General features: G+C 46.1%; 1 protein-coding gene across 4 annotated transcripts; it reads left to right on the plus strand.

Annotated features, from left to right (window-relative positions):
- Window positions 1-5873: 5873 nt before the first annotated feature.
- Window positions 5874-67999, plus strand: LOC138521851 (sialidase-1-like). 4 transcript variants are annotated; one of them, XR_011283144.1, is made up of 8 exons: window positions 5961-6267; window positions 54512-54710; window positions 55928-56193; window positions 59961-60143; window positions 60761-60980; window positions 63322-63551; window positions 66321-66419; window positions 66780-67999. XR_011283144.1 is itself a non-coding variant. In XM_069634995.1 (7 exons), the coding sequence occupies exons 1-6, from the start codon at window positions 6070-6072 to the stop codon at window positions 63537-63539; spliced, it is 1284 nt and encodes a 427-aa protein (XP_069491096.1). In that variant the 5' UTR covers window positions 5961-6069; the 3' UTR covers window positions 63540-63551; window positions 66780-67999. The 4 variants fall into 4 exon arrangements, 3 of the variants coding, with proteins under 3 accessions (XP_069491095.1, XP_069491096.1, XP_069491097.1); XM_069634995.1 differs by lacking the exon at window positions 66321-66419; XM_069634996.1 differs by lacking the exons at window positions 66321-66419; window positions 66780-67999 and adding an exon at window positions 8892-9098 and having other exon boundaries at window positions 5969-6267; window positions 63322-63864.
- The last annotated feature ends 58321 nt before the right edge of the window (window positions 68000-126320 follow it).

The raw sequence follows: 126320 nt of genomic DNA on the forward strand, positions 1-126320 counted from the left end.
AGTCCGGCAGAGGGGGACCTTTGTGAACTTTAAGTTGGAATACAATTTTGGAAAGTCAATAAAAAGACTTTAACGTGGAAGGCCAGGCAGGACTCAATCCACTGTTTGGAACTGCTGAGAGTGTTATAAACCGAGCCAGAGTGTGTCATCATGCCTACAAAGAACAGCCTTATCCGTGAGGTCTAGCGTGAGGAGGAGAGCTGGTTCAACTACCTTTATGCTTTTGAACAATGATTTTTCCTTTGCATACATTTCTCCTTTGTATGCTTTTTGTACAAGTGATAATGCAGGCATTAGGATTTTGTTAGCATAGGCTATTTTGATTTGACGGACTCAACTAAGACTGTTTTGTTTATCGGTTGATGGTCGAGACTACTCCCATCCTAGTTATAGGGCAGAATAGGAGTTTCTCCGACCCCCAACATTTTCAATGAAGGCTTTGAAAATTGTATCCCTTGTGTCAGTGTCATACTTGTGATACCATGCCTTCCCTACATCTGCTAGAAAACAAGCACACACATACCACCACCAGCTCCCTTACCTCCATTACCAATAATTGAGATTCAATTTTCCCGAATTGGTATGGACATTGTGGAACCCGTGGAGACTTACAAACTGGCAAACAAATACATTCTGGTAATTGTAGATTACGCCACACGCTATCCAAAGGCCTAGCCCCTGAGAACCAACACAACACAACAAATCCTGAAACACCTACTCCCTTTCTTCTCGCGAGTAAGGTTTCCAAAAGAGATATTGACTGACCAGGACTCTACTTTCATGATATGATTTGATATGATAAGGCATTTGTAACGCGCCTATACACAAGTGTTTCAAGGTGCGATGAGGCAGGGAGGGGGGAACAAGGGGAAGACAGACAACGATCCTACTAGGCCAGGTGTCATTCAGATCGCGCAAGTGCAGGGGTAGGGGGAAGGGTAAAAGTGCATGGGGAAGGGTAGGGGGGAAGTGCAGTACAAGTAAGTAGAATAAAATAAATAAATAGGGCCAGCTGGTAGCAAGTGCAAGGTAAGTGCAGACAAGTGCTGGGAAGGGGGGGCTGTAGGGATACAGAGACAGTCCCGCAGTGCAGGGGTTGCCAGGGAGGCAGTGCAAGTGGAGAGTGGCTGGGCCCAGGACCGAGGTCGGTGAGAGGGGCCCAGTTGCAGATTCAGTGCAGTTTCAGTGAAGAATTTAGCAGGGGAGAGGGAGAGAGAAAGCAGAAGCAAAGAGGAAGGTTTTGAGGTGCTCCCGGAACCGGAGATGGTTCTCCTCAAGTTTCAGGGAAGCAGGAAGGCTGTTCCAGAGGGAGGCCACTGCCGCGGAGAGAGATCTACCCCCAGCTCGTTGCTTCGAGAAGCGGCTGACCCTGAGGGAGTTGGAGACGGATGAGCGAAGGGCTCGGGAAGGAAGATATTTAGGAAGAGAGAGTTGAAGGTATTTAGGCCCCAGACCCCAGAAGACCTTGTGGACAATGCAGAGGGTTTTGAACTTTATCCCCGCAGCCACTGGGAGCCAGTGTAGAGATTTCAGTCCTGGAGAGATACGATCCCTGGGCTTGAGGCCAAGGACAAGTCTCGCAGTTCTGTTCTGGATGAGTTGCAGAGGGCGGAGAGTGGAGGCAGGCAAATTAAGATAGAGGCTGTTACAGTAGTCCAGCTTCGAGAGAACCAGGGCTCGGGAGACAGTGAGCTTCTAGGGGAAGGAGAGGAAGGGAAGAATACCTCTGAGGAGGTGCAGCTGGTAGTGTGATTTCTTAGAGACGTCAGATATATGAGGAGAGAAGGAGAGTGTGGAGTCGAAGATGACCCTGAGGTTTTTTGCCTTGCAGGTAGGAGCAGGAAGAGGGCCAAGAGAGGCCGGCCAGAGAGCTGCAGGGAAGGAGGGAGTGGGTGTGCCGATGAGTAGAATCTCAGTCTTACTGGCATTAAGGCAGAGGTCATTGGCGGCACACCATTCCTGGATAGCAGACAGACAGTCAGAGATGAGGGAAGAAGAGCAAACTCATGGGGGAAGTTAAATAACTGTTACACATTGCCACCCTCAGAACATCTTTACCACCCCCAGACAGATGGTATTGTGGAAAGATTCAATAAGACCCTCAAAACCATACTCCAAACGTTAGTTGAACAGGATGGTAAGAACTGGGGTCAAATGATACCCTGGGCTTTGTTTGCAGTCCAGAAAACCCCTCAAGCCAGAAGAGTGTAAAACTGCACATAAAGTCAAGAAGCCGAAAAAGAGAAACTAAGTGAATGTGACTCTGTACATAGGGGCAAGTACAGAAGAACCTGTGTGGGCTCAAGAGCCTAGGGATCCTGGTTGCGTGATCTGTGGTAGGTGGACCGTGTGGTCTGACAACTGCACCTACACCAGTGAGCCCTGAATTGTGAAAACCAAAGACATTGTGAAACAAATCAATGAGAAGCACTGTAAGTGAACTGGTGGTGTAATCCAGAAGGAGGGTCGGGTTGACCTTGATTTGTTAACCTTTTTGAAAAGACTGAAACAAGTACAAGTGGCTGAATTAAAGTCTTGGGGAAGGGATCCCTAAGACTTGTGGAACTGCAAGTGTAGTCTTGAGAACAAAGCCTCAAGACCCTTTTCTTTTCAACTGTGTTGCTTGGAACTTGGGAAAGGGAACCCGGAGCTTTGTGTGGAACTGCATTGCCTTAAACTTGAGAAAGGTAATCTTGAGACTTTTGTGGAACTTTCTTGAACTTGGGGAAGGGGAAGCTAAGAGCTAGAAGAAGCTCAGAACATTGTGTTAATCACCATTTCTTTTATTATTGCCATCCCTACAAAGTGGTTAGATTTTTTGTGAGTGCAAGGATAGGGTTTGGACACACAGACTTTTAAGTTGAACTCTTTGACTCAGACTTTCCTTAGTTTTGTTCAGGTAGGGAAATCCCACCTTAGCATAAGGCAAGTTAGGCCTTCTGCCATTTGATTTAATAAATCATTTTATTTTTGAACTTTGAATCTGTTGTCTGTGTCTTGCTTCATGATTCCTTCACATTCCCCAGGGATGTCCTTATTCTGACATCTAAATACTTTGCCACATGGGACAAAGGTGTTCATTCCCTGGTCCTAGGATGAACCAACTATGTAAGGTCAAACAAGGGAACGCGCTGATACACTAAAACCCCCTGTGTAGTTTCAGATTCTTTGATGGTATGGGAAGCAGGTTCCTCAACCATAGGTTCTGTAGAGTCCTAGCTAGGACGGTTTTGGCCCTGGAAGACCAAAACTAGGTCTGAAGAATCCTGCTCTTCATCTGTCTCGCTTCCTGAGGAAGAGGAGAAGGACATTTCATGCTTACTTTTGCAAGATGTATTACCGTTGTGAGAGGAAGTTGAGCCTTTCTCAAGCAACTTTTATTATAGGTGCTTTAACAAAGGTTTCTCCAGGTCCGGGAACTTCTGCCAACCAAAATTGATCCTCGCTGTCAGGTGATACATTCAAAATGTTATCTCTCTTTTTATTGGAATCTTTTCCCACATTACCCCAAATTTCAGTTAAGATAGACGTTACAATGGAGGGAAAGGGACTGAATGGCTCCAAATATTGAGAAATGGAGCGGGACGAAATCTTCAAATTGTATATAACTTACCCTGGAGGTCACTTCTGCAGAATATAGTCTAACTGGGCAGCCATAAGTTGAGATTTGGCTAAACTATCAATATAAAGAACCTAACATGGTGGGAAAAAGAGAAAAACTGTAGAGAAAAAAGAATCGTCAGGAAGCTCTTACTGCTACTCTGACGATAACACTCTGAACAAAGTATGCATCGCTTGCTAGGGCAGGAACGCAGCGAGTATGGGCATAGAAATGGGACCAGTAGTCCCAAGAGCAAGACGCAAGGAAGACATGCACCACAGTGTCGAGCAGTGAGCTCTCTTTGCCTCCTTATGTTAAATGGAGGTTGCGCTCTACAGCATGACCTTTCTCACACCCCATATGGCACCCAAGTCAGTAATGGGATAACTTTAAGGCCAGGCTCACAAGCCAAAATGCCACCCCTCGCAGATGATAGACAGAGGCAGAGTAGCCCTGCAATGACAACAAACTCATGTAGCACAATGCTTCTAGGACCCGGTGCTGCCCCTTTGAAATTGCTCAAGCTGGGGATGTTGCCTGAGATCTAAAGTCCAATCTCATTGAATGCTTAAGTCAGCACACAATGAAATGATAACGTCATCTACTTAGCTTCTGAGCGGCAGCAACAAAGAATTGCATGTGGAGAGCCAGATTTGTATAGACTATTAATGATGGTCCTAACCACCTGGTACAATGTAAGTTACGTTGGTGGAGCACTTATTTTTGTTTCCATGAGTTGACTAATTAATACATTCTTAGCTGCTGGCAGGTCACTAAAGAACATAAATGAAAAATCTATCCCACTGTTATCTTTATTAAAATTACGATTTTCCTACACAGCAAGCTAAGAAAATCATTATTTTAGTCAGAAGCATTAAGCAATTTTGACTTTTTTAATATGTCAAGCTATCAATGTTGATGTTTGGATCATTTTGTAATTCATTGGAGCACATAGAGATTATATTGGGGTCTTTTTTGTCAAATTTCGGGTATGACGAAATTCATACGTCTCAAACATTTGGTACCCCAGGCCTGGTGAAAATAGAAGATTTTGGTTTTGGCGTGTGAAAATCCATTAAAATGTATGACTAGGTAAGGGCTTGGCGGGTGAGTGAAATGATTCCATTACAGGTGACACCCACCAAAAGCGTGTGAGTTGAGAGGTATGGACTTTTTGATGGGGAAAAAAGATGCAATAGCTCACATCTCAGGTTGCCCCTGGTCTTGTCGCCATACCTATCAACCTTATGAGTTGCCAAGGCGGGTGAAAGTGGATGATTTTGATTTTGCGCGTGAGATGTCCATTGACGCCTATGGACAGGTAAGTGGATTGGCGGAATAGTGAAATTACTTCATAGCGGGTGAGTTGATGGGTATATTTGTCAGATGCTCGAACTGCTGCTGAGATTTCAATCATGGCAGAGGAGACACTGCCTTTCGTTCATTTTAATAAGATGAACATCTGTTGATTTTAGGGATACAAAATAGCAGAAAACCTACCATAGCAATCGTTACTGAAAATACAATGTATTTGAAATCCAGGCGTGCAACCAGAATGTCAGGAAAAACTGGAACCAAAACACTAAGAGAAAAAATCTTCTCACAACAACATTTGGGATCTGGGCTTCTGAATACTTGCAACTGCATCAATAAACACTTCTGAAACATTTTTTTAAAACTACCATCCATGTGCGACTCAAGATACATGCATGCCCGGATGTTTGGGAGCCCCCTCTTGCTTAGGGTGGAAAACAACAGTCTGAGGCACACATTGGTTTGCATACATTAATGGAGACACAAAAATACAGGTAGGGGTTAATAGCTTCAGATTATCACAAGACAGCCAGCCAGCCAGCAGATGGCTGAAACACTAAATGCCAACTGAAAAGCTATGAATCGTTCTTTGTCAACAAGGGGCTGATGTGGCGGAACCTGTGTTGAAGTGATAAGAAAACTTCTGTATACCCCCCAGATGTAGGAACGGACTAAAAGATTCCAGCAAATGCAGCTTGTAACACAAGTGCTGAAAAGCACACATTTAAAGCCCTAGAACGAAAGTAATACAGAAAGTAATATATTTCCGTGTCATGAAACTGCTGACTGCCTAAGGGGTAGTTGCTGAGGGCCCCTTGAAGATGCCCTGACGACCCTGCTACCATTGTTACAGATATGTTGCAGGGGTCTTGAACGTGACTCCTTTCCAAGATGGACGCTATGTTCGCGCAGCGCTGCCTGTGGAGTTTCACTTTTCCTCAAGCCGCCAGTTCCATGTGCAGGATTCCCCTTCCAATATGGCCGCCAAGTTCGTGCAGCGCGGGGGCGGAGCCTCGAGCTTCCCCAATCCTTCTGCACTTCCTGGTGCAGGTCAGCTGATCAAGCCCAAGGCTACAGGTTGGGAAACGGAGGGCGATGAAGCGGTGCATGTGTTGTGCCGCTGTTTCTGCAGTTCACTTTCGTCATAGTTTATCATGGAGACAGATGTGGTGTATCCAAGGGACCCGCCAGTGTCTGGGGGCCAGGGGTGCACCCGGAATCTGATGAGTGAGGGTGACACCGGGAAGTCCCCGGTGCCTGCCTCTAACCTGCGCCCGTTGCTGCTCGCACCCATTTTCTTTGCACTGCTCCTCGCCATCGGTGCTTCCCGGGGATCGGCAGCCTTCACTCAGGTGAGATGGGTTTTCCATAACAAAGAGATAGCCCTCAAAGTTCTGCCCTTTCAGTTGTAGTTCACGCCCTCCTCCTATGCTTTATTTGCATTCTGGTATTTGTAGTCCTATGTGGATATATGTGACAACTGACTCTGCATGTCCTGTTGGGATATTTTGTACTAAGTGTGCTTCACATCCGCAGAGTGCCACAGACAGGGCAGAACATTTCACTGAACTATGAGTGCCTCCTGTGGCTTATAGTTCAGTGAAATGTTCTGCCCTGTCTTTGGCACACAGCACCCTTAGACGATTAGCACCGAGAGGCAAGTGTCAGTTACTACTTTTTTTTTTTTTTTTTTACCTGAATGTGGGTGATTTTATCCGATCCAAGGCTTCTAGTACTCGGGCATATTCTGTTACCTCCGTGTCCGTCTTCCTTCTCACAGTATTTAGCCTATGAAGAGTACCAAAGAGAGGACTGGCACATACTTGGACTGATAAGGAATGACCTACCCCTCCCAACCCTCACAGTAGGTAGGAGTAGCCATTCCATGGAGTGTCACAAACCCATCTCAGGAGGGAACAGAAAGCGTGACGGAAATCCCTTACAGAGACCAACCTGAAAGTGGCAAAAACCCTGGTGCTGTGGATAGATGCGCTTCCAGGCCGTTCAACAGGATTACTTTAGGGAAGCCAAGACACCCCCCGCCACCTCCTCCCTCCCGGACAGAGAATCACAAAAGTTCCAGGGAAAAAATTAAGGAAAAAGGCGCCCCCAGACCAACATCCAACTTTAGTGGGGCCCCAAGGAACAAACTGAGCAAGACGGGGGTCCCAGCCATCCCGTCAACAGCCGGCGCTCTATGCCCCAGAGCCAGGTGATCAGGAAGAAGCCTCCAGAAAGACCCCTTATCCGAGAGTACCCCTACCAACTATTGGCCTGCAGTAGTCCAAGTGTGGCGTCCGTCCAACCTTGAGAAAAGGAACCAAGAGGACTTAAAAAACGGCTGCCAGGGACCGGGCCAATGACTGAGCACCAGTGCAGGAACTCCTCAAGAGGCTGGGGCTCACAAGACCCTAAACCCTGCCTCTCAAACCTCCCTTTCTTTGAGTGACCCATGATAATTGGCGTGAGGAAGCCCTCTGTACAAGGGGGCTGCTGCCTCAACAATCGACAAGCAATCCTGCCCTCAAGCCTGCAGCACCTAGAACTGTTTCTCAGGTGGGCTGAAGGACCAGATGACCTGATGCCAGAGTGCCCAGAATAGGACCAATATCCACAACATCTGTGTTACCCAAGCGGATCCTTCTTGCTACCAGAGTACCTAAAATGAGCAGAGGTTTGGAGGAAAGGAGACCATAGGCTTATTCAAAACACCACGGGTCACAACCATCCAGCGTAACCTCATCCCCCAAGAATCTAAGGGCCCCACACAGATCAGACCTCTCTTCAGTAAGCTCTTTCCGCAGTCGAGATGGACAGCTGGATGTTAACCACTAGCAATCACACGACCAAAACACTGTTTCTGTGTTGCTTTCTGTTGGAAGGCAGTGTGCTGTCATAGTCTGTACCGTGAAGAGGAAAACGAGGGCTAGTAATAATGATTACTGGTAAGTAATCGGAGCATTTTAGACTGAACGATGCCATGGTTGTCATGCAGAGAAAACCCTTTAACTCTTTCAGCCTCTGTTTCTTGTCAGCCAATATTAGGGGTGCTTAGAAACAGTAGGCACTATAGAAAGCACTAGATGTCACAAGCAGGTACATTTCCTGTAAATGGGGATGGGGGTGGGGCTTGGCTTACATGCTGTTGGGTATACCCCTTCAAATCCTGCACCATGAAGATTGCTAGACATATACTTCCCTGGGGAGGAAGGATAGCTCGGGGGCAACGCGTTTGTCTTGGAAGCAAGACAACGCAGCGCAACCCGGGTTTGATTCCCGATCCCGTGCTTAGAAACCACTCGTTGGTATTAAGCGTATTTATAGAAGAACAATTATAACCAAGGGGTCCCTCCCGGTAATCGCAGCCTCTCCAGGTCCAGGCCTCGTCACTAGGCATACCCAAACATCAGTCTGAGGTGGCATTGTTGGGGATCGGGCTGTAACAGGAGAGTGTCGCCATGAAGCCAGAGAGCAAGTGAGAAGGATTGGCTTGGGATGAACTATAGGAGGGGCCACCTATGGCAAAGGTAACAACTAAAAAGGTTCAGTAAGCGCTCCATATCTGGGTTTACTTGCCACGCTGTCCACCTCGAAGTACCAGGAAGTACATCCTGTGCTCCTGTTGTTGCAAATAGTTTGGGACAAATGCGCGCGCACACACACATCTAATCTTACTCCATTACCTCCAACACTCTGAACTTCGGGTCGCCGAGGGCATTCCCAGTACCAGCGCATTGAGACTATAATAATGGTAAAAGGCGCTATATAAAAGTACAATACAATGAGGGAAATCTGCATTATGGGAGTAGTGTAGTTGCTCAGCACTGTCATAAAACTCAGGACAAGTGTCCAAGAGGTTCACATCAGCGCTTTTTTTAATGTCTTTACACACTTTCAGCCTTGTCTTTAAGGTTGTTGTAGCTAGCACTGCGGGTGTTGGGATCCAAATGACTACTGAGAGCCTATTCTTCCACAGACTCTGCAGGTGAATGTGCCTGCTGCAGGGATCTTGTGTGACCTGAAAATGATCAACTGAAGAGGGAAGGCTGGACGGGTTTGAATTAATCACAAGCACAGGCATTGCCCAAGGAACCCCATCCAAACGTTTGATTTTCAGCCGCCTTTGCTGGTATGGGAAGGAGGAAACCCTATGCAAATCAAGCTTGTCGGACTGCCACCACAGGTATGTTTCTGCCTCATTGGAGGGCTTCACTCAGGGGTAGATTGAGTCTCTGTGCGCAGCATGCTTGAGGCGCACATCCCGCCTCAGTGATTGATGCGAAACTAAAGAGTGGTGGGGGTATTTTTAAATGAATCGTAACTACTTGGTTGCCTGGACCTAGAGACCCAGGCTTCACCTCACTGGCGACGCCCAGTGAGGCCAAAACATGATGTCCTCTTGTTTCGGTTAATCTTTTCTTTTTATTTTTTTATATAGTGCCAAAGTGCTATGGATGGCGCGTTCAGGCACTTCACGCCATTGAGGTTACATATATATTGATGGCACCAATGCAATAGTTGGGTGGCTTTTTTGAGGGACCGCGGTCACTGAGAGGTCACCATTGCTGGAGACCCCTGCAAGCTCTGGAACTCTTATTTACCAGAGTTTCCACTGGCAGCAGAAGTAGGGTTGGGGGAGAGAGGGCAGTGTTAAAGCCCCAGAATGCTTTGCAGGACCTTGGTTGTCACCTTGTGATGGACCCTGAAGAAAGGAGCAGGGCGAGCCATACCCATGACCATGCGGACCTCTTCCACCATACTGTCACGAGGGTCCCACAGCATCATGGCCTGCAGGCCCGTCCTCACACGGTGTAGGCCTGCGGGCCTAAATGAATGAATGAATGAATGAGCGACAGACTCAGTCGTTCCTCTTCGGGAGTCTGCAGCCGTTTTGCTGTACATGCCTGCAGGAGCTCCTTTTATTAGCTTGGGCCATGACAAAGTCGTGGCCAACATTAAACAGGCAATACACATGGGAGGGACACATTGCCTTAAAGGGGCAAGACACTTGGGAGGGTCACACACCACTACCCCCGGCACCCAATAAATAAAAGTTTACATTTCAGGGGACGCATTAATACATTGTTAAAGCAAAGAGACGTTTCCTGTAATGCTGCAAGTAAACTCAGAAAGGTGCACGTCTTTTCAATGAACACAGCTGTGCTTCAGTATGTTCTGCAGAGTACAATAATGACAGGAATATTCACATGTGCTTTATCCAGAAGTTCCTGTAGTCTAGAGGTTAAGTGGCACGCCTTTGGTCTGGTCCTGATGATCCGGAACATACCTAGATGGTTTACAGTAATGGGCACGAATAGTTTTCTCGCATTTGAGACCCGGGGAGACCTTTTGTGTCAGATCTGGGGAAACTCCAGCCCAATGCCCAATGGCTGGGTGTGTGCCATGTTCTGGATCTTCCCCAGCCCTGCCAGTCTTTCGGTAGCATCTGCCTGTTGGGAATTCTAATGCTGTCTCTTGGGCAGTTCTAGCAGCCTAGCAGCCTTTCAGATGTAGTGGCATCTCGGGGGGCCAGTCCTGATCTGTAAATGACAGTGCCCCAGTTCTAGCAGCCTTTCAGATGTAACGGCATCTCGGGGGGCCAGTCCTGATCTGTAAACGACAGTGCCCCAGTTCTAGCAGCCTTTCAGATGTAGCGGCATCTCGGGGGGCCAGTCCTGATCTGTAAACGACAGTGCCCCAGTTCTAGCAGCCTTTCAGATGTAGCGGCATCTCGGGGGGGCCAGTCCTGATCTGTAAACGACAGTGCCCCAGTTCTAGCAGCCTTTCAGATGTAGCGGCATCTCGGGGGGCCAGTCCTGATCTGTAAACGACAGTGCCCCAGTTCTAGCAGCCTTTCAGATGTAGCGGCATCTCGGGGGCCAGTCCTGATCTGTAAACGACAGTGCCCCAGTTCTAGCAGCCTTTCAGATGTAGCGGCATCTCGGGGGCCAGTCCTGATCTGTAAACGACAGTGCCCCAGTTCTAGCAGCCTTTCAGATGTAGCGGCATCTCGGGGGCCAGTCCTGATCTGTAAACGACAGTGCCCCAGTTCTAGCAGCCTTTCAGATGTAGCGGCATCTCGGGGGGCCAGTCCTGATCTGTAAACGACAGTGCCCCAGTTCTAGCAGCCTTTCAGATGTAGTGGCATCTCGGGGGGCAGTCCTGAAGTTATTCACTATTCCCAGCCCTACTGGCCTTTTAGATGTATTAGCTTGCTCGATGTTTCCCTTTAGGACATTCCTGATGTGATGAGTCCCGCCCGATCCCTACCGGCCTTTTCGGTATTACCTGCTTGCTAGGCAGTATCTTGATTTGCCTAGAGCAGCTTGGCACGCAATCATCACTTCTGCGGCCCTTTTGTTGGCGTGCACATATAGTTTTAAAGTGCCCAGTGGCCATCTGTAGGAAGTAGTGGTGGACTGGCCTATAGGGAACTCTGGAGATTTCCCAGCAGACCTCTGCACCCTGTGCCTCTTTCGTGTCGTAACTTATTTTATTTACAAATGTTCTCATAGGAGTAGGGTTGGGCTTGCAGAAAATGTGTAATATGGGGCCACTTTGAAAATTATTTCCATGGCTTATTTTGGTTCCCAGTCCACCCCAGGTGAGAAGGCCATCTAGTCCTGTTTTTTTCCCTCCCTTTTGGATTCTGGGACTTGTTTTTGCTTTACCATTTAAAACTGCAAGTCCCAGAATTCCAAGCAAAAATAGGATTGGGGGGACCTTCTCACGCATGGGTACGGAAAAACGCTGAGCTTTGCATATGTCGCTTGATTGCCGTGTGAGCCAGTCCTGGCGTGTGGCTGACTGTCCCAGCTTATCCCAGCCTATCAGATGCGTCGCTTGTCAGGAATCCTCCCCCTTTCCTTCCCTGTAGGCCAGTCCACCTGTAAACTGGTTCCTTGGCCTCTGCTTCTTTACGCTCCGCCACGTCTTAGTCCCGTGTGGCTGCCGTGCGGTGGGTGCAGCCTGTGCCTGGGTGTGTGTTGATCACCGCCAGGAAGACCGTACGTGTCGCAGTGGTGGGTGGCTCACGGGGATGCAGTCACGGGTTCGTCTAGTCAACACAGTCACGTGGCACTTACTTCATTCCAATGCAAAGAAACAATCTGCACGAAAGCAACACACATGTTTTCCACCCCACGATGTGTGGCTTGCAGGGGTGGGGCGTGCAAATGAGGGACTCCCTCGCCCCTTCCCTTTTCCTCCACAAAAGATTTCTAACTTTAGAGCCATCCAGTTGGCAAACTAGATGGGGTCGCTGTGACCCCGTTTTTCTAGCCTTGTGCTTTCATTTAGCAAACGAATTCATGTGTACGTTTGGTTAATTTCAGTTTTGGAAAATGGATGTAGGTCGGATATTGACAGTGATGAGGGAGACGTTCCTATATGGACTTATCTAGCGCCCTATAATTGAGGGACACTACACGTGGAGATCAGCAAGAGCCTCCTCGCCACAAAGGGGGGGTAAATGGCACCAGTGCACTATACAAGTACAACACGATGTATTGTCGGCCAAGGGGACACACCGAGGAACATGGGACGCGCTGGGAGACGAGGGACACGTTTGGGCAAGGAGGATCTCAGGGGAGGGGCCTTTACACTCTAAAAAGGGAGGCATTGAAGGGCCAGTCAGGAACCGGCCGTATTGTGTACGACACTTTCTGGGTTTTTTTATTTCAGGAAATCTCTAAATTGCTTGCAGGCTGCCGCCAACGTTAGTACTTGCGTCTTGTGGGGGCCCCCTGCATTCAGTTTCCACCAGACCACCATCTGAAGGTAGCCAGTGGGACCAGATGCCAGTTTAAATCCATCCAGGGCTGTGAGTGTTAACAGACGATTAATCTCTTCCTTTCCTGCCTGAGCAGTGACCACACAACAAGGAGTGCATTTTATTGGTATGATATGTCGTCGTATATAACGCGCCTGTACACAAGTGTTTCAAGGTGCGACAAGACCAGGGAGGGAAGACCGAGGGAGGACAAGACAAACGATCTTACTAGGCCTGGTGTCATTCTGATGGTGCAAGTGTGACACTGCAAGGTGGAGGGGGGAGGTGGGAGGGGAGAGAGGGATGTGGGTTGTGCAATCAGGGCAGCGCAGCTCTGGGTAAGTGCAAGGAGGCAGGGGACTGTAGAGGTTAGAGTTACAGCCCCTAAGTGTGCGGTAGGCCTGGAGGCAGTGCAGGGGAGACTGATCATGGAAGAGCCTGGTACCCAGTGAGGCTCTGAGGGTAGCCGGGCAACCAGTCGGCTCAGTAGACTGGTAGGTCAGCAGGGGAGGGAGAGAGAAAGCAGAGGAGAAAAGGAAGGTCTTGAGCTGCTTCTGGAACTTCAGGTGGTCTGACTCAAGTTTGAGAGGGGCAGGAAGACCATTCCAGAGGGAGGCACCTGCAGAGGAGAGGGATCTACTCCCCACTCTCTGCCCGGAGAAGCGTCTGACCCTCAGAGTTGGAGCTAGCTGAGCGAAGTGCTCAGGAAGGAAGGTTCACTGAATTTTGGAAGAGAGAGTTGAATGTAATGCGGGTCCAGACCCCAGCAAGCCTTGTGGATGATGCAGAGGGTTTTGAACTTGATCCTTGCAGCCACCGGGAGCCGGTCTAGCGATTTCACGGGATCTCCGTGATTTTTCCGTCGTGGAAAAGTCTGCGACGCAAATGTTTGCATGGGAAATGTACGAACATTTGTAGTGCGTACATTTCCCATGCGAACATCCAATAACAAACCATCCATGCATACATTTTGTCTGCAGGTGGCAGTGCTGCTTACTGTAATATTCTGCAATCTGGGAGGACACTTGAGGATTTAAGGGCATTCTAACCAATGAGAGTTGAGAATTTTTGACCATTGGCGCTGACCGGATAATTGTGAGAGTTTCTAGTAAGAGAAGGCGGAGAAGTGTTTTGGCACGGCGCCTCACTAAAATGTATCGAAATGAGGGTTTTCCTAAACTCCAGAGGCACGCTCCTCCTAGCCTTTTGGAGGGAACCCCACTACCTGCAAAGGCAGATGTTGTAACATCTGTATGGTTCCCTTCTTTAATCCTGTGAGTGTGCTGAAGGAGGGGGAGGGGGGGTAGACCCTCTTATGTGTACTGTGCCATTTCTTGGGAGTTGAGAGTATGGTCCGTGGCCACTGGCATGGAGGTCCTAACAAAACCCAGCGCTTGTAACGATTTGGATTTCTTAGAAGTCATGGGAGTTGGGGTGTCCAGCGACTGGCCAAGTGTTACATCCTTATGGGATTTCCCCACCTATCGCTAGCGTCCCACAGACGCTTGCAGCTAGCACTGCTAGCCACCCCCCCCCTTAGATGACTCACTGCCCTCTGTAGTGCCCCCTATGCAGTTTACTTTGGGGAAGGCAATCGTAGTGAGGGTGGCATTTGGCGGGTGTTCCATGGTAGTGGTGAAGCTCTTGTGCTCAGGGGGGGGGGGGGTAGAGGTGATCCTGATATTGCGCTCCCTATCTGGCTCCCCGGTCCTAACGTGGCGCTTCTTGCGCCCCAGTGTGCCATTTTTCAAAGTGGGGAAATTATTGATTTATTTTATTTTTGTCATTTCAATTGCGCTCAAAGCCCGGAGGCAACTAAGCGCTGTTACATACTTAAGAAGATGGTTACGGTAATTTGAAGCGTATCATCAAGGTTACATGGTAACGTTTTTGCAGTAGTTTGAAGCTGTGGCGCTGAAGTCCTGCTCTGCTCTCCAGCGCTTGGGTGGTCTTTCCTTTATGCAGAGAATGAGTGATCCGGTTTCAGAGGTGAGCGGTGGGGCTACCTGCAGCATGGCACACTGACTCGGTGGCAGTGGCCCCTCTTTACCTGGAGGTCCAGCTAAAGGTTTGGGAGAATCGGCACAGCTGGGATAGTTGGTGCAACAGACCCATATGACCCCACTACATGAAATGCGCAGGTCAGCATGAATTTTGATTCATGCTCCATTCTATATAGTTCTCTTCTTAATCAACTATCACTCTTTTGCGCTCTTGCACTCTTTTGTGCATCTTGCACACTTTTGCGCTTTTTTCTTTTTACCTTTTGTTCTCCCCCCTTCTTTTATTTATATATATATATATATATATATATATATATATATATATTTTTTTTTTTTTTCTATCAATGGATTTGGGTCTTTTGTGAGTCTGTGTTACACCGCCCTCCCCATTTTTGCAGTTTCTTGCATGCTTTAGTGTTCACCATGGAATTTACTGGCCTCAATATAACCTGTGGCAGGTGGGGGCACTCCTTGTTGTATAAATATAACTGCTCAATGTTTTAGCACGTCATCTTGCGTGTCCCGGCCATATTGAAGGCGCTGGCACTTCGGTGTATCCCTCTCCTGTTTCGATACAGTGCCGTTATGCTTTCTAAAGCGCTGAGGGGACGTGCCTCAATACTACTTTATATCCTACTGGGAGGGGCGGGGGGAAGGGTTACAAGAGGACCAGATGCATTGCCCTTATCTGGGGCACACCATAAGCATAACTTCTGAGCCTCTGTGGCCGCCTGTATTTTGGAGAGCGAGTCAGGTGGAGGTTTGGAAAGGTGGGGATCTAGAAGGGGATCTTAAGAGATGTGTGCAGGCCGGGCCGGTCCAGAGATCTGGTGAACATGTACTGATGGACGGAGGAAGCTGGCCCTGGAGATGGAGCTAAAATGAAAGATCACAATTCTTTTCATCTCGAGTAGTCTTTTTCTACGTTGACTTGTGTGCATTATTTGCAGGAAGGTCATGATGGAATTACTGGATCACAGTTGCCCGGGGAACGCAACGATTCCCCCCCTAGCTACATGCCTCTATTCCCAGGCGTAAAGGATTGGGTTTCCTGTTGATGATCTGCCAAAGCGACCAAGGGACTGCACTTTCCAGAGACTGGCCTTCAGGCTGACGAGGCAAGGCCGTAAATGAGCAGGACGGTCTCCTCGCCGTGGCAGGAGGGATCTACCTGCGCCATGCTTCTGGTGTCACTGATGTTCTGGCCTGCTACCCTTGGGTTCTTTAATAGCGGCCGTGGGAGTGTCGGAGGTTCTATTTCTAAACCCATGGTTGAGGATGGTCCCTAACATTCACCACCTCCCGGTCCCATCACTCCTTTTATGTGTGTTGGGTGAGAGCACGGCCAATGGTTACTTTGTTAGGTGAGAGTGCACCCAGTGGATCTTTTGTAATGATCTGATCTATGATATGACCTTTATAACGCGCATGTACGCAAGTGTTTCTAGGCGCCACAAGACAAGGGCTGGGAAGACCTGGGGAGGACAAGACCAGCGATTTTACTAGGCCTTGTGTCATTCATATCATGCAAGTGTGACGCTAGAAGTGCAAGGGGAAGGAGAGGGGAGAGGAAAGAGGGCAGGGAGTATGATCAGAGCAGCATGGCTCTGAGTAAGTGCAGCCAGGGCAGCGCGGCTCTGGGTAAGTGCAAGGGGGCAGGGCGGCTGTAGAGTTTAGTTACTGCGCGGTAGGCCAGGAGGCAGTGCAAGGAAGACTGGTCTCTGGTTTGGAGGAGCCTGGTACCCAGTGAGGCACTGAGGGAACCAAGCAAGCCAGTCAGAGGCACGGACGGGTAAGTTAGCAAGGGAGCGAGAGAGAAGGCAGAGGAGAAAAGGAGGGTCTTGAGCTGCTATTGGAACTTCAGGTGGTCCGGCTCAAATCTGGGAGGGGCAGGGAGGCCGTTCCAGAGGGATGCACCTGCAGAGGAGAGAGATCTACCCCCTCCCCGCCACCCACTCTCTGCCTGGAGAGGCATCTGATCCTCAGAGTTGGAGGTGACTGAGTGAAAGGTTCTAGAACGAAGGTATTTCAGAAGAGAGAGTTGGCTGTAGAGCAGACCCTGACCCCAGAAAGCCTTGTGGACGATGCAGAGGGTCTTAAACTTGATTCTTGCCGCCACTGGGGAGATTTCAAGGCTGGGGAGATTTCAAGGCTGGGGAGATTTGGTCCCTGGGCTTGAGGCCAAGGAGAGTCTTGCAGTCTGTTCTGGATTAGTTGCAGGGGGCGCAGAGGAGAGGTAGGCAGATTGAGAAAAGGCTGTTGCAGTAGTCCATCTTGTGGGGATCCAGGGCTCTAGAGACAGCTTCTGGTGGAAAGTGAGAAAAGGTACAATACCTCTGAGGAGGTGCAGCTGGAAGTGGGCCTTTTTGGTAAGGTCTGTGAGGTGAGGAGGGAGTGGAGTCGAAGATGACGCCAAGGTTTTTTGTCTTGTGGGGGGGGGGGGAGCAGGGGACCCAATGAGAAGGACCTCTGTCTTACTGACATTAAGGCAAAGATCATTTTGAGGCAGACCAATCGTGGATAGAAATTCAGGAATGAGTGAGGGAGAAGAGGCGTTGGAGAAGGTGGGACTTTGTTTATCATTGTCTTGATGGTATCCAATTCACCTTTGCATTCAGCTGACCACTCAAATTTAACCCCTTTTTTCATCAAACTCCTCATTGCATTCGTTCTGTCCGTGTAGTGATCAATAAATTTGGAATAATACTCTGTTAAACCCAACAAGCTTGCAAAGGTGAATTGGATACCATCAAGACAATGATAAACAAAGCCCCTGCTTTGAAGATGTTTGACTGTAGGGCTAAATCCATCACATCAGTTGATGCCAGCAATGTAGGACTAGGAGGTGTATTAGAACAAATTCAACATGGACTAGCAGTGCCAATTAACAATATCATAACATTCGGCAGTGCAATTCCATGCATGGTCCACATCCCCGACTTGGGAAAGGGAGACGTGGTGTCCATCTCGTGTTTGCGCCCCAAAGTCCTGAATCCATGGAAATTCCCTTGCTTGCTCAGGCGGCAGGCACAGGTGCTACGGACCCAAGCCCCACCATTAATAAATGTGCTGGGGCGTGTGGGGCTGGGCACGAGAGCCACGCTCCAGCCAGTCAATTAGCAAGAGGCTGGCTCTTAGGGGGCATTCTTACTCTATACGCAAGCGCCGGAAGGGCCCTGCACGTTCAGCCAGTCTCGCAACCATGGCGTGATGATCAGAATTGACCATGTCATCTGAGCCCCACTAATAACGACTGGGGCATTCTGTAAAGTTGGCCCCAGGCTGCTGGCAGCGCTGTTACACAAAAGGTCATCTGTTCTGCCGCCTGGCGCCTCGATCTGCCGCTGGGTACCACTGCTCCCCTTTGCCTCCTGGTTGCTTCCTCTTTTACTTTAGCACAGCAATGTGTAATGGTGGCCTCCAATGTGCTCAATGTTAATGTGTTTTTTGTGCAGCCCTCCCATCCTTGCGGTGCCCTCCCTCAGAGTGATTGGGAGGGGGGCAGGGGGAGATGAAGCCTTCACCTGGACGGCAAAACGAGAGTTAATTGGAGGTGGCCTTTTGCATCTGCCGCCTGGAGGGGCGCTGTGGGCCGAGTGCTGGGCCTTCAGATTGTCTTGGGGAGGACCTCTCTTTGACTGCCCAAGGGCTGATTTTGAGTTCAATGCTGGAAGGTAAAGCATCCGGCTCTGTAGTGCGCTTCCTGCATCCCTCGTGGTTCCATGTCATTTCAACGAAATAAAGGACTTCCTGGAAATCACTTCGAATGTTTACTTCCAAATTGTGTTATTTTTATTTTTTTAATTGGGGGGGGCTGCCCCCCCCCCCCCCCTTTTAACCCTTAATCCACAAATCTTTATATATATTTTGGAAGTAATGTCCATGCAGTAAATTACCACAAAGTAATTTACTGCTTGAAACCAACGGGAGACCCTCCTCGTCCCAGAGGGACACACTGCTGCCTCTTTTTCCTATTACTTCCTCCACTGTCAGCAGCGTTTAAGTGGGATAAGAAATCGAGGGCCTCAAAATCCCCACTCTATAAGGACCCTTTAAAAGACGTGGGGGCCCGGTAATCGGTGGCCTAACAGAGCAGGTCCACTTTTCCTCACTGGAGTGAAAGGGGGTACAGTCGTTTTTACGAGGTTTATTTAATATCGTTAATATGCATTTAAAACGATGTCTAGGATACAGGGTAAAAAAAAAAACAAATAAAAGTCGTGTCCGGTCCCTCGGCTCTTTTGAAGGAAATGCGTGATTCTAACGCATACATTTTATTAAATAATTCCAATGTAAGCACTTTAATATATTGGGTTTCAAAAATCGAAATATGTATTCTCCTTATGTAATTTCTTTTAATGTAAGAACATGATCTAATTACTAATGTCCATTACTAGAATGTGAATCTACACATGGCTGGGAATGACATCTAGTGGCGGAGAGCAGTATTGTCTCTCCTCTACTTTAGGAAGGTCGAGGAAGTCATTCAGAGTCCTACGCCGGGCCCCAGTTTATTGGCATTTAATGGGGACGGCTCGGTTGCAGTCCCGGCTCACCTAAAGCCCCTAACGATACTTTTCCCAGTTGGACTCGAAGGGTGTGACCTTCTTTCCAGGGAACTGTCCCCCTTTCAACGTTTAGACACAAGCCTCTGGGTGTTTGTAATTGTATAGATGTTCTGTTTTATTTCCTCACTTGCCTCCTGTGACGTTTACTCTGAAGTTTTGCTCGTTTTTAAAATCCTGGTGCCTTTGTATTTTCCTGCGCCGCGTGCATCCATGTGAACACCTTTGAATCCTCAGGAGTTCCGCAAGCGCCTCTCGTCTATCGCAGGTCCGAGAAGGCGCTAGCTTGCGGTTCGGGGAGGCATGGAGGCGCTGGGCGCCTGCTTTGCTGCTCATGGGGTTGCGGTCTTGCTTCAGCGTCCCCCTTTTGGCCCCGGTCTGTCTGCGACCTCTGGTCCCCTCCCGGGCCTGTCTGAGGTGCGGGCTCCGCATTTTCTCAGTTTGCCTGCGGCCCTCGTTCTCCTGGCTGCTGTCCCGGCAGAAATGCGACTTTCAGGCGGGGGGGGGGGGATTCTGAGGTCGGATTCCCGCCACAGGGAGCAGGATGGGGGTCTGAGGTCGAGCACCCCCCCACGGGGAGTGGGATGGGGGGGGGGGGGGGGTCTGAGGTCGGATTCCCGCCACGGGGAGCAGGATGGGGGTCTGAAGTTGAGCACCCGGCACGGGGGGCGGTATGGGGGGGGGGTCTGAGGTCGAGCACCCGGCACGGGTAGTGGGATGGGGCTCTGAGGTCGAGCGCTCGCCACGGGGAGCAGGATGGGGGTCTGAGGTCGAGCGCCCGCCACGGGGAGCAGGATGGGGGTCTGAGGTCGAGCGCTCGCCACGGGGAGCGGGATGGGGGGGTCTGAGGTCGAGCGCCCGCCACGGGGAGCGGGATGGGGGGGGTCTGAGGTCGAGCGCCCACCACGGGGGGCGGTATGGGGGGGGTCTGAGGTCGAGCGCCCACCACGGGGTGCGGTATGGGGGGGACTGAGGTCGCGCGTTCGCCATGGGGAGCAGGATGGGGGGGGTCTGAGGTCGAGCGCTCGCCACGGGGAGCAGGATTGGGGGGGAGGGGGGTCTGAGGTCGAGCACCCGGCACGGGGAGTGGGATGGGGGTCTGAGGTCGAGCACCCGGCACGGGGAGTGGGATGGGGGTCTGAGGTCGAGCGCCCGCCACGGGGAGTGGGATGGGGGGGTCTGAGGTCGAGCACCCGCCACGGGGAGTGGGATGGGGGTCTGAGGTCGAGCGCCCGCCAAGGGGAGCCGGATGGGGGGGGGTCTGATCTGAGGTCGAGCGCCAGCCAAGGGGAGCAGGATGGGAGGGGGGGTCTGAGGTCGAGCGCCCGCCACGGGGAGTGGGATGGGGGTCTGAGGTCGAGCGCCCGCCACGGGGAGTGGGATGGGGGTCTGAGGTCGAGCGCCCGCCAAGGGGAGCAGGATGGGGGGGTCTGATCTGAGGTCGAGCGCCAGCCAAGGGGAGCAGGATGGGAGGGGGGGTCTGAGGTCGAGCGCTCGCCACGGGGAGCGGGATGGGGGTCTGAGGTTGAGCGCCCGCCACGGGGAGCGGGATGGGGGGGGTCTGAGATCGAGCGCCCGCCACGGGGAGCGGGATGGGGGACTGAGGTCGAGCGCTCGCCACGGGGAGCAGGATGGGGGGGGTCTGAGGTCGAGCGCTCGCCACCGGGAGCAGGATGGGGGCGGTCTGAGGTCGAGCGCTCGCCACCGGGAGCAGGATGGGGGGGGGTCCTGAGGTCGAGCGCTCGCCACGGGGAGCGGGATGGGGGACTGAGGTCGAGCGCTCGCCACGGGGAGCAGGATGGGGGTCTGAGGTCGAGCGCTCGCCACGGGGAGCAGGATGGGGGTCTGAGGTCGAGCGCTCGCCACGGGGAGCAGGATGGGGTCTGAGGTCGAGCGCTCGCCACGGGGAGCAGGATGGGGGTCTGAGGTCGAGCGCTCGCCACGGGGATCAGGATTGGGGGGGGGTCTGAGGTCGAGCACCCGGCACGGGGAGTGGGATGGGGGTCTGAGGTCGAGCGCCCGCCACGGGGAGTGGGATGGGGGTCTGAGGTCGAGCGCCCGCCACGGGGAGTGGGATGGGGGTCTGAGGTCGCGCGCCCGCCACGGGGAGTGGGATGGGGGTCTGAGGTCGAGCGCCCGCCACGGGGAGCGGGATGGGGGTCTGAGGCCACGCCCCGGGGGGAATGTGCAGGGCATGTCTTTATATTGGGCTGGTTTTAGCATGCTGTGTTGGCATGCGTGAATCCAGGGAATTAAATGCACGGGTGAGAAGTGATAATTTTGTATGCCTTTGAATGGAACACCAAGGCGTTATTTTTTATTAAGTGTCATTTGGGTCAATTACCCCGTATACACTCTTAATAATATCACACATTCATATACTATGACAGTACACATCTTCCTGTCGACGGTAATAATACACGATGCAATAGAAAAACATTCAAAGTTAGATATGCATACACACCACCATCTATAGCGCCTCGATGTCCGTGGGCTGTTGTGCGCTTTCCAAATCTAACAAAATAAAATATATGTATTGGAAAACCGTGGCATATAAGGTCGCTAGGCATCTATACTTAATAAGCAACTACTCGAAAGAAATGAAAATAAAGCATTGCTACCGTCTTGAACCCGGGCCAGCTGGACTGCAAGACCAATGACATAACCCCAGGGACGTAGAAATCTTACCGTGTTCAAATCACAAGAGCTGTACATCTCACCCCACATAATTTAAGGCGAGCAAAGCATCCAGATTAACTCGGGTTCATATATGTAACTTGTGCATATGAAACGATAACATCTCTATGGTCTCGAGTCTGTGACCGACTAATTATGTATTTAAATTCTTTTTAAAAATATGGGCATTGTCCCCCACGAACATGCTGGCGCCTAAAGATCTCCGCGCCCAACTGTGTCCGGTTGGGTACGCCGCTCTGGCTTCTACCATAGCCTTTGCATTGAGCAATACTGCCATCTAGTGGCTGTTTGCAATTCTTGCCCATGAAAGTCAAATAGTGTGGTTTCCCTTAATTGGTGTTTTTTGTTTGCTTAAAAATCTCCTCAATTTTCAAGAATTTCCCCTTCCCAATGTAGAATCATGCCTCTTCCTCCTCCCCTTCTTCCACAAATACGACCCAAGATGGTTTTGGGCTGCCCCCAACCTTTTTTTAAAATTTTTTTTTTTTTTTTTTTTTTTTTTTTTTTTATAAATGACTGGCCACAAGCGTGATATTAAATATGCCTACATGTGCTTATTTGAGACTAATCACAAATATACCTGTTCTGATGACCCTGCATGTACTGCCTCCATCCTATTGGCCAGTTGCTCTGGATAAAGCCACCATCTTGGTGACTCATCGAGGCCTCCTGCTGCTTTCTTGACATCGAGAGAAAGGGGGCTGGCATCTGCCCCACTGCGGCTGAACTCTTACCGGCTGCTGGCATCTGCCCCACTGCGGCTGAATTCTTACCGGCTGCTGGCATCTGCCCCACTACGGCTGGCTGCTGGTATCTGCACCCCTGCGGCTGAACTCTTACCGGCTGCTGGCATCTGCCCCACTACGGCTGGCTGCTGGTATCTGCCCCACTGCGGCTGAACTCTTACCGGCTGCTGGCATCTGCACCACTGCGGCTGAACTCTTACCGGCTGCTGGTATTTGCACCCCTGCGGCTGAACTCTTACCGGCTGCTGGCATCTGCACCCCTGCGGCTGGCTGCTGGCATCTGCACCCCTGCGGCTGGCTGCTGGTATCTGCACCCCTGCGGCTGAATTCTTACCGGCTGCTGGCATCTGCCCCACTACGGCTGGCTGCTGGTATCTGCCCCACTGCGGCTGAACTCTTACCGGCTGCTGGCATCTGCACCACTGCGGCTGAACTCTTACCGGCTGCCTGTATCTGCACCCCTGCGGCTGAACTCTTACCGGCTGCTGGCATCTGCACCACTACGGCTGGCTGCTGGTATCTGCACCCCTGCGGCTGGCTGCTGGTATCTGCACCCCTGCTGCTGAATTCTTACCGGCTGCTGGCATCTGCCCCACTACGGCTGAATTCTTACCGGCTGCTGGCATCTGCACCACTACGGCTGGCTGCTGGTATCTGCACCCCTGCGGCTGAACTCTTACCGGCTGCTGGCATCTGCACCACTACGGCTGGCTGCTGGTATCTGCACCCCTGCGGCTGAACTCTTACCGGCTGCTGGCATCTGCACCACTACGGCTGGCTGCTGGTATCTGCACCCCTGCGGCTGAACTCTTACCGGCTGCTGGTTTTCTTTGGCATCGGCCTGCACTGGGGAGAACCAGTACTGAATCCAGAGCTTTTTTTGGTGGAGTGGGGGGCTTGGATGAACTGCTTCAGAGGAAAGGCTGGGAGGGGGCGCTTGTAGGTCTTATAGCAACATTGGATTGCCACGTGTGTGTCTGTCTCCCCGTCCCCCCCATTATGGCAAAGGACGGGGGAGATTGTTCACCAGGTCCAATCTCTAAAATGGATAAATACAAGAATGTCCTGTTTCAAGAAAACTAGTTCTGCTTGTGGTTCAGCTGCGCCTTTACAAACTAACCATCCGCATGTAGAGGCGGTGTTGCAAGCTCACTTGCGGCAAATCAAAGTTACCCTGAATGGCACTGACCCATGTGCGTGTCGGTTTGGCAGAGGTTAATGCTCCCCGGCGTAGTTCATCCTAGTGAGAAACAACCAGGCTTTAACTAGTAACAATGGGATGGGCTCTCTTATTTCTCTACCAGTCCTCACTTTGCACCCACCACTAGCCACCGGCTAGTGATGATTGACTCTTGGTGAGTAAGAAATGATGTGGGTGTGTCGATAACTGAGGGGCGAGCCACTTTTTGTTCCTAGCTAGGTGCTTTCAGCTTGAAGTTTGAACCCCAGTTGTCTATATTATATTCCTTTGTAGAATGTCTTTACTGCTGCACAGCACCCATTGTTTAGGGTGCCATCCTTCTGCCACCAGATGTGCGAGTTCATTGGGAAGGGCAATGGGGGTTAACATGGGTCTGGATTCATTTACATGTTTGCCAGTTGAGTTTAAGCCTTACTTTCTCCCACACTATACTCTAGCATTGGCACACTTTCTCCCACACTATAGTTTAGTATTGCCACACTTTCTCCCGCACTATAGTTTAGTATTGGCTTGCTTTCTCCCACACTATAATTTAGTATTGGCTTAGTTTTGTATTGGCACACTTTCTCCCACACTAGTTTAGTATTGGCACACTTTCTCCCACACTATAGTTTAGTATTGGCACACTTTCTCCCACACTATAGTTTAGTATTGGCTTGCTTTCTCCCACACTATAGTTTAGTATTGGCTTAGTTTAGTATTGGCACACTTTCTCCCACACTATAGTTTAGTATTGGCATACTTTCTCCCACACTATAGTTTAGTATTGGCTTAGTTTAGTATTGGCACACTTTCTCCCACACTATAGTTTAATATTGGCACACTTTCTCCCACACTATAGTTTAGTATTGGCACACTTTCTCCCACACTATAGTTTAGTATTGGCATACTTTCTCCCATACTATACTCTAGCATTGGCATACTTTCTCCCACACTCTAGTTTAGTATTGGCACTTTCTCCCACACTAGTTTAGTATTGGCACACTTTCTCCCACACTATAGTTTAGTATTGGCACACTTTCTCCCACACTATACTCTAGCATTGGCATACTTTCTCCCACACTCTAGTTTAGTATTGGCACACTTTCTCCCACACTAGTTTAGTATTGGCATACTTTCTCCCACACTCGTATTGGCTTGCTTTCTCCCGCACTCTAGTTTAGTATTAAGAGGGAGAGGTGTCAATAGACCCTTGTATGAGAACCTGCCTCTAGCCACAGTGTCGTTGGGTTCTTAAATGGAGTTACCATGAGAAACTGCTTCAAAATCATTCCAGTGAAAATTTGAAGTTTGGCGCTTTTGTTTCAGGAAAGTGGTCAATGTGCCTTGCAGCTGCTGGTGTGTCTTTGGAGTGTGCACAGCAGAAGTAGTCATGCTTCCACTGCATGATTGTACGTGATCATGTACTCCTAGAGCCCGAGGTGTGCTCAGGGGAAAGCGCGCACATTATGGTTTAGCAACAGAGCATATGCGGAAAGTGTGTATAGGAGATCCCACGTTCCTGCACATAAACCATCTTCACGTTCCAGTTCAGAATCTGAAAAGCTCGGGACAGTACAAGCTCGCAGATGGCATGCTGCTCCTTCACTGGAAGGACCATCGCCCTGGGGTGCTTCAAGACTTTGCTGGATTGATCAACTGGGGGTGCCTGTGCCGTGTGATGAATAGCGTACATGGGTGGAAGCTTTAGGGTTAATCGAACAATTAATGAAAGCTCCAGTAGTTGTGCCAACAAACAACAACAAAGTGTATAATGAATTATCACTTGAAGACGAGCGGGTGTCGCATGGCCCACAACATAACTGGAAAATTACAATAGAGCAAGACACATTAAGACTTGGATAAAGGGAGTTACCGGGTGTACTCCATCGAAACCTCAAGGAAAAGGAGAAAAGGCAATGGGCCTGGCTATCGGAAGCGTTGGCTAACCATCAGAGATCTTGGCCACCAAAACCCGAATCATCTACGCCAGGGACAACAAAAAATCTCTTGTATTCCTCCATTGAACAAAATAACCATGGGTTCATGGAATACACATGTTTTTACACACCTGATGAACACATCGGACGTCAACCTGGGCTCATTTGACATCTTGTGTCTCCGGGAGACTTGGCTCTTAAAGAAACCATCAGTGGATGGATTCGAGCTAGTCTTTTCACCAGCGATCCAAGGCCCGCTTGGTAGACCTCGTGCTGGCCTTATTTTGGCAATCGGAGCTGGATCTGATCTTCAGATCGGGAATATTCTTGCAAATGATCCCTTTTTATATTAGCAGCTGGGATCTTGCATAGATCTGCCTCACTTAAGAACCTGAGGGAAACCAACTTTTATCTGGTGTTCAACATCTTTTGGAATCCAAAAGCTTTTACGGATATCTCCTTTAAGAATAAGATCTGAAAGTAATTGGATGACAGCTTACAAGAATTCAAGATTGACCACACAATCCTATGTGGGGACCTAAACACAAAAGTCGACCTTCCAATACAAAAGGATGTAAAAAGAAATCCAATGACCAAGCATACGTCTAGAATGATAGGGTCGACGGCCTCGCGCTCAGAAAGAAGAGGGTCACAGTGGTCTTCTCTTAGGGCTGCTAGAGATTTGCACAACCTCCACTTTTTGAAATCAAAGAAACTTGCCAGATCTCCCGACATGGAAACAAGGTGATCGTAAAGCAAGCTTTGACCACATATGTCTCCAGAGATCTAATGTCAAGGACAACATCTTTTAAAGTAATGAGGACTGCATACAGCGATCACAATCTGCTGAAAGCTGCTTGCGGAAACAGATCTACCTCAGAGTCTTCTCAATAGAGTAACTATGACTTCCAAGCTGACAAACAATGGGGGGGGGGCATGTTTGCAGCTAAATTCAACTTCAATAAAAGAAATTACTAGGTTATATCAACAAACCAGAACAACAGACAGGGACTCACAGAAACTGGCGCAACCCGACTACTGTCCTTTAGTGATCCCTTACTATCAAAGGACGCATACCAAAGTCAATGGGTCTCATTGCCATACTAACAGCCAACTCCTAAAAACAAAAGGAAGAATCATGCAAGGCCTAACCAGGAGAGCTAAAGAAATCCCGACACTACAAAACCAAGAAGCTGCAAGACTTGCAACAAGGAAATACAAAAGTTTGGCTAAAGTCGTATCAAATCACATTATACCAGCAGGATCCGGGGGTGGGGGTGACCACACAAAACGCATTATTAAATAGCGTGACAGAAACCAAATGTTTACTACACTTTTCAAAACTATTTAGATTACCATTTGGCTTCCAGCTCGGTGCCAAAAATCAAACCAGAAAGTTGGGAAATTGAACAGCATAAAACATTGATCAGAGAAAAAATTATGAAACTGAAAACATCTCGAGCCCCAGGACCAGACGGGATTTCAAACACAGACATAAAATCAAACCGTGAAGCCTGGGTCGTACTAATTGCTGAAATATTCAAGAACTGTGCCACATCACGTTCAATTCCCTTGTCCTGGAAAACTGCAAACGTAGTACCCATCTATAAAAAGGAGGACAGGGAAGATCACACAAACTATCGTCCCATCGCCCTGCTGGACACCATCTGGAAAATCTTTGGGTCCTTCCTCCTCGACAAATTCAAAATATGGGTTGCCACCTCAGAAGGGCATGATCCCTTCCAAACCGGTTTTACCAAAAACATGGGTACAACGTGAATATCATGACCCTAAGCATCTTAAAGGCAAAAGTTATGGAAGGCGCTATAAGAATAGTTCTAGCTTTTATCGACCTCTCCCAAGCTTTCAATGGGGGCAATCAGGAGAAATTGTGGGCAAAACTTGACAAATGGCACTGCCCGTCAACGATCCTGGATCCTATTAGAGAACTACGTACAGACACATCAATGAGAGTACGCCTGTGCGGCGCGGGACTTCTATCTTCAAAATACTCACCTTTAGGGGAGTCAAACAAGGGTGTACCCTGGCTCCGCCCCAATATAATGCGTACACTGGAGACATCCACGAAATGGAAAAACACATCAGAACTTTTTCACCAACTGTTCGTAAAGAAAAAATAAATAGGTTGGTATATGCAGATGACATCATCCTTATAGACCAAACAGGAGTTGGCCTACAAAGAAAATTGGAGAGTCTACTGACCTATTTACGATCAAATGACCTAGAGATCAATCCTACCAAAACAAAAGTAATGATCCTTGAGATATTCGCAAAGAGAAAAGACACTATTTCTTGGCAGTTGGGGCGCTCCCACCTTGAAAAGATATCTGGGAGTCCTCTTTAACACACACCGACAGGAACTTCCAATGCAGGAAATACTGCTAACAAAAATCAAAAGTCTAACTTCACAAGCTAGGATCATGGATAAAAAATTTGGTTGGTTTTCTCTGCAAGCCTCACTGAACTTCAACAAAGCAAAGTTAGTGCCGGCAACAGTTTACGGTGCAGCAGTTATGCCGGCCATCCCGTCCAAAATTTGGCAAGGGTTGGAAGGATATTTTTGGAGGAAAATACTTCCACTTCCCTCCTCTAATCCAATAGCATCAATCCGGAAAGAGCTAAGCCTGACATCTTTGAAAGGCACAGTGGACTTAAACAGTCTGCTGCTTTTCAAGAAAATCCACATTTCCAAAAAAAAATGTTTGGTCGAATTCTTGACGAAATGAAAAAAGGTTCGAGCACCATGCTATCTGATTGGGCAAAAAAAACGACCTGCTCCTGGATGAAATTGGCAGTACGAAATTGGAACTAGAACAAAACCCAACAAAAACGGCCAAAAAATTCAAGGAATGGGATTGGTGTCAGACCTTAAATACAGCGGAGAAAAACGAACTAACCCAACACCTACTGCCCAACTCCAGGAAACTCAATGAACCGATGAAATAAATAATTTCCCAACAAGAGACTTTGTTCGACCTTTCTGAGAGCCCTGCTAAACCTGTTGAAAACCAACAAAATACTGTCAATCAGAGACCAGGCGATAGAAAACCGCTGTCGGTTCTGTGCTAAGGAGAACATAACTGAAAACAGACACTTGCTGCTTCTTTGCTCTGGACTGGTTAAAGAAAGAAACCTCTTAATGTGCCACCTGTTTACGAAATCAAAACTGATGGATGAGGATTACTGGTGGAGCTACCTGATGAACGGACCGAATACAAAAACAGTGATTGCAGTAACTACATTTCTGGAGAGTATGAACTTGGACAAAAAGTCTTAGGAACTGAAAAAAGGTCAAGACGCAAATCCAACTGTCTAGTTGTTCTGGGAAATGTATAACACACTTGTAAAAACTGGTAAAACAGTTAAATCAAGCATAATATATAAAAAAAAGCTCCAGTACAGTGCTGCACCCCAACTTGGTGCAAGTTGAACCCTGATGCAATTTTAGGATACTATGCCTGGAAAGCTGACCCGGGCTTAACATGTAAAACCAAATTCTCCATATACTGACCAAATGTGAATGGCTATTCACTCGTGTTATATGCATGATAATTTGCAGTTACCATTGACGAGTGACCATTAAATCTTGTCAAGAAATAAATGGCGCGCTGTGTTGGAGCGAGTGGCTTTTCATGCCTGGCTAGTAGCTTGCAGTTCTGGCTGATCGCCTTCTTTCTCTTTGCTATGGCAGAATGGGTGAATAAATGCACCCCAGGAGGAGCCTGCTTTCCTGACGTATCCATATATTTTAGTGTGTTTCCAACCACCATGGTTTTAAAACTGCACAAGGCCTGGTTTTGTTCTCTAATTAGCATATTGCATTTTGGTGGTTGTCTTTGAATGGCATACATGTAATAATATTGTTGAGCCTGTAGTTTTAATCCTTAGCACCTGAAGGAATTTAGAGTATAACCGTGCAAAATCGAGTTTCAGTAAGGTACCATGTGCACAGTTTCCCTCTTTGGTGAGTTTGTAAAGTACAAGAAGGTTGCCTTACACTGACGTTTCAGGTCTTTCTGTCAATTTAGGGCTTTCAGTTTGAGAACTGCTCTTGGTTGTTATGGCATAATGCTGTCATATATCCATGGTCTTGTTATGGCCTAATGTTGTCCTATAGCCTATAGCTTTCCCCTCTCTCCTCAAGCACTCCCCTCTCTCCTCAAGCACTCCCTTGTGCTCCCCTCTTTAAAAAGCCTTCTGCTGATCCTACATGTCCGGCAAACTATCGCTAAATCTCTATCACTCCTTTCCTGGGCAAACTCATGGAAAAGCTGGCCATCTCCCAGCTTACTCTCCACACTGAATCTATTGGTTGTCTCCAAGACCATCAGACTGGCTTCCCAGCAGCCAGCGGCACGGACACTGATCTCCTGAAACCTGTGAAGACCTGCTCACACATTTTGATTCTAGCTTTCCTTCTGTCCTCCTCCTTCACATTTCCTCTGCTTTTGACATGGTCAATCACGTCACCCTGATCAATCAACTCTGTGAGAACCTGGGCATCACAGATCAAGCCCTGGAGTGGTTGACCTCCTTCCTCCTGGACCCGATCCTCCTACGTCCAGTTTGCATCCTTTCTCTCCACCACCTCTCTCTCCACATGTGGTGTTCCCCAGGGTTCTACCCTCTCACCCTGGCTCTTCAATGTCTCCTTGGCCCACCTGATCTCTACCTTCTCCTGTAACTTTCAGTGTTATGCGGATGACCCTCTGCTCTCTTTCAGGCTCTCTGCAGCCGCCTCCTCCTCTCCCTCATTCCTGACTGTGCATCCACAATTCAGGATTGATGCACCTCCAACGATCTCTGCCTTAATGCCAGTAAGACAGAGATCCTTCTCATTGAGACCCCTGCTCCCACTTCCCCCTCTCTGGCTGCCCTCCTTGGGTCCTCTTCCTTCGCCTTCCTTTGAGGCTAAAAACTTTGGTGTCCTCTTTGACTCCACTCTCTCCTTCTCCCTTCACACCAATGACCTTGCCAAGAAGGCCCACTACCAGCTGCACCTCCCCAGAGGTGGCATTCCTTTTCTCACTTTACCCCACAAGATCACTGTCTCTAGAGCTCTGGTTCTCTCTAGGATGAACTACTGCAACAGCCTCTTTCTCAATTTGCCTTCCTCTACCCGCCGCAACTAATCCAGAACAGGACTGTGAGACTTGCCCAGGGACCGCATCTCTCCAGCCTTAAAATCTCTCCCCTGGCTCCCAGGATCAAGTTGAAGACCCTCTGCATTGTACACAAGGCTTTCTGGGGCAATGGCTTGCACTACATCCAACTCTCGCTTCCAAAATACCTTCTTTCTCGAGCCCTTTGCTCACCTACCTCATATTCTGAGGGCCAGAAGCTTCTCCGGGCAGGGAGTGGGGGGATATCTCTCTCCTGTGCAGTGGCCTCCCTTTGGAATGACCTCCCTGCCCCTATCAAACCGCCTCTCAAACCTGGGCCGGACCACCTGAAGTTCCGGAAGCAGCCCAATAGCTTGCTTTTCTCCTCTGCTTTCTCTTTCTCTCCCCCCTGCTGACCTACATATCTGCTGCGCCGTCTGGTTGCTTGACTACCCTCAGTCTTATTGGGTACCGCGCTTCTCCAGGATCAGTCTCCCCTGCACTGCCTCTGAGCCTACCGTGGACTTGGGGACTTTACCTGTCACCTCTACAGTCACCTGCCTCCTTACAGCTACCCAGAGCTGCGCTGCCCTGGCTGCACGTACTCTGAGCAATGCTACCCTGATTACACTTCCCTCACACTCTTTCCCCCCCCCAACCACTCGTCCCATCCCCCCCACACTTTACATCGCGTCACTTGCACGATCTGAATGACGCTAGGCCTAGTAAGATCGTTTGTCTTGTCTGCCCTCTGTCTTCCCTCCCTCGTCTTGTCGCGCCTAGCAACACTTGTGTACGGGTGTATTATAATTGACATGACGTATATCTGTGTTACAGTGACTATTGAGGACACAATCCTACGACCATAGTGTTAAAAGGACCGTGGTACAATACATCCTCATGGCAATAGGATGGTATTAGCCCACAGTTATTGGAGCGATCCCAGTGTTGCATTCACTGTGATGTAATAGAATCCTATGGCCATAGGATTGCATTGACGCTGGTTTAATACGGGCCCATGGCTTTAGTGTTATAATGACATGGATTATGGAATAAGGGTATGGCCATAAGGGTACATTGACCCTCTTGTGGTTTTCATTGTATCGCTGTTACATTAAGCTGTCAGATAAACTTGTCAAATATCTATTTTAGTTTTACTGCTTTGATACACAGGCAGCAGTAAGTGTCTCGAGTAATAAAGAACAAAGGAAGCAAAGTTCTTTTGCCCTCTACCAGGGAGAAGCCTCTGGTTTTACTAGTATAGGGACTGCAGTGTCCCAAGTCTGAACCCTGAAAAGCATCCGATGCAGTTAGGTAGCCAAGGTGAGACCCTTCTGAAAGCTTCCAAGGCCAGGATCTTCCAGCAGGGTTTGAGACTGGTTGTTCCCTAGGGTTCAGGGGTTGAAGCATTGATGAAGGCCTTCTGGGGATCTGCAAAGGATCTGTGCTTCGCTGGGATGGGTGAAGACACTGCTGGCTGGCTGCAGTGATCAGGTCCTCAGCTGTATGCTCCTCTTCAAAGTGGTCTTGCCTCTGACAATCGCGAGAATGGCTCCAGTTGTCCTTCCTTTATCCTAAATTCAAGCTGGAGTCCCTCTCCCCCTCCCCCCACAAAGCCCACACACTGTAAGGATCTGCACCAGTCAAACTGGCAGGGGCTGTCTCCGGCTACCACCTCTGCCCAACAGGCGCTTTCTAGATGGGATCTGGATTATGACCAGAGGGTCCCAGCCCCAACATCCAGCCGCAAACTCATACCGGAGCTTTGCCCAGGAAAGGACCTACCATTTATGGCAAATCCAGCCCTGAGAGGGCAGGAATATGTCCATCATACAAATGGCTGAAGAACAGGGCAAAATCTCGTGGCATAGCCATTTATGTGTAAAAAGCAAAAGTGCACTTGAGAAAGTTTAAACGTAGTAGAAAAATATCTGCGGCCACCAGTCTGTCCTGGACACATCATGCATGTTAGCCAACAATTTATGTAGTAACCATGTGGGAGACAACACAACCCTTGTCTGCTTGGTATTAGGTAACCCACCTATTGGTATAAGCCTGTACTACGCAAATTAGTAGTTTGACTGAGCAGCCAGACTTATCTCAAGAGGGGTAAATGTGAGCTGTAGAGCTGTAGCAATGAAATTCACAAATCCATGTAGCCAAGTAACACTTACACTCAAGGTTTTGTTATAAATAACGTATTTATTTAAGTCGTTTTTAAATAAGTGGTCTTTAAAATGGGCAATGTTTGTAACAATCAACTATACTTTTCCAGAATCCACACAAAGTAGATACTCTTTAGAGATGCTTCATACACACTTCCTACACCCGGAGGTGACTTCACTAACAAGGACAGTAATGGCACTTATTTATCACTAGTACACTTTGTAGATTCTGAGGTTTTGCAGAAAGGAAAGGTTAAAGGAAGGAAAAAGGTTCAACCGGTTCTCTGAGCATGTGAGTACTGAAATCTTCCAAAGAAGTCTAGATAAAAACCTTTCGAAGCAATAATAATTAGAAATCAATGCATCACCTGTGAGGTACAGTAAGTACCAAAGTCAAATGGACTAGAAGAGTGCAGGAGCCAGGACAGCCAAAGGAGCTGAATCACTTCTTGGATAGTAAAAGTCTTGCACAAAGTTCGAGAGTTTGTTGAAGAAAAATCACTGTAGGGTCACAAGCTGTTACTTTTTGTGACGGGTAGAGCTGAAATCCACTCTAGCAAAGCAGCTAATGCAAGTCTCAACTGAGAAGAGCAAGCTACAGACACTGGGGTAAGTACCCCAAGTCAGAACAGTACCTTTTGGTTAGAAGACGAGTGGTCCCGCTGGCTTCTGTCCGGTTGCAGAGATGCAGACACTGGCTTCCTGGGCCTCTCAGTCGTGGGGACAAGAGGGAGGACGTCTGGGGACTCCTGTGGCAGCAATTCGGAGGTCGGCGGCAGCTACAGGCTCTTTTCGGTCAGTGGCTGTTGTAAACGGCACCACCACGGATCTTGGATACAAATTGGGCATCCTTCACTCCTTGATTCCTGCACGTTGGTGAGGGGACTCAAGCTCTGGTCGTCCTGCTTCTGGAGGGTCCTGGGGAGACTCCTGGAACTTCTGGCCGTATCACAGATTGCACTTGACTACGGATTTCTCGACCCCTGGCACTCTGTTCCTGCAGCAGCAAAGACATACAGCCAGTCGGGGAAGGTGGTCCAGTGGATTTCGTCTCGGGGTTAGTTGGTCCCACTAATCCAAATGAAGTTGTCCCTTCCGGAGCTTCTCTTGTCGATTTTAGAAAAAGGAGTTTCAGCACAGCAGCACTCCTTCACCGGTCAATTCAAAGGTCAGGAGGCTGCAACAAGCTTCGTTCACGGTTTCTTCGTCGGGTTGCTTTTCCCAGTGGTCGACTCTGTCTTCAGTCCCAAAACCCTCCCCTTTCAATCAGGTTTCTCCCATTCAGCCAGCCAGCCAGCCAATCAGGACTGGGTGCATTCAGGCATTCATAAAGACAAAGGACAGGAGTTTCGGGAACCTGCCTCACTTCCTGCCCTTGGAGACACACTGGAGCTAGAGGCGTGTGTTCAGTACTGAAGCCTGCCAAAGGCAAAATGAACAAAGGGCTCAAACCTGACTTGGCGCGCAGAGTCAAACCCAAGAAAGACATCACAAAAAGAAAATGGCAAAAAAAAAGAATGCTGCCATTTTGCCAAAATGGTCACCCATGGGTGCTATACTGCAGCTGAGGATACAGCCTGTGGTTGAAAAGCACAGTGTTAGGAAAATTAAGCCACTGCCACCAGCCATTTAAAGTAGTGAGGGTAACATACATTTTTTTACATGAGTAGGTAGGATAAGGGGCTACTAGTTGACCCACTAGCACTCCACATAAGATGGCGTGTGCTGGTCCTACAAAGTGAAAAGGTAAGTAAAGTCAATTTCACTTTACTATTCTTGGGGGCAGTAGTTCACACAAGAAAAGGTTTTTAAACCTTATGGGAAATCTAAAGGATTTCTCTGTGACCCTGCACTGAAGGTGCTGTGTGTCACCATACAAAAAGTAGATGCCTATGGAGTTTGTCAGACTCCAAAAACAACGGAAACGCGTAATCCCATTCAGGCCAAAACACATGAGTGAGAGGAAAAAAAAGGCTCACTCACTCCAGGGTTAAAATGAAAAAGTCCTAAAGTCCAGCAAAAGAGCTGGGGGTCTCGAAGGTTGAGGGGGGGGGGGTGGAATCGGAGAAATTAGAATTCTCCCTAACAATGCAAGTAACCACAAAGTTAATAAAAACAAGTGGGAGACCGCACTTCACTGTAAGGTGATGTGTGCAGCATGATACGTACCAGGAATTTAGTAATGAGGGGCAGGGTCCCCAAGCACTGATAGCCTCAGGGTCTAATCAGTGCCCTCAAAACAGATCGGCTTAGAAAGGCAGGTAAAGTAATAAGGCTTCACTTGCCCCATAAGCGAGGGCATGTTCAAAACAATAGCAAAAAGTTGGGGGTTCCGTAGATGTCTATCGAGGGGAAAGCAGAAAAAAGAAAATAATTCCTAACCGTGACATTGTGCTTTTATTTTTTTTCCCCAGTGGCACTTTTTATAAGTCGCTCGTTGCAGTTTTATTGGCTGTTTCAAGCCCACACCTGCTTCTTTTAAATCCAGATTCCTCACTGCAGCTGCTTTGAAGGAAGGCCTCAGCCAATTGGAATGCCCGCTTTGAAGGGACTATCCAATACTAGCCAGCAGCAGGTGCCTGAATACTAACATTCGCTCCCGCCACCCCTCACCCACCTGATTTGAAATGACAAAAAGAAAGGTCTATCGACTAGGCCAGCACTGTGGGCATATTGGAATTGAACATATTCACATTATATGTAGGAGTAATGCTAGTAAATGTGAATGGTGTATTATCTGAAAAATAATCAAACGATAAAAGAGAACAGATTACTTTCTTTTTTAAAAAAAAATGCTTTCCTTTTTCTTTATTTTTTCCTGCATGTGCTCATTTTATTTGTGTATTTATGGCACCTGAATGTTTGGCTTTCCAATTTATTTATTTTCTGTATGCATTTTTCATTTTCCCTTTTAAATTAAATCCTTGTGCATGTGTGGCAGGGTCTTATTAGCTTGAGTGTCTGCTTGTTTTAGGCTTCTTGTGAAGGGGCTCTAGGCTTGTATTTTCCTCCCGGCATGGCGACGCTGGGTGCCTCTAGAGATCTGAAGAATGGAGGCAGAATTGTGCACCATTCGCAGATTAATGAATGCTTATTATCTCTTTTTCAATATTTGTTTTCATTTTTTCCTTTGCACATCATGGAGACATTTGCTAGCCGGCTGGTCTTTAAAGACTTCAAGCATGAGCTGTTTTAATACACTGGAAAGCGCTCGCACGCATACATATGAATGATGATAGTAGTAAAGCCTGATACCTTTCCTCATCAAACAAGCCTTGACAGCTTTCCACGCCCCTTTAGGGCGGGATATCCGGTCCCTATGACGTCATATCCTAGGCGTGGCCCCCTGGGGCTTCCCCCGGAAGTTCTGCCTGGGCAAAATCCTGTCCCGGAAGTGATGTAGGTGTGTTTAACAGGCCCTGGGTCCTTAGCGGGGGTGTCCCACCGGCTGTGACATCATGGGGGCTATCGGGAAGGTCCCCTAAGGGTTGGGGCCCCAAGGGGACTTCCTCCGGATGCCCCCCAAAGAACCGGAAGTGTGGAGCGGGGTTTTGAAGGGTGGGACGTGGCGTGCAGGGTGTATATATACAGATACGTATTGGGGGATGTACGCCGTTCCTGAAGCCTTGGAAAAAAAAAAACGAAAACTCAAAAGACCTCAATACCAGGAATTATGAAGCGCTATAGCTACTACTCTAAGGACAATACAGCTGTTGAGGATTTGAAAACCGTTCAAAAATACTACAGCCCTGAAAGTCCGCCGGCACCGTCGCTATCCGTCGATGGGGGTCCTGATGACGCAGCGGCTATGGGTACATTATGTGAGCGTTTTGATATGTTGAATCTTGGGAGTGGGAAACAGCCGGGTGTCATCGACTCAGGTGTGGATGACGCCTACACCGATGCAGACTATGTGGATATGGATGAGGCTGTTAAGGCTCTGGAGGAGACCCCGTATGAAGATCTGAATGTTTTAGAGCAGAACGATGGTGCGCGGTACAATCTGACAGTGATAGATGTTTTATCAAAATATGCATTTGCAGAGGCCTTGCGGGATAAGACTGGTTCAAGAGTGGCGGCGGCCTTCAAACATATCTTCAGCAAGGGTTGCGTACCTGTAAAATTACAAACTGATGCCGGTAAGGAATTTCTGAATAGGCCCCTGCAAAACCTTCTAAAGCACCACGGCGTGCATCATTTTATAACCCACACGGAAGTTAAAGCGGCGGTTGTTGAACGTTTTAATAGAACCCTAAAATCTAAACTATGGAGATATTTCACAGCCTATAATACACAACGCTATGTGGATATATTACAGACTTTTATCGATGTGTATAATGACAGCTACCACCGGTCTATTAAAATGCCTCCCCGGGCTGTAACCTCTGAAAACTCATTAGCAGCGTGGCGAAACCTGTATGCTGGACGGCTATCGGAGAAGATCAAGAAAGCATCCTTTCGTGTAGGGGACCACGTCCGAGTATCCAAGTTAAAAGGTGTCTTTACAAAAGGCTACCAACAGTCCTTTACTGACGAAATTTTCATAGTGGCAAAAGCATCTGTGAAAGAGGGGGTATACATATATCAGCTGAATGATTATGCTGGTGAAGTTGTAAGCGGTAATTTCTACACAGAGGAGTTACAAAAGGTGATCGACGATCCCCAGCGTCTTTATAGGGTTGAGAAAATTATTCAGAGTAAAGGAAAGGGGTCTAAGAAACAGCACCTGGTAAAATGGCACGGATGGCCTGAGAAATTCAACAGTTGGGTCAACGCGGCCTCTCTAGAGGATCTAAAAAGCAGAGACGATCCCTGAGAAGAAGAAGATGGAAAACACCGGCTTTTATATCACCTTGCCCAGCAACGCCTCTTTAGATATATTCCCCAAAAACGAAAATATCGGATTATTCAGTTAAACTGGCTAAACCCGTTAATTTACAAGGTCCGTGGGAAGCGGGGTTGATGGAGATTCAGTACCCCCATACCTGGGACACCCTGGACAAAAGAGATTCCTGGTATACCATCAGACGTGGAGAACCTGCTGAATTGATAAATGTGGGTTTTCCTCACGGCTTCTACCCCACAATACAGGCGCTGCTAGATACTATCAACAAATCAATCGCGAGTCTCGAGCGCTATGCAGATATACACCTGTTTCTAAATAACTCACGCCGTAAAGTATTTGTAAGATCACCCGATCTTACCGTGGAGTTTATATGTAGTGGGAAACTCTCGATGGTGTTGGGGAACGTTCAGCATATAAAAAATAATACTAAAAATACGGACAAAACACGTGCAGATATTGATGGTGGATTTTACAGCCTCATGATCTACAGCGATATAGTAGAATACCAAAGGGTTGGTGACTCATACGCCCCCCTGATGCGGACCGCACAAGTCAAGGGCGAAAATAACGGCATTGTTAATATACAATACATGAAGCCTGATTATATTCCTGTTTCTAAGTGTCATTTTGATACCATCAACATCCAGATAAGGGACGATCAGGGAGATCCGGTCTCATTTAAATACGGGAAGGTCCTGGTGAAACTACACCTGCGCCCTAGACGCGAGAGAGACAATTAGAACATGGTAATCATGAAGAATTACGGGGAGCCGCACGCTTATAGGGATTATTACCGCAGACAGGCCGGTTATGGAAATCAGCCCTACTTCCAAGGTGCGCCTGTGATGTATGGTGAGGGGCTAGGAAGTATTTTTAGAAGTCTTTTTCGGAGAGCCATGCCCTTCCTGCGCAAAGGGTTTGAATTAGCCAAGCCGCATATGAAAACAGCTGCTACAAACATTGCTAAGGATGTGGTGTCTACTGCAACAACCTCCATCGCAAATCGTTTCAACCAACCAGCACAAGAGGGCTCTGGTCTGGTTTACGTTGGTAAAAGCCCTGCAAAAAGAAAAAGGGCAGCGTCGCGCCGGCGGGGGCCTCCGAAGCCGCATAAAAAACGAAGAACCACCACCAAAGCCGCTCAGAAGAGAAAGCGCACGTCAAAGAACAGACGGGTCAAGCGAAATAAAAACAGACCCGGCATCAATATTTTCTAAAAGATGGCCTTTATCCACTGTGCCTCGGGGGAATGTGTGAAATCGGAACTAGATCTGTTTGTAGTGCCCCCGACACAGACAAGCATCGAAAACAGTTTTTTCATGGAAGTTGCGCCCCTAGCAGCACTATCACCATTAGCCCCCATTGAGTTTTACATATCGGGCTCAACAGAGACGTACCTGGATTTGAATGACACCTTGCTCTACCTAACCTGCAGAATAACAAAAGAGGATGGGACGGCTATCGGTGCAGCGGCGAAGGTGGCCACGATTGCCTATCCGGTGGCCACCCTTTTCAACCAGGTGGACATCACTCTAGGTGATCGCATGATTACACAGAGCGACAATATGTATGCCTATAGAGCGTATATTGAAAGCATTCTGAACTACAGCAATGACACTTTGGACACCCAACTGACTGCAGGGCTTTTTTATAAGGACACGGCGGGGCATATGGAGGATTATGCTCTAAATGGAAACAACAAGGGCTTTATAAAGAGATCAGCGTATGCGACAGGTAGCAGAAACTTTGATTTACTAGGGCGTCTACACTCAGATCTGTTTTTCCAGGAGAAGCTGATGGTGAATGGTGTTGATCTGAAAATTAAACTCTCGCGAAATAAAGATGCTTTTTGTTTGAACAGTGATGATGCAGAAGCCTACAAACTGGTAATAGTATCAGCGAGTTTATTCATTAAAAGGGTCAACGTGTCACCGACGGTCAGACTCGCGCATGCTGATGCTCTACAAGTATCTAACTTGAAATACCCTGTGGAGAGGACCTCCTTGAAAATCTTCAGTGTACCAGCGGGCAGCCGTGTCGCCAGTCAAGATAACTTATTCTTGGGACAGCTACCTAAAATAATCGTTATTGGCTTTGTGGATAACACCGCTTTTTCAGGGGATTACGCAAGCAATCCTTTTAATTTTAAACATTACAACATTAACTACGCCGCCCTTTTTAAGGATGGGGTCGTCATCCCCGCCAAAGCCTACAGCCCTAGTTTTCAACAGAAAAATACAATTAGGGAGTATCTGGGACTAGTCTCCATCAGCGGCAAGCACATGCGCGATAAAGGATTTGTGATACCACGTGACGACTATGATGGTGGCTACACCTTGCTGGCTTTTGATTTGAGACCCGATAATGCATCATCAGGACATTATAATCTGATTAGGAATGGTAATTTACGACTTGAGGTCCGGTTTGCTGCAAATTTACCAAGTACTGTGAATCTCATTATTATGGCCCTATTTGACTCTGTCATAGAACTCAACAACCAGCGACAGGTGCTGTACGATATGTAATGGATACCTACCAGATCATGCGTTTCCTGCGAAAAGACAAACGGGCGTGTATTCGTGTGATAACATTCCACGGAGTATACCGGGGGAACTGCCCATCAGCTTTGTTGTGAACACCGACCCCCAGCATCAAGAAGGAACACACTGGATAGCTATGTTTATAGACACTGTTGCAATAACTGTTTTTGATAGCCTGGGGTGTTTCCCAAGCCACCCTATATATGACGGCGATCTACTGGACTATGTTAAACATATAGCACCCATAGTACATTATAATAGAGCACAGGTGCAGCATTCTGAAGCCGTGACATGTGGGCAGCATGCTTGCTACTTTGTATCTAAAATGTCTGAGAAACAGGCACTGCGGGCTGTTATGCAAACCTACTCTCTTGATCTCGGGCAGAATGATCGGATGGTGACGGCTTTTGTGAACAAACGTAAATATCGCCGGCCACCTGTAAATGTATATAGTTTTTGCCAGAAATGTAAGTGTGTTAATAATCAGTAGATATGTGTACAGGGCTAAATAAAAACATCTTGTACTTTTAAACAACTGTCTCCTTCTTACTTGTGTCATGTTTAATATTTTTTTTTTTTTTTTAAACAAACAAAATGTTGTACTAGCCATGCTTGAAATAATTAGACGCAAAACGTATGGTTGGTATAAATAATAATGTTCTTTTATTACAAACAGAACCTTTGTTTATACAGGCTGTAGTGGGTATAGATATAAAGACATTTACATAAACACGTATTTTATTACAAACAGCGCATTTGTTTAATCAACAGGTGTGCGTATACTTATAAAAAACAGATACATAAACCATATACATATACATATGACAAAGGTTAAAAACTGTTCTTAAAATTAAGAGAAAACACAGTTACACACTAAACCAGGCCTCGCGTTTGGGTTTATTTTTCTTTCTTCTTCTCTTTACGGAAATATCTAGGGACTCAACATCCTCGGACGTGGTTTTAACACCATTGTCTTTCAATGTCTCAAGCAGCTCGCGATGCCCCATGTTTCCCACTAAAGTGGCCGGAATGTTTAAGTCCGCAGCAGATTGCATGAACAGATCCCAGCCTCTAGGCTTTTTGTGTCTTCCAAAGGCCTGTGGGTTGGTAATGCTGCGAACTAAATCATGGACATTTGAACCTTTGACAGGCGTACCTTTATATACAAACTCCCCCTTTGCGTTCCAGGGTACCAGCCCCTGCTCACCGGTCATCTTGTTCAACAATAATTCCACATTCTTACGATAACGGGGGTTAATGGTATTCAGGATTTCAGAGACCAGGGGATCAGAAACGGGGTGTCCGGGATTTGTGTTGCCGAGACTCGTAGGCTCTTCAGGGGGCATGTACAATGTTAGTTTGTTCTTCTCATTGGCGGCTTGTCTAAAATGTGTTAAGTATTTCTGGAGAATCGCAGAATAGAGGGTAACCTTGTCGTAGTCTGATAAATCATGCCGACGTAGGATATCTTGCATTTCAGAATCGATCCGGAGGGTTGCTGATTTTCGAATATCAGGCTCTCCCCTGTTATGGGTGCTCAGACCATCCAGCTGACGCTTGTCAACCAGATACATCTTCTGACTGTGCTCCATTAACCGCCCCCTAGAAGCCTGGTGATCAGAGGCAATGCAAGTCCTAGGAGCGCTCCTATGAAACCTCCAGATTGTTTTAAAAGCTTTCTTTTAACTTTTATGGAGGCCCGCTTGTTACCCAGCTTCTTGAGGATTAGCTTCTGCTTTTTTAAGACACCTAGTTGACGGCCGGATAGCGGTACGTTCCCCCTGACGGTATTGAAGGCAATCTCGGCTATAGCCGATACTAGATCATCAGAAGCCGAGCACAGAATGGCCCTGCGTTGCTGGGGCGGTGCCGTTACAAGCATTTTAAGGAGAGCGTAGTTCCGGCGTATACGTGCCGTCATGATGGTCGGTCGCTGGTACTAATGAGGTCTGTTTTGCACCTCACCGGGTTTTTCTAGTGGGCTTCTGTATGTAGACGACTGGTAAATCCGGATGGAAAATACCTGTGCGCAGTCGGTAGTCCTCTAAGGTGTTTGTCTTTAAATCCACCAATAAGTAGCCATAAGGTTTACGGGTAGCGTCTTCAAAGGCCTCCATGAAAAATCGGCTGTTACCCGGATACATCTGGCGTGCTAGAACCGAGAGTTGTTGTTTATCTCTGGGGTTCTTAAACAGAATGATATAACTGGCGTTTAGAGTTATCGAGCGGTTGCCCTTGCCCTTGTAGAATAAATTCTGTACAATGTAGCAGATACTAAGGCTCCTATGATGTGAGTATTGTGTAAAAGCCTTTTCCAATTCGGGGCTCTGACCGCCCTCCATCATGAGATCATCTACGATAATCATGTTAATAAGGTTTGGTGGTAGCAACCGGTCATCATTCAGAGTCTCTGGTAACCCCTCCACAAACTTCAGATGCAGTATTTTAGAGGCCAGTTCGTTATACAAGTTCTGCCAGCACGAATAAAACCAGATGACATTATCAGGTGGGGCCGACATGGTGGTGCGGGCATTTTCTAGGAGCTGTTTGATAAAATAGCTTTTACCGCAGCTGGAAGGACCCGCTAGCACGCATGAAAAAGGGTGTTGAAGGCGCGTGTCCATCATACACGATGCTTCCTTTTCAGTAACCGTAGGGTAATGTTTTGTAGTCGTTTGTGAGCACCCTTTTATCAAACACCACCCTCAAAGTCTTCTGCAGTGTCTGGGTGCTGACCTCCCAGCGTTTTTTCTCCCGCACTATGGATGGCTGCTGCACCACAATAGATTTGATGGTGTTTTCTAAAGTGTACTCACGCACCAGCTCTTTCAAACTGTCAAAATTGATCTTCAAGCTGTTGCTGACCTTCAAAGTGATACCTTTTACTTTCATACAGACCGCCCCTGAGGATGTGCGATAGGAATATGTTTTGGGCCTTGCAGAAACAAATTCTATAATGTGCTCACCAGGAGCTAATTCACTTGTTAGATTACCCAGATAATCACCCAGTGGGGGATTCTCCTGGCCGGGGGCGCTAACAAAAATAACCGAATCGGTGTCGTGGTACAGACACCTCTCCTGGAGAGCATCCATGACTGTATAAAGTTCCAGACGGGCATGAGCGGTTGTGAAACAGGCGATGAATATGTTTATATTGTTGGAGCACGTAGGGTACTCCTCAGCGTATTTCCAACAGAGGCATGCTGTTTCCTCATCTATAAACTGCAGGCTTGAAATGTCATAACCTGCGTCAAAAAGATAGGCTGTCAACTTATCAGGGTCGGTTATAATAGATGTGTTTGGTAAATTTGTTCTCTGAGCAAATTTACCCCATAAGGAATTTAAGCACAGCTTGGCTAGCTGCCGTCTGGAAGGGTTCTTCTCGATGAATTCTGGTCTTAAACGGATACCCTGATGTGTGTAATAGTCATCTATGTACTTCTGGCGGGCTGCGGGGTCATCGCAGCCCTCGGGGTATCCTGAAGCTTCTTATTTGCTCCGCAGGAACATACGAATGTACTCGCAAAAGAGTTCTACCGTAATGTTCTCAAAGTGCCATATTTCATGAATCTTCCCCAGACGGTACCCTTTCTGCAAGGCTACTTCTAACTCGACGGTACACCAGGTACCCGTGATCGAACGCTCCTCATCGCTATGTGTGCATTTTTCAGTCTGTTTTGACTCTGCACAAGCCATGCACAATGGGAACATGAGCTTACCAGAAATCCTCTGAGGGAGGACCGGAAAATAAAGCTTCTTAGGGGGGTACACCTGGCATTTGATCAGTCCAAAATACTGCTTAATATCCCCAAAATTTTCATAGATGATCCGTGGGTGTCCTAAAGGATAGGGTTTTGAATGATTGATAAAGGGGTAGAGGCTGGTGAAGTCTACGTAGTGTATCTTCTCACCAGGGGCTGTTTCGTGGTAGAGCTTGATGGCATTAGCCCTACCGCCAAAAAGAGCGTCACGCGGTTCTAGGGGTTCTGGTAAATTCTTATGCTTGAGAAAAATCTTAATCAGAATCTTTTTTCAACATTTCGGTCCACTCATGCTCCCAAAGCGTAATAACGCGCAGACCCCTGGTCTCAAGAAAATTCTTTTTTAAAAGAGTTCTCCTGTAAAGATGATCATACGTACACGCCGTCAGGGTGTTATAGTCATCTTTCTTATAACATTGTGGACACCCGTGATAAAAACACCCATTAAACTCATAGGCCATCTGCACACCGTTTAAAGACGCATAGCCGTCTAGAAAATAGGGTCCGATCTTTTTCTCTCCTCCGCGCAGGGCATGTTGTATAGGTGTCTTGATCTGTTCAGACATATACATTAGCCACTGGATGGAGGGTGTGGAAAATCGTTTCTGGCGTCCATGATACATGTCTGGGGGTATGAGGGCTATTGTTTCAGACTTTAGAAACAGTTGCTTGTATATATGCATACACATGCTAGCCAGGGTGATGAATGTAAAGGGATCTACATATGTAACAAAATGTATCTTCATCTCGGGGTTTTCAGGATCATCCATAGTGTGGACCTGTCGGGTCATGTCTATGATGCCGTCTCGAAAACTGTTGCAGGCTGTTCTCAAAATATTGACGTCTTCACGACAATAGGCTTTTAGTTCTCTCTTAAAATCAAAAACCTGTGTTCGGGCCTCCGTATACCATTTAAGAAACGCCTCCTTGTCATCAGGCATCATGTATTCCGACCCATAACACTCCATAGGGGGGATGGCTCCCACATAGCTCTGATTCTGTACTGTATTAAAGAAATGGGGGAAATACCCTTTGGACCCAGGGAAGCCAAAAGCCTTAGGCAGTTTGCTTAATTTCATGGGTAGAAAATTCAAACTGTCGATAAAGCGGATTTTAAGGTCTGGCACAGCGAGGAGTTTCAACTTTGCACCCTGAGTTATCAGCTTGACGTCGACTCTCTCTTTAATCAGTTGTTGTATTATGAAGAAGCCATCGTAGCCCTGACTGTTGTGTGCCAAAAAGCTATACCCGTGGAATTTTTTTGTCAGAAATGTTGTAATGAAGCGGCTGACGCAGTCAATTCCAGCGAATGACCAACGGTCGTCACGAGTCAGATGCCTGGCATAGATATAGTTGGGTATGTGTATGCCGGTCTCCTGCATGCACTCCATATCAAAGATTATGTAATTCTCGGTTTTGGCTATTTCTTTCGGGTGTGTCATATAACACTGGTGTTCATCCACAGAGACCACTTCTACATCACAGCGGGGACATATCCAACCCTTGCATTCATGATTGGCCTTTATAAAACGGCCACAGGAACTGCAGTCTGTTTTTAGATGACACACGACTGTACCTTGAGCCGTCTTTTCAACGTGTTGTTGAAGACAATCTTTGGATCGGGCAAATGTTTTACACCGGGGACATTTAAAGCCTGATTCACTGGTCACCACGCAACCGTCTCTCTGACACATGTTACAGTGTAAGTGGCACCTGTGAGCGGTTTTATTGCTGTATATGTGACAACAATGCGGGCATAAATTGCGAGCCCCTAGGAAACTCTGAAGGTTTAAGATTCCATAATAGTGCTGCTCGTGGTGTAAAATATATATAGTGTTCTTATTCACATTGTCACCTGCCGGGAAGTATTTCCAAACCCTGTCCTCATTATACAGGATTTTGATAGGCACACCAAAGTGATCCTCAAATAAACGCAGATCATTAAAACCAACCATAACATCAGGTGGTATACCCAATACGCTGTGAACCTCCATAGCTCTTGCCTGAATGTATCCATCTGTAACGGTTCTAGGCTCTAGCAGGCCTATAATGCTTGCAGCCATACATATGTTCAGGTCCCCGTAATTAAAATCCAAGAGCCATCGTTTCTTCTTGGAAACCACCATACTGTAAAGGGTTTTCTTCAGGGGTCTGTACACACCACCCTCTCTAGCCCTGACAACCACCGACACGAGTCTCAAGGGCTCGGTTACGACCAGTTCCGCCTTACTTTGTAGCAGTTTTCCAATGTTTTCTAGAAACTGCAAAACATCAAAGGTCTGCCGAAACGATCGCCTGGTGAAAAGAGGCCTGTTTAAAACAGTGCTGTCTAGGCGTATCTGGACAAAATCGTTAGGCCCAACCGTTTCAAGAATCTGAGAGATGAGCCTTTCAGTAGTTTCTGTGATCACTAAAAGCCCTTGACCGGTTGATCTTAACCTATCCAGATTTATAAAGCGGAACACCTCATAGTGTTCAACGCTTCGAAACTTTGGTAGATCTCGCTGGTATGTGCCCATACTCTGCAAGAAAACCGTGTCAGTTTCATCTGGAGAGGGTGTGTTTTGGGGTTGAGCCTCTAAATCTTTAAGGGCTCGCTGCATGATTATCATTTTAGCTTGTCTCAGGCGTTTGAGAAACATTTTTCGCTGCCTTAGGGTTTGAAGCCATTTTAAACGGCGTGCCGGTAAATCTTTTAAAGAGATACCTCGTTTTTTAACAAGGTTTGAGGGGGTGTTTGTGTTTTCCAACACTGGCTGCAGTGTTTCGGGCGTAGCATTTAAGCGGGACTCGGATGTACCCATCCCAGGGTCCACCCCTGTGCTTAAAGGCTCTGGGGGTTCTGCAAAACCAGGCCTGGTCGGTATATGCTTTTGTAACACCCATTTCTTTTCAAGTTTGTTTTTACGAGTTGGTGGTGTGTTCTTTTTCATCCTTTTTTTAGCTATGGTGTTCCCCCTGTTTTTAGAATCCCTAGCGAAAAGGGCTTGTTTGGCCTTAGACACGCGCTTACGCATGTCTACTAGATGTTTTTTACCAAACAGATGTCTCAAGCGCCAGGCCTGGCGTCATAATCTAGAGCTGTTATGCGGGCCTGATAAGTGTTTTTCCTTTCGCAGTTTTTTTAAACCGGGGGCCCGAAATAACTCTTTTACAACGTGTCCCTTTTTAGAAGCACGGATATTTACAAAACTGTTGGCTGTGTTGAGATTCACAGGCGCTGGGTTATTTAAGGGTTGTATATTCGAATCTGTACAATAAATGATGGGTATGCGTCTTTGTTGGTTTATACCGTTGGGCCCCCTGTAGGACAGATCAAGGGGTTTCGGGGAATATCCTGTTTCACGGATGACAGATGCATATCCGCAGTTTTGAGACCCTATTTTTATGGGGGAATCTGAAATTATTATAATAGGCGTCGCCTCTAGGACGACCCTGGTGTTAGGTTGAACACCCCCACCTTCTAGAGCTTCAGAAGTCCTAATAGATCTCTTGGTGTTAGGGACCGTAGGTGTGTATGCCTGGGGTGGTGTTATATCTCTACAGCCCGGGGGCCACAAGAGCTGATGACCAGAGCCTATGCGGATGGGGATTGCTGGAGAGTACACAGGAGGCGGGGTGATCTCACCCCAAGCCGGAGACCCCTGTGGCGGACTATCGGAGACTATGCGGTTGGGGCTCGTTGGGGAGTACAAATGAGGGGGTGGGCTCTTACCACAGCTGGGGGTCCACGGACGTGGGCTAACCTTCCCTCTGTCTAAAAGGTTTTCGGAGCCCACTACCGGGAGCCCCGGGCCCGGTATAAGCGCACCCCCTGTCTGTGTCTCCTGGGGAGATACAGCATTAACAAGTGCTACAGGTATGAGTGATTCAATAGGCAGTGGTATATGATTGTTGGTAACAACAATACGTTGGGGGCTAATGGGTACTACAACATTTGCAACCCCTTGAGACACCCGCCCCCTTTTAAGCGATAAGCCTCTGTTTTTATTTAAAATGAACTTGTTTGCAGACCCTTGAGACACCCGCCCCCTTTCAAGAGATAAGCCCCTCTTTTTATTTAAAATGAAATTGTTTGGAGACCCTTGAGACACCCGCCCCCTTTTAAGCGCTAAGCCCTGCTTTTCATTTAAAAGGAGCTTTACTGCCCCATCTAACACATCATTACAAACAACGGCTTTATACAACAGCGGTGTAGGCGGCTGACCTGCAACTGGAGGGGTTCGAGCTGTCGGGGTCACAGTGGACGGCTGCGCTATAACTTCTTTCTCAACAGCAGCAGCACACACCCCTAAAATAAAAGAAAAAAAAACAGTTTTAGTTTTATATTAAAGACCAAGTAATACATTACGGCACATTGTTCAGGTCAAACTCGAGGTATACGACCCCCTTTAAAATATTAAAAGAAACTGGTTGATAAAAATTAGGCCTGTGCAGCACTCTGTAAAACCCCATAACGGACCGCTCATGTTCTTCTAAAGACACGCTGAAATATTAACGACACCTGCTATGGAAAAAAAAGAGTAGCTCTCAGTGATCCTTTAAGCATACTTACATTCTGTACCCCAGCCAGGGTGCTTCCTTTTTAATGACGGGTTCACCGCAGGTGTTGGGTATCTGGCATGGGTCCTGGGGGTGGCATCAGAGGCTGATGGTCCAGCGGTCTGGGGATCTGAGGAGGGGCGTGATGCCGTTGGTCCCACACTGGGTGTATCTGCAATAAAAATCAAAGAAAGCAGTTACCACCAGGTTCTACATCAAATCGTCACATGGCAGACCTATGCTTCAAATACATCATCATGTTTTACACTAAAGACTCAATTTGTGGAAAGCATCAGGACTCCTATAAAAAAAAGCATACATGCTTTACAGGGTTCACCTATAATAATTACCTGCTACAAGAGCCGATGCCTCTCGCACATCTGCAGAAGCGGCGCCCGCATGGATCACCGCTAGAAAATAAGGAAACAACATATGTTATTGTAAATACCCATTATTAAATAACTATAATTATCTTATGCTCATGCCATAAAACTACATTATGTATATTAATAACAGTTACTAATAACATCTGTATTAAAAGTACACACCGGCGGTATCGATACTAGGAATTCCGTATTCTGCCAAGAGGTCGTTAAGTGCTTTGGAATTAATACATGCGTCTTCCAAGGAGGCATCCCATGCAGCATAGCCATCTGCTGGAAGCAATAAATAAAATAAATAGATAAATAAATAAGCCTCGGGTCTCCCATACTGCAAATGCCCAATCCTTGGGGGTAACAGACACCCCCACGTACAAGAAGCACAACAACCCCTGCTTGGGGCCCTTATTAACTGTGGACCCTTGGGGATCAACTCGATGGGGACCTGGACAGGGAGGCTAATAGTTCTGCCCAGCCTTGATGCATAACATTCTTTAAAATGTACAGTATACCCCATTGTGCTGTTTCCTTGAGCTAGCTTTATCAAACAGTAACATCAAACATAGTGCAAATGCCTTCCGGCGTTATTTCAAAACAGCCTTCTAAAAGTTAATGGCTTAAATGGAGCCGTAAATATGCGACTGTTGTAAAATAAAATGCCTAAACCAGGTGTGCCATCAGCCCTTTCATTTATAAAGAACCGAGGTGTATACTTCATGAATGCCTGTAACCCGCGGGTGCTTTAAAGCTTCTGTAAACCTTTATTTATTTATTTATTTGTTGTAAAGTTGGGGCTCTGCAGCGCCCTTCATTTGCAGGAATGATTTTTTTTTTTTTTTAAATGTCCGGGGAGCTGCGAATTTCCACAGCTCCCCGACCACTGGAGCACATGTTGCACACAGGCCCCCCACCCCCAACCCATGGATCAGGGAGGGGGGCCCATTTTTAAATTAGCCCTGGAGGTGTGAACAGGGATGGCTCGGCCCTGTTCACACCTCCAGGACGAACACAGTGAACAGCCTCAACTCTGCATGATGCCAGAGTCCCAGGCAAGCTTGTTTCAATAGATAAGGATTATCTTATCTATTGAAATGTGCTTGCCTGCGGCTCTGGCTTCCTGTTGCTGGGCCTTTGTTCACCAGCCCCCAGCAGCAGGAAGCCAGAGGCAAACCGTGTGCCTCTTGATACAGATGCACATTTTTCATTTTAAAAATAAATACATGCGTGGATTCGCATTGAGATGTCTGGGCAGGGGTGGACTGGGAACCAAAAGAGGCCCTGGAAATAATTTTCAAGGTGACCCCATATTACACATTTGCAGCAATCCCAAACTATTAACTAAGAGAAAATGTGAAAATAAAATACAAAAGAGGCCCATGGTGCAGAGGCCCACCAGAAATTCTCCAGAGTTTCCTGTAGGCCAATCCACCCCTGGGTCTGGGGCTTACAGCAGCCATCCGCACCATGTAGATGCTAATGCAGCCACTCAGGGCGGATGACCGCTGCATACAGAGCTCATCTTAATATAAATAACTTACAACAGTGCAGGCTGCAACTGTGGTGCCTGGGCCACAGTGCTTTAAACCCCAGGACCTCATAAGGATGCCTAGCTCCTGAAAGGGGGATTTCAAGGCGCCACATTTAAGGTGCATTTGGTGTAGCGCCTAGACACCCGCTTTCAAGAGCTATGCCTGCTTTTTATGAAAAACAGGCATAGCTCTTTAAAGCGGGTGTCTAGGCTCTACACCTAAGGAGCATTTGGAGGGGTGGGGGGTTTAAGTGTTATGTCACAAATAAACCCATATTATAATTCATTCAGCACAGACTAAAATGCTCTTAAATTGTAAGAAATAAATATTTAGAATGTGCGAGATTGTGCATTCCTGCCAATGCCACCTTACTACAGCAACAAGATAAAACAGGGAACACTGCCGATTCCAATGGGCGCATAATCATGGCAAAGGGGAACCAGAGCCCCAAATACAGACAAAGACACCCGCAAAACCGGGGCCCCCCTCCACGGGGACCCTTGACAATGCATACACAGCACAAAGGAGCCTACTACAACAACAAGATAAAACAGGTAACACTACAGTTTCCAATGGGTGCATAATCTTGACAACGGGGACCAGAGCCCCAAATACAGGCAAAGACACCCCCAAAACCGGGGCACCTAATCACACCCATACATGGTCTCCCATGGCAATGCATACACAACACAAAGGGCCACATTATTATTTAAAAAATAAAAAAGACATGTCATGCTGTTAATTGCTTTTAAAAAGCTAATCCTGTGCAACTACACATGTCTTTAAAGCACCACACGCTGACCATTGTTTTAAACATAGCGGCCCCCAGCATTTACCCCAGAGTCTAACAAAGAAACATATTTTGTACCTATTCACATGTATATATTTTTAAACACAGTGGCATGTCAATAATTGAATATAAAAGATAGTACCTGGGGCAGGACTAAAATCTAGTACATCCCCTAGTGAAAGGTCTGGGAAGAGGTCCTGTAGATAAATTAGGAAAAGTTAGCATTTTACATAAAACTAATGGAGGCTGCAGCCTGTCAGAGTTTATAGGCCCCTTACCTGATCGTTTGTCTGATCCTGCTCCTGCATGGTAGCTGTAACGAGCACGCACGATGACTTCACACACACACACACTGGGGCTGCAGCTGGTTAATTCTTATCAGGCGTCGCACAAGGGCTGTCAACAGTTAAACCACCCCTCTTTATAATGGTATCTCAAAAGTGGCGGGCTTTGCAGATATCTGTGAAATTAACTCCAGATGGTCACCAGCTTCTGCCACTCAAGATAAGGCCCTAGGACTTTGAGCCCGGATCTAAGGGTGTTGGGGGAAGGGGAGGGCTGGGGGATGCATGGTCAGTCGGATACCATCCTCCCGGAAATTTCAAGGGCTCCTCCACCGCCTGGGACTGCATGGGTGTGGCAACATCCCCCGGAAATTCAAAGTGATCCATCAGAGCTGCCCCTCGGGGCTCAGACCACAGCAATTCCACCCCACCCATCCTGCTGAGGGCTGCAAGAACAGACCATGTGGACACCGATGCCATTTCCGGCCTCCCCTGGAATTTCAGAGATCAACAGCATATCCGCTGGGCCTGTTCCTGTTGAATTACAGCTGTAACACCACAGGGATGGGCCCAACATCTTCTTTTGAGCTCTCTCTATATATATATAGACGGCTGGCAGGGGTGTGGGGTGAACATGGCTTGCGCAGACCCCGGTGCATGTCATTTTGCAGCCTGAGTGCCTTGAAAAGGACAGAGACCTCCACCGATGGCCCAGTATTCACAAATGGACCCTTGCAGAACCATAGGGTCTTGCTTCACAAGCCTGTTGGACTCAGACCCATCACCCCAACATTTATTATGAATATTAGAATTCATTAAAAAAAAAAAATTGTTTTTTTTTTTGAAAAATGTTTCCTACCCAGCATAAGCGATTGGAAAATTATATATCAAAATTAATATTTCATAAAAATATGGGAAAAAAAAGTTTTCTCCCCAGCATAACCGGCCGAAAAATTATGAAATATTAATTTTTCATAAGTATAAATTTAAAAAAATAATTTTTTGTATGCTTATGAAAAATTAATATTCAATAATTTCCCATTTTTTATATAATTACAAATGTATTTTCGATTTTTTTTTTTTTTTATTTTTCTAATTCTTACCTGTCTTATTATAAGTGTAGACACCCTGCCACACTATACTCAAGACCCGCTTTAACACCGCCACCCCTAGTCAACGCGCCCCTATCTTCAATCTTATGTTTACCTTACCGCACCTGCTCGTTGCGTTGATGCTGTTTAATCAAAGTTTCAACCCGGTCCTCAAGATGGGCTTAGACCTACAGCCAAAACACTGCTGTATATATATACACACCCTACACGCCACGCCCCACCCTTCAAAACCCCGCTCCACACTTCCGGTTCTTTGGGGGGCATCCGGAGGAAGTCCCCTTGGGGCCCCAACCCTTGGGGGACCTTCCCGATAGCCCCCATGATGTCACAGCCGGTGGGACACCCCAGCTAAGGACCCAGGGCCTGTTAAACACACCTACATCACTTCCGGGACAGGATTTTGCCCAGGCAGAACTTCCGGGGGAAGCCCCAGGGGGCCACGCCTAGGATATGACGTCATAGGGACCGGATATCCCGCCCTAAAGGGGCGTGGAAAGCTGTCAAGGCTTTTTTGATGAGGAAAGGTATCAGGCTTTACTACTGATGATATAGCTTGCTCAGAGGAGCATCTTGCTGTGGAGCAGGGTATTCTGTTTAGAGAGTTGGGCATGCATTAATGTCCCATATAGTACAGCTTAATAGCAGACTCCTATATACAGTACATGGGGGGTGGGGGGGGCGGTTAGAGCTATAGTGTGTGGTGGGGAAAAATTAATCCTTCAGAGCTCGCCTACATTAACGGAATTGGGTATATGTGTGATTTAGAAGCAATGTGGCGTACCTATTCTATTCAGAGGTTTGATTGGGGACTCAGGGTTGATTTTCCCTTTAGATGGCAGCGCAGGTCCTTGGCTGTCCCCCTTGACCAATCAGAAATGATTAAAGTAGAATACACGTCAACTGGGCATTCAGAACCTTTTCAAGGCTCTAAACATGGGTAGGGCGCTAGTATTGCTCCTTTAGGTTTTCAGTCCACCTTCCTGCTTTGAGAATGCTGAAGAACATGCTACTTGTCATGTGATGACTTCCTCCACGGAGTGTCACGTGACTTAATAAGGTCGTGACTGCAGCAATTGAAATTGTAATTTTGAATATAAAACCTGAAATCTAGGGATTACCTAGGGGCGGGAGTTGACTGGATTTACCCAGAATCTCTGGATTTTATTTATGTGGGGAAGGGGAATCGGCGCTGTAGTCTGGGTCCACAGATTGCACTGTAGCCACTAGTTTACACCTCAAGGTAGGCTTTTGATCTAGTTTCCACATAACTAGATCGAGTCTCAGGGTAGCCATTAGACTGTCTTCATGGAACTACCGGATCACTTATTGACATGGCCAACAGTCCACCTCCCCAATTTGCTTCTAGATTACGGCACAGTACCCAGTAGACCAGACCATGACAATGAACTGCATTCTAACATACCCACCACACCATCTCAACGAGCTACTAGACCACATGTTGATGTAGCCACCTGGCCACATTTCCTGCTGCGCCTCGTACTGTGAACTCAAACCCTGATCTTCATGCTTGTTGCTACCATAAACCATGCTTAAGAGGTTTACTTTCCCTGCCCATGAATGCAGCAGTTTTGGAAACTGGTTTTTCTTAATGCCCTCTACAGGACCAGGTCAGCCCACTGATTGTAAGTGAGCAGCTGTTGTGGATTTCTGGCAAGAAGATCGCTGATGTTGACACTTACCGGATCCCTCTTATTACCTACACCCCACGTGGCCACCTGTTGGCCTTCTCAGAGGCCCGGAAAGATGGCGCCTACGACCAAGGCCCCAAGTTCCTGGCCATGAGGCGCTCTATGGATAAAGGTGAGCAGTTGAGTGAGGCATGAACGTTCAGTCCGTGCTGGTGCACGTTAGTTGGATGTGAGGGTCTGTGGGTAGTAGCGGGAGACCTTTTGTCCATCGGCACCCTTTCCTGAACTGAAGGTTGGTGGCTTTAGCCATGGTAAATGGGCTCAAGAGCTTGCGGACTGAACACAGGCACTGGTGCACAGTTCCTCCAAATCTGTCACCAGAAGCACTTGTGAGTCCCCACCAAGACGCCATGTTCATGTGCTGTCATGCAATCTTTGGCAAGCTCAAGAACCGACACTGACCCTGGCGCCAGCGCTTCCTTGACTGTTGCCTGCTTGGCCAGATGTCCCTTGACACCTTTCTCCGTTTCCTTCTGTTCTTTCCTCTCGCCCCTACACTTATCACTCCTACTTATCCTTTCTCCCCCACATCCCTTGCTCTACCTCCTGCGAATGCTCTCCCCTTTTGCGCCGTTCTTTATCTGGGTCTGCCCTCCATCTCCTGTTTTTTCCCTTGCCTAACTCTCCTGTTTCTGCCCCAGTAATAACCATAATGATGGGGATGTGGTTGCTTGACCAAAACCAATTACGTGTTTCTGGGCATTTTATCTCCCTGTGCGTGAAAAGTGTAATGTGTAATGTAAAATGTATTTTAAATAACTTTACTATGAATCATACAGTGCTGTCCTAAATACATTAATGCCCCACCCACTTCCCGTAAAACCACCTGCTCTGTCATATGGTGTCGACTGATTCCCGCACATCAGGCTGTTCTATGCACAGCGCCGATACATAAGGAAAGTGCCCCAACACGTTGGAAACAGGGTTGTGCTGTATCTGTTAGTATTTTTCAAAATAATGATTTAATAGCTTTTGCTGAAACCAATGTTCTTATTATGTACTGTTCGTCACCCGCGTGCCCTCTTTCTCTCTTATCCCCCGCACCCCTTGGCTTGTCCCCAAGGTGATTCACCCTGTACAAATGTCTACTGCAAAACCTTTAAATGTAGTCTCCTATTGTCCCTTTCTCTTCCTCCTTCTCTAGTCAACCTTTTGTTTTTGCCTTTTTTATTGCTGGGAATTTCTGTCCACTCTCCATATTTTGTTATCCGTCATTGTCTTTTCTTTTTTTTTCCCCTTTGTCAAACGCTTCTCCCCGCCACCCCACTTACGCCTTCCCCTTATTAAACCCTGTTCTCGCTCATAACCATTCTTCATCTCCACGCACAGGGGCCACTTGGGAACCCACCACCTTCATTGAGGATGATGGCACACCCCTGGACGGGCTGAGCCTCGGCGCTGTGGTGGTCGACGACGAGGCCGGTTACATGTTTGTGCTGTACACGCTCTGCGCCCACTACATCCACTGCAGCGTGGCCAGCACCATGATCATTGGTAGTGTGGATGACGGAGCCACCTGGAGCCCGCCCCGCAACCTCTCCCGAGAGCTCAACTGCACCAAGATGTTCATGCCTGGGCCAGGTTATGGGATCCAGGTGAGTGCTGGTGCACTGGAGGCTCCGCTCCATGCAGGGCAGGTGACCTCTCACAGTGGAAGTAAAGTCCAAACCGCACAAACATTATCCAGCAACAGAATACCACACATAATACAGACAAGCCCTCGATTACTGGGAATGCTTAGGGCGAATGTTTCTATCCTTCATGAGCAGTTGGCACTTCTTAAGCTCTTGCTCCCTTGCAGTGATCTGGAAACGGGAGAGTCATTTGGGGGGATGGGAGATAAAGGAAGACATCCGGTAGCTGTGGTGTGCACCAGTAATATAATCTTCTCCTAGGGTGACCAGATACATTTATTTTAAAAAGTACAAAAATGGGACAGGCCATAGATATAGAGGTAGGACTAAAGTAAACACAACACTAGTCCTACTTCTGTCACTGGCCTGGGGTGGGAGGGGTATGTGCTCACAGGCACACGCCTCTCATTGGAGGAGAGCGGCAGGGAAGGGGTAGGAAATTGGGGGGGGGGTGAAAAGCATTCACATGCAGGAAGAGTCGCGCCGGGCCCGATTTCGAAATCTGGACCCGGCAAAAACCAGGACCGTAGCCACCCACCCTTCCAATCTCGGCCGGGGTTTATAAAATAAAATCTCCCGGGACACAGGGCGATTTCCCGGGACTGTCCCGGGAAAACCGTGACGTCTGGTGACCCTATCTGGTGAAGTATATCCACTTCCCGTCCGAACCATCAGCTCACCCCAGCGAGAGTTGGCCTTGAGGTATTATCTGCAAAATAAATTCCAAATTCAGCTAACATAAGGCAAAGTCTCAGTGTTGGAAGTATACCAAAAAAAGTAGTGGAACTGTGACCCCCGGCGGTGGACATAGTAGGCAAGAGGGGAGCACCGTGCAACACATTTTTCAAGGGTGCAGCCATGCTGACTGACAGCCAATTGAGTTGAAACCGCTTCCAGCGTAGCTGTAACTGCCATTGGGTAGTTAAGTGGAGCAGTGTGCTTCGACTTCATAAAGAACAGTTCCAGAATAGTGAAAATGGTTGCAAAAAGTAGTGGAACCGTTACCAGTAAAAAATAAAGTAGTGGAACGCCTTTCCTGACTGTTCCTGCTCACTTCGACCACTGCAAAGGCTACAAAAGATGATTGAGGAGTGGCCTTCTCAGTGGTTTAAGTGTACAAAAAGGAGTAGTGGAACTGTTCCCTACTGGCCAGCCCCCACTCACCATAACCCCATCTACACGCCCCTTCCAAGTACAGTATAACCCCCCCAACCCCAAAAACACGTGCCTGCTGTTTAAGGGAGTGTTCCGTGCAGCGCACTGAAGTGCAGTTTTCTACTGCTTCCTACACTTTTATTTTAAAACGAAACCGTTCAGGAACAGTTTATTTTTAAAATAAAAGTATAGGAACAGTGAAACTTGATTTAAGTAAGTAGAGGAGCACCACTCCCAACTGGGCCCGCCCATTCCAACCACTGGACATACTAGACTCCTGCAGCCCTCTCCAGAAGTGCCATCCATGAAGTTCTGTGCCGTCCCCACTTGCATAAATGTGAAGGTTTTGAGTGACTAAGTTTGCTCGGCGAAAGCTCTTAAAATACAATCCTCAATTCACAAGTGGAGAAAGTACTGTCCAAAGAGGTACCCCCTCTTGTGTGTCGTTGCTCTAATCTGGAAACGACTAAAGTCTGCTACCGCAAATGATCCTCTTCGCCACTTTATCGGCTAACCCCAAACTCTGAGCTCTCGCGACGCAGCAACGACTTTACTTCCACCATTCGACGCACCACTCTGGTCTTTTGTAGAAAGCCTTACTGCCCTTTGAATCTCCACTCATGCCAAATGAGTCTCCAGTCCCAACTCAACAGGCTCGATTTTTCTACACGTAGTGAATTGAGTGATCCTCTCTAACTTTGGATGGAGTTTCCAGAATCCTCAAGTCTCCAGCTCCTGCATTATCCGCCGGCAGCTACTCCTTTATTTTCCCGCTTTTGCATATATGCAGTTGCATGCTTCAATTGGAAAGTGCCTTGGCATTGGAGGTATCGCTCCTATTAATTTCCAGGGACGTCGTTTTATTTTTGAGTGTTGATGCTCTATGCGCTGTGCCAGCCAGTTGAGTGCAGAAGGTCTCAAACCATGCACACTAGCCGCAATCCACACATTCCTGACTTTCTGTGGGAACCCTTAGCATACCACCAAGATCTTGCTATCCGGTTCCAAGTGATCCGTAGGGCTGCATTCTGTCGCCAATGATCCCTTTTCCGAGTCGGAAAGTAATCATGCTCACACTTATTTGTATCCTCCTTCTTGGCCAGGACGCCTCTAAACATATGGTTCTAGGTTATTCCAGTTGGAAAAAGTCCACTCTGTCCAATCCTTTATGGATCGGCTGACCTAGTAGATGTCACGTGCTCCATGCAGATTCTCCCCTCCCATTGTCTGTTGGGTTTCTCTGCCTCTTCTAAGCCCCCACCCCTTCCAGCAAGCCATTCTACTCAGGACAAGACCACCTATACCACTCGCCGCTGATGCCAGACTGGTGTATGTCCAACTATTCCAACTGGATTGACAAGAGGCGCTCTTATCCCCCTCTTCCCCCGAAGGTCTCCTCAATTCAAAGCTGCTCCTGGGCACTGCACACAATTCAATGCACACATGTCCCTGCACAGCACAAATGTGGGGGAGTGGTTCCCACACTGCCCCCCACCCCCCTATTATTCAGCCGCTTTGAGGTGGACGAGGAGGCCAAAGACCGACGCTGTGCCAAAAGCACAAAGAAAACGCTACCATCTTGGGCTTGGCTTGCTCCACCCCCAAACCCATGCAGATATTGACACTACCTCTAGTGTCTGAAATATGAATATTTGAGTTCATTGTTCGACAGACACTCAACAACCTATTCGGATAAGTCAGTTGCAGGATCAAAGGCCGACCAAAGTAACAGGGATTTGGCAGTCAGGATGATTTGTTCGAGATTCTTAATACGTGTTCATATTTATTAAATTGAATAGGTTTATGAAAATTCAGACTAACAAAATCTGTTGGTGTTCAGCGCACAAATGGGTTTCAATATTTTGCTTCTGAATCCTAAGTAATTTGGCTTTCAGATGTTGACTGCTGAAAGTTCTTGGGGTTTCCAACATGCTCAAGACCTGTATTATCATGTTTTGTGCCTTTTGGCTGGACAAGATCGACCCACCCCCGTGGTCCTCATCTGCTGTTGGCTTACTCCCCACACCCACCACCTTCCCTTTGAGGACATAAACGTTAACCGGATCCTCTTTTTCTTTCCTTGTTTGAGGGGCCGGGGGAGGTTTAAAACTGTAGACGTCCAGTAAGAATGCTAAACAGGAAGTGTACATGAGGTTTAGTGACTGGCACTGGTTGACCCGGATTGTTAAGTGATTTTGTGGTTGACACCCTTGATATTGAAAGCTTTGTGGTTACCACCGGCCCTAGTTGGCGCCACGTTGGCCTTACTGGTTTTACCAACAATGTCTGGGTGGAGCCTGCTGGCTGGGAAATGGCCAAACGCAAACGTGTCTGGAGTGCCACATAACGGCATGATTTCTAGGGGACAACGGTAGTATTTATATTAAGCACTTTACAGAAACTGCTAGATATCACGACCACATATCTGGTGGCGTATTTACAACCAAGAACAGAAAAAAGGACCCATACTAGCCTACTGATTTTGGTACCGAGTCCCAATAGTACATGAATTTGATAATCTGACTAACGCAGGATTTTGTGTAATTGGAAACCCGATTGTTGCCCCTCCACAGAAGAAGGTAGCACCCAGTAAAGGGCGGTTGATCGTGTGCGGCCACGGGACCATCAGTGGGGACGGCGTCTTCTGCTTGCTGAGTGATGACCATGGAGCCAACTGGCGCTTCGGGGGCAGCTTGAAGAGCATCCCATACAACCATCCCAAGAAGGCTCAAGACTTTAACCCCGATGAGTGCCAGGTTAGTGATGGGGTTTCCCTGGTCGTAGGACTCCACCATAAAGTACCCCCCTCAAACTTTGTGATATGGAAAAGGCCTGCAATTGCATGAACATGTACACTGGGCAGTCTCTTCAGCCCATGGAGGGATGGAATCCATTGAATTAATACGTGTAGAATTAATGTGCCGGCTTGTGGCACTATGAAAAACTGCACACTTTGCTCACTTACCTACTGACCCACCCGCTTGCTTGTCCAGTTTCGTTAATCTTTTCCCACATATTCAGTCCTGCACTTAGCAACCCACCCATCGTTCCACTATCCAACTACTGACTCACGTACTCATTCGATCTCTCATTCAAAAGTGCTGTCATTCATAAACACGGACTCCCACAGCTCCCCCATTCTCCTTGTTTACTCTTTCTGCACTCACTGGCTCCCTCACATAAGTCACTAAAGGCCTCCATCCAGTCGACGCTCGTACCTTTACCACTCACGCACCCGTTCTCTCCATTTACAATTCAAGGCATGTGTGGGCCATTACGTGAGAACCTGAGGAAGCTGATTGGTTATTCCTGTTTCATGCAGTGTGCTATTTCAGGTCCCTTCTTATCTTTCATCTCTTTCCTTTTCCCACAGCCCTACGAGTTGCCAGATGGGTCTGTGGTGATCAACGCCCGAAACCAGAACTTCTATCACTGCCACTGCCGAATTGTGGTGCAAAGCTTTGATGGCTGCGAGAGCCTCCTGCTGGAGCACGTCACCTTTGACGAGACACTGGTGGACCCTGCTGTGGCAGCTGGTGCCCTGTACAAAAATGACATAGTCTTCTTCACCAACCCAGCCCACGCTAACAGCCGTAAGGAGGCCAGCCTTCACTATCGGGGATGTGGCGGGGAGGGCACCTTCAGCCATCAGGCGAAGTGGTAGGGACACCCTGTAACATGAGGGCATTTTAGATGCTACTTTTTAACCATCTGGCTACATCAGGGACACTATCAATGATTTGGTTAAAAACATAGGATTTCTGTCTTTGTTGAAAGGGGCTTTTCTATCAAATATTGGCACCCAGCAAGGGACAACAATCAACCTGATTGGCCCTCGCCGGGTCGTTACCTGGCTGATTAAGACTTATCTCTGCGAGGGACGCAGCGCATGTCCCTCGCTGTTTCATTCCTTTCTCTGTCTGGCCATCTTGGAAAGGAAGCAGGGACTACACGTAGTCCCTTCGTCCTGATCCATGACAGCCATTTTCTTTATTTACTGTGTGTCTATTATTTCATAATGGCCGCCAGGGAAAGGGAGAATTGACTACGTGGAGTCCCTTCTCCCCAATCTCTGGCGGGCATTTTTTTTCCTGAGTTGAAAAACGTTTGCAATGTAGTGTCTCAACTCAAGATAAATTGTTATTAGCACCCCGGAACGACGTGCAACAGTAACGCTATTACGGCTCTGCCCAATTCCGAGTTTGGGCAGAAAGTGGGAGATTTACCTCCAGCTTTAAGCTGGAGTTAAATCTGCAGCTTCCTGCCCATTTTTGGCACCATTACTGCCTGCGCTATCACCGCCAGCGGTAATGGCACCGAAAAGCCCCATAGTCCTATGGACTCGTAAAAAATGGGCACCTACAGCCATACCGCAACTCGGGATCCGGCGCTAATAGCGCTTAACCAAGTTGCGGTAATGCTATTTGCATTGGTTGTATCCTGGCGTAATTACTGTCAAGGCTTTGATGAGGCCCATTGTCTCTGTTTGACCTGGTATCCAGTGAGTTACTGAATTGGAGTGGACTTTTCACAGATCAATTCACTCACCACCAACTGCCTTGAACTAAAGGAAATGGAGAAAAATGGGGGAAGTTGCGAAGGTAGCTGAAGTAGAAAGAGAAGTTCTGCCCTTTTCACACCACGGCTGAGCCAGGCAACGCAAAGTTGAGCGCTGAAGAGGTCCTGCTCCTAGCTAGACCTCTGAGACTCAAGACCAAATGTCTGCATGCCCATTCATTGCCCCTGAAGGTTCCTGTGTATCCCCCTATCCATAGCCATATTAAATGGTGCTGAAGGACCTTCACCCCAAAAGCCACAACCAACCTGTATTGCAGTATTGGATTGTAGTCATCATTGTAGTCGTCTTTATATAGTGCCTTTTCCCATTTCGTATGGGCTCAGGGCGCTTTGTGGTTGGAAAGCCCTCTGGGACTGAAGTGCAGGTATGGGAAAGTTCTAAGAGAAGATGCGTGTGTGCATTTGGCCAAGATTAGGACCTAGGGAGGGCCGGCTAGGCTCCAATAAGCAACTCAAGAGGCCAGGCATGTGGATGGGTGCTGAGGTGGAGGTCATGACTCGCTATCTACCCAGCTAGACTGAAATTTGTCATAGGTTGACGCTGTATTCTAATAGCAGAGTTGGTGCGATAAGACTGGTGTTTCAGTGCAAAGCAGCTGTGACCAGTTAGACCGAATTTGTTGTAGTCTTAGCTGTTCTTAAGTGCGTGGATGGATAGCCTTGCCTGCGGCAGATGTCCACCGGAGTGGTGTGTTTATACATAGCTTTAGCTCAGATGGAGCTGATCTTTGATGCTGCTGTGTCATCTGATCTTCTGTGGGGAACAAAAAGCCAGCAGGAGTTTCTTGAGGGCCCAACCCGCAGGTTAACATGCATACTGAAATGTTCCAATACTGAGGGACTTTAAGGCTTTAAAGGCCATTACCAACACATTTCTGAAGAACTAGGTCTTTTCTTTGTAAATTGTTAGTACAAGCATGTTTGTAGAATTCTTAACCTTTTTAAGCGGCATTTCTAACTCTTCTCCGACGGATGCAAGTGCATTTAAAAGTTCAGTGCCTGCACTTCTAGAACTGGTTGGCCTTTTAAAAGGATGCTACTAGTGTTTACTTTTAGGCCTGTCACTCTATACAGGGACAATGCAAGCATTTACTGTATGGTTAGTGGCACTTTAAAGGGCATGGACCAGCACTTAACTATTGCGACTAGGAGCCATTTTAAAGCCCATAATTAACTAACACATTTCTCTAGAACATTGATAATACTTCTTTAGGATTGGGAGACTTTTCAAAAAGGGGGAACCAGCACTTCCAAAACTCTGGGTATACTGATGCATGGCTAAGGGGTGGAATTAGCGTTGGAAGTGCAGGTGGAAGAATGTGCTGTTCTGATCACTCAATGTCTTTTCCTCCTCAGGCGTGAATCTGACGTTACGCTGGAGCTTCTGCAATGGCACCTCGTGGGTGAAGCAGACTGCCCAGATATGGGCTAGTGCCAGTGGCTACTCCTCGATGACTTCACTGGACCGTGCCATTGACGACGAGCAGTATATCTACATTATCTATGAGAAGGGCCGTGTCGACATTACCGAATCCATATCCTTGGCGAAGGTCAACATCTACGGGCTGCTTTGACCTTACAAAGGGGTTAGTGGCCTCTTGGACATATTCCCTGAAGAGTATGTGCTCTTGCCATCAATAAGCAATAAAGCAACACGGTCTATGGCGTTGGTCAATAGGAAAGAGTCTACGTGCATGGTCCACAGTCAAAGTATGTGGGCTGCTGGTGACCTTCCAAGGCGGTGAGCAGAGGGAAGCAGCCTCTCAGGATTCCCAGCCAATGCACTGTACACTCCAGAGACTGGACTCATTACCTCTTTGTTAAAAAAATAAATAATAAAAAGCACACACAATCAATGATACAAATTTTTAAATAAATTAACTAAATGGAGAAAACCTATATATTGTTATTGTGAGTTGAGGGCTGCTTGATGCCGACCAAATCGAGTTTGGTTTGGATTTTTAGTCGAGAGCAGCTATCTGTTTGTAATCGGATTGGATGGTTGACAAGGTGAAATGATTAGCGTGATGCATGCAGAACCCTATGTACACCCAGCATGCACACGTTTGAATCCGTGTCCAGAAACGACATTCGTCCTTTTATCTCGTAAACGTAAGGCTATTGAGATGAGTGCCAGGTCTATCTAATCTTTCTATGCCAAGCACCCATAGATGAAGTAGGCATGAAGCCACTGGCCCCAGGGATTGCCAATCTAATTATGGGACCTAGCGAAAGCCCCCCACTTCTGCAGGGATATGGGGGAAGGAGGAACCCCTAATCGACAAGGCTCCTGAGAATGCACCCACAGAGAACCACCGCTTTTGCTGGCCTCCACGTTGCAGAGGCTGCCGTGCCAAGTGTTGCACTAGTCTGAGGTTCATTGCATTGGTTCCTAGACCACTATGCTGAGAAAAAGGAGACCTACTCCTTGTCTATAAATGATCAAGTGTGCTGTCTGCAGCTGCGAGCGCCCTTAGTAAAGGAAACGTGAGGCATGGGCTTACTCTCTTGCTGTAGGTGTATTTCCTAATTTTTCAGATTGATTTATATTTCGCCATCAGCTTTTGACACTGTCCAATGGAGCCGCATATAAATGTGGCATATCGCTTTTCACTCAAGTCTGTTGCCCAAGAATATGAACAGGAACGTCTTTGGCACGACGTTCAAAGTGGACTATGGAAGAAAGAAGTCCTGTTTAGATGGTATCCTACACGCCGTGCATTGGCTTGGATACCCATAGAGTAGATGAGTCTGTCTGATTTGTCTGCAATAAATAACCTGGCCTGGAATTGTGATCTCCTAATAGATGCCATTGCATTAATGTACATGGGTACATGATGCAAAGCTTGGCGCTAGACTAATCAGGCATGTGTTTATTTGTGTCAGCGAAAAAAGAAATAGGCACTTGCAGCAAGTTTGTTCAATTAAATAAAACGATCCACAGCCGGTCAGTGTAGTAAGTGGAAGTTTACTTGCTAGTGTTCCTGAGTCAACAAGTGTGTAATGCCTTAATAATTCAGCCATCATTGAGGCAATGTATACACCAAAGAAAAGGCACAAAAATTAAATCTGGTTAGTCCACTTAAAGTAGATTAATTAAAAGAAATAATCGTCTAGGGTGTGATGAGAAGGTATAAAACGTTTCCCCAAGATACAATTTTTAAACCAAGTGACAGTGACCAATGAGAAAGTCAAGAGATATTTCATGGGGTACAGGAAAATGAGTTTAAAATGAGTCCAACAGTAGTATAAAATGATACCTTTCATCAGCAATTATGCTTGACCGGGGAATGCCTTGTTAACCCAAAGGTCCCGCCCTAGCGGAATGCCTATTCCGGAAATGAGGTAGTGGTGGTTAACCAGAACTTAGGTACTAGCAGTTGTTACCCTGGATGTGACATCATAGGTGCTACCTGCGAGGCCCCCCACAAAGCCTGTAGTCCTGAGGGGCCCCCGTTGTGGTCCCCCAGTAGTCCAAACATGTTGGGTGACCTATTCCGGAAGTGCCCTAGTGTGCTTCACCTTCACTTGCCTCTTTTAGGTTCTGGGTTCTGGGTATGTGGCTTGACCATTCTGACCCGGATGTTCCCCCCCCTACCCACACCCACCCCCTGAAAGACCCGGAGGTGTCAGTCACTCTGGAGATGACTGAAGGGCCAGCTTTAGGGGTGTGGCGTGAAGGGTGTATTCAGAGGGTGTTTCGGAGGGAGGTACAAGCCGCTCCTGAAGCCCTGGGAAAACCTGCTTGCGCAGTACCCGGAATCATGAAGCACTACAGTTACTACTCTAGAATAATCCAGGGATTGAGGATTTGAACACCATTCGAAAGTACTACAACCCTGAAAGTCTACCAGTAACAACTACAGCTGCTGATGGGGAGCCTGATTACACCACTGCTATGTTTAACTCACTGATTGCAACCAATTTGTTGGGACTGTTTCCCTGGGTGAGATCCAAAATAACATTTGTTCCAGTTAATTCTTTTTGGACGTCAGCTGTGGTTTTGTAATATTATCTAGGTTGCCATAGATAGTAGTTAATAAGACTTTCAAATGTTTACATTTCCACTTACGACATTCCAATATCAATTATAATTTTTTGAGTGCCATTCCAAGTTGTCTTTGAAAGAAAAGACCTTCACGTTCTCATTTAGATAATATCCATTTTATTAATGCATTGGTATACTGTTGTGGCCATTTTCATTACTCTACACGTGTTTCACGCCTGTTTAGGTCACAAGTGATCATCAGGAGAGCTTTCTCATTCAAGTTCCGTTGATTCAAGTTCAGTTAGAAAAGGAAATTAATATTTCAATCTATATCATTCATTGATAAAGTATCTTTTCTGTCTTCTAGTTATTTTTGCGATGCAGGCAGTTTTCCCTGGCTCCTTGTTTCGGCACCTTGCTGCTATGGGCAAGCTGTGTGAACGCTTTGATGTGATGACTTTTGATGGTATGTCAAAGGCTATTTCCTCTATCAAGGCTTCTGATGAATGGATGGTGTAGATGCAGTTATAACAGATGTCGACTACACAGATGTTAGACTACATAGATAGGGATGAGTCTATGAAGACTCTTAAAGAGCCCCTGCATGAGGACCTGGGTGTTTTAGATGAGCTGTTTCCAGAGGCAGCCATGACTCCTGAACTATAACCATCTTCCGATGAAGACAAGCTATTTATGGACGTGACTAGCGCCTGTGAGATGGAAGCTGCTGATTCTTAAATGTGCAATATGGTGTGTAATAAAGTGTCTGTGAAAAAAACCTGTTACATGTTCAAAAGTTAAAACTTCTTTCTTGTTTGAATTGCAGAAAATGCCAGATAAACTTGACGGCGCTGAGAGTCAGAGCTTTTCATTCAATACCGTCAACCTTTACTGTGTGCGCTTTTAAAAAATTATCAAAAGTACACCAACTCAAGGTCGTAATAAGTGTAAGAAATCTGACTGTTTAAAATGCTTTGAAAGTTCTGATGAAGTAGATGAAGATGAAACTATGACCCTTTTGGAGTCTTTAACTGTTCAGGCTTTTGCGGCTTGTGTAGTGAAAATATGCTTGAAGCGTGACTATTACTGTTGGTGCTATGGGCATAAATGTGAAGACCCGCAGCAGGATGCTCATGATTGTGTAATCCTGCATTATCATGCTAGCGCAATATGTCGGATATGTTTTATGTTGAATTCATATAAAGTTTTTCAGATGTTTAAAGGTGTTTATAAAGCCATGAGGATGCGTCTACATGCTAGTGTGGAGGGGCTTCTATCAAAAACATTCCTAGAAATCTACACATGTTGCAAATCCGGAGAAGAAAATGGGACCTTTACAGCTGGCCGGTCCTGTTGTTTTTAGTAACCGAGAAGAGCGTTTAATGCAAAAAGACTTTTCTAACCTATACAGTTTTGGGAAGACCCATAAGGAGAGTCCAGTACGCCGGAAACTTTTTAAAGAGAAAAATACAATAAGCCTGCTCCTTTGTGTGTACATTTGTTTCTAGGGTAGAGCTTCTGAAGGACAAGCCATGCATGTGGAGCATGACCTGAAGCCTGGACGTATGTGTGGAAAAACTGTTATCCACTATGCTGAAAGAGAGAATATCTGAAAACTCACCAGATACCTTGAAATACCTACACTATGACGCAAGAGGATTTGTACAAGTGCGATGTGTATAGGTAACATCTGTACCAGTATCGGATTGCCTGTTGTGGATGATTATGGGCATGTATTCCAATATGAGGTGGGATCTTTATACCTGTGCCCTAGAGCTGTGTTGCAGCAGATCGTGGATGAACGATATGCAGCCTACTGCCGCATTAAAGGTTATGTTTTACAGGGCCCAGAACTATCTGAACTTTTAAATGCTAGGAGTGTCTGGTGCATGCAGAGTTATAGACGTATCCGGTAGGGAGTGTATAGTGTGATTTTTTAAAAAAAATGTTTATAATGCTGCAACAAACAAAAAAATCACAGCTGGTAACCCTGCATCAAACCCTACCTGCATAATATCCCTTAAAAAAATTAAATGTCTTCCACCAGCCTGGTCTCTGGTTATTTTTTTGTAGTGCTTCAATGGATAATAACAAGCGTTCAAGAATGCATAAAAGCTATTATGATGAAAGCGGCATTGGGAGTTGTGGGGGTGTTGATGCTCTTTATCGAAAATTACGTGATAAACACCCTGTCACACGAGGAGCATTTAAGGCCTGGCTATCTGGTCCGGAGACATATACCCTTCATATAAATGCTAGAAAACGCTTTAAAAGAAGAATGACCATGGTATCTAACCGAGACCAACAGTGGTAGGCTGTTTTAGTGGATAGTAGTCCTTTTGAAAACCAGAACAATGGTGCAGGATACATCTTGATGGTGATGGATGTTTTATCAAAATACGCTTTTGCTGAGGTCTTGGGGGGGTATAAGACTGGTTCAAGAGTGACAGCTGCTTTCAAGCTTATCTTAAGCAAGGGGTGATTACCTGTAAAATTACAAACTGATGCCGGTAAGGAGTTTTTAAATGGACCCCTCCAAAACCTTCTAAAGCACCACGCGTGCATCATTTTGTTACACACAATGAGGTTAAAGCCGCTGTTGAATGTTTTAATAGAACCTTGAAATCTAAACTTTCGAGATATTTCACAGCTTTAATACACAATGCTATGTGGACATATTACAGTCTTTTATCGATGTGTATAATGCCAGCTATCACCGGTCTATTAAAATGACTCCAAATTCTGTAACGTCTGAAAACTCATTGGCAGCGTGGAGAAACCCGTATGCTGAAAGGTTATCAGAGAAGATCAAGAAAACGCCCTTACTTGAAGGGGACCATGTCAGAGTATCCAAGTGTCTTTACAAAAGGTTACCATCAATCCTTTACCTATGAAATTTGTATAGTGACAAAAGCCTCTGTGAAAGTGGGGGTACATATATACCGGTTGACTGATTATGCTGGGGACGTTGTAAGCAGTAATTGCTATACCGAGAGTTACAAAAGGTGGCTGACAATCCCCAATGTTTTTATAGGGTTGAGAAAATTATTCTGAGTAAAGGTAAATGGGGTCTAAGAAGCAACACCTGGTAAAATGGATGGCCTGAGAAATTTAACAGTTGGGTCAACGCTGCATCCCTAGAGGACCTAAAAAGCAGAGGAGCTCCCTGAGAAGATGGAAAACATCGGATTTTATATCACCTTGCCCAGTAACGCCTTTTAGATACGTTCCCCAACAACAAAATATCCAATTGTTCTGTGAAGATGGCGCAGCCCGTTGATTTACAAGGCGTTTGAGATGGGCTGATGGAGAGTCAATATCCCCATACCTGGGACACCGTAGATAAAAGTAAGGCGAAGTTTACCATCAAGCGTGAAGGAACTATTGAACTGTTGCATGCAGGTTTTGCGCACAGCTTTTACCCCAGCATAAAAGTGTTGGTAGATGCTATCAACAGGTTGCACACAAAGATCGAGAGCTATTCTGATATACAGCTGTTTCTGGATAATACTCAGAGGAAAGTATTTCTAAGATTGCCTGATCTTCCAACACAGTTTATATGTACCGGGAAACTCTCTAGGTTGTTGGGAACATGAGAAAAGTAATGAAGCTTTGGGCTGAACATGCGTTGCTATTAATGGTGGATTTTACTGCCTCGTGTTTTACAGTGATCTAGTAGAACATCAAAGGGTTGATGACTCGTATGCCCCCTGATGAGAACCGCCCAAGTCAGAGGTGAACATAACGGTATTGTTAATATACAGTACATTAAACCGGATAATATCCCCATTTTGAAGACGGCAGAAAGACATCTAGAACATGGTAATCGTGAATTACGGGGAGCTGCACGTTTATAGGGATTAATATTGCATGCAAGCTGGGATGGTGATAAACCCTACTTCTAAGGAGCACCTGTTATGTATGGTGAGGGTCTAGGAAGTATTAAGTCTTCTTCGGAGGGGCCTGCCCTCCCTGCGCAAAGAGTTTGTATTGGCCAAGCTGCATATGAAAACCTCTGCTACAAATATTGCTAAGGATGTGGTGTCTCCTGTAACAGCATCCATCGCAGATCATTTCAACCAACCAACACAAGAGGGTTCTGGCTTGGTTTACGTGAGTAAAATCCCAGTAAAAAAGAAAGGGCTTCGAACAGACCGTGGCCTCTGAAGCCGCATAAAAAACAAAGTTCAACGAGAGCCGCACAGAAGAGAAAATGCACATCGAAGAACAGGCGGAACAAGAGAAATAAAAACAGACCCACATCAATATTTTCTAAAAGATGCCCTTTATCCACTGTGCCTTGGGGGGAATGTGTGAAATCGGAAGTAGACCTGTTTGTGGTACCCCCAATGCAGACTAGCATTGAAAACCGTTTTGTCATGGAAGTTGCGCTCCTTTAGCGTCCATAGAGCTTTACATATCAGGCTCAACGGAAACATACCTGGATTTGAATGACTACCTATTCTGTAAAATAAGAAAAGCCGACTGGACCGATATTACAGCCGCAGCGAAGGTCACCACTGTTGCCTATCCCGTTGCCACCCTTTTCAACGAGGTGGACATACTCTAGGCGAGCGTCTGATTATGCAGAGTGACACGTACACCTATAGAGCGTACATAGAAAGCATTCTGAACTACAGCATTGATGCTTTGGACACTCTCCTCACTGCAGGGATTTCTTATAAGGACACAGCAGGGCATATGGAGGATTATGCTCTAGATGGAGCCAACACAGGCTTTATAAAGAGAGAAACATATGCGACGGGTAGCAGAAATGTTAATTTACCAGGGGACGGTTTACACACAGATCTATTTTTACAGGAGAAACGTATGTTGAATGATGTTGATCTGAAAATTAAACTCTCTCGAAATAAAGATTCCTTCTGCCGTAACAGCGATGATACAGAATTCTGTAAACTGGTAATGGTATCAGCGAGTTTATTTATTTAAAGGGTCAATTTGTCACCTATGGTCAGACTCGCTCATGCTCTACAAATATCTAACTTAAAATACCCTGTGGAGAGGACATCCTTGAAAATCTTCAGTGTACCAGCGGGCAGTCGTGTCGCCAGTCAGGATAACTTATTCTTGGGACAACTACCTAAAATGATCATTATTGGTTTTGTGGATAACGCTGCTTTTTCAGGGGAGGATTATATGCCAGTAATCCTTGTAATTTTAAACATTACAACATTAACTACGCTGCTCTTGTTAAGGACTGGGTCGTCAGACCGACCCAAGCCTACAGTCCCAGTTTTCAACATAAAAATACAATTAGGGAGTATCTGAGTCTAGTCTCCATCAGTGGCAAGCACAGGCATGATAAAGGTTTTGTGATACCTCGTGACGACTACGACGGGGGTTACACCCTGTTGGCTTTGACCCGATAATGCATCATCCGGCCATTATAATCTGATTAGGAATGGTAATTTACGCATTGAGGTACGGTTTGCCGAAGATTTACCAAACACTGTGAATCTTATTATTATGGCTCTATTTGACTCTGTCATAGAACTCAACAATCGGCGTCCGGTGTTGTATGATATGTAATGGATACCTACCAGATCATAATGCGTTTCCTATTTAAAGACAAACGTGCCATGAAAACATTCCAGGGCGTGTATTCGTATGATAACATTCCGAGGGGTATACCTGGTGAGCGGCCCGTCAGCCTAGTGTTGAACACCAACCCTCAGGATCAAGAAGGCACTGTAATGAATCAACACTAACCTGTCTCGTGCAGCAACCAACGAGGCAAATGGAGAGTCCCCTGACGCCCCTAACACCTCCCTCCTCCCTAAGAGGGAAACGAAGGGCTGTGCAAGGGATCCCAGGGAAACCCTCCTGGGGGGGAAAAAACCCTGCTGGAACGGATGTGGAGCTGGATCGGTCGCGTTGTCCGCTGGCTGCAGCTCCTCAAGATTCAGGAATCTCTGGTTCTGGTCACGGAATCCTGTCGAAGTCCGGATTCTGGATAAGTAAACAAGAGATGAGTGAAGGAACTAGGTACGAAAGGAATCAATGTAAATGGTTGTTGGTGTACCTAACGTGTCTGGAAGGGGAGGCTACCGGAGCTTCCTGTAGACTTGTGGGCAGCGGAACGGGATGACTGGACAGAAAGGCAAGGCAAGGCTGTAGGAAAGAGCAGGCAGGAAAGGTAAGTATAGGAATAAGTTATTGAGTATCAAACACCCTAGTTGCGAACTCATGTAGCGTCTGTAGAGAGTAGCGACACACTGAGCTTGGGCTCTGCTGTGCCATATCCAGAATCCACGGGAGAGTGAGATGACGTCAGAGGACGTCTGCCATGCGAACGTGAAAACACTGCACCGTAACCCAGAGAATGAGGAGCCATCTTGGAAGAAGGGGAAATGGAAAGTGCTCGCAATCTCCAGCGTTGCCACAGTGAACGGCAGTGCCAGTGAGCCGTGACAGTATGCCTCCTTCCGAGGGTAACACCCCCCGGCTTGCCCGGGTGACACCTATGAAAACAGTGAACAATTAAGGGGGCGTGGACAGCTGAAGCTGGTTCCCACGTACGGTCGGCCACAGAGTAACCCTTCCAATGGATCAAATACTGCAGTCGACCGCGTTGATAACGGGAATCACAAATGCCCGAGACTTCGAACTCAGCACCATCCGTAGTAGCTACTGGAGGCGGGCAGGCCTTTGTAGATCGACCAAAACAATCCGATACATGAAGCTTGAGTTGTGAAACGTGAAAAACTGGGTAGATCCTGGACCAAGAAGGTGGAAGCTGTAACTCAAAAGCCAAAGAACCTTTCGCTCCCAATACCGTGAAAGGTCCAAAATATTTTTGAGACAATTTAGAGGGAATCAGATGTCTGGGCATAAACTTTGCTGAAGCCAGACCAAATCCCCCGGAACAATCACTGGAGAAGGTGAACGATGCAAGTCAGCATAACGTTTAGAATGCTCTTGAGCTTCCAATAATGTGGTTCTGGCCAAAAGATGTCCCTGTTGAATGTTGCCCGTTAGGGCGTCCGCATCTGGAAAGGCCAAAGATCTGAGAAAAGAGGACGAATAGCAGGAAGGATCGTACCCATAGGTACAATGAAAGGGACTAGTTTTGATGGAAGCATGAGGAGCGTTATTGTAGGCAAACTCTGCCAAAGTTACCAAATCCTTCCAATTGTCCTGTGCTGCTGATACGAAACAGCGCAGATACGTTTCCAGAGTTTGATTTAAGCGTTCAGTCTGTCTATTAGTTTGAGGATGGTATCCCAAACTCAAGGCTCTTTTAATGCCTAAAGCAGAGCAGACTTTTTGCCAATATTGGGAAATATATTGGGAACCCCGATCTGACACTATGCTGTCAGGAAGACCATGCCGGGAAAAGATGGAGTCTATGAAATGTCTCGCCATCTGTGGAGCTGTCGGTACTGAGGGTAGAGCCTGGAAATGAGCCAATTTGGTGAAATAATCGACCGTGACCATAATGGTGGAATGATCTTTAGACTCAGGTAAGTCCACAATAAAATCTGTGGAGATCAATTGCCAAGGACGGGTAGGTATTTGGACTAGAATTGAACCAGCTTTCCCAATGGTTTACTGCGAGGAACCTTGACTTGCAGACAGACCACATGGGAAGAGACGTAATCAGTCACGTCCTTTCTTAAGGTGTCCCACCAGAAGTGTCTCAGTATGAGTTCCTGTGTGCTGGCTATTCCACGATGTCCCGCTACTATAGAATCGTGACACATGTGCATTACTTCAGTTCGGAGCTGGAGTGAGGGAATGTACACCTGATTACCCCGGTAGAAACATCCATCCTTGAGACATAGTCCCCATTTATCTGCCTGAAGTCTAATGGAGTCCATTAAGACATGAGTTCGGGCTGCTACAGAGTGGAGGAAGTCCTGAACCATAGATATAAATGTAGCATGAGGAAACAATCTTTTGGTCTGAAAACCAGGTTTGCAATCGTGATCTCTTCGAGGTAGAGCGTCTGCTTGAAGATTAGTTTTACCTGGAATGATAGTGAAAGTAATATTGTAGGGAGAGAAAAAATGGGCCCATCTTGCTTGCCGGCTGTTGCGAGTCTCAGCGTATTGTAAACTCTTGAGATTCTGATGGTCGGTGCGAACCTCAATGGGATGTTGTGAACCCAAAAGGAGATGTCTCCATTCTTGAAAGGCCCGTTTTATAGCCAGCAACTCTTTCTCTAGCACAGTGTAATTGATCTCAGAGGGAGAACAAGTCTTGGACAGAAAAGCCACAAGGTGTTCTGGTCCTTGAGCAAAAGCTTGTTTGAGCACTGCACCCAAAGCAAAATGGGAGGCATCAGTTTCGACTATAAACGGTAAGCTCTGATCTGGGGTTCGCAAGAGTGGAGCGAAAGTAAAGAGAGTCTTCAAAGTATCAAAGGCTGACTGGGCGTCTTCCGTCCATTCAAAAGACTTTCCCTTCTTGAGTAATCTTGTAAGGGGCAGAACGATTGAGGAAAATCCTGCTATAAATTTCCTATAGAAATTCGAAAACCCCAGAAATCTCTGTAGTTCTTTGATAGAACCAGGAGAGGACCATTCCAGAATAGTGGTCACCTTGCGAGGATCCATGGAAATTGCAGTAGGGGACAGAACGAACCCCAGGTACGTGACTGTAGTCTGATGAAATACCTGACACACGTGTTGGTGATGTTCTTTAGGATTCCTGGAAAACACCAATATGTCGCCAAGATACACCACTACCGTATGAAGGAGGTCTGAGAATATATGGTCAATGAATCTTTGAAAAACTGCAGGCGCATTTGCGAGACCGAAGGGCATAACCCTGTATTCGAAATGTCCAAAAGGGGTACGAAACGCGGTCTTCCACTCATCCCCTTCTTTAATTCTGATAAGGTGATAAGCCCCTCTGAGGTCCAACTTTGTGTAGATTGTTGCCCCTTTTACTGCTTCTAGGATGTCTGGTATTAAGGGCATGGGGTATCGATCGGGAATTGTGATCTTGTTAAGACCCCTATAATCAATGCAGGGACGTAACTTATCTGTGTCCTTCTTTGCTATGAAGAATAATGATGCGCCTGCAGGGGAAGTTGATTCTGCAATCAAACCATTTCTGAGGTGGGTGTCCAAATACTGTCCTAGGACTAATTTTTCCTTCTCGGAAAGGATGTACATCTTTCCGAAAAGGAGTGGCTGAGAGGAGTGTAGACAGATGCAACAATCGTCTCTCCGATGAGGCGGAAGTTCAGAAAATTTGGAAGAGGAGAAAATGTCCTGAAACTCTTCGTACTCAGGAGGAACAAGACTAATTAAATCTACTATCCTTTGAGGGGCAACAGGATTCGAAGGAGGAGTACAAAATCTGACTGATCCCTCAACCAGACAGTGTTGGGTACAATATTCTGATCCTAAAAAAATGGAACCGGCTGCCCAATTTATGTAAGGGTTATGTAGTCCTAACCATGGCAAGCCCAAAATGACAGGGTAGTGAGCTGCTTTTATTATGTCAAATACGGCGTCTTCCCTGTGTGATCCAATGAACGTATAGGAATAAGGTATTGAGTATCAAACACCATAGTTGCAAACTCACGTAGCGTCTGTAGAGAGTAGCGACGCACTGAGCTTCGGCTCTGCTGTGCCATATCCGGAATCCACGGGAGAACGAGATGACGTCCGAGGATGTCTGCCATGCGAACGTGAAATCACTGCACCGTAACCCAGAGAATGAGGAGCCATCTTGGAAGAAGGGGAAACGGAAAGTGCTCGCAATCTCCAGCGTTGCCACAGGGAACGGCGGTGCCAGCGAGCCGTGACAGGCACCCACTGGATAGCAATGTTTATAGACAATGGTGCAATAACTGCCTTTGATAGCATGGGGTACTTCCCAAGCCACGGTATATACAGCACCACTCTATTGGACCATGTTAAACATGTAGCACCCATATTACATTATAATAGAGCACAGGTGCAGCATTCTGAAGCCGTGACATGTGGACAACACTGCTGCTACTTTGTATCTAAAATGTCTGAGAAACATTCTTTGCTGGCCGTTGTGCAAACCTATTCTCTTGTATGCATATAAAATGATCGGATGGTTGTGGCCTTTGTGAACAAGAGCAAATATCGCAGACCCTGTGTAAATGTATTTAGCTTCTGTCAGAAATGCACTCTTGTTACTAAACCCTAGAGATCTGTACATGTCCAAATAAAAACATCTTGTGAAAAGCCTCTTTTTCTTGCTTAAGTAATTTATATTTAATATTTTTAATAAAATGCAATGCTAGACATGTTTTAAAGGATTAGATGCAAAACGTTTGGTATAAATAATCAATGTATTTTATTACAAACAGGGCATTTTCTTATACAGCCTGGAAGGTTATCCTTACAAACACCATTTACATAAACACATATATACACATACATATATTTCAATTATTAAACATTGTTCTTAAAACTAAAAACACACCGTTGAACACTAAACCAGTCCGATCATTTGGATTTCTTTTTCTTTTCGTAAATGCATTATCTAGAGAATCAACATCGTCTGACAGTGTTTTAACGTCAGAGTCTTTTAAGGTTTCGAGCAGTTCACGATGACTCATATTTCTGCGGGATGTTTTCATCGGCAGCAGATTGCATGAACAGATCCCAACCTTTAGTTTTTTTTGTGTCTTCCAAAGGTCTGAGGTTTGTTAATGCTGCAAACTAAATTGTGGATGTTTGAACCTTTGACAACCACCCCTTTTATGTACAAATTCTCCCTTCTCGTTCCAGGGTGCCACCCCCTTGTCACTCGTCATCTTGTTCATCTATAGTTCAACATTTTTATGATAGCGGGTGTTAATGGTGTCCAGAACCTCTGCCACCAGAGGATCTGAAATGGGGGCAGGCACGGGGGTTGTGTTGTCGAGACTTCTGGGATCTTCAGGGGGCATGTACAATGTTAGTTTATTCTTCTCATTTCCTTTTGGAGAATAGTTGAATAGCGGGAAACCTTGTAGTAGTCTGATAAATCATGATGCCTTAGGATCTCTTGCATTTCCGAATCGAACCTTAGGGGGGCTGTTTTTCGAATATCGGGTACTTCACGGTTCTGTGTACTCAGGCCGTCCATCTGCTGTTTGTCAACCAGATACATCTTCTGAGTGTACTCCATTAACCGCCCCTAGAAGCCGGGTGATCAGAGGCAATGCAAAACCTAGTAGCGACCCTATTAAACCATTGGATTGTTTTAAAAGTTTTCTTTTAGCTTTTATGGAGGCCCTCTTGTTACCCAGCTTCTTGGGATGTGCTTTTTCTTTTTTAGACTCCTATCTGGCAGCTGGATAGTGGAACGTTTCCCTTTATGATGATGAAGGCAAGCTCGGCTATAGCCGATACTAAACCATCAGACGATGAGCACAGAATTGCCTTGCGTTGTTGTGGTGGTGCTGTTACTAACATTTTAAGGAGAGCAAAGTTCCTACCTATATGCGCTGTCATGATGACATGTTGGAGGTACTAATGAGGAAAGTGTTTCCCTTCATTGGGGTTTGCTAGAGGCCTTTTGTATGTAAACCGGAGGTAGATCAGGATAGAAAAGACCTGTGCGCAGTCTGTAGTCCTCTAAGGTATTTGTTTTTAAATCCACCAATAAGTAAACATAAGGTTTCCGGGTAGCGTCTTCAAAGGCCTCAATGTCAGGCGTCGGGGGGGGGGGGGGGTCCACTGCAGTGAGTAGTAGGAGGCACCAAGCACGTTCCGACAGTTTGCCTTTCACTAACAGATTGCACTACAAACAGCGTGCGACTGGCCCTTTAAGAAATCTAATGCCAGGTGCCTGGAAGTTGGCATGGCAATGCTGGCGTCCTATACGTCTAGCCAGGCCCCTCCTCCTACTGCGGCGCTTGACGCGCAAGATTGTCATGTGACATTCTTAAAAGGCACCTCCCACCCACTTCTCTAATGTTTCTGATTCCTGTAACAGTGGCGGGATTTTCTTGTGCCTTGTTTCTGATATTGATACCCCGTTTCCTTCCCAACTCCCGTTCCCCTGATTTCTTGTTTGATCTCCTGGTGATCTGACCTGGCCTGCATTCAGACTTCTTGTGTCTACGAATCTGCTTGCTTGCTTAACGAACCCGGACCGTCCCTGGAACTGCTCTGCTAATGTTTATCTACAGTTGGTGCCCGCCTTCTGTTTGGACTCTGGAACTGAACCTGACCTGCCTACGTATTTGGAACTTACTGCTGGAAAGGGCTTGCAACCTTCTGGATTCTCTGGAAACTCTGGAACAGGGTATGTGGAGTAGAGACTTTGTTGCGTGCCCTTCCTAGGCGTCCTCGTGCCGTTGGGAATAGGTGATGGTGATCTCCTAATAATACCTGTGGATTGAATTACCTCCTTGCCTCATCTTCTGCTGTCTATACTTGTGCCTTGTGACTTCCATCTGTTCTGCCTGACTCCAGATAGGATCTATGTGGTAAGCTCCCATTGATCTGGTTTTCTGCCTTTTGGTTTACCTTGTCATTGTAGCTAGAGGACTTATTGAGCCTTCTTGTTTCAGAACAACCCCTGGTGTCGGATGCCTGTCATCTTTTGTTACTGAGGTCCTATAGTGACTCAAGGTCAGGGGTTGCTATTGGCTCATTATTAAAACGTCTTGTTCCAAACCGCCTTGTGTTAACACTTGCTTTCCTTGCAGTTGTGACCTGATCCAGCCTCTGTAACCTGCGCCGTCAACTGCCATCTGCCTTCAGTGGTTGTTCTACTCATCGATCCTGGTATCCTATCTTTTTGCTAATAGACCGCTCTGGTTTTACACTGCTATAAACCAGTTTGGTACATTGCCAAGAAGAATTCTACTGCTACACTACGTGTGCAAGCAAGCCTCTGACACTCAATGAAAAAACCACTGTTACCCAGATACAACTGTCTCGCAAGAACCTCGAGCTGTTGTCTATCTCTTGGGTTCTTAAACAGAACTATATAGCTGGCGTTTAATGTTATTGAATGATTGCCCTTGTAATTCTGAACAATGTAGCAGATACTAAGGTTATGACGATGCAAATACGGAGTGAATGCTTTTTTCAGTTCATTGCTATGCCCACCCGCCATCAGATCTACGATGATCATGTGACAAGGGTTGGCTATAGCAATCAGTCGTCATTCGGAGAAGCTGGGAAGCCCTCCACAAATTTTAGGTGAGGCATTTTAGCAGTCGGCTCATTATACAAGGGTTGCCAGCATGAGTAAAACCATAAGATATTGTTTGGTATGGCGGTCATGACTGTGGGGGGATTTTCTAGAAGTTGTTTAATAAAATAGCTTTTATCGCAGCTAGCAGGGCCTGCTAAAACGCATGAAAAAGGTTGTTGAAATCGCGTGGACATCATACGCGATGCTCCCTTTTCAATAGCCGCAGGGTAATGTCTTTTAGTCATTTGTGAGCAAACATTTATCAAATACTACCCTCAAGGTTTTCTGCAGTGTCGGTACTAATCTTGCAACGCTTTTTCTCATGCCCTATGGATGGTTGCTGCACCACAATAGTCTTGGTCGTGCATTTTAGAGCGTACTCTCGCACTAACTCCTTCAGGCTGTCAAAATTGATTTTCATGCTGTTGCTGACGTTCAAAGTGGTGCCTTTTACCTTTATACAGACCTACCCCATGGATGTCCGATACAAATTGGTTTTGGGACCTGCAGAAACAATTTCTATAATGTGCTCACCTGGAGCTAATTCGCTTGTTAAATTACCCATGTAATCACCCAGCGGGCGGTTCTCCTGCCCGGGTGCCCTAACAAAAATGAATGAATCAGTGTTGTTGTGCAAGCACTGCTCTTGGAGAGCACCCATTACTGTTAACAGCTCCAAGCGGACAAGAGCGGTTGTGAAACCGGCAATAAATATGTTTATATTGTTGAAACACATCGGGTACTCTTCAACATACTTCCAGAAGAGGGATGCAGTTTCCTCATCTATAAACCGTAGGCTTCAAATGTCATAACCAGCATCAAAAAGATAGGCTGTCAACTTGTCAGGGTTGGTTATAACGGCTGTGTTTGGTAAATTGGTTCTCTGAGCAAACCTACTCCATAAGGAGTTTAAACATAGCCTTGCTAGTTGACGTCTGGAGGGGTTATTCTCAATTAAGTCTGGTCTTAAACGGATACCCTGATGCTTGTAATACTCATCTATGTACTTCTGATGGGAGGTGGGGCCCTTGCAATCCTCAGGGTATCCTAAGGCTTCCTGTTTATAACGCAGGAACAGACTGATGTAGCCACAAAACAGCTCTACCGTAATCTTATCAAAGTGCCATATTTCTTGAATCTTTCCCAGCTGATACCCTTTCTGCAATGCTGCCTCCAACTTGATGGTACACCAGGTACCTGTAATTGAGCGTTCCTCATCACTATGTGTGTATTTTACAGTCTGTTTTGACTCTACACATGTCATACATAAAGGGAACATTAACTTTCCAGGAACCCTCTGGGGGAGCACCGGAAAATAAAGCTTCTTAGGCGGGTACACATGGCATTTGATCAGACCTAAATAATGCTTAATATCCCCAAAATCTGCATAGATGATACGGAGATGCCCCAACGGGTAGTGTTTTGAATAGTTGACAAAGGGGTAGAGGCTGGTAAAGTCATAGTAATGTATCTTCTCACCAGGGGCTGTCTCGTGATAGAGCTTAACAGCATTAGTTCTGCCTCCAAAAATAGCATCACATGGTTCTAGGGGCTCTGCTAGATTTTGCTGTTTAAGAAAATCTTTGACGCAGCATTGTTTTTCAGCATTTCTGACCATTCATGCTCCCAAAGCATGATAACGCGCAGACCCCGGGTCTTAAGAAAATTATTTTTTAAAAGTGTTCTATAAGTACACCTTGTAAAGGTGTTTTAGTCATATTTCTTATAGCAACAGGGGCACCCATGAAAAAAACACCTGTTCAACTCATAGGCCTGGGGATCCCCATTTAAAGTAACATAACCATCTAGAAAATAGGGGCCAATCTTTTTCCCACCTACCTGCAGGGCGTACTGTTTAGGTATCTTGACTTGCTCAGACACATACATTAACCACTGGATGGAAGGTGTGGAGAAGCATTTTTGATTACTGTGGTACATGTCTGGGGGTGTGAGGGATATTGTTTCAGGTTTTAGAAACCTCTGTTTGTATATATTCATACACATGCTAGCCAGGGTGATAAATGTGAAGGGTTCTCCGTAGGTACCCCATTTTATCATCTCGGTGGTGTCGGGTGCAGAACGTGCTCCTTTCGGGTCATTTCAATGATACAGTCTCGAAAGATATTACAAGCTGTTCTCAAAATATTTACATCTTCACAACAGTATGTATTTAGCTCTCTTAAAATCAAAAACATGCTTGCTGGCCTCTGTATAGCATTTAAGAAATGCCTCCTTATCGGCAGGCATCATGAATTCTGAACCATAACACTCAACAGGGGGGATGGGGCCACATAATTTTGATTCTGTTCGGTGTTAAAGAAATGTAGGAAATGACCTTTGGACCCCGGGAAACCAAAAGCTTTAGGCAGCTTGCTTAATTTCATGGGTACAAAATTCAAGCTGTCCATAAAGTGGATTTTATGGTCTGATACCTCGAGGAGCTTCAGCTTTGCACCCTGAGTTATCAGCTTGACGGCGACTCTCTCTTTAATCAATTGCTGTATTAAGAAGAACCCATCATATCCCTGGCTGTTGTGAGCCAAGAGGCTATAGCACCTGAATTTCTGAGCCACAAAAGTTGTAATGAAAAGACTTGACGCATTCAGGGCCTTCAAATTCCCAACTCTTATCCCTAGTCAGATGTCTGCCATAAATAGTGGGGGTGTGTATACCTGTCTCTTGCATGCACTCCATGTCAAAGACTACGTATTTCTCGGTCTTGGGTACATCTTTTAGGATGTCACATAACACATATGTTTATCCACCAAGGCACCTTCCCCCTCACATCGGGGTCAGATCCTACCCTTACATTTACGGTTGAACTTTATAAAAGCCGACGCAGGATCCACAGTCTGTTTTAAGATGACATTCTGCTAAACCTTGAGATGCTTTCTTGATGTGTTTTTGTAGACATTCTTCAGACCTGGCAAATGTTTTGCACTTGGGACATTTAAAGTCTGTTTCACTGATCACCATGTAGACACATGTTGCAGTGGAATTGACAACTGGGAGCCACCCTGTTGCTGTATATTTGACAACAATGAGGGCATACATTTCTGGCCCCTAGGAATCCTTGAAGGTTTAAGATACCGTAATAGTATTGATCGTGGTGTAAAATATATACATTGTTCTTCTTAGCGCTGTCACATGCCAGGAAATATTTCCAAAGCCTGTCCTCATTATACAGAATTTTAATTGCTACTTCGAAGGAGTCTTCAAGTAAACGCAGCTCATTAAAACCAACCATGATATCGGGGGGGTATACCCAGTACTTTGTGAACCTCCCAAAGCCTTTGTATCTAGCCATCAGTAACCGTTCTAGCCTACAGCAGGCCTAGAATGCTTGCAGCCATACATATGTTTAAGGAAACTTTCTTCTTGGCCACAACCGTACTGTAAAGTGTTTCTTGAGTGGTATGTACATGCCGCCCTCTCTAAATCTGACAGCCACAGACACAAGCTTCCAACGGCTCTGTTACGACTAGCCCCGCCTTACTTTGTAACAGTTTTCCTATGTTGTCTAGAAACTTCAAACCATCAAAGGTCTGACGAAATGAGCGCCTGGTGAAAAGAGGATGGTTTAACGCTGTACTGTCTAAACCGATCTGTACAAAATCATTAGGCCCAACCATTTCAAGGATTTGTGAGACTAGCCTTTCAACTGCCTCTGATCATTAATAAACCTTGTCCGGTAGATCTTATTGATTTAAATTTACAAAGCAGAAATCTTCATAGTATTCACCACTTTTAAAATGTTTGTAGAACTCTCTGGTATGTCCCCATACTCTGTAAAAAACAGAAACTTTTCCGTTTTGAAAGGCGGGGGGTGTGCTTTGGGGCTCTGACGCTAAATCTTTCCCTGTACGCTGACTGATGATCATTTTTGCTTTTCTCAAACGTTTCAAGAACATTTTCCTTTGCCTTCGGGTTCGAAGCCATTTTAAACGCCAGGCTGGCAAACCTTTTAAGGGGTAAATGCCGCTTTTTAACAGGGTTTGATGGTGTGCTTGTATCCTCCAACACTTGCATTGGTGTCTTAGGATCGGCACTTAAGTCTGCGTCATCTGTATCCTACCCAGGCACTGCCCCAGATCTTAAAGACGTCAAGGGGTCTGCAAAATCAGGCATGGCCTGTATAAGATTTTTTAACAACTCTTTTTTTTGTGTGTTTTAAGAGTCAAGTCTTTTATTAATTTTTAGGTAGGATATACACCCTGTTTTTAAATTCCTTGGTGAACAGGATGTGCTTGGCCTTAGAAACACGCTTATGCATAGCTGCAAAAGATTTTTTAACAGTTATTTTTCAATCTACAGGCCTTGCGTCATAATCTAGCTTTGTTACGTGGACCTAATACATGTTTTCATTTTTGACTTTTTAAAGTGGGTATCCCAAATAATTGTTTAACAACATAGAGTCTTGAGTATTTACACAAACGCTCAGTGTATTAAGGTGTTTAGACTTCGAGGACTTAACCTCTTAAGTGCCAAGGACGAGTATGTTCGTTTGCCTTGTAAGATACTGCTGAGGCTATTGTACAAAAGACTATTTTATGCTTTATATTAAATGAAGAAAAGTATTTTTGAAGTTTCTGGTTAGAATCTATGTTCAGCTGAGTGACAAAACTGAATGATATGTTTCTGTTAAGGGCATTGAGTGTGCCACCATTTATATACAAAATGTTATTCTGAATATATAAGAAAAATTTGGACGCTATCTGGAATTACGAATTAGCCCACCCAGAAAGCAGTGACCCTTTACTTTGCAATTTCTTTTATTTAAAATTATTTGGTTGTTCATTCATTTGCTTTTTTTGTGCAGTGAAAATGAGGTGTGTATAGGTCATTTGGATTCCGCATCATCCATAAACTGTAACCTGTGGGGACATACTGTGTTGGTTTTCGTCCTTTTTGCATAGACTTACATGATAGCCTGGCACTTAAGGGGTTTTAAAGGTCTGTTTATTATGGTCTGAACAATACATGACAGTTGGATGGCACAGCTAGTTTACACCATTGGGTCTTCAGTAAGAAAGATCAGTGGGTTTCAGAGCATAGCCTGATCCACAGATAACAGAGGCATATACAAAATCCTGAGGCTCTATTTTTAAGGGTGAGTCTGAAATAACTTAGCGGCTCTTTTAAGGGTGAATCAGTAATTATTATAACATGCTCGGAATATAAGGTTGCATTGGTACTCTCTTCCACACTCCGACGCTCTAGATCTTCTGAAATACCAATATGCAACTCCGTGTTGTGGCTTGTTGGTGAGAACACATGTGGTGGGGTGATCTCTCTAGAATCGGGGGACCGTGGGTGTTGGCTACCAGGGGCTCTGACTAAAAGGGTTCTGGAGCTCACAACTGGAAATGCAGGGTGCTGTATAATTGCACCCCCGATCTGAGCCTCTGTGCTAAGGCTAACATTCATGGGGTCTACAACAGTAGTGCTGTGCGACGGTATACAAGATTCAACTGGCTGTGTTATGTTTGTGTTGTGGGCTTTAACAGTTTTTTGACTAGCGGTATTTAAAACATTTTCAACCCTTTGAGGTCCCTGAAACGTATTAATAGACAACTAGCTTTTTCTAACACATTATGTAAACCCTTGACTTCCACATAACCGTAGCTGAATATGGTATACAGCTGTTGTGTATGTGCCTGACATGTAGTCTTTGGAATGTCCGAGGGTAGGGTCACAGAGGTTGCGTTTGCTAGACCTTCTTCCTCCTGTGCAGCACAAGACCCTAAAATTAAACAAAATAAAAAAATACCAGGTTAAGTGAGGAATAAGCAACAATCTACCAAAAAAAAAAGATATGTCTAAGGCGTTGAAACACCACATTCAAATATTAACAGGCATAGCTGCGGAAAAGGGCTTAGATCGGTAGTGGGCATACAAACGTACAATGTGTATCCCCCTCGGGCTGTTTCTGCTTTAGTGACTGCGCTACCTGCAATGCTCCTTTTAGAGTCTGAATCTGAAAAAATAAACATTTACTCCTATAGCTTACACCTGTGGCTCCATACTACTTCCTTTATTTTACTTACACAGACGACCAAAGTTTGGAAAAACCTGCCTACAGAAAAAAACATTCAGGTTTTAGACCGTTGACCTTTAACAAGCATATCCCTAGTGACAACCATCATGACCTATTACGATGACGGCGGCCTCTATCCCAACCTTTGAAAACCCTGCATCCGGATGCCTTGTTTTGAGATTGGCATGTGTATTGCCACTGGGCTCTGAAATAAAAAAAACATGCATTATTGCATAAGGAAAAAAAAACTATTAAAATAAACTAATTATTTAACTAAACAATCATTAGCTACAACTAATTAATGAAAACAACCACAGAAAAAAACCTTAAAAATATACAGTCATAACCTTTAAACAAGGGCTATTTTCACTCAAAAATACAGAATTATAATACACACCATAAGTCTCATTGTTATGAATACCATTTTCGTCCGGAATCTCAAGCAGTAATTCCGTACCGGTACAGCAGTCATTCAGACATGCTGCCCATGCCGCATAAACCTCTGCTGGAATAATTTTGTCAAAACAAAGAAAAAGGCATCATAGGCCAAAATAAACAAACAGGTCGAAAATCCTGCCTGCCAGAAGCATGTGTTTTACTTGACCCAAGCTTATGCATACACAACCTTTTAAAGGGGATGAAATTGCAGGTGACCGTGCAGCTGGTTTTCCAACACCATGCTTAAACATGGTCCTTGCTGTGCGGGCTGTGCAATTTTGGGGTGGTTATGCAAAGCCCATTTAATAAAGCATATTTCACCATGTTATGCTAGTTTCTGGCGCTTTCGCAACCCCTGGCATTTGTTGATGCGCACAATGCCTGCCTCGCGCGGAATTAGATGAACAGATGGTCACAGCTCTGCATCTAATTATCTCCGCTCCCTGGCACAGGAACACAGTGCCCGTCTAATGCTGAGTACCAATGGCTCAGCATGCAGTAGTCTTTGTGCTCCTGTGTCAGGGTATCCGATGTCTGGCCGGATCTCGGGACCCGGCCAGCCTCAGCCCTGACCAGGCTAAATCGAGCCCCTAGCTTCGCCAGGGGAGGCTGTGAGCTCGGTGACTTAATCTGCGCTGTGCTCCTTTCACCGGCCTTCATTCCCGCGTCTGCAGGCTCTGTTTGCTCTGTTTTCTTTCTTCCGGCCTGAAAGGGACACCACGGGAATCAATGGGCCATGAATATAACCGGGAAGGGGCGGGGTGGCTTTCTACATGTTGGGCACACTATTGTTTTCCAAATGTGCATTTCACACTTTCATAGAAAAACAAATGTCATTTCCAGAATGTAAAAATGCTGCTTGGATTCACTAGTTTTCTTTGAAATGTTTTTTTACTGTGGGACTACCACACATGCTCTGTAATTTGTGTGCCCCATTGTGTTTTATCACAGGTTATATTTATAAAGATGTTATATGCTTGTCAAACTGGTTAATCACACATAAACGCTTCTGCTGTGCTGACAGCAGTTTTTAAGAAATTAAACGGTGGGTTCATGGGTGCCAACTTTTTGATTTTCACTACAGGGGCAGAAATACCCCCACCATGGCCCTTGTGGAATCCCCCTTCCCATGTTCTTCCATTTCCACCACTGCCCGAAGCCAATTGTGTTTTAAAGACTGCGAGCAGAGCTTGGGTTATGCAAGCATGTATTCCCGCGCTTTCCAAGCAGCCTTTAAAACACACAAGCGGCATCAAAGTTTGGAAATGCATACTTCAATTCCAAACCCCTGAAGCTGTTTGTATTTTAAACACTGTGGCGAGCAAAGCTCGGATTATGCATGCTGCTTGTATAACCCGAGTTTTGCTGGCAGTGTTTAAAATACAAACAGCGTCGGTAGTTTGGAAATGCAGCCAGAATGATGCCCCTGGCAGTGTTGCCAACTCCTCAGTGAAGAAAGTAGCTATTGGCTCCCCTAGAAGTCGCCAGAAATAGCGAGATGACGTCACTGCCTAATTTGCATAATTACCTCCTCTTTCCCCCTGTGATTTATGGCTTTTACTGTGGCCCCCTCCCCTTTTAACACCTCCCTTTTAAGTTATCAGTGTGTTTTACTGTGGCCCCCTCCCCTTTTAACACCTCCCTTTTAAGTTATCAGTGTGTTTTTGCATTACTCCCGTTAGAAAGCGGGCGAATAACCACACTTTTTTCAATTGGTTTGGAAACTTGCATAAATGAGCAAGTCTCCAAACCAATTGAAAAAAGTAGCTAGATTTCTCGCTAGCCGCTTTTTGATGAAAAAGTCGCTAGGGGGGCGTACTTTATCGCTAAATATAGCGAGAAAGTCGCTAGGTTGGCAACACTGGCCCCTGGGATGCGCTGAAGGTTTCGTTCCCAAACTCGGGAGCCACGTGTATGTTAATGGATGCAAGAGCAGTGGCGTTGCCAGGAATCAAATTTAGGAGGGGCACAGAGGGGGCCAAAGGCAAAAGTAGGGGGGGCACAGACAAAAGTAAGGGGAGAACATGGTCACTGCTCGTCTTAGGTAGGGGGGGCACAGGGTTTAACAGGGGGGGCCCGGCCCCCCAGACTCCACCCCTAGCGACGCCACTGTGCAAAGAGGGCTTTGTGTTTTAAAGACGGCATTTCAAAACTCTGTCAGCCGTCTGTAAAACCCAAAGCCCACTTGCATCCATTAAAATTACATTTTCAAAGCACCTGTCGCAGGATGTAAGGAGAATCCCCACAGCAGCGCTGCTAAGCATTTACAATGGCTATCTGATGTGCATTTAATTAGCTCTGTTCCCTGAAACCGGAGCGACTTAAATGCACATTTGGGCACTAGGCACACACAAACACCCCCTGTTTACATTAAAATAAAACAGATGCTTGTTTGTTTATTAATTTGTAATGCGCACCAAACCCAAAGGTAACTGGGTGCAACAGAGAACAGAGTACATGGATACTTTAAGCTTAGTTAGGGAGTAAGGCACAGGGTACATTAAGAAAAAGAAAAACATTTGCAAATAAATAATTGAACATATCAGGTGAAGGAATATACATAAGTACAATTATAGAGGTTAAGGTCGGGACAGAGTTCAAAGGCTGAGGTGGGTCGCAGTTAGTCTTGGGAGTCATTGTAATGTAGCCATTTGAGACTATTACGTCTGAAGCTGTAATAGGGTTGATCTATTCTGATGTCAAGTGGGAGAGAGTTCCAGTACTGCGCTGCCTTAACCGGGAAACTACTGCTGCCTGTTTTTTGTAGCCTGAATCTCGGTGTCTGTAGGCAGTAGGAGTTGGAAGCTCTGGTAGGACAGGCGGATGTTCTTCTCACTATTCTCTCTGCAAGGTAGGGGGGAGCTGCATTGTTAAGGCATTTATAGGTTAGTGAGGCTATTTTAAGTGAGATCCTGTCGCTCACTTTTAGCCACTGCTGTTCTCTTCTTACATTAGAGGTGTGTTCTCTAGTAGGTAAGTTGAGGGCGATTCTCAGGGCGTTAGTTTGCAGGATTGGCATTTTGTCAATGATGTATTTGTTGGCTCCCGAGTACAGTGCATTACAGTAGTCGAGTTTAGAGAGTATTAAGGCGTTAGCAAGGATGATGCAGCTTGCTTGCGTGAGGAAAGCTTGGCATGTCCTGATGAGCTTGCAGGTATAAGATGTGGAGGATGCTAGGGAGTTTCCCTGTTTTCTCAGCGTCAGGGTAGAGTCCAGGTGAAAGCCTAATGTTTTCACTACATTAGCAACTGTAATTTTGTTGCTGTCAATGTTGAATGCAGAGTAGTTAGGGCCGAGTTTCTTAAGGTTAGCAGCAGAGCCGAGGAGTAGGATTTCAGTTTTGTCATCATTCAGACAGAGGCCATGATTGGCCATCCAAGCCTAAATGATGAGGTATATTTCATTTACCAAGGCCGTATCGGTGACAAAATTGCCCGAAGGGGGAATGAGGATCTGGTTGTCATCTGCATAGTTGGTGTAGGTGACACCCAGTCTGTCCGATTTGTCGAATAGGGGCTTGGTAAATATATTGTACATGGTCGGTGAGAGGCAGGCACTCTGGGGTACACCACAGGCTATTTTAATGGGATCTGCTGATGCCGATGTGGAGAAAACTCTCGTAGTTCGGTTGTCCAAAAAAGATTGGACCCAAGCTATAGCTAGAAATGGGCCGCCGATGCCAAGTGTTTACACAAGACTGTGTGGTCCACCAAGTCGAAGGCTGCTGACAGGTCAAGGAGTAACATGGCAGTGTTTCCCTTGTCGTTTAGCTCATCAATTTGGGTTTTGAGATCAATTAAAGGATAGTTCCGGGACTTTTTTTTTATTGTCCCTACGGTTCGGCCATGTGTTTTTAAGCATAAATCGGTAGATCGTAGAAAACTTTCCTATGGACCTTACCCGACTTTTCGTCCATTAACGCACTCGAAATCAGCCGCCATTTTCTGATAATCCTATCATTTCCCCCCATCGCCCTGGCTCACCTGCTTTTGTGGCACTAAATCAAATCCCCCGCCCCTGAGCCTGACATCAGCAGACGCGTACTGCCCATTTCCCAACGCCAAAGCACGTTTCGTGTCAACAATTGCTGCGCCTCAGCTAATGACGTGTCGCCATGGAAATGGCAGGACGCCTCTTTCCTCAATAAGTATAAACACACCGTTTCACAACACACAGCAGCAGATTTTCGATTCCATTCCTCTCTCTGTGTTACTTTGAGTATTCTGTGACTCGTTTCTGTGCTCTGGTCAGCTACCTTCGCTGCTTCTAGGCCTTGTGAACACCTGTACCATCTCTGTAAATTATTTTACTTTCTTTACCACACAATGGCTACAATAATGCCGTATATGTACGAGCCCGAGTACACCGAGGAGGAACTACTGGAAAGGCAAGCACGCGAAAACGATGGGGATTCAGACGGCAGTTGGGAGAACTAGTCAACGGATGAAGAGCCTGGACCATGTCGCATGGACGGCGTCTCCACCTGGTGCACGTGCAATCGGTGCGAGCTAATGCCAACTGAGGAGGAGAACTGCTGCTGCCGTGAAAATTCTGGGTGCTTGGCCTACATTTTGGAAGGCGAGCCAAGTCCGCAATGCATCACCGAGCTGCCAGAGTTCAGGGAAGCCTGCCTCTCACGGACCGTGTTGAGGATGATGATGGTGCTTATGCACGAACTTCGCGGCACTGTTCGTCCGCGTAATCCGAGTAACGAGTAAGTATACTCTGGTTGTGATGTCAGTGATGCCACTACTATGTCATGGTCGTCTCCCACATATAAAATGACATCTACATATCGTTCGAATGCATGTAAATTGGTTCCATATTGTGCATTTTCTAGATAGAATTTTTTTCAAAGCAGAATGACATTTTTTACCTGAATCGACAGTGATAAGAAAGTTTTGTCATTTTAATACAGTTTGCATCTTTAATTTTCACAGGTGGTACAGGCTGGTGGCCTATCGTTGCTTCACTTGGTGGCTTCACGGGAGGCTCGGACACCGCGTTCGGAGAGTAATACCTGCCTGTGCGGTACTTGCCATTAGACAACATTTCCCCAGCGACAGTGGACAATACCGCGGATTTTCCCTGGATGTGCTGCAACCGGAACTTTACAATGTGTAATGTTTATTATTTATGTTCAATTGAAATTAAGATCTAAAATAAAACCCAACATATATTTTAACAATGGTTGTTTTGATTTTTTAAATGAATCTAGTGTGTCTCCACTTTGTTCAAGCGTTGGCAATAAAAGGAAGGCCGTTGGATTTTATTGATACAAAACATGGTTATAGGTAAATAATCAATATGGTTGATCATAATAAATCATCCTTTTGGGCACCGGGTACAGAGATGACCCCCTCTGGCCCGTGCCGCTTTGCCACCACAGGCCAGCCTGCTGCTGACTAACTGCCTAGGCATCCAGGGTCTCCAGGGTGAACTGCACCCATATATTCTCCTGGGAGGCTGAGGTATTTATAAACTCACCCCCCTGCCTTCCATGTACTAGATCCTTCAGCCTGCCTCTTACATGCAGTTAGATGGCCTCTCCTTGGTGAGGCCCTGCGGCAAACGAGTCTTGTCTGCACGACCAGCGCCCTAATCCACACCCCCCCCGCCCTATCAAAGGCAGTTCGCACCGGGGTACTTGCGCTGCCAAGTGGAGCTGTCAGGGAGCGATAAAGGCCAAGAGGTGCCAAAGACCATGTACACTTCAAAGTGGTCTATAGAGCATGGGTTGTTGTTCCCATGTCTACCTCCAGACCCCGTGTCTCCTGCCAAGCATCCCCCCTCACGCTGGACGGCCCCCTGCAATCCACATAAGTGTGTCTCCATTCACGAGTCTTCCTGTGTCTTGTCTGCACGACCACCGCCCCAATCCACCCCCCGCCCTATCAAAGACAGTTCGCACCGGGGTACTTGCGCTTCCAAGTGGAGCTGTCAGGGAGCGATAAAGGCCAAGAGGTGCCAAAGACCATGTACACTTCAAAGTGGTCTATAGAGCATGGGTTGTTGTTCCCATGTCTACCTCCAGACCCCGTGTCTCCTGCCAAGCATCCCCCCTCACGCTGGACGGCCCCCTGCAAACCGCATAATGCCACGACATATACACGTCATTCATTCACAAACACACCCCTGTTTCGAATTCTTTATAACCCACTTCATATTTCTAATGAGCACTTCTTTGCGCTTTGCTAGTCAACCCGTGAAGGTGCTGGTTATCTGCTCTTCGTCTCTGTGAACTTCCGTGACCACTTCGAGGAAACTCCTCAGTTTGCAACCTGTGAAATGCTCCCTGTTCTACGACAAGAAACTACTCTGATCCCTGCATCTAACTGTTTGTTCGTCAAGGTAAGGCCATGTACCATAATCATTTTGCGTCCAATTTCTTTTCGTTCAAGACAGTACATGCAAGGAACTGGTCACATGTTCTGAGTTTACATTGGTATTCATAGAGAATTGTTGATCTTTACTTTTCAGAACTTTCCACAATGCCTGCCTGTTCCATTGGCGGTTGCCCTTCGAAGACACATAATAAATCTGAAGGTACTATAATGCATGTTTTCCCTAAGACAATAGATCAGATAAGAGAATGGGTCCGATATTGCGGATATCCACCGTCTGAGCTTGAAAGTAGAGTCCTAGAAGTCTTTGCGGACAAGAGGGGTGATCGATACCGCATCTGCAGCAGGCACTTTACCTCTGACATGTACTCCACATCATTGCTAATAAAGAAGAACACACCGCGAGCGAGGCGAAAATTGCTCTCAACCGCTATTCCCACTCTATTCGTCCACATCCCTCCACTGGTGAGTCAAGTTTACGTATTTATCTCTCGGCCTTGCGGTAGTGTGTAGCATTAGCTAACAATAATTTCCCCATTTATGTATCCACTCAATATGAAGGCGGAAGATTCTCCATCCGTGTCGTTATTGCAGTCATCAGCCACTTCAAGCGCCTATCAGGTAATCTTACTTGGCTATTCTGCCACTGACTTGTTTTAGGCATGTAAATCAATAGTTTTAATTTATCGTGTAATTATTTTACCTAATGGTACACCCTTGTACTCGTCCTCTAGTCTTTCTTTTCAGTTATAATTATTGTTATCCAAAATAATGCAAGTACTGTCTTTCAGGGAGATGCTGAGGAGTCCAACGTATTGACGACTACCGTTGATGTCACTCAGATGCTCGAGGTACGTTTCCGGACAGTTGCATCGATGGAGATCATCAGATCTTGCATTCTTGTAGCGTGATTGTTACACACAATGTTTCTTTCGTTTTTAGCCATTGATATGTCCTTCTGTCGTCGCCCTCCTATGTGTCTTCTTTTTTCAATATTGTGTTCATTACTAATGAAAGTCCTATGTTTCAGGGAGTCGATGGAGCATTAGTCCAAGAAGAAGGGGGAGCATGCAGTTACGGGTCGGCGCAACAGCTTGCAGAAGTGTGCACCGCAGTTACATCGTCCCTTGATGTTCTTATGCATTTCGAGGTATGGATACTGACAGTTCGATGAAGCGAAATCATATGACGTGATTACATCCGCTATACTTCCTTGTTTATTAACACAAGTACTATGTTTCAGGGAGATGACGGAGCTTCTTCTACAAGAACATCACCCCTAGTAGTTGATGCAGATCTCTGGGTGGTGACACTTCCAACGATCGAGCAAATCGAATCATATTTAGATATCCATTATTTATTTTAGACAACTGATCATTTGTGCAGGTCTATTTAGATGAGCCGTTGACGCCTGCACAAAGTTTCTGTTCTTTTTATCAAAATAGAAAACCATACTAATGCAATTACTGTGTTTCAGGGAGTTACTGAAGCATCATCTTCAATAATATCATCAATGGAAGTCTATGAGGAGCACAAGGTATGGATCTTGACAGTTCCATCTAACTAGATCAACTATGCGTGAATAATTGTCGTTTGAATGTTCTACACAAAGCGTTCATTCGTGTTTTGCTATTGAGATGTACGTGGGTATTGGTCCCCAAGTACATTTTGTGTTTTCGATATTATTATACATACTAATGAAAGTTCTATGTTTCAGGGAGTCGATGGAGCGTCAGTGCGTGATGGATGTGCTTATCATGAAAATATAGTCGTTGCAGCGCAAGAGGAAGTGGAGACATGCACACACGAGTCGGAGCAACAGCTTCCTGATGTTGAAGTTCGAGGCAAGAAAGTTTCAAAGAAAAGAAAGCAAAAGAAGGTTAGTGTCCTGGTCACTATATTATGTTGTTTTTCACTGTTAATAGTTCAATACTGTAAGTTGTGTTTAAACTGAACATCCCTTTTCCAATCTGTCCTCTAGTTGCGAGTGGGTGTACGAACTAGATCTACACAGACAGTGAAGCGAACGAGAGATGTTGCTTGTCAAACCTTTTGGCAGGGACTTGAGACTGGAGATGCATCGTGCCAATGGGAAGAATATGAAGTGATTGACAACGGAGCTATACCACCACCAGCCATTGATAGTGAATGTCCTCCTGGTAGTTCGGATGCAGTCGGAGATCAATTCACAGAATCCACACCCGCAAAAACTAAGACCGCGAGAAAGTTGAAGAAATTGTCTTATTCACCCATCGCCGGAGAAGGAACAGATGTTGCAATGGAAGAGAATGAAGTGCACTACAATGAAACACCATAATATCACTGAACATAGCGGAAGACGATATCAGAGATTCTACCTTTCATGTGAGTGACATGTCCTCAACGTTACAGGCCGAACCAGCTGGGATGCAGAGTGACAGTATAAGGAAAGAGGCCAAATTCATTGTATTCGATAGTTGTTTGATTGATATTTTTATTCGGTTGAAATGTGGGCATTCGGTAGGTGGGGAAGTATGTGGGGAGCCATTGATTAATGTGACTCGTGCAATTCGAGGCACTAACCTTAAAATACATGCCACCTGTACAAAATATCCTTTCTCATGGTCTGCACAACCCATGCTGGGACAACTGCCAGCAGGCAATCTACTTTGTGCAGCGGCTGCACTTTTTAGTGGTTCAAGTTTTAAAAAGTTAGAGTCTTTCTTTCAGTTTGTGGGAATCCATTTCATTGCTAAAACTCAGTTCTACAAATACCAAACCGATTATCTATTTCCAGCCATTAGCGAAGCTTGGAGAATGGAAAAAATGTCTATTGATAGTACATTCGCGGGCAAACGGTTCAGGCTAGCCGGTGATGGACAGTGCGACAGCCGAGGATTTTCAGCCAAGTACTGCACCTACCACTTTCAGGACATGGAAAGTAAGAAAATTGTGAGTTCGGTGGTCGTGCAGGTGTCACAAAGTACATTCTCAGTGGCCATGGAGAAAGTTGGCTTTGTAGCATCATTGCAAGAACTACAATCGCGGGGAATGGTGATCGACCTGATAGCCACGGACAGACACGTTTCAATTGCCAAGACAATGAGAGAAGAGTACAAAAATATAAATCACCAATTTGACGTTTGGCATCTTGCAAAAACAATCAATAAAAAAATGTCGGCTGCAGGTAAAAAAAAAGAAATGCAAGGTATTTCACAGTGGTCCAAGTCAATCAGCAACCATCTTTGGTGGAGCTCAAAAACATGTGGAGGGTCGTTGGAAGTTCTACTGGAAAAATGGCGGTCAGTAATGCTACACTGTACCAACGTTCACCGTTGGAACACAAACCAACATTTCCACAATTGTGAACATGGCCATTTGTCCACAGAGGAGGCACGGAAGAAGAAGTGGTTGATTCCTTCATCACCCACTCACAAAGCCATTGAAAAGATTGTATTTGATAAAACTATAACAAGAGATTTGAGGGGACTCACGGAATTCTGCCACACAGGAGATTTGGAGGTGTTCCACAATATGTGCCTAAAGTACAGGCCAAAACGATTGCATTTTGGCATGGAGGGCATGATAAATCGGACTCTTCTAGCGGTCTTGGCACATAACCATAATGTTGGCCGTCAACAAAGTAGGACGACCGGAACTTTAGGGACGCTTCGCTACAATAAGGCCTTCACTAAAAGAAGTAAACAATGGGTTATCAAACCAGTGTTTGAGGATATGCAATATGACTTTATTGAGAGACTTATTGTTGATGTCCTAGATAGGCACATACATGGAGTTGTGAACGAACCTGTGCAGGGGACAACTGCATTGCCACCCAACATTGCCTCTGTTCCATGTCCACCTAAAGAAGAGCTCATTGAGAAATACACATCACGGTTTAAATGATTGTAATTTGATTGTCTGTTCTCTCGAGTCTCCTCATGTCGCAGGCCCATTGAATATGTGTATCTATGTAATGTGTAAATAAAAGTGATTGCTCAGTGTACATGCAATGTGTCTCTCCACCGTTGCCCCTCCCTTCACCGTGCAGTTGTGCGAACCACCCGGGTGTCACCTGTGACTTTGCTCTGGAGTCTCCTCATGTTGCAGGCCCATTGAATATGTGTAACTATGTATTGTGTAAATAAAAGTGATTGCTCAATGTACATGCAGTGTGTCTATCCAACCTTGTTCATTTGCACATTAAATTAAACCAAACAGTAATATAAATCATTTTTCAAAAAATATAGAATGTCTCCGTATTTATGGTTCTCTGGGGCTGCAAATGCACGCAGACAAAATGCAAAGATGGAGTGTAAATTTCAAGTCCTGCGAGATGGCCTTACACTGAATGTAGCTAACTAGGAATGTGTGCTCGTTCAAAGTGAAGGTCAGCTGCTTTGATTTTTTGCTCGGGTGCCGGAATGGCCCACGACTCAGTATAAGGTTCTATTGTTATTTGACCTTGACAGGCCGGGACCATACCGAAAGACTTCTTTTTGGGGGTGTGGGGCAATAACGTAAGAAACGATAATGAATATAATTTCAGAAACGAAAGCCATTTAATGTTCGTTCATTAGAAGAAATAACGTCGGCATAGAAGGAGTGGTATTTTGGGGCTGCCCTACGCACAGACACAATGGAAAATGCAAATATAATGTAAGTAACTCTTTAGATGAGTTTATACCGCAATTTAATTACTATACAGTAGCTTTAAAGACGGGTTAAGTTGTACTTGTTCGTTCTATGTGGCATATTGTTTTGTACCGCACACTATCTTGAGGAGAACCATCTCCTTTTACGGAAGCACCTCAAAACCTTCCTCTTTGCTTCTGCTTTCTCTCTCCCTCTCCCCTGCTACAACTGGTCCACTGTCTGCGACCTCGGTCCTGGGCCCTTCCACTCTCCACCTGCACTGCCTCCCTGTCAACCCCTGCACTGGGGGACTGTCTCAGTATCCTACAGCCCCCCCTTGACGTATAATACCCAGTTGCACTGTCCTAGCTATGAAATAATTTCCCGACCTAATATATAAAATGAATAATTTTAATAAAGATCTGATGGTGAGACTAATTTCATTTTTTATGTTTTTCAAACAGGTACATCATCCATTATTGCATGTGTCACGAGTACCAGACACAGGCGGATGGGTTTTTCAACCGCCATTTGCTTCTCCGCGTGAACAACGTTACCACCCTGACCATTTTATGGGACGATCGCCAAGTACAAGTATGCCCTTACGCGGTACTAACGGCTAGATGCAACATACAGACCGTTGTGGTGGCCTAGTGCCTCGTTGTTGGAACAGCCATGTGATTATCAGTGCGACCGAAGAGCTTATTTTATCGTAAACCAACACCCTGTATACTGGACACGAACATCGCGTGCCTCAAGACGAACTATTTTGGATCGAGAGCAAAGAAAAATGCAAATCGCTGAATATTCTCAAAACATTTGATGTCAAATAAATGTACTTTGCCAAATGTACAATCTTGCCGTTTGCTTTTAAACCACAGTTTCATATTCTGAATTGTGGCGCTGTATTGTGAGATGATCTAAGACCCTGTGTACAGCAAAGGAACATCGCGTGCCTCAAAACGAACTTTTTGGAACGTGAGCAAATAAAAATGCAAATCGCTGAATATTCTCAAAACATTTGATGTCAAATAAATGTACTTTACCAAATTTACAATCTTGCGGTTTAATTTAAAAGTACAGTTTCATATTCCCAATTGTGGCGCGCTGTGTTGTGTGAGCTCATCTGTGTTGATTTCCTGGTTCTGTGTGGAGTCGCGTAGAAGACGCCTGGGCGCGTTTGCCTACGCATCTCAGTCACGGCACGGATAGAGGCGGGGAATATGAATGTTTTGATAAAGTCTGTTTCAGGGGCGGGGGATTTGATTTAGTGCCGCAAAAGCAGGTGAGCCAGGGCGATGGGGGGAAATGATAGGATTATCAGAAAATGGCGGCTGATTTCGAGTGCGTTAATGGACGAAAAGTCGGGTAAGGTCCATAGGAAAGTTTTCTACGATCTACCGATTTATGCTTAAAAACACATGGCCGAACCGTAGGGACAATAAAAAAAAAGTCCCGGAACTATCCTTTAAGGTTGTCTCTGTGCCATGTTGTGGCCTAAACCCAGATTGGCAGACACCTAGGAGTTGGTTAGATTCAAGAGAACGCTGGATTTGCAAGTAAGTTACTCTGTCTATTATCTTGAGAAGGAACGGTACCCTAGTTTTGGGCCTGTAGTTGGTGGTGATGGAGGGGTCTAGGATTTGTTTCTTAAGGAGAGGTAAAACCCATGACTCTTTTAAGTTGCTTTGTATGGTGTTAGTAGAGAAGGAGGCATTAATCAGTTTCGTTATAAAGGGGGCTAGGATGCTGCGGGTAAAATGTTGCTTTGAGGACATAAAGCCCTCTAAGTAACATTTTACCCCCAGCCTCTGTATTAAATATAAACGTGGTCGGCTCTCAACAGCCATTACAAAAGACACAGATTTTATAACATATCAAACTAGAAATAATAAACCCTGGCGAAAAAGAAAAAAACAATTCCACATTTACCAGGGAATAATCTACAGCGTCATAAAAACCTGGTGCGGCATACACCTATGGAATTAAATAATTAAATAAAATACATAAAACAATCAGCCGGTATGTTTAACAAGCTATCTTTAATTACATATTTTTAAGATCCTGCATTGTCTCTAAAAGCCAAAGTGTTCACCAGCGTCTGCAGAAATGTGAAAGACCAGCCAAGCAATCCCCTCCACCCCTCCACTCCGCCCTCTCGCCCCCGCATTTATACTTTATTTGAATTGGATGGCTTTTACCTCTTCCTGAGAATAAAGGCCATGGAGCATCACCATGTCCTACACCATCTGTTTTGTAAAATAATTACCCAGATGGACCTAGGCCTACGTACATTGCTTGCGATATGCGCTGAGCTGTGGTTTCACTTTGAGCTCAAGGAAAGCTTTCACATATATTTCCAGGGACGCACTTCTGATGCTGACAGCTGATTGTTTTTAAAACTGCAACCTAGTAAGAACACAGAAGTTCTGCACTCCCTGTAACCTGAGCACATTAGCACCACAATGAGCACCACACACCGTGGGTAATAATAAGCAGCGCTCAGATACCTGAGGGTTCGTAGCGCTATATAAATGCCAAATTATTGTTATTAATATTATTATTATTACATCAATGGCTTGTTTCGCAGCCAGGACCAGCCGCAGCTATAAATACCAGCATCCCATTTCTTATACAGTTTGCGCAGGTTAGAGCCCTGCCTTAGATGGTGTGAGCAGAGTCCTCATGCCGTTTGGAGCCCTGTTATACCCTCAGAGCACCACAATCTAGCCTTTTCAAAGAACACATGCAATGATTCACAAAATCTGGTGTGCTCAGAACTAGCACACCCCTTTACCACAAATTTACCACATTATTATTTTTAAATTAATGATTTAATTAATTGTAAATACAAATTTTGAAGAATTATTAATTACTTTTTATTTTATATATACAGATTCATATTATTTTTTTAAAAATGTGTATATATACAGATTAATAAACATTGTGTATACCCATTGTTTTTTTCGTGTGCAAAATATTAGTATAAATGCTAGACTTTCACAGTTTTATTACAGAGAAAAACACAACCTCGCTCAATACTAAACCACCTTTAACCCACTCCAAACCCTACCGATTACAAAGCATTATAGATCAATTTAACATCTGTACAGCTACACCTTCAGACATGGCTTAACAACCGTGCCAGCAAGATACCCAAGGCTTCAACAGTGTGTATACCTTCCCATAACTCTGGGTACAGTGGGCGCTGCGCAAGCAGGTTTTCCCTGGCTGTAGGAGTGGCGTGTACCTCTCTCCAAAACACCCTCTGTATATATGTCTATATATATTTATATATTTATACCCCCTTTATGCCACACCCCTAAAGCTGGCTGCACAGTCCTCTCCAGGGCGCCACAGCACACTATCAAAATTGTGACGCACTTTTGGATCTTTGGGGGGAGATCCGAATCGGAATGGTCAAGCCACAAACCCAGAACCTAAAAGAGGTGAGTCTTTCAGGTAAAGCACACTAGGGCACTTCCGGAATAGGTCACTCATCATGTTTGGACTTCTGAGGGACCACAGGGGGCCCCCTCGGGACTATGGGCTTTGTGGGGGCCTCACAGGTAGCACCTATGATGTCACATCCGGGTCTAATACAACCGCTATGGCCTAAGTTCCGGTTAACCACCACTACCTCACTTCCGGGATAGGCCTTCCGTGTTAATGGGGCATCCCCCCGTCAAGCTTAATTGCTGATGAAAGGTATCTTATACTACTCCTATCCATAGACTTCTCTTGTCCTTTGGAGTATGCAATAGGTACCTCCTCCTCCTGTACAAGCAAACCTGCTTTGTATCTGCTGGTCTCAAATTCTTTCACAGGGCACGTGATCCAACTCTTCCAATATGTAATTGGAGTCTTTTTGGGGAATTGTGTAATCGTTTTCTCCATGTTAGTCTGCAGTGGCCACAATCGTTTTGGTGGAATCGTAGTGATGGGTGATGTTACAATTTTTAGGTGATGTTAGAATGTCTAAGCGGGATACTGTGTGGCATCCCTGGGCAATCCGACTGATAAATCAAGATTAAGCGTTGACAGTGGTACTTGGTATCCATGATGCTGTAAAAAAAAAAAAAAGAATAAAGTGTGTTCGTGAACTGAAAACAAAATTGAAATGATCAGGTCACATTTTTTTTTTTTGTGATGCAAATTAAACTGTGTGATTTGCTTGCATCAAAATGGTCAATCTTGCTGATTTACAAAATTGATTGTTAGTAATAAAAATTAGTGTTGTGGTTTGGTTGCCAGAGACGGTCTAAACCCTAAATATTTATTGTTGCTGAGTTGTGGTTCGCCACATTTATAATTCAACATGCCTGTGCAATTAATAGGGAAACCAGAGATTTGGGCATCGTTGGTCAAAGGTACACCATGTAACTGCAGTGACTAAATAGCCAGCATGTCTTGTGGAGGGATTACACACTTGCACCAAAACAAAATCACAGAGGAATTTCTCTCTCTGAGTAATACGTGTATGCAGAAGGATAATATTTGATGATACCTGCAGTCGGAAAAGTAGAGTTTGGTCAAGAGAAGGACTTCAGCAGATTAGGATTGCTGCATGCAGCTGGCAGACATAAACCACAACTCAACACGTATTTGGGATTTAGACAACTGAATTACAACGCTCCATTTTTATTACTAAAAATCAATTTTGTAAATAAGCAAGATTGACCATTTTGTGGTGGGCGTGTCACAAGAACAGTTTAACTTTTATCACTAAAACTAATTTGGTTAATCACCAAGACCTGACCATTTCAATTTTGTTTATTCAATACACTAACACAAAAGATGTGACTTAACGTTTCATACTAGAGTGAATTAATTGAATTCGGGTGAATCGCTCTCTGTTTTTTATGGAGATAGATGAGCAGTGAAATGATATGAAAAAGAGTCCAAAATCCTCCAAATAGGTCAAACAAAAGAATAATTTAATCTTATTGGTGTCAGCCGACACGTGTTTCGACCTTGGTCATCCTCAAGGCCTTGTTGATCATACATCTTTGAGCAATTTGTGAATTGCATGTGGGCACAGTATCTGTTCCTTGTTCTTGTATGTTTTCAATATTTGAAATCAATATGTTGAGTCTCCAACTTGATAAGACTTTATTAATTGCTGTCATTTGCATAGTCAGTTGCTGATGCTGCTATAATCATGGGTACATTCCCGAGATCAATTTTAGAGCGTTAACGCATTTTACTGCCCATCTATCTCCTAAAAAAGCAGAGCATGATTCACCCGAATCTAATAATTCACTGTTCAATTTTCCAAGGACCTTATGGGCGGACCTTGTGGAACGGGTGACGCAGCCGACTAAGAGACATATCATTGGTGGCCTAAGCACACTATCATAGTTTCGCACCAATACGCTTAATCACAAACGTTTCATACTACTATTGTGGCCCCACTGATGCCATTTTGATGTAGTCAATGCCCACACATCTTTATCTGTTCTAGGTTTATTGATCAGTGTCTTGAAATGTGCTGCCGGCAATCCAATCCATGCGTCTTGCTTTCTTTGCCTATTTCATGTAAGAGGTTAATGTGACCGGATTTTAGAGCCTGAACTCATGGGTTCTAATCCTGGCTCAGGCACTTTACCCTTTCTCACCAAACCTTAAATGTTAACCATGTGTACTTTAGACTTGTAAAACCTGTTTCTGTGCAGGGTCCAGTCTAGTGTTGTACCCTTTGCTTTTCCTCAGTCTCGCTCCCCATTACACCCTGGTTTCTAGCATCTGGGTTTAACAGGAATCACTGCGCCGGCCCTTTCTAGTTTTATTTCACATACTACAACAAAAAGCTCTTAAGAGACTGGAGGAGCTTCTCTGTTGCAGTATTAGATGAACCTGTTGAACTGTGTTCATACACTTATCTAGTGTTAAAAAATATAATCAAGTTCTGCGGCTTCTTTGCAAGTTGTTAGGTTAGTTTATTTATGTACAATCAGTGCTTCAGATAGGATTTTGAGGTTGGAGTATTTTACGCCCTATCTTTAAACTTTGAGAGTAAATTTGATTTCAAGGGAGTGTTCTCCTTTGCCAGAGAGCAAAAAGCATGTGACTTCCAGATGATGCGTGCAAAAAGTAAAAACTGTATGGAAATCATTCTCATGTGGCAGAGGTCCACATTCTGACAGAAAAGCAGGTTTCCCCTAACAATTAACAGGTCAAGCACAGGGCTAAGAATAGGTACCGTTCTAGTACCGTTTACCGCATTGATTCCAAGTTATAGTTGAATCGGTGTTTAAACTAGACGTGGCATACTCATCTGTGCCACAGATAAGTAGTTGAGGTCGTAGTATTTTACACACTGTTTTTATAATTAGAGAGTACATTAAATTGTAAGAGTAAAAATAATTTGCATCCACAAAAGTGTAAAAAAACAAAAAAAGTATACGACAGGCAACCAGAACATGGCTAAACTTGAAAATGAATAGAACACAGAAGAAACAAAACAGGGTTGTGCAGGAGAGATGTCTGGTTTCAAACTATGCATTACATTTGTGGAAAAAGTTCTTATATATTGTATTAACACATTATATAGATGCATCTTTATGATTAATGCGCACAACACAGGAACTCTTAAAAATACTTTTGTGCATTTACTGAAAAACCATCATTCGTTTGTTCCAAAGGATACTGGCCAATTCTAGCGGTTTTCCATCTCATTACTGATAAAGTGCTAGAAAAATACATCCGTATGGATGACGGTTCTCCCCTTGAGCCTGTACAGACACACAACAGTATATGAAGAGAATCGCACCCTTCCTGATCTCCCTGTTTGCTGCTTCTGAAAGGCTCTGTGCACGCAGCCCAGAGAATGTCTGTTTTCGCACTGCTGCCTCACACCCTGCAATTGTTTCCAATGCAGATATGCATCAAAGTCCGAGCTGATTCGCTACTGATGCGCTTGGAAAGATAAAAGGTGTCCTATCTACATTTAACAACATTTGTATTATCTGGATTATCGTTACTTATAGAATCTAATAAATGGGGTAAGCCATCTTGTAGTACTCTGCAGGACCCCTGCCCGTACATTATGTAATGTGCCACTGAGTAGCCTCCGAGCTAAAGCTTGCTATGGGTGTGCTGCTTTGAATGCTACCCAATGCAGATCCATAAAAGCCGCCTAGGGGTTTTACATTAATCTGAAACCTGAACTGCATATTTAAGATTGCAGAACAGAACTCTAAAACCATCAGAAGGCAACCTGTGTTGGAAAGCCCTCCCTGTACAGTACCAAAGAAGGCTCTTATTTCCCCCTCAAAGTAACCAATTTGTCTCAAATATTCACACCAAACAATGGAATCTGGGTTCTAGATACAAAAACTCACCCTGGACTGCAAGTTGCCAGATAATGTTCAATCGTTTGAGGACAAATGATAGTAAGCGTTTCTGGTGGTTGGTTAAATGACTATCCCGCTTGACTTTCACGCAAGAAATGAATCCCATCACGGAGCAAGATTGGGGAGTTTATATAAAAGGACTGTATGGCTCTGCTAAGGTGTCCAGTAAGGGCACCTGTCCTGTCGTAATGGCATCTGTCCTGGTGAACCTAGCGTTAGAGGTGGAGGATTTTGAGACTTAAACCATCTAGAGCTCCTGGCCGAGGTGGTTTATCTAATCGAGTAATCCGATGGCAGCCGGACCTATGGTCAAATATTTTGTGGGATTTATTCCACAACATTTCTGCAGGAGGTAACATACTGAGCTCCTGGAAAAAATGTTTACTTCTCCCTGTTTCGGTACCTGGCCAATTACATTGTATTAGCCATGCGTGACTCACCGGGAAGGATCTTTTGCTCCTTTATATTGTAGGAATTGGGACAATGGGTAACCTGGAACCAGATACAGAATCCAGTCTGTTGTATGGAAAGTAAGGGTATTAGCGCACACAGCAATATCTGGGCATTACATTGTTTAATCCACTGCACATTATTGCAGAAAATCTCCAATCTTTATATTGCCTTCATAGACCATACAAAAGCATTTGATTGCATAGATCACAATGGAAATTTGTGCAGAATTGTTACTGTGGGGGGGGTTTTATCACAGGGATTTTAAAACTACTAATGCAGTCCTCTGAAGGCACCTCAGTCGCTGTTCGACTTAATCAAGTTGGTTTAATGTCGAGCTATGTGATCTCTGAAAAGGGCTGAAGCAGGGCTGCGTACTTGCGGCTATGCGTTTTAATTTGTATGTGGCTGACTTGAGAACTGCTATTCAAAATTGTAAGAACTTTCCCCCTGAGATTGGCTCACAAGCAATTGCATGGCTGATGTATGCAGACGATACTGTCCTTCTGGATAGGACCCCTGTAGGTCTGCAGCAATCCCTCTCTTCGCTATAATCATACTCCAAAGGAAAATGGCCAGGAGATGAATAGATTGAAAATAAAGGTCATGGTCGTAGAAAATAAGCAAACATATAGACATTTCCATGGAAAATAGAAAATGGGGTTATAGAGGTGTTGTCAACGTACCCAGGAGCTCTATTGACCTCTGCATGCTCTGCTGGAACGTTGAAACACCATACATATTCGAAAGTCGCGAGCAGATTAGATCCTATCAAGAGCTTTGTACGCACAAGCAGGGGAAACTCCGTAGAAGGAATGTGTCGGGTTTAGATCATCAGTGTAGTATCCAGTATCCTATACCGTTTAGAACTATATGCTGAAAGAGAATTGAAATGACTTGAAGCGCTGGAAAGTAAACTGTGGAGAAGCATGTTGGGTTTCCAGCAATGCCTATTTATGGAGGCCATATGCACGGAACTGGGCCTGGTATCCTAGGCAACTTATTTGAAGGTGAAACAAAGTCTATTATTATGTCAGATTTGAACTGATCAGGGGGAACCCCAAATGAGTTGGTATCGAGGAGAGGCTGAGGGGCAAAACTTGAAAATAGAAGTCCTTAAAAAAGGTGGATGAATGGGACAGGAATCAAAACAAAGCTTAGATTTAATCTTATACCTTCCCTCATGGTGAAGAGTATAAGGATGGGTTTTCCTGGAATGGAACGCGATTTTAGACTGCGTGGTGGTGGAATGGAGACCGTAAGGCATCTACTCACCCAATGCCCCAGATTGGGGGACATTTATTGGAAGATTTATGGGCCATTTGTGTATTCATTCAAAGATATATGGGGTGATTAATTTTGGGCCACGTATTTGGTATAACATGAAGAGGTGATGCTCGGGCAGCTTATAATGCATGGCAACAGTTGGAAATTCATCTGCTACTGTAGAATATGACATAGAATATCACAGATCACTTTCAATTCATGTAGATGAGGAGTAAGCTCTGATGCTCTAATGGAGATTCCGTAAGCATTATTTTAAAGTTTTTGAAGCACTTAAGTGAAAACGATTTTGTGTTAACCATAACACTTAATCAAAAATACCACAGATGTGATACCATACCCACACTGGACTTGTCGGCAGCCTTCAAAACCTTGCACTAAGATGCTGCAGGACTGCCTGCAGACCCGGATGGTCCGGCGCAGGCCACACCTTTATGATCTCCTTCTGGAAGGGAGAGGCAACAAGTGAACACTGGAAGGTCTATGCGGCCCACAAGTCCTATTTCTTTTTAAATCTCTCTGGGATCTCTGCACTCCATCGTTTAACGCTTACAAAATGTTGTGGCCATTGGACCGTAAGGCAACTTGAGACTGGAATGGTTTGTTCAAAAGAGTTTATTTTACAACAGAAGTGTGGCAAGGGGTTGTAGGGTGAACTGATTATTAGAACGCGATCAATGAAGAGCAATTCCCGCATGTCAAAGGAACGTAGTCTGTCCCTCTCATCCCTTGGGTTCCGCCTACTGGTGGGCAAGTGAAAGTCAGTCTCTAAATTTAAACTTTCGCTGCACTCCTTGCCTGGCAGTTTCCTCTGTTGTCCCTCTGGTCTGGGTCTCCCAGTTGGGCTCTCCATCAGTCAGGGGGTTTGAGGGACCCTGAATCGGTGATCTCAGTTCAATGCGTCAGTGATGGAGCCCAATTCACATCCCTTTTTTTTTTTGCCTCTGAGCTCCTGTACTTCCTTCCCAACTTCTTGTATTGTTCTCCATCTCTTGTCTTCTTTGTCTCTTTCCATCTCTCCTTGTTTTTCTTCCTCCTTCCACTCCATTTTACATGCAGCTTGATCTTCACCGTCTTCCGCTCAGTTCTCTCCTATTCTTCCTTCCTCTGCAATTACTTTTACTTACATTTCTCCCTCCTCCTCTCTCTGTTTCTCCTTTTCTAGGTGTTTCAACTCCCTTACCTCTCTTTCCCCCTACCTCCTCTTACTTTCTCTAGCTTCAGGTCTTTGCACTCCTTCAGCTCTCTCTTCACTCTCTGCCTCTCTTCTCCTGCCTGCTCTGAAAAGCCAAAGCATTTCTCTTCAGAACACCCTCACTCAGCACCAAGTGCTGAGCTTGTTTTCATTCTCACGGACCCTCCCTCTGGTTCCGCAACACTGGATCCTGTTTGGGTGTAGAGCCAAATAAGCTGAGTGGGGAGGATTGAGTTCAGCTGTTCCTAGTTGGATGGTACATCTCTATGCGGATCGGTGGACCAAACCCTTATAGGGTCATCTGCAGTTGGTCAAATCCTCTCCACGGTTATCATTGGTATTCGAAGTGGCTGCCAGTCGATTGCCCGTCACCATCTGCTCGTTCACAAATGCTCCTCTCACAGGCCTGTGTGAGGAAGTCTTTAATTGTCTTCTGAGGTCTCTGTGCATTGAACCATTGGTCTATATTTGGCTGTGGTGTGCTAGGCTGCAGGACACTGCTTTTCCAGAGGTTGTGATGCTTTGTACTCTTTAGTGCTTGTCAATGGATGACTAGCAACTCTGCCATCGACTCTTCAAGACAAACCTGTTTATTAAACGCCTTGCTTTCTTCTGATCCTAGTTGTGGTCCCAACAAAGGTGGGTGGGATAAAAATCCTTTAGGGGGAAAGGAGGATTGCAGAGCTGGGTTAGACCCTATGTGCAAGAACAGGTGGGTCTCCAAACCTCAATGACTTCAGTTGCTTCTACTAACCGCAAACATGGGACTTCACCATAGTGTACTCTTTGCCGATGCTACATACGGAATCAGTAGCTGTTTGACCCTTGGTGATTGATATGGCCAAATTGGCCAGCACTTGCCTAGTTTGAAGAGACACCTTTCCTGCGTCTTCCCACCAGACTTTGTCCCCTCAGATCCATTCTTTGTGACCCCCCCGTCCCCTCAGACTGAATCATTTTGAATAAAGTAATTTGTGTTGGAATCAACCCAAATGCCAATCCCAAGATTCGTTAGCTCAGCACCTGTCTTTAAGATGTTTCCCTCAACCCTAAAGTCAAAGTTTGTCAGGTCTAGTGACCGCCTTTCATTAAATATGTTTTGGGAAAGAAAGATTTCAGGATATGAGACCAAATTGACACTGAATGTTGTAAGAGTGTCTTACAGCAGACAGGGTTTATCGCACAGGGGAGTTTTGGTAACTTTTTCCTTTTGTGAAGAAAGTCACAGCCTTTTTTTTTTCTTTTTGGAATTAATTTGTTTAAAAAAATCTTTTAATGCATGAATTGTTTAAAACGTTTTTTATTGCACAATGATTTATTCTTATATGTAAATGATTGAATTTGTTTTATCTCTGTTATTTTATGTTGGAAATTATGTATAAAAAAACTAAATTTGGTTATATCACAATTTAAAAAAAGTTACATTTTAACATGACCTATACTCATAAACCCAAACCAAACCCCAGCTCCTGAATCTTAAGTGCTAATTCTCCACCCTCTAAAGCTACTCTACTTTCATTGTTCACCTAGGCCTCTAAATCACTCCTGAACTCAAAACCTTGAACCAAAGTCTAAACACCCCCTAAGCAGGCCTCTACTCCCTTGTGAACCTTAAAGCTAAATCAAAAACTGGAGACTAATCACTTCGTCTAAATCTAACCTCCTGAACCTATATCCAACCTCTAAAGTCCATAGCAGAAGCCTAAATCTACAAACCAGTAAACCAAATCCCAATCCTACAAATAAATGCCAGAATCTGCAGATCTGCACACCGTTCATAAAATCTAACCCTTATGCAGCAGGGGGATCGTACTACGTACCTTATAGGGTGCCCTGTGTAGGCGTGCAGACAATATTCTTGTGTACCTTTACTGAGTACTTGACCCGCCTCTTACCTGTCTCCAACTCTGCTTACCTGGGTCGACGATCACCCTGGTGAGATCTGCTGCGACGTAGGGAAGGGATGTGTACACTGGGACCCCCAACCGACCCATAGAGCTGGGGTTAGCCCAGTAGTACTTTAAGATAAGATAGCAGCACCCGTGAGATGGATGGGGGTGCAGATTAATACTCCAACACCAAATCAATAATGACAATGCAACGGTTTGGCAAAGAGAGTCTGTTTAATGGCGACTACAAAAAACGGGGAGTCTCATGAATATCAGCGGATGCGTGATCTTCTCTCTCGCTTCACGACTCCAACGAACTTCATAAAAACCATAACATATATACTCAAAACTCGTCATCATTGATGTTTAATGCTTAAAAGTTGGCATGCAATTCTATTGGTTCTAGAAAGGGAACTTTAATATAGGTGCTATATCTGTATATGGTAACGGAGTAAGGGATTGGGTAAACACTGCCAGCGGGTTTTATAGTGATGGCATCGAATGCCAAGGCATCTAAGACAAAGCAATGAAAACGAAAGCATCAAATGTATTTTGTTCTCATTTCTTTGTAAAATGGGGGGGTCCCCCCGGGGGGGTCCCCCCCGCCAACCCCTGTTTTTTTACCCCTTAAAACTCATTACAATTAAAATTAAACCTTTACCTTTGAAAACAATGCATTTTTGTCAGTGCATTTCTTTTCAATGCTTTTGTCATTCAATGCTTTGTTTTAGAGGCATTGACTGTATAACGTCAGGTGGGACATCTAAGCCCTACCTTCAAAATGGCTACCTCTACTGTCCCTTCCCAGGCCCTCTGCACGGTACTGGCTTCTCACTTCATTTCTAAAATTCAGGACATCCTGTCCTCAATCTCCTCCTTTCGCCTCCCTCCCTCTACTCCCTGCTCTTCCTCTGGCCCTTCTGCAGCCACCTCCCTCCACCTACTCTGCCTTTCCCCTTTTCTCTGCAGACAAGGTTTCTAGACAAGTCCGATCTATGAAAGTCTCATCAAAACAGGTTCACCCCTGTTCCTCCAAAACTATCAAGGACCACATAGACTCCATGGCTCCTGCCCTGGCTGATTTCTGCAATCACTCCTTCGCCACTGGAGTCTTCCCATCCCCCCTGAAGCACTCCCTTGTGCGCCCTCTTCTTAAGAAACCCTCTGCCGACCCCTCCTGCCCGGCTAACTATCGCCCAATCTCCATCACTCCCTTCCTAGGCAAGCACCTGGAGAAACTGTCAAGGAGTTCCCCCCTTCTCACCTGAGTTCGATCTTTGCTGGATTTCTTGAACGATGCCTTCTTGCGGACGGATCGAGTCTTGAATAAGGCTGCACAAGTCTCTTCCGACTCCAGCGTGCGTTCAAAGTTCCGGGATGCAAAGATCCAGGAATCCGGGAAATTTACAAAGTGCGCTACCAGCCCAATAGTCCAGGAATCAGGAAAGGAAGGAAAGGGACTAGGAATGGGGTTGGATGGAAAGAAGCAAGGAAAACAATACCGCGAGCTACAGAGCACATGTCTGGTCGCTACTTTGCAATAGCAATGAGACGCGCAGAGCCGTGGGAGGTGTGGTCTATAAATAGAACACGCTACGTCCAAGGTGTAGAGCGAGGAAGGTGTTTCACAGTGGCGGCCATGTTGGGAGTACAAGGGAGTGTAAGCCCCGTTGAGACAAGAACCAGGAAGTCCAAAAGGGGCGTGTTCTATAGTTCATGACAACATGCTCCTCCGAAGACCCGTTCCTCTGGGTTTGCCCGGGTGTATAAGGTGAAATCTTCTGAGCAGTCGAGGGGCCTTGAGATTAGAAAGTGGTTCCCAGGTTCTTTCACTAGGAGGATATCCTTTCCATTCAACTAGGTATTGAAGCTGACCCCGTTTATACCTGGAGTCACATATTCGGGATACTTCATATTCCAGTTGGTTGTCGACCAGCAGAGGAGGAGGTCGGCAGGATTTCCGGGAGGATTGGGTGTAGGGTTTTAATAAGGATGTGTGAAATACTGGTTGAATTTTCTTCCAGGAGTCTGGTAGTCTGATCCGGTATGAAACTGGATTGATAAAATTCCTTGATGGGAAATGGACCATAGTACCGAGGGGCCAACTTGTTTGGCCGTAGATGTCGGGGTAGTAATTTCGAGGACAACCAGACTTGATCACCAATTGCATAAGAAGGACCTGGTCTTCTTTTGGAATCCGCATACCTCTTAGTCTGTGTTCTGGCCCTCTCTAAGTTTTCTTTGGCCTCCTGGTGTACGTTGATGAGGGTTTCTATCCAGGAGTCGACAGTAGGTACTGGTGTAGGATGAGGGAGAACAGAGGGTAGAACTGATGGATGGAAACCTTGGCTACAATAAAAGGGACTGGTCTTAAGTGCTGAATTATCGGAATTGTTGTAGGCGAATTTAGCCACGGGTATCAGGAGCGACCAGTCATCCTGAACCTTGGTGGCGAAACATCGAAGATACTGTTCCAGGGTCTGATTAGCACGTTCTGTGGCCCCATTGGTTTGGGGATGATAACCAGATGAGAGGGTCCGTTGGATTCCCAAAATACGACAGAGATGTTTCCAGAATTGAGAGACGTATTGAGGACCTTGATCAGATATGATCTTGGAAGGAAATCCATGTAAACGGAATATATGTTCCAGGAAGGTGGTAATTCCACAATGAAGTCTGTAGCAATGAATTCCCATGGCCTTGTTGGCAGTGTAGGTTGCAGTAGAAGACCCACTGGTCTCTTGTTATCATGTTTATTTTGACTGCAGATAGTACAAGCTTTGATGTACTGCTGTATGTTGGTCTTCTTTCCAGGCCACCAAAACTGTCTTTGTATGAGACGGAGGGTGTTGGTTATGCCACGATGTCCGGAGTGAAGGGTATCATGACAGAGGTTTATTATTCTTTGTTATAATTTCTGTTTAGGAATGACCCATGCATTGTCCTTGAATAAATATCCTTCCTTAACTCTTAGGTTCCATGGATTCTTCCTTGAAATATCCTTCCAGAGGTCAGAGGATTGGGTTTGCACTCGAATTTCTTCCAGGAGGTTGACTGCTTGAGCTACAAAGATCGTGTGGGGAAACATCTTAGGATAGGCCCTGTCTTCAGTAGTTACATAGTCAGGACATTGAGATAAGGCATCAGCAATCAGGTTTTGTGATCCGGGAACATGAGTGATTTGGAATTGGTACTGGGCAAAGAAGTAGGCCCAACGCGCCTGACGACTGTTCCTGCACTCCAACGACTGTAGAATTTGAAGATTCCGATGGTCCGTGCGGACCTGAACTGGATATCTAGCACTCAGAAGTAGATGTCGCCATTCAGTGAGGGCTTGGTGGATGACTAACAGTTCCTTTTCCAGGACGGAGTAATGTGTCTCACTGTGAGTCAGGGTTCTTGAGAGGTAAGTGTTAGGGAGAATTCTCTCTTTAGGCTGAATTTCCTAACCTAGTGAGTCCCCCAGCAGCTTTGCTGGATTTCTGGAGTTTGTTCTTTTCTCCTGCCAAGAGTGAGACTCTTTTTCTCACACTCTTGGACATGATTTATGGTGTTCCTTTGACTGCTAATGTGTTTTATGGGCTATGGGGTCCTTTACTCCATAGGGTCTCATGTGTTTTTACTATGTGTGTTACACAGCACCCTCCGTGCAGTGACACAGGGGTGTCATAGTGACACCCCACCATAGACTCCATACCCTGGGACTGACTACTGTCTCCCAGGGCATGTAAAGTCACCATTGGCTTTACTAGTCCTAAATTATGAACAGAAACCAGTACAAACCATCATATTGTGGACGCACTGGTCTTGGCAATTCGATTGCCCCGGGGTCTGTTAGTCGAGGGGGCACGTCTTTCTTCCCCCCTGATTGAGTTTTGGCTGGTGGCAGTGGATATTACTTTTTATATTCTACCGCGAATATATTCCTATGGAATTTTCCCATTGTTCGAGGCTACCAGCTTTATTTATTTAATTCTCATAGCCTCGAACATACCGCCGGTTTATTTATTTAATATTAATTCGCCAGTTGGTATTTTTTGCCAGGACTCGATTCTAAAATGGCGTTTGTGTTCTCTTCTGTGACTCCAACCCAAGTCGAGCCCTTTGTTCCACTTTTGGCGGGCTTCTCCACAGAAGCCTCCAAAAGTGGTGCCACTCTGTCTGGGTACCAAAGGAGGTGTGGGAGGGGGTTTAGGCATCCTGGACTGAGTTACCTTGGTAACTCAAGTCACACTCTTGTGTGATTGGCCCAAGTGGTGAGCCAGCCGGCTCACCACTTAGCACGTTTTATTGACAGCTAGGCTGAGTGAATGGTGGTGTGCTGCATAAAAGCAGGGCTTTGGGGACTGAAACTTCAGAAGTCGCCACAGGACCTGAGAATCCGATGAGGGAGAAGCTGAGCCGACCTACCACGACGACACCACCGGTGGAGCCCTGCGGAACCGACTCACCACTTCCCGATGACAGAGAAGATCTCCCGGCTGGAGAGGCTTCTTCCCCTGACTGGTGGGCACAACCAGTTTACCTTCTTTTCCTCGCATCCCAGGATGTCTTGTGGTCGAATTGCCCGTGCCAAGCACCCAGGCAACCGGATAGCCACTTACCACTGGACCGCGAATAAAAGGACCGCTCCTTTTACCTGAGAACTCCGCGGCTGGTTTCTTCCCTGGCAGTGCAACGGACTCCTGTCTTCCTCCCCGACGAGATCCTCTCTCCCCCCGGACGAAGCACCGACTTGCATCCGCTGCCAGGAACAACTGCCCCCGCTGGAGTATTCTCACCACTTTAAGGTACCATGACCGCCAGGCCTCCCTTTCTAAAGATTGCTACAAGGTAATAATAATCCCTTAACCTTCTGGAGTGGGCTGGCTGCCTTGACCATCTAACTGGTCCCTTTCTTTGGTCCAACTCTTTCTGAACCTTTTCAAGTCTTTTGTACACTTCAACCGTGTGACATTTGTGCACTTCAACCGTGTGACCTTGGACACATTTCGTTCTGATCCTCTTAAAGTGGATCCGGCCTTATGAACTCTAACTTCACGGTTTTACTTTGCCTTCCTCTCTTGTTGTGTTCTTGTGAAAGTGTTGGGATCTGTTTCAAATTATACTCTGCTTTTCTCTCCCTTTTTAAAACGAATTATTAGAGTGCCATCTGCGTTAAGCGCTCACCGCTGTCTGAAAATAAGTGGGGCTTTACTTAAGAATTGTCTAATATTCTTTTAAGGGAGTGTATATCTTTTAGTAACCGTGTTTTTGAACTGCTTAACATTAGTGCCTGTGTGTTTTACTAGATGTGGTTTTAAATAAATAATTATATCTATTTTACACCAAGCTCTGGTCAGTATTTACTTGTTCTACTGTGTTCTTTTGACCTATTGTGAATACTCTGTATACTGCCTAACTCTTCTTGAGGGAAGTCTGACTGCTCAGCCACAGCTACCAAGTGAATCTGTGTGGTGCAGACTGCTACCAAGTGGGTTTACTGCCAAACACCTGTAGTCTTAAATCTTTTGCAGTGGTCCCAGAGGGAACTGCACAGGTTTCTGCCTAACAGTAAGCAATAGGGTGTTCCAGTTTATCCTCAAGTTCCTGCTTCAAGACCGCTCCTATGGCGTAGTTAGAGGCACCGTTTCCACTAGGAATGGCCGATTTATGTCGGGTTGGGCCAAGATGGGGGCTTGCGTGAACTCTGTCTTTAAAAGTTGGAATTCCTTATCTTGCGGTGTAGACCAGATAAAGGGGGTGTCTTTCTTCAAGAGATCAACGATCGGCTGAACGATCTCAGAAAAGGTAGAAATGAACTTCTGGTAGAAGTTGGCAAGCCCCAGGAAGGATTGAACTTGTTTCGCGGACGTGGGAGCGGGCCATGCCAGTATGGCCTTTACCTTTGAAGGGTCCATACCAATTCCTTCTGGGCTAAGGATGAATCCTAGGTAGTGAACAGAAGTAACGTGAAACAAGCATTTTTCGGGTTTGGCTAAAAGTTTGTGTTCACAAAGTCATTGCAGTACTGCCTTTACATGCTCTTCATGCTTTAGAGGATCCTTGGAAAAGATCAATATGTCATCCAGATAGACAATGACAAAAAGGAATAACATGTCAGAAAACACCCTGTCCATAAAACGTTGGAAAACCGCGGGGGCATTAGCTAGTCCAAAGGGCATGACTAGATATTCATAGTGACCAAAGGGTGTTCTAAAGGCTGTTTTCCATTCGTCTCCTTCCCGGACACGGATCAAATGATAGGCAGCCCAGAGATCGAACTTCGTGAATATTACGGCGCCTCTCACATCTTCCAGGATATCCGAGATCAGGGGCAGTGGGTACCGATCTTTGAGGGTGCATTGAGGTCCTTGGTGTCCTTCTTGGGAACAAAGAACAACGAAGCACCCGCTGGAGATTTTGAGGGTCTTATGGTGCCCTTTTCAAGGTTGGTATCCAGGTATTCTCGGAGGGCCTTTTTCTTTGATTCGGAAAAGATAAACATTCTGCCGAAGGGAATCACTGCTGAGGGATCTGTATCTATGGCACAGTCTTCAGGTCTGTGAGGGGGTAAGGCCTGGACTATGGCAGTTGAAAATACATCAGCATATCCCTGATAGGCCTCCCGGACTTGTATGATATTGGAAACCATGAGTGGTGTTTGCTGGTCTCTTAGTGGTTCTTTAGGGGGTGTCGAGGAGGGATCTAGGAATAGACAGTGGGACATACAAAACTCTGAGCCTAGGAATAGTGATCCTGCTGTCCAATTGATATACGGATTGTGCTTCTGTAACCAGGGCATACCCAATACCATGGGGTAATGAGCTGACTTAATGATTATCAAACTGGGCTGGCGGACTCACCACTTTATCAGGTAGATCGGTAATGTCTTCCTCATCAGTAGAACTCAACTCGCCCCCCGGTTCCCTTTCCTCCTCACCTGAACTCGAAGAGTAATTTAACTTCTTTTTTCTGACGTGCAGAGCGGGAAGTCTTTTCTTCTTTAAGAGGTAAGGTAGGCCTCGAAAGGAAGCCACCACGGCTCCTCACAGGAGGCACGGTGACCCCCCTCCACGACGGACTAACAACGGAGTGAGGGGAAAAGCCAAACGGCGTAAAAACCCCTCCGGAGTCCTGGAGCAAGTAGAAACCGGAAACAGGACTACTCGGTGAAGCACACTCTGGCGATCCAATGCAAGGTGAGTATGTGAGAGTACAATGAAAGGCAAGCTCCGTAGGCAGAGATGAAGCAAGGCGAAAACAGCAAGGAAAAGGAAACCGTCCGGTACCCAACAAGGGAAGGAAAACTGGGAAAGCAGGAAGAGAGAGGCGAGCAAGGGATGAAAGAGCCAGGGCAGGGAAAAAATAGGACAGCGCGGGCGGAGCACCGCCAAGGAGAAAACAATGGAGGAGCGAGAGCAACAGAGGGAAAATCCGAAGTTGCAACGCGCCGAGCCGCCTAGCGTGGGAAAATAAATACGCGTAGGCGGCGGCCATGTTGAAAAAGACTAGAACGCTGGTGCTGTCAGGGGAAAAAACGTGACGGCACAATCTAATGGCGGCCCAGCTTCCACCTCTTCCACAGCCGCCAGCGCCCAGCGGTCGTGACAATGATGTCGAATGTAATCCGCTCTTGGTGATGATTTATGGAAAGCTGGATCTCTTTTGTCTGCAGGCTTATGGGTCCTGAAGTGAGGGATCTTCTGTCGATTGCTTCCACCGGCTGCATGGTGCTTCGTGTCTCGTACGGAATATGATGACTAACAACCCAGTCTTGATCAATGAAAATTCCCATAGCAGCGCAGTCTACCAAGGGCAGAATGGGATAGGTCTTATTCTTGGAGGGCGACAGGAAGGCCTGTAGTATCACCAAATTGTTTTGTCCAGGAGAGTTTAAGGATGGAATTGATGTGGAGCAAACATCTCTCTCCCGAAGCTCTGCTCCATCTAGGATCGGGAGCTGGCGTTTCCCGAACGCCGAGGAGGGGCTAGAGGACACTCCCTAACCAAGTGTTTGTCTGAGGCACAATACATGCACAACCCCGTATGAATCCTTCTCATCCTTTCTTGCGGAGATATAGGTCCACAGAAGGCTCCTATCTGCATGGGTTCTGGTTCAGAGACTGAGCCTGGGTTTGTGTCCGTCTTGGTAGTACTCTCAAAGGACAGCTTCGGAGGATTACCTCTGGATTTCTTCTTCTCTGCCTTCCTTTCCTGGATACGGAAATCTATTTGCATGGCAAGGTCCATTAGTGCCTGGAATGAGTTTGGGCGAGCCACTCTGGCCAACTCATCCTTAATCTCCTCATTCAGTCCTCTCCTGAAAAGGGTAAAACTCGCCTCAGGGGACCAATCAGCTTCCTTGACTAATTGCTTGAATTGGGTAACATAGGTGAGCATATCCTGGGATCCTTGCTGAAAATCTAACAGGCGTTCCTGGGCACTATAGACCTGCTCTGGACGGTCAAACATGGTTTTAAGGGCTTGTATGAAGCCATAATAGTCATCTAGGAGAGCATCGGCGGAATTAACGAGGGGCATAGCCCAGGTTAAGGCTTTTCCTGAAAGGTGGGAAATTATGAACCCCACCTTAGCCCTGGGAGTTGAAAAGTAGTAGGGCTTACAAGTAAAGTGGACCAAACATGAATCCAGGAATCTGCAAAGGGTTTTTGCCGACCCATCGTATTTGTCCACTATGCCGCCCAGCAACACACTTTCTTTTGTGGCAGAATCACGGGATAGAACTAATTGTTTGAGAGCAGCGTTTTCCGCCTTTAGATTCTGCACCTCGGTTGATAGCTCTTGCATGCCACGCATCAGGTCCTGGACGGCCGCTTCCATGTCCATATCGAGTTCAGTTGGGTGGCGTCTCAAACTGCCAAGGAGTTCCCCCCCTTCTCACCTGAGTTCAATCTTTGCTGGATTTCTTGATTGATGCCTTCTTGCGGACGGATCGAGTCTTGAATAAGGGTGCATGAGTCTCTTCCGACTCCAGCATGCGTTCAAGGTTCCGGGATGCAAATATCCAGGAATCCAGGAAATTTACAGAGTGCGCTCCTAGCACACGAGTCCAGGAATCAAGTAAGGAAGGAAAGGGACTAGGAATGGGGTTGGATGGAAAGAAGCAAGGAAAACAATACCGCGAGCTACGGAGCACACGTCTGGTCGCTACTTCGCAATAGCATTGAGACGCGCAGAGCCGCGGGAGGCGTGGTCTATAAATAGAACACGCTAGGTCCAAGGTGTAGAGCGAGGAAGGTGTTTCACAGTGGATGGCAATGTTGGGAGTACAAGGGAGTCTAAGCCCCGTTGAGACAAGGACCAGGAAGTCCATAAGGGGCGTGTACTGTAGTTCATGACAAACTGGCCATCTCCCAACTTAATCTCCACAATGAACCTGTTGGTTGTCTTCATGACCATCAGTCTGGCCTCAGAGCTGCCAGAAGCATGGAAACTGCTCTCCTGAACATCCGTGAAGACCTGCTCTCCAACCTTGACTCCAACACCCCGTGCGTCCTCATCTTGCTTGATCTCTCTTCTGCCTTTGACACTGTCAACCATGCCATCCTGCTCAACCTTCTCCGTGATAACCTGGGTATCACTGGTCAGGCTCTGGCATGGCTGACCTCTTTCCTCTCTGACCGACCCTCCCAGGTCCAACTTGGGCCCTTCCTCTCTGATATCTTTTTCTCTACCTGCGGTGTCCCCCAGGGGTCTAGGCTCCATCCTTGGCTGTTCAACCAATACCTGGCACTCCTTGCCCACAGCATTGCCGCTCTCTGCCCCATCTTTCAGTGCTCTGCGGTGATACCCAGCTCATTTGAAGGCTACCCTCGGCCTCCTCCTCTCCTTCCCTCATCCCTGACTGTCTGTCTGCCATCCAGGAGTGGTGTGCCGCCAATGAGCTCTGCCTTAATGCCAGTAAGACTGAGATTCTACTCATCGGCACACCTGCTCCCTCCTTCCCTGCAGCTCTCTGGACAGCCTCACTTGGCCCTCTTCCTGCTCCCACCTGCTGTCATAAACAGAGTCTGGGTTATGCAAGACCAATCCGATATAAACCAAACTCAGGATATTCGTAAAGGATACAATGGGTCAATCAGACCTTGATAAAGGATACGTGATGAGCCTGCTGTATCCCGTGCTCCACCATGTAGGAATATCGGAAAGATGGTTAGAAGATCAATAAGAGACCATCCAATTGATAAAGCACTCTGTCTAATAATTATACAGACAGAGTAAGTGATCAATGGAAAGGGCCAAATGGAACAACACCAACCTGTAAAAGAAAAGAACTATAAGTATATTTGTCTAATATCTAACTACACTATAGGCCCATATATATCCCACACTAACCTGTGGTGGAGGAACTGCAGTACTGTAGAACAAAAATAAATCCAATCCAGAAGCAACGACTAGGAGGAGGGAAGGTTAGTAGGGAAGCTACTCCCGAATGACACGAGGGTCACGCTAGAGCCGGGTTGGTGCCTCCTGCTTCTCCTAGTCCCCCAGGTACCTCTTACTTGATATGGGCCGGTAGTTGGGCTTGGCTCTTACTTAGGACTGTTCTCTCTCTCTCGGCTTCTCGCCTTCATGTTCACGGGTGCGCATCAAACTCCTGCTTCGCACTGATGCTGCTGGTTGGAAGCGAGCCTCGCTTCCTTCATGGGCCGTATCAGTGTTGTTCTTGGGGCCTTCTGCCCACCACATCCAGCTTGTGGTCACGCCACCACTGGGTGGCTTACTTCTCTCTTGGTCGACCTGAGACTGTTTCTGCATCTGCACATGCCAGTTCTTCAGTGTTCTGCCTCGCTTTCTCTTCCTCTCCACAAGTCACGGGTTCCGTAACTAGCTAGCGTTCCGCCTCCTGCTGATGTAATGTCAGGTGGCTTCCTCTGTCTATTGGGTTCCCCTCTCCTCGGCACAGTTAAATATGCATCTTGCATTAAAGAGACATCGTCCTTTTCTCGTGCCATTGGATTTACTGTTGCATTGCCTTCACCCAAAGACAAGGATGCCACATCCTAAGCTTTTCGGGTAGTCCCATGTATGCCATTAAATGTGTTGGTGTAGAGAGTTACTCACATGAACATAATTCCTTGTCTCCAAAGGAGGAGTCTCTCCTGGTGAAGTCCCACTTGCCTTGGCCCCTAGGGAGGGCTTTGTGGAGCGGGCTCACCTCCCTAGCCTAACAGGGGGGGAATCCCCTTTAGGGAGAAGGGGTGAATACCTACAATTCATCACACTGCTTAGAGCAACTAAGTCTCTTCTCAACAACCACTGCGTAGTTACCAGTGTCCATGTAAGTAGTAACCAGATCCTCATGGGTATTTTGGCAGCCTTTGATCCTGTGGAGCACCTCTCTCCTTTCATGCCTGCAGCTCATCGGAGTGAGGGCAGAGGCAGCTCTAGCTCAGGTAGGGAATGGTGTCCTGAGATATGCAAGTAGGTGATGGGCTTCGATCCCTGCAGAAGCCATGGAACTATACCTAGGGCCCGTGGGACTGAAATCTGGGGCTACGGCAGGGAGGATATAGTGACTGGAGCTGAAAATGCCTTCCCTGGAGCTTCTGGGGGGGTGCCTCAGTAAACTGTACGTGGGCGTGGGTGGCCTGATCTGGCTTTTTGTGTGGGTGTGAATCTCCAGATAAGCGCCCCACATCACCGTGAATCTTCCACGAATCCACCCAAAAAACGCCAGGAAGCTCCTGGTGTTTTTTCAGTGGATTCGCGGAAGATTCACGGTGCTCTTACCTCAAAAGACCCGGATCAGAGCGGATTAACAAGAAGAAGAAACTAGACGAGGCGCCATAATAAGACCACTCCCTACGCAATATAGCGGAACCAACAGCAGTTTGGACCAACCGTGCCGGGATATTTACCGGCTTCCTGCATATTCCAACACGCAATGACATAACGTCACGCAATTGATAAGCTATGCACAGAAGCCAACCCACAAATTAATCTGACTGCGGCCTCATAATATCAGACTGCACACGAGGTAAAACAGGAATACCTTCCCTTTTATTAAACAACAGTTGTGGACCTTTTCTACTGAAAAACAGCTAATGCTCTTCCACTGAATAAATCTTCAACACTAGAAGATTCCAGACCAACTGTCCTTACTCTAAAATACTATTGCCCTGACCACTTCTGAAGAAAGTCCCTACAATAATTAGGAGGACTGAAACATGTCGAGTTCTCAATTTAGAAATAATACTAAATTGTATGATAGTATTGAATATTCCATCTAGGGATTGTCCCAATCTAAATTGAACATTAGACTGAGGGAGAAAAACTGTGAGTGATCCAACAGGATCACAACCCCTATTTTGATAAGGAATTACAGCATAGGTATGTACATAGATTGATATGATCGATACCTCTATATCTTAGAAATTGTTGTATGTTTTGTGTCCTGTTACATATATGTACCTTTTTAGAGTGTCTGATGATGTTTTTTATATGTATTATGTTCTTGATTTTTATAAGACTATATTAAAATTGACAATTTGTACTAAACATATGTAGTTTGTGATGAGTGAATAGCCGTTGACAAAAAACCAGTGTCCTACCTTTCTATGTATTGATGAGTGGGCCAAGCCAGAACATAAACTATTGACAATACCAACGCAAGTAGTCATGGGGAAACATACAAGGGAGGGGTAGGATGGGAAATATAAGAATGGAAGACGGATGTTGAGATCGGGCAAAAGTGCACAAACAAAGTGCACACGATTTAACCAACAACGAAAAACAAATGTAGAAACGCTATGGCCGCATAAGATTTGGTATCCGACACTGTTGGAAATAGCCATAGATTTTTGACCATGCTCCCGCCTCCCCAATATTTTATTGAATCCCAAGAGAGGGGTAAGGAGCTCAGAGCCTCAGAGATCTCTCCAATTGGTGGTTTGGAAGGTTTTAGCGGTTCCATTTGTTATGTATGACCCTCCCATGTGTATTGCCCATTTAAGATGGGCCCATGACTGTGTCATGGCCCAAGCTAATAAAAGGGAGCCCTGCAGGCGTGTGCAACAGAACGGCTGCAGACTCCAACCATGGAACATCTGTGTCCGTCTCTCATTGTGGGCCTGCAGGCCTACACCATGTGATCACGGTCCTGCAGCCCCGGCCTGCAGGCCCCACGCCGTGTGACCACAGCCCTGCAGGTCCTAGCTTGTCTGGGCTCCCCAGACCAGCCTGGTGCCCTGGGTCCACCCCAGGCACTCACCATCCTGGATGCTCCAGGCATCCATGCTGCTCCGGCACCCAGGCTCTGCCCCACAGCCTCTCAGGGCCCTGCCCTGCAATATCCAGTAAGACCGGGTGACCCTGGCAACCAGCTTGGTGCTGGGCCCTCCAGCACCAATGAAGCCGGCCGCGTGACAGCCTCCGGCCCCACAACAATGGCGACGAGTAGAGAAGAGCCCCTGTGATGCCTCCGCTCCGTCCCTGTCCCTCCATGGTTTTTTTCTCCCTCTTGGTGGGAGGGGAGAGGAGGGAGAAGGCTGCACCAGTTCCCCCCCTCACGGCGGATGAAGCCGTGGGGAGTTGCAGGCTGGCTCCCTCCCTGGCCGCGGCCTCAGTAACGAGGGTGCTCATGTGGCCAGGGAGGGAGCCAGCCAGGAACTGGGCAGGGCTCCTCCATGCATCGGCTGCCCCTTCCTATCTTGGGGGGGCAGCACCACTCTCCTTTTGTTGGCAGCAGCGGCACTCCATTCACTTTCCCCTGGGGGACAGCTCTACTCTTCTCCTTGCGGCGGATGCCGCGGGGGAAGGGGGGAGAGGGCAGCACGACTTTCTCTCTCCCCGGCGGGAGGTCCCTCATTCTTCGCGGCAGCAGCCGCTCATTAACTCGGCCCCCCTGGAACTTTCGTGTGTGGCGAGATTTCGATCCTGCTGTGGCGCCTCCGGTAGTCCGTTTTGGCGAAGCAAGACATTTTTCACCATTAATCTATCCAGATCTCCTCTCCCATTTCAGCTGGCCGTGTTTTTTTTCAGGGGTTATTTATTGTAATTGGTTATTTGCTTAATACCCAGAGGTTTCTAAGCACAGAACGGGGATCGAACCTGTGTTGCTTCACGTCATCCTGCTTCCAAGGCGAGCGCATTGCCCCTCAGCTATCTTCCCAAGATATATGAGTAATTACCTTTTGATATGTAATTTTCTTAAAGGTGTGAAGGTACTCAAGCCCCCAGGTCAGACACATTGCACTGTGGGATGTGAACTTCATTTGTAATCTTTTGCTATCCTGGCTGCATAATGAGGAGTTGTCATTAAAACAATTATCTGCAAAACTGACTGTGCTGCTTTGTCTCATCTCTTTCATGAGAGCATGAGAGCTTCTGATGTGGGAGTCTTGGCCATTAATACCAGATCTTTCTCTCCTTTCAGTGCATGTTCTAATGCCACCAGACCTACTAAATGAGGTTCTACCCCTGCTGGTTATGCTGCTGCTCCTGGACAAGAAGTGTGTGTTGCAAAATGTTATGTTATGTTAAATAGCGCACCGTCACCAACGGAATTTGTCCCCAGGCACTCTGGCGGATCTGTAAACGATAAGGTGGGATGGGTTAGTAAGGTGAAGAGGGAGCAGGATAGTGAGAGGGGTGGTGTTCTGTTGGCAGATTCAACTCGGTGTACACCGGGTGCTGAGCTTAGGTGCGAGTATCGGATCAGTGTCACTCCTCGTGTGCAGTTGGTGTGGTTTATGTGTTGTTGTGGTGTGGTGAAGTGCGTGCGGTTTGTTGTGCGAGAAGTGATTGTGTACATTTTTGAGTGAGTTGGGTATGCTGAAAGTTTGAGCTTTTTTGGTTAGTGGGTTATATGACATTGAACAAGTTAACTTTCACAGTTCTGTCTAAGTGTGGCACTTGGTAATCTTCATAATTGTATCTACTTGTGGCACTTGCCAAGCTTCACAATCCCATCCAGGTGCCGCGCGGGATAATGTTAACCATTCTGTTTAAGCATGGCACTTGCTAATCTTCATAGTTCCATATAAGTGTGGGACATGCTAACATTCCCAGTTCCACTTAAATGTTGCACGTCATAATCTTCACAATTCCATATCACAATTAATGCCAAATGAAGTTAAAAGACTTGCAAATGTCCTTTACTTAAATAACACGTGGTCTAGATAAAGTAAGTACTGCAAATTAAAATGTTCTATAAGCAGTCTTAAGTTTATTACATTTGTAATTTTTTGCAATCCATTTGTCCGCCAACTGAGCGCCGATATGATCAGTCGAAAAATAGATGTTGCTCAAATGTTTAAAACATTATGAAAGGTCCACAGCTGATCTGGGGCGGTCCATCCAATGCATCACAACTACTGATTTGTTTTTTTTAAAAACCTTTGCCCCCCTGTTCTCCCCCTCTAGTATGGCCAGGTGCGCCCTATCTGTCATCGCCCTTGCTGGCACTGATTTGTTGATATTTGGGGCCCATTCCTTCCATGGTGCTATGGCTTCCGAGTCCTTTTTGGCAGGATGTTTGTGCTAAGATATATTGAGAGCAGCTGAGTGGTCCAGCGAGTCCTCTTTTAAAGTATGTTTTTATTTTCATATAAAGCTTTAGTTGTGCAAAATCGCAGCCTTCACACCATGACCTACATTTCCAATTTTCTTAGCTTGCGGTGTAGAATAATTGTAATTTTAATAAAGACAATGGAGGCGTAGATATTTGAGGCCTCTATTCCCTCCCTGCTCAACATCTGTTCTTGTTACTTCATAGTCAACAACTTTTGATTACATGGATGATGTAAGGAAGGCATGGTATCAAATAGTGGAGACAGACACACATGATCACAGTTCATGGGTGTTTATTGAACTCCAAATGGGTTGGTTGAATGCCTATCTGCACCTAAATCTAAGGATGGGAGCAAGCTACGACCATCAAATAATAATAACACAGCTCTAGTCAAGTCTCTATCAAATAAAAGGGCTTATACTAATACACCTATTACCAATCCTTCTAAATACAAATGGTGTGGGATAACAATGTATGCAAATGAAAAGTGTTCAAGAAAGAATATGTCAGGATGGTTGAGCCGTTGGCTTCCCTTCCCCACGTTTTCAGCACGGGCCAAGGCGGCACGTTCAAGCTTCGTACACACTCTGGCTTCTCGGCCACGAGGATACAGTTCAAATAACAAACATCAGGGCAGTCTGCCAAAGCCTCTTTTCCAAAAACAGGCTCCTACTGCAGAGGGTCTGTCGTGACAAACAAATCTCAAAGTTCCATTCCTATCAGGATTTTCGTGTGCACAAGTTCTCACTTTAAATTTTCATTATGGGTCTCCCTGCTTCAGGATGAGACCCCCTTTTTTATCACAGTGTTCACACTTGGTCTCCCTTGTTTGGGCTCGGATCACGGAAATCCCTCATTCAGGCTCAGATCCTCGATATAGATCTCCCTTGGTCGGGCTCGGATCCCCTTGATTTGGGTCTCCCTCATTCAGGCTCGGATCCTACACTCTTGATATCAAAATCGAAGATTTTCGAATGTGCGAGGGTTTTTGCTTAAACCTTGCAGGTTCACTTTGATTCTCTTTACACAATTGTTCTCATCAATCTTCTACTTTAGTTTCTCTTGGTGGGATACCTTACAGAGAACTTCGATTGAGCACATTCACGGTGCCGGACCACGCTGTTAACGGTCTCGTGTCTTTCCTTCTCAAGTTCAAACATTCATCAGCAGTTTAGCTTTACTCGTGTCTTTTATCACATGTGTTTAACAATGTTCGTTCCAGCGGTCATTATACAATGTTGCCACTTGCAACCTTGACTTCAACACATACCGGTCTTACATCAGTCTCCCCAACTCACCGGCTGTGTTGATCTTTCTGGTGCTTTTTTGTTCTTGGAACCAATGGCGATACTACGACAGCTGCTGCTGCTCCTCCCAACCTTGGTCATTTATGCGGGAAGGCCTTCGGTGTCTTCGACACACAATGCAGGATTCTTCAGTCTGTTTTCCTGGCCATGCGCTTTCTGCCTTGAAGATTTCTTGAAAGTAACATCGTCTTGCCGAAAAGGCCAAGGGTAATTCCTTTATTACGAACCCTTCTTGGTTTGCTGTCTTTCTCCCCTCGTTCAGCTGCCAATTCAAAACTGCTGTACCTTTGTATGCTTTGCCTCGCTCAGAGTGTGCGCTGGTGCTCAGCCTTTTATCTGTGTGGGGAAGTTTAATGGAAGTCAGGTATGAGTGATTGCCTGTAATTTTCCGACCTCGCCTGTCCATAGTAGCAAGACATGTCAGATACGCTGCTTGAGTACGAGCCGTTTTTCTCCCAGAGCGGGCTCTCTGTGTGTAAGTGTCAGAGAAGGGAAAGGGGGGTAATGTTCCCATGTATCCTACCTGGTAGGGGATCCTACCTGGTAGGATGGGGTAAAGGTGTTACATGGGGAGGGACACCGCATCTCGTCATGCGGGGTTCCTCTTCCCGAAGACCCCTCACCCAGGTGATCCTTTTTGTTGTTCCACAGTGAAACAGTAGGGTTGCAGGTCTAAGAACCATTGCATGACTCAAGCAGTGGCGCCCCCAGACATTTTTCATAGGGGTGGCCTCACTTGAAGTCTTGGGGTGGCACATCCAAACAAACATACATAAATGAATGGGCCAGT

The sequence above is a fragment of the Ambystoma mexicanum genome, chromosome 13 (genome assembly GCF_040938575.1).
Source record: "Ambystoma mexicanum isolate Mex_15411 chromosome 13, UKY_AmexF1_1, whole genome shotgun sequence".
Classification (NCBI taxonomy): Eukaryota; Metazoa; Chordata; class Amphibia; order Caudata; family Ambystomatidae; genus Ambystoma; species Ambystoma mexicanum.

Excerpts from the sequence above, each read along its gene's own strand:
- LOC138521851 (XM_069634994.1), top strand. The coding sequence starts at position 6,070 with ATGGAGACAGATGTGGTGTATCCAAGGGACCCGCCAGTGTCTGGGGGC. Across the intron at positions 56,194-59,960 it reads GGCCAGGTTATGGGATCCAG|AAGAAGGTAGCACCCAGTAA; the intron begins GTGAGTGCTGGT and ends GCCCCTCCACAG. Across the intron at positions 60,144-60,760 it reads TTAACCCCGATGAGTGCCAG|CCCTACGAGTTGCCAGATGG; the intron begins GTTAGTGATGGG and ends CTTTTCCCACAG.